At 41.3% G+C, this 144,179-nt stretch overlaps 2 protein-coding genes across 9 annotated transcripts; both read right to left on the bottom strand.

The window, feature by feature from the left end:
* Positions 1–49,640: 49,640 nt before the first annotated feature.
* Positions 49,641–101,209, bottom strand: bckdhb (branched chain keto acid dehydrogenase E1 subunit beta). Its single transcript, XM_076737710.1, has 11 exons — positions 100,985–101,209; positions 99,655–99,732; positions 97,250–97,318; positions 93,694–93,827; positions 91,330–91,485; positions 88,020–88,128; positions 85,246–85,343; positions 83,497–83,607; positions 63,361–63,447; positions 52,557–52,708; positions 49,641–50,115 (listed from the first exon to the last, which is right to left on the bottom strand). Exons 1-10 carry the CDS (start codon positions 101,178–101,180, stop codon positions 52,568–52,570), a joined length of 1,179 nt encoding a protein of 392 aa, XP_076593825.1. The 5' UTR covers positions 101,181–101,209; the 3' UTR covers positions 49,641–50,115; positions 52,557–52,567.
* Positions 101,210–106,158: 4,949 nt separating this feature from the next.
* On the bottom strand, positions 106,159–143,334 carry spire1b (spire-type actin nucleation factor 1b). 8 transcript variants are annotated; one of them, XM_076736545.1, is made up of 19 exons: positions 142,713–143,334; positions 138,960–138,988; positions 129,038–129,274; positions 127,277–127,402; positions 121,786–121,860; positions 121,513–121,602; positions 121,256–121,420; positions 120,744–120,830; positions 120,041–120,170; positions 119,342–119,383; positions 115,166–115,329; positions 114,975–115,068; positions 114,627–114,769; positions 113,927–114,103; positions 111,469–111,606; positions 111,173–111,243; positions 111,028–111,055; positions 110,619–110,911; positions 106,159–108,566 (listed from the first exon to the last, which is right to left on the bottom strand). In XM_076736545.1, exons 1-19 carry the CDS (start codon positions 143,059–143,061, stop codon positions 108,311–108,313), a joined length of 2,694 nt encoding a protein of 897 aa, XP_076592660.1. In that variant the 5' UTR covers positions 143,062–143,334; the 3' UTR covers positions 106,159–108,310. The 8 variants fall into 8 exon arrangements, with proteins under 8 accessions (XP_076592660.1, XP_076592664.1, XP_076592661.1 ...); XM_076736549.1 differs by lacking the exon at positions 113,927–114,103; XM_076736546.1 differs by lacking the exon at positions 119,342–119,383.
* Between the last annotated feature and the right edge of the window lie 845 nt (positions 143,335–144,179).

Here is a 144,179-nt window from a genome sequence, read left to right as displayed (position 1 = left end):
GAAACACTAATCCGATCCACTAGGGCAACAAAAGCATAAAAAACTGCTGTTTATCTCGGCGACTGAAAAGCTCATATTTTGGAGATGCAAGGTTTCCAGCCAGCAGTTGTTATTATGCAAGTGCTTCAGTAAATGGAGGTTTTGCTCGGAGAAACCTATACTTTCATAATGTCTTTCAGATCACTTAACAGTGGTTGTTACTTAACTCTTAATGCAATTTGGCAGTTCAGCAGTGCTTTGTGCGAGGGATAGACATTCCAAACATTACAAAAACAACTGATAAAATGGCTCATGACCCTTGTTTGACTGTCACTCAGGCAGTTAGCAGATTAGTTATCCATAGTGTTTTTATTGCTTGCTGCACTGTTCCCTCAAACAACTGACATACTTTATAGCCAGATTTTTACCTTTGATTTCTCCCAGTGCTCTCTGAAGATTGTTACATCCTATGTCTTTATGTCTCTATCAGTTTTCTGACAGAATGAAATCATCCTTCAGTATCCAATTGGTATCATGTTCTGTAGGTGCTGAGCGACAGACGTGTTTGGGGGTGTAAATGCTCGATTATAGGACAGTGAGCTCTGCCGCCCATAATATCATTCTGTGTACTGTATTTGCATCCACCCCCCATGAAGAAAAATACACTTGAGAAGCTTACAAGTGGAGCAATGACGGAGACTTTTAAAGATAAGGGCTGCCATGAGCTTCGTTTTAATGTTTTATTGACACAGAGTACCAATTTTCAACATACCTCTCTCCTCAAGTGCTCATTAAAGCTAAAATTACACCAGTTAAAGGCTTATAAACCACCATATCGCAGAAGCTGACGGTGAAAGCTGAAAGTCATTCCTATTTCCCTGGACAAGCCTCCATGCTCTGGTGATGGAGCAACACTCAGCTCTAGAACCGGTAAGACACAGCTATACTTACCTGGGATAAAGATGACAGTAATTATCAGGTTTTCCATCGTCATACCTGTGCTAACGGAATCCTTACCACACCGTGCACACCTGTCCCAGCACAGGTAAGTACAGCCCTCCTGCAGTGCAGCAGTTCTTCAACTCAAATGACAGATGCTTCCACACAATGACTGAGTGTGGAAATAGATGTCCACTGGGTCGGGAAATGATGTTAATTCTCAGTTCTGGGAGAATTTTCAAGAAGCATCAAATTAAGTGAATCAAAAATGTGGATAACCTGAGAAAATGTGATAAAACAAGAGGTTGACAGCATGTGCTCTCCTGCCAAAAGTTACATAAGAGGATTGATGACTGTCTTACCTCTGTGCACTAAGTATGGAGCTGCAGTTAGGAAGCAATTAGCTTCACAAAGCTTAAAAACTTTAACTATATAATTAACAATAACATCAGTCAACCAGTGTGTCAATTACATGTGCAGCTGTTAATGCATTTAAAGCTACTTTCAAATGTTACACTCTGACCAGTTTCTGCTCAGTGCCGTGAGAGGCTTGTCTTGCCTCAGAACAGGCCTTCTCCCTTGTGCTTCATGAGGTCATTGTATCTGAGTTACAGTCCTGCTCTGGGTCATGGGCCGGTCCAGTTCACGCTGAGGCCCTCATGTGACTGTTGCTGTTGTTCTGGGATCCAGCCGCGCTGGTCCTCGACTGCTCAAATGTTGACAACTCCAGACAAAAATCTGGAAAGCAAAACATGGGGAGTGGGAGAGAGAGAGAGAGAGAGATTACAGAGGACTGTACATGAAGAGGAAAAAGAGAGAGAACAGAAAGCGAGACAGCCAGCGGCGTCTAAATCTTGTCCGGTGGTGGTTGCCATGCCAAGAGCTAAACAAGCATTTTATCATTTTCTGGGGTTCGGATTTATTCTGGTGTTGTGAGTTCCTGTCTCATAAATCAGTGCATGATTCAGCCTGTGAAGAGGGTTATAGTGTGTGGAGGCACATCGACTGGCTAACAGGCCCATTGATTCAAGCAGAGTCCGAACCAAAGCCAGCTCCTTGAAAATGATTTCAATGTAAACTTTGATGTGAACAGAGCGAGTGTCCTTCCAAAGCTTGTGAACTTCTCGACAATGTTGAGCAAAGCTGAACAAAAAGTGATGACAAAAGACAATATTTGGTCTTTTGAGGTATTAGGCAGTACCTTTTTCTTGGAACCGACATTCTTCATTTTGGCTGCACAGTGCCTTAAGTTCACTGACTCACCTCACATGTTTTTTGAAATGGTGCTGCTGGACAGTAGTCCCTCTGCTCTAACCACTGTGGAGTGAGAACAGGCGTCGACTGACTGCCTCCTAGTTCAGTGATAATACCTGCAATAACCACAGAGACATAAAACTGACAGAGGATGGGTCCTACACTGTATTCATCTCTGCTGACATGTGTAACCGCGCATGCAATTCTCACCTCTTTTATGATGTGGTGCTATAATTGTAGACACTTAGCCCCACCACAGAGCTTTTGTCTAAGGCTTCCTGGCTGCGGACGCTCCTCAGCTGAAACAATAAAGGGATCAATGCCTTGCTTTTCTTCTTCTCTTCATGCCAATATTTGTACTGACCTGTTTTACTTTACCCTTCCCTCCGTTGTGTGACTCCTTGGTGTGCTTGGTTTCCAGACATGTGAGGAATCTAATTCTGCTTCTTATTAGGCGTGACCGCAATGACCCTGTGCTGTGATTGAGCCAGCATGTCCCTTCCCACAACAGGAAACACCATCACCTACAATTAGCCAACCAATACAAAATGTCTGGCTCCGATCGCAAGCCTTCAGCCTCACAGATCGAATTTTGTTAAACATGGCAGTGGCTTCGCAGATTGGCCCATGGAGACGTAACAAAAAACACAGGGAATTGCCTAATACTATGGAGAGTCTTGGTTTATACGTTTATAACACTTTGTTCCCCAGAGGCCAGACAGATCTGAAAACGAGAGCCAGCCAACAGGACACTTCCAAACTAAGGAACATTATTGCTCACAATCAGCCCATCAAGACAGCTTCTTGATCCTCTGTCAGGTACTTTCAGTCTGTAAGGTTTTGTAATGCAAATCCTGGCACCAAAAACAGAAGCTTTGAAATGGAACTGAAAATATCGAAGTGCTCCAGCGCTGCAGGGAGTTGGGGTGTTATGGGAAAGCCAACCGCTTCTGTGTCTTTAAAGTGTGACAAATTCACGCTGACAGCATTGTGAAAGCATTCAGAGTTCAGTCATTGTGATCCATCTTCTTTGTGTCCTCACCCTCTCTTTGTCATTAGTTGTTGCAATTTGCCCTTTTTGTTATAGCCACAACTTTCAACATGTATTCAGTCAGTGTTATTTACCACAGTACTTAATCAGCCCCAGAGAAGTGGTACCATTTAGTGTGTGAGCATTTATTCTCAGTCTGCCTCTAAGTCCATTGTGCTCCAGTCTATTATGGTTTTGCAAAACAATGTTTTGTTCTATTAATGCTTTGTGGTTGTTGGCCATTAATGTGCACAATGATGACTTGAGAGGAGGTCTTGTTCTTTGAGACACATACCAAAGCCTGAGGATGACACAACAATATGAAACAATCATATCATCACTTTATAATGAGACACCCTTTCTAAAGGATATCTCATGTTGCACTAGTCAGTGTTCTTAGATGAGCTGTTGACTGTAGTCCCAAATCTGCAAAGAATTATCATCCTCACAGCCCCATAGAGGTTTTCAATATCTCAACAATATTTCAACAGCTCATTGCCTTGGTTTTATGGCTCAAACCTTTAACTTCTTTCAATGAGAAAGATCTGATAACCCAGCTCTGTGCTACCTATGCAGTATCACATGACACACTGACAAAGTTAGCAGCTAGTTAGTGACAACAGTGGAGCATTTAGCTGCTAAAGAGACAGATATTTGTGTCGGGAGTTGGAGAAGACAAAAACTGAGCTAAAATGCTATCAAAGTTGCTCAGTAGGTGCATACACTGACAAAGAGTCCCCAGGCTTCCTCACATTTTTCCATTTTTTGTGCCCATAAAGCATGAGGTCCTTCTTCAGCCAAACCAGCTCAGAGCATGCATGTTTGAGACTTCCACTGGCCCAGCCGGCTGACTTCCTGTTGGCTCCCCACACACATGGAAGGGATAAAATAAGTTAATTAGACAGCTTTTCTAGACTTCCCAAATGTTGCAATGAATGGATCAAAACTCTGACAGTGAAAAAGTCATTTCAGGGAGTTTGTGTTGTTCAGAATAATATTCACCATTTTACAGCCGCTTCTGTTTCAGTAATGTGATGTACATGGGAACTTTTGGGGTCACTGTGTGGTCACTACACCAACATCGTTTCACAGCCCAGTGCTGTTATGGGGCCTTTGGTTAAATAGACAAGGTTTGCTAACCTAAGTAATACCATGGTAATGTGTTTCTATGATCAATGACTGCAGTTGTGAATGATAACTGATAAATTGATGAACAGCCATGGGCTTTTCACTTTATAATAAGCCATCATGTCTGAAGTCATAAAGCTTATTAAGCCATTATGAAAGGGTTTTTACAACAACCTATCAGGTCTGCAATTATGAATATAAGCAAGATTTAGTAAAAGGATTGTGGTCCAGGCATCCTGCAGCCCAGGTAAGTGGCTGGACTGCCCATTGGAGGGGTCTCCCTGCTGGAATTGATGAACTAGTTTTTTAGACGAAGCAGGTTTCATATCGGAAATTAATAAACACAGGGAAAAGGGATCTCATTAAGCCTCTGTATTTAGTAATGGCTAATAACATATATCTTCAGTAAATAATTTGTTAACCATTAATACAGTTAGCCTTTGAAATTGAGAAAGGTCCCGAGGTTGGGTACATCTCTGTGTGTTCTTTAGGCTTAGAAAGTTCTCCACGCTCATATGTAACAATACATAAGACATGCCTGCACATATACCATATGATATCACTGGTGTGCATGCCCATATAAGTATGAACACGCTTAAACATATATACCCGCAGAGACTCCCATACAGTTCGTGTAGTAAACATTACACTGTTGTGCAAGTGCATGCCTGCCTGTCTTGGTTGAGGTACAAATATTTGATGTCAGGACAGGCAATGAGACTGTAAATTAAAGCTTTTAATCACATTTATCAATCTGATTTGAAAGACGCATGCTTACTGTATGCCTGAGGTCCATGAGGTGTGGAGGTTTCTGGAGTTTCAGGAGGAATTGGCACCATCTGTCAAAGAAAAAAGGACAGCTGTATGTGAATGTTTGTGAATGTGGAATATTTACATACTCGTGCATACAGTACACCAGTTCTTATTTGGATGGTGACCATGCAAAACACGAGTGCATATGGTGGCCATGATTCTCCAAGCACTTTGTGTTAACTTTGATTTTTTCAGTGATAACAAAACTTCTTCCAGTAGCACTGCTAAGACTAAACACTTATTACAGGATGAGTAATGTCATTTCTTCCATAGCGTAATCACACTTAACCTTTGCACCACTTCACTGTCATGATTGAGTGGGTGAGGGAAGCAGAATATTCACACATGAACCCAGCGGCCTGTGAAGACCAGGAGAAGAGCAACATGAATGCTAACTTATGAAAGTAACTCCCTAAGATTAGGAGAACTACTTGGATGGACAGAGACGCAGACTTTGGCTTCCAGAAGGCAAGATGGATGAGGAGGGTTATTTTGGCCAAAGGTGTTCGACCAGCAAAGCTCGACTGGGACACTAAAGGAAAAGCATTAATACACTTACTTTTGGTACATCATGAAACACAGTGTCTTCCAAAACATAACTTCAGACATAAAATGTGGTTAGTTCCAGCTGAGAAAATATAAATCTTTGTGAAAGCGGCACCTGATTTTTTGAGTCGGAATGAGTCAGCTGCAGCTTGCAAAGACCTGCTATGGAAACCTCTGGAAGGACCTCTGGACCGCTCCCTCAGCGACCCTGTAACTCAAACCAGTTTTCAAGGTAAGGAAATTGTCTCCTCCATGCACTGTAGCTGCCCTGAAAGGGAGATAAAGATAGTGGTGTCAATTGTTAAAGGAAGGGAGCACTCAGGGGGTTAAAAAGGCTATACTTGAACTTGAGCTTAAACCCTGAGGTGCTGAAGTGCAGCTGTCCGCCTGCATTTTAAAAATGGGAGAGCAGGAAGAAAAGGGGGAATGAGATTTTTTTCCATTGCACAGTAAATACACAGGGTTAGCTATGTGGCATGTAGAGACAAGGAAGAGAGTCTAACTGCGTGAAAAAAGCACAATTTCATGAAAAGTACAGCCAGATTGATCATGCAGAGGTGACTTTGTCTGACTTTTTCTTTTCCTAGTTTGCCTGGCTGATATCTTTGTACATATTCAGCAACTGTTCCCTCCGTGTTATTTGCATTGTTGTCATGAAAGGTCACTACGTTTACTGTCACATGGGGTGTTACATAAAAGTTCCCTTTGTTGATTTGGCGTGCGCGCAACAAACCCAGTGAAGATTGAAATTGGTTGATGGTTTCTCTTTTTATTGAGGGATACCAGTCTTTTACTGTTTTATTTCTTACATAATAAATCAAGACACAGTGCCACATTTGCCAAAAATGAAAATTGTGGTGGATATGTCATTATAAAGATACTGGCTTTTGTGTCTGTTTGCTGAGGGAATATAAAGCCCTCCTAACTGCAAGAGGTCAGAGTTGGCAGGATGTAAAACGCATACTCGATATGTTCCCTTTTCAAAGGAGAGAAACAGGCAGCAGTATCAAAGGATTTCATAAGAAGAGAAATTATAAATAGCTGGCACACAGCAGTGAGAGAGAGCAGACCTGCTATGGGAGAGCTTTTGGAATGGAAGAGCAAGTGGCTGTCCAGGAAAAATGTAATGGGCGCTGTTCTGAACACTTCTTACACTATGCCACAACAAGATGAAACCTTACAGATGAACTGTGGGGTTCAGAATGACATCAAAGTTGATAATGGAGTTTGAAAAGTATATTCAAGATGTCAAGGTAAGAGTCTGCTTGCAGTGATGTGTATGCAAAGCGGTGGCATGCAGATGTGTGATAGCATGGCATTGTGTTTTTCAGATTGTGATGAAGTCATGCTGGCTTGATAAGGGACTCGCTGTCATTCAGTGGTTCCTGTAGTACAGGTGACCTGGTCAGATTTTTAGCCTCTCCAGCAGTGTGGCTCCAGAGGCGGCAATGTCAAGCAGTCCACCATTCAGTCCAGACTGAAATACCTGAATAACGATTGAAAGGATAAAAATTCATTCTTTAATTCTTACTTACATTTCTTACTGACATTTGTGGTCACCTGACTTCGGTGATCATCTGACTTATTATCTGATAAAGCCAGATTGAAAATATTGGTTTTGTGCGAAATGTCTCAACCAATATTGGCCATTAAATATGCTTATGACACTCACACTTGAATTAACTGGAATTAATTTAAAAAACCTCCAACCAAATACCTGCAAAATTGATGACACACTGTGTTTGTGCTAATTAATTAGTACAAACTGTCTACCTGCTAAACATCAGCATGTTAGCATTGTCACTATACACATGTTAGCATGCTGAAGTTAGCATGTAGCTCAAAGACTCACAGAGCAACTAGAATGGCTATGGACTCCTTAGTCGTGCTTATTCCATATTCACATTATATGAAATAAAACCTGAATGACTGAAATTCACAGGACAAAAAAAAAAAAAAAAAAGTATTTTGGGGAATAGAGCATGACATTGCTCAAATAAGTGCCGGCAGTGTGCATTGCTGGTAAGGTGGAGAATAAGATCTAAGCAGGGGTTTCACATGATTTTTTCTAACCATGCTTTCCCAGAAGCTGAGTGATGAGGTGATGGTAAGAGTGTGGACCCATTAGCAGTTCAGTAGACTAGCTGTCTGGTCTCTGAGGACCCAGCATTTAGGGTCCAGCTGAGGGCTGCTGATTGCTCCACTGACAGATCTGTGTAGTACTGTAGCCAGACCAAAGTTTAGACCAAACCCTTAGCAACAAACCTGGAAGTCATCCCCTGCCAAACAAATTTTCGTAATTTGAAGCCAATCACTCAACAGATGTGCAGAATTTATTTCTGAGCCGAGTTATTGCAATGACTGCTGACCTGAAATCCTTGGCTAAATGATGCTATAAATCAGGTTTGATTTGGTTTAAATCAACTCTTCGGAGGTCTAGTGAGGATCGTAAAATCATTTTAATTGTGTGTTGGTCAGTACGTAAAGTACTGACCAACACAGTACATAAAGGCAGCAACCTGCTCCCCCTTCAGCTGGTCACAGAATCAGAGCAAGTGTTTCATACGTAGACGTGAAACCTCAGACACCTGTGAAAGAAGTATAGGTTTTATCTCTATGTTAGCTTGCTACCTGTAAGATTAGCCAGACATCAAGGAAGTTCAGTGTTTTATTGGGTGCAGGTAATGTTACTGTAAGTTATACTGGTCCAGGTGTAGACCATGCTTTCCTCGTATGTGGCTGCACACAGTTGTTCCTCAGCCATCACAGAAACATGGAAGCCCCTCTGGGCACAACGCCAGTCAACAGGAAGAGAGAGTTTCCCAGGATTCCTCATGCGCTCCAAACTGTCTGTCTGTGTGTGTTTAGTCTGGACAGTGTGTGGAGCGTGAAGTAGAAATCACTTATGACTCACTGGTGAAGTTTAGCATTGACCTACATGTGATTGGTGACAAATTATCCACTCTGAGGGTGTGATTCAGTGTAATTTGTCTCTTATGGAGGATTGATGATAAACACAAAAAACATTGCATACCCTGAACAGACCGAACAGATCTTGTTTCTGTCAGAGGTCCAAACATGCCTGACAGTAAATCCCTCAACTGCTGGTGTGTCAGTCACATCACCGTGACTTCATTTAATGTGCAGCATTGGCCGCACACATTGACTGATAGACAGACACATGATCAAACAGGTGTTCACCATTTTTATAGCATATTATTAGTTGTTAGGCTGATTTCCCATCTTTCCAACAGACATTGATCTTCATTAAATTCATCTGACAGGAAATCAGATATTAGATATATTCCTATACTTGCTATTCCCTGACATGTACTTTATTTTTACTATAATTAAGTGTGAAAAATATGTGTTCCTGGATACATACAGTAACTATCTAATGTGTATTGAATATCACAGATTGATCAAATGGTCGAATTCTTCTCTCAAGATATTCAGTGTTAAAAGCCAACCTGTTACATAGAGCCAGCTTGTAGAATCCCAAAACTGAACAAACAACCATAAAAAGATTACAGTAAGACAAAAAGCCAAGACCTAAGGCATGCACGAATTACAGTGTTTCTCACGTGCAGAGGCTTTTACCAGTGATGCGTTCACTGCATGCTGGCTGAAACGTGTATAAAATTAGAAAGGCCGGAGAGCTCAGCATCCCCAGAATTTCAGCTCTATATGGATTCAGTAAAATCACTTCCATATGACCAGAAACCAGAAACAACTGTGTGTGTGTGTGTGTGTGTGTGTGTGTGTGTGTGTGTGTTTAAGAGAGAAAGTGAAGATTCAGATCTTGTACAAGGACAGCTTTTGAAGTCTGCCTCAGGTGCCCATATGAACACTGACACTGGTTTTGCTTGCTGTAATCATTCCTCCTGTTCATACTGGACATTAAGAAATCTAAGAAGTCTTTTTCAGCATAAAATTCCCTCTTTATTTCCCTGGACAGTCATGCACTGAACTATGGTTTAAGGAGAGAAACAAAAAGGATTTGTACTAATTTGTACTAATTTTTTAAACATTAAAAAGTCAGCCTGTGGTGGCCTTTCCAACCAGCTCCTGGGGCTGAACTTAGCCTAATTAGCTGCTAATGATAAACTCTGGCAGCAGTTGTCATTTTAGCCGACAAAATCGAATGTTGCTGCTTTTGTCTGCCTCTGCCTGAAATCATTGTTTCTGCCACCTTTTTAACTGTAAACTGCATAAGTGCTTGACCAGAAAGCTTTACCAGTGTAGCGACGGCGTGCAGGGCTCAGCAAACGGTCAGTTGTATCATGTCAGGTTTGGGGGCAGAAAGAGACCACAAGATCACTGCCAGAAGTACATGCACTGCTGATACGTTAGTCTCAAATAATGATATAAACACTTGTTACTATCTGATGAGAATGTATCTCCAAATTCTATTTTTGATGTTTTCACAAAGGGCAAAATTGTTACATACGATTGTACATTGTTACAGGACTTTATATTCTTTTTCCAATGGATTCTAAGCTTACTTTGTCATCAAGCTTCATAGAAAGTTGTTTTTCTCAAACAGCGCACATTTTGATGTATTCGCTTCATTAGATGGGAATGTTAGGTAACAAGGAAGAGAGAGCGGTCTCAATAATCATGACAACATATGGCAAACACGGGAAACCGATACTGACAGAGAGGAACAGTAGCCACAGGTGGATCATCTATCTACCTCTCAGTGCAACCTGCAGCCTCAGAAATGGCTGTCAAGTTGAATTAGCACCTCCTCCTTAAAAAGTGAATGTTACAACTTGACAACTTGGTATTTGCTGCAGGGATATTGGACTGTGTTGGACTGTAAAGCGATTCTGTTGTGATGTTTGCCTCCTGTGGATCAACAGAAGAAAATGACGCCACCTTCAATAACTTGACAGTTGGAGCATTTTTCAATCTCTCCAGTGAACAGCAAGATGATATCTACAGTACGACATAATAGCGTAAGTAAATATCAATAAAATAAAGTTACAGAAACCCCACCGGCTTACTCTGCCACCCAACTAGTCGTCAATAATGCAACACAACAGAGAGTTGCAGCAGGAAAGTATGAATTCTCTCTCCTAATAATCAGCATATAAACAAAGCCCTGGTGGTAATTGGATGTTTACGACTGTGTGTCTTGCACTTCAGCTGAAAGTGTGAAATATGAAAGACTGTGTGAGTGTGCGTAGGTGGTTTTGTGTGTGTTTCTATTTCTGTCCGCTCATATTTAGTCGTCACTGTAACACCCTACAAGGCTGGTGGCAGTGTGTGCTTTACTCGCTTGGCATGTCGGCGTGGCCTCGCACACATGCAGCAGCGCTTTCCAGACTCATGGGCTGCATCACCGTTGGCCAGAAGAGACACTTCACACAGCGGTAAACACATCCAGACCCAAGGTCAGCTGCTTGACGTCAGCCTCTGCTTTGCTTCCCCGCTGCTTGGAAACATACATACACACACACTCATGCATAGAATCGCTTGCGCATACAGAATACACTATGTGTACATGCACCATATACTCAAAGGATGCTCTTTAATCCTCTATCCCTCCCTGTGGCTTCCTCTCTCTCTCTCGCACATAAACACATTGTCTCCCCGACCTTATACTACATATGATGAATGACATTGTTCTGTCTGTTGTCAGTGGGTGACGTGAGCGAACAGGTTGCCATAGAAATCAATAGACTGCGTTCATAGATTAACCAGAGTAACAGGCTGGAAATCAAAGTCATACATTACTGTGAAATTGCAGCCAGTCATGAAAAAGGAACTGATTCCAGTGATAGGAAATGGCTTTTGCTCTGAACTGGACTGAATGATATTAGGGAAGTTCAAGATTTATTGCAGGTTTCAGATTTAATTATTGCTTGAGTCCAGATGTTGATGCTTCCACTGAGCAGGCCGTTGAGCCTTTACTCCACTCTGTTCTCTGTTCTATTCTGAAAAAAACAGTGTCGGTCTACGTGTCCTGGAAGATTTCAATGTCTTGGACAAATGGGAGAAATGCCTGTCACATATTACATATGTTTATTGAGCTTAAAAACAATTGAAAGGCAGACTATGTTTCAGAAAAGACTTGTTAAGGTTTGGCCATGTCCGATCCCTCTTACTCATCTCTTTTCACTGTCATGGTGGTTTCTGTTATATCCATTCAATGTGCATACTGTAATTGTCTCTGCGCCCTGTGTGAGATTCATACTGTCTACCCATGCACTCGCAGGAAATGATGGCAGACTCCAATGACACGCATGTCGAGGGTCACATGACATGGACAGACAAAGATATCATTCGGCTTCTTTTCATTACCTTGCCAGCTTTTCTACTTCTTTTGTGAGGATGTAATCAGTGAGCCAGTGCATAACACTGTCCAAGAAAAATTTGGAAAACTCACCTCTGCCAGTGGAAAGCTTGTTAATCAATATGCAAAATTTCTTTATTCTTTCCCCTCTGGGTCTGACTGAGCAGTGTACCTTATCGCTCTGATTTGAGTTTTCAGATGTGAAAATGATTATTATGAGAGAAACAAACTGGACTTGTGATGAGCTAATCACAAAATATGATATTATAACCTTCATGGATATTTACCTTGAACATTCAGTTCATCTTTTCAGTTCATCTTCTTTTGAAACCCAGTGAAGGATCCCTTCATTATAAGTTACTTTCCGATTTCTGCATTACATGCATTATGTGCACAGCTCAATAGCACTGCAGTGAAAAGACAACGCCATCATTTTTAAACAACTTAAATGTGTTCATTGTAACATTTTTCTGCATAAAAGTTCAGAAAATAAAACTATCAAACTCACAGCCTGTGACAGTAATCATGCTAACATATTAGCTTGGCTGTGAAGTCACAAAAGTCTGCTACCAGCAGTTGGTCATGAGTCCACCGTGTCCAATGGCATTGTTGACTGCCGTCTTTTGTCTCAGTTACTCTTCTGCTACACAGTCGCCGCTCAAGATGTGTTTGCTGCCTGTAGTGGTTGATGCAACATTCCAAACAAAACTCCAAATCAAACAGGACTGACATCCTAAGGATTATAATTTTAAGGTATGAAAAGCTAAGCTGGACTTGAAAGGTGGCTTTCAAATGTTTAGGTGGAAAGCAGAGGCTGTGTCAGCTTGGATTCACAGCAGTTACAATGGATTGACCCAGTTTCAATGTGAAGGGAAAAAAGCATGATAACACCCATAGAAGCGTTTCAAACCGCTCTTTAAGCATAAAACACTTCTCTGTTGTCCATCTATATGCTCATTTACAGCTGCCTCTTCAATCCTCATGCATGATGACCCTTGTGTTTAGTAAAGGATATACAGAAAAAGAAGGAGCATTGCAAATAGTGCGAAGTAAACTCTTTGTGTGGTAAGACAGGAAACTCTTTGGAATACTCACAAAGAATGGTGGCTAAGTTCAAATCACCATTTTCATATCTTAGATCACAACATTGTAAATTCAGCATTTACAGTTTGTAAGCGGCTCATGTGGCCTGACCCAGCTGGCCGGACAGTTCTGGCTCCACAAACCATTTCAAATTTCATATCTTCCCATGGAAAGACATGTAATTTGGGCAAAATATCTCACTCTTAGCATGGCTTCATGTTGACAGGAAGAAACCGGCAACGGTGCAAATGCTTATCTGTAAATGGTTTTGTTCTTAGGAGATACAAGAATGTGACTTTCTGTAAAATTATAGGAATTTAGTTGCCTTTCCCACATATCTTTGATGGCAAGTATAAAATTCTATGGGCACGACACTCACCCCAGAAATATTTCAATCCTCCCAATTACAGACCAGTGGCCATTACGATTGTTCACAGGTTTATATAAACACACTCTATATATTTATAGATTTATATGCAGAGTTTCACAGTCAGCATTCTGCCATCACAGAAGCTATTTCAGAGTGTGAAGCGAGCTGTGACCTTAAATTATTTCTTTCATTGTGCGCAAACACATCATCTCCAGTAAGAGTGTAGTTAAAGAAAAGAGCTGACTGGAAACAGTCTTTATAAAGTTACAGTAATAATGAACACTTGTGAAAGCTGTAATGGTTTCCTATCATCTGGCTCTGCCTCCCTCTCCATCATCTGCTCGCCAGGTTGGACAGCAAACAGCTATTTACATACACCGACCCTCTTAATGTATGAGCATCTATTTACTTTAAAGTGTTCTGAGACTGTTGGAATGAGACCAAACCACTTAGTGAATATTTATACGGTAAATAAACACAAGATTTAAGATTGCTGGCTCGCTGAGCATCTTAATCATTTTCAGACTTTGTCAGATGTTATGCAAGTGATCTGAGCAGCACAATCATTGAGTGATTTCTCTGGACGACAGAATGCCTCATTCAGAGGTCTGTTGTTTGTTGGGTCTTACCACTTGGCTGATATGGTGTGGAAAAAATGCAAAGTGGTAATAGGCAAAAATAGCATTTGTAGTGGCAAAGAACATCATCCAAGTGCATAGCAGTAATTGATGGAGACGGTTCAAAGTCACTGTGCTTGCTGACAAACTTGCCCTTGTTTCTTTACAAGCTCTCCAAGAGACATGGGAACCAGATGAGTGGCTGCACTGCTGCCATTTAATCCCAGAATTCATCTGTGTGGCATCCATGCCCACTGAGTCACCCCTGCTGCTCACTTTATCTAAAAACAGATGAATATGCACCACACAATCAGGCAGTAAATCACAGGCTTTGTGCTCATGTTATAGAGATTCCGCAGATCTTTCTTTAGTCAGGATTTATCTGTGTTACAGTGTCAGACATGCACATTATCTCTCCTCTAATCAGAGTGTTCATCTATTGCTTTCACAATCCACTGTGCATGTGAAACGCAAGCCTTTGTTGAGCAAAACCACGATCCCCACGGCTTATTGGTGTTACTTTTATGTCCTCGCTGAGAGTATTGATGAGATCTGGCAGAATCCAACCCACCAAGACACAAACGTTTCTTCCATTGGGCTTTACCAAATAAAACAGTTATAAACAAGACCCCGGCTCTCCTACCATTCCAGCATCCTAAAGCAAAACAAGCTGCTGAAGCTGCAGAAACACTTACCAGATGTTTGTCATGAAGTGCAGGAGACTATATGGTACAATCTCCCTGCTGCTCATGCTGAGGACAAGGACCATAAAAACCTGTATGTAATACTCACTGGCTTCTGATGACTCTGTTTTGAATGTCTCATGTAGGAACCAAAATAATTACATACTTATCATGGCATTTGTTGGGTTCCACTGTTGTGAGTACATGCACGGACAATCACAGTGTGCCCTAACACATGCTAAATGATTTATCCATGACAAATAATTTCCATGTGAACACAATTTTCACTTAGGCAACACTTTCTCATATTCCAGTATTTGTGTTTGTACACATTTGTGGGGGGGCAATAGTGCATGTATTGTTTTGCAGCCTTCTATGACTTTTCAGAGCTGAAAAAACAGAAACTGGTGTGCAGTGGTAACAGATGGAAGTTTTTTTTCTTTCTTTCTGTCCAATCACACAGCATCCAGGAACCTGACAGGAGCACTAGGAGTCATACTGGTTTCCAGTCTTGATCCCTGCAGGTACCTCTCATCATTTCTGTCAGGTGGAGAAAATGACAGGATGTACCGCACATCACGTAACACTGTCCCAGGCAGGGAATGTCCAGACCAGCGCTCTCTCTAGGCCATTTGCTCATTCACAACAGGCTCTTGGACGTCAGGAGCTATCTGCGAAACCTTGAGGGGTTTTACTATACTGGCCTCACTGCTGTGTGCTGGCTGTGCGGGAAGGAACCAAATCCTGTGAGACAAATTAATATTTAGGCACACAGGGATGTGAGGACAGCTGCTGAAAAGCCGCTTTGACTGTTAGGCCTGCCAGAGAAAACAAACAACACAATGCAGTGTCCCATATGCAAGAAGAGGAGAGAGTAGTCAGATGTTGCTTTTAAGAGCTTTTATGAATTATGATCACAGCTGACCATAATCTGATTTCTTATCAGTGCCATGGTTGAGGAAAATAAAAACAGCCATGCTAATTTCCCTGTTGACGCTGTGGTTGATGCTTGACTCATAGTTTAGGACAGTGATTCTCAGCCTCTTTGTACCAACACATCCTTATTGGATAGTCCAGACCGCCTATCGTGTGCTCTTTTCAAAGATCACATGATCACTTTTACCTATTTTCAACTGTTTATCCATTATCTCAAGCTAAATATGTCAACTCTTTATCTATTACTATTAGCTAACCATTGCTTTTTATACACATGACATCATCATGTAGCTATTTACACTTGTATAACATTTTGTGGAAAAAAAGTTGAAGGCTGTTTTAATATAGACTGTGGAACTGAAGTCTCATAGAGGGATGAAGATACTGGAATCAACTCAGCCTTGTATTTTTAGAAAGGATGACACTTAAAAAGTCATGTTGATTTAAACAAACAATGATAGACACATTTACGGCTCATTCACACTTCTGCTCATGAGTCCATTAGCTGAACAGCCATGAAACAGCACATTCACTGAGAAATATGAAAAAAGAGCGATACTAGCAAGCTCAACAAGCTGGTCCAAAAGGCTGGCTCAGTGATTGGACGAGGAGCTGGACTCTGGAGGTGGTGATGAAAACGAGAATGCTGTCCAAGTTGTTGAGCATCCTGAAAATGTTCCATTCCCTCCACCACGTGCTGCTTGAGAAGAGGAGTGCCAAAGACTTAAACCCCCGAGGTGGCGCAGGAGATCAATCTCCTGATCGTGTCTTTTGAAGGGCCTGCTCTTAACGTTTTAACTTTTATCTTTGTACTTGTGTTTGACATCTGTTTTCGCACTATTCTTTGTTCCATGTGGTTCATCTGTCTATTACACCAATTCAGATTTTAATTAGATAGTGACTGTTTGTGGATTGTTTTTTTTGTTTTTTGTTTTTTTTTTTAACAATGAATCATCATCAGTACCAAGTGGGGTTCAAGTACCCCTGATTGGGGCTCACTTTAGTCAGAGGGACATCTTTCACTATTCAGTGTTTTGAATGGATTAACAGGCCTTATAGACCAAAATGTGGCTATAACTGAAAACATATTCATGTTCTGTGGAATTTTGATTGCAGATTTTCTTTTGTCATGAATCGTAAACTTGCAGGCAGCTAAGCTGCATGGTATTGAAAGAAAAAAAGAAAGCATATTCTACTTAGCTCGGACCCAGCACAGCATGTCATCCTTTGAAGCGCAGCTGTGAACCAAGTTTTTTAAATATGGAGGAGGGAGGCTGACCCTGAGCCAAGAAACTTGGGGCTCCACATTTACTGTACAGGAAATGTCCACTGCAAAGGCCTGCAGTATGTTTACTCTTTGGCTGCTTAAACATGCTAAGCTAATACATCATCCCCTTTATCTGGACATATTGAAAATTCTTTGGACAATATACACTTACACACAGAAGAACAAGTGCGCGTAGACACACACGGTCATGTGCATACACGCTTCACGATTAACATTTCGGTCTAAGAGAAACAGTCGGGTCTCTGTATTTAGGTGTGAGGTTAACAGATTGCTCCTTGTGGACCCACACATCAAACATTCCCATAAAGGCAGAATCTGGGGAATGCTCCATGGAACACCGACAGCACGTTTCCAAGTCTGTTTGAGCCTGCCTGCGGTGGGGAGAGGATGACAGGATGCAGGCTTAGCAGGGCTGGCTCGAGGCTGAGGTTTACTGTAAAGTTTATGTGACTGTTTGAGCGTGTGTGTGTGAATGTTGCAAGGTGTGGGACACTAATATGCACCTTTGCCGAGTGTAAATGTTTTAGAGGCATCTTGTGAAGCAGGCTGAAAGCATCTTTGACATAATTACACAGTCTGTCAAAGCTAAAGAGGAGGTTCCCTATGAAACGAGGACTGGCAGGTCAGTGTGAAGAGTGGAAACCAGACTGCCAAAAATGGGAAGTTGTTGACTAAACATCTGTGAGTGTGAATGTCTGTGTGTGTGCTGGCACGTTTGCATGTGTTGGGAAGTGTTTTTAACAGTAAGCAGCTAGTGTTTCATTAGCGGGGTTGATGATTGACAACCTGGTGGAATTTGTTGCAAATCTAAGTGCAAAGTTTGAACTCATTTAGAATCAAATATAAGTCCTGCTAAGAGTCAGCTGTCACTGGCTTCCATGCGCTTTTTGAGCTTCTGTCTCTTTGCCTTTCCATCACGTGCAGAAAAAAAACAAACACAATATATAAATGCCAGTTTTCAATATTATTTAATCATAAAGGATCAAAGCAGAGCAGCAGATGTAAATACTCACAGCAGTTTATTTCAATCAAATCATTAGAAAGAGCTGTTATGACCTATTCTGCAAATACAAGTACCAGTACTCCTACCACCCCAGAATGAAAGCTACTTGTTCTACTCCAACTTCTACCACAAATACTGCCACTAAACGGTGTTAACATTCTTCATTCAGTATTCATCTTCTCAAGCTCATGTAGATAGTGATGATAAGTGTGGGACTGTTGCCTGTGCAGCTTGTGGTAGAGCAGAAGCTGAATGCTCCCATACTGTTCCTTCAAATTTAAAGATGACGAGGGACTTAATGCGTAATTATGAGCCACCAAGTAAACATTCAAACATCAAATCAAGCATTTGTTGGTGTTGTATTCAGGTGTAATTTAGTATTTTAATTCAATAATTAATGTTACATGTTTTGTCTGTCCTGATTCTTAGATCACCAGCTGCATGATCTCTGCCTGTCAGTTGATTGACTTTGGTCCATTATTACTGTTAGTACGTTAGCATGCTGATGTTAACATCTGGCTAAACGCACTGCTGAAGTCCAGTCTCACAGAGCCAATAGCATGGGTGTAGACTTTTGAGGTCTGGTTGAACAGTCAAAAAAAATAATGTCCTATGTCTTTTCCTAAAGACATCATCTTGACTTCAATGGAAATAGTGATGAGGTCATGGACAATTTTGACCGAGGAGAAGACAACCAGGAGGTGCAAAGTGGTGCCAAGAGAATCTGACTGCCATTAGACTGGGTGACGTAATCAAGTGGACATAATTGATGTGGGTCTGAAACTACAATGTTCCAAAGATGGACGACTAAAAGCACGTCATAGATGCTTCACCTTGTGTGTTGTTATCATATTGGAACAAAAATGAAAAAATGAATGTATGGACATGGGAAGTAGGGATGCTGAGGGGGCTGCAGCACTCCCTAAAATGCATTATAAAAACATCAGTGAGGGGAAGCTCATGTGGATGAGCGAAAGAGGGAGTGTGAAAATTTGGTTTCTTTCTGACCATGAAGCCTAATGTTACTCTACAGTTCTGTGGTTTACCAGTGAAGTGTATGAACTCCACTGCAGACCGGAGCCTCTGTTAACAGTGACAAACCAACAGATAGATCCACGTTATAATCGCTCATCTCCTCTAAACGTCTGTATGCTCACAGCACTGCGTTATTATGCTCCAAGCAGCTCTCGTGCATTAGTTCAGTGTTGTTGACTGTGTAGTTGCTTTGGCTGCTTTCACATACAGTATGTTGATGATGGTGTAAAATGTTTTCAAATTAGTATGATTGTCTGAAAACTATTAGGCATAAATGTCTACTGCACATGTCGTCACTGTTAATTTTCAGCCATGTTGAATTAAAAGTATCATCTGGATAAAAACGTCTCATATTGCTTTTTTAATTATTCTTTTATTTTATATTATTAGTATTTGTCTCATTGGAAGCTGTTCACAATTATAGCTACTATTGTTGGCATCAAACATGTCAAATTAGTATTACATATTACTTTGAGTCAATCTGAGCTCACACCTCCTGTAGGGCTGCCTTTGGGGACAGGGAAGCAAATCAATTTCAATCCCAAATGTTTCGCTGTGAGCTTGGGCAACAGGCCATGAATTTCTGCCCTGAGGTGGTGTTTAATGAAGTGCATGTTGAGTGCAGACTCCGAGATGATCCTGTGGTCCAACAGCGCTGAAACTGTCAGGGGTAGGACGTATGGTATGCACGAAGAGTAATGTGTTGGTGCAATGGGAAAACGTATTCAGCACATTTACAAGGCATTTACAAGATTTGTGCAAATTTGAAGTGTTTCAATCGAGTTTCCCTCAAAACCTGACATGACTGTGGAACAGTGATAGCTTATGTTTCAACTTCCTGTCAACAAACAACGCAGTACATCAGAACCAGCAGCTTTCTCTTAAGCTATGTCATAAATATCCTTTCATCCAGCGCCAGAGTAAAGGGCAGCTCAATAATGATTCCCTTTTAGTAAAATTGTCACCACATTTTTGTGAGGTTATAGGGATCTGCAGGTTCATGCTCTTCTGGTGTGTTCTTGATTGGAGTCTCACAGCTTATGAGGATATGAGAAACAGCATCAGTGTTTTCTTCTCAACTGCAGCGTCGTGAGCCAAGCCTTGGCACCAGCCACAACAGATCGTGTGCAAACACGTCATATCCTCCTCACTACCAGTAGTTCAAATTTGTCCTCAGTGACATACGTAAACCTGGATATCTCCCACCCACTGCATACTACTGAATTAACTCCTTCTGCTTTCTACAGAGGACATTTAGGACTTTTCAATGATACCAAATGTGAAGGGGTGGGGCTTTGGTACCTTTCCCTTTCTCATTAAGGAAAATGGTGTCCATCAGTGCAAATGCATTTCAAGGGAAAAAGAAAAGTGCATAATACTTTTTATTGAGCAAATTTTGGCTTGAAATGTTGTTGACATATTTTCTGTAAGTCTCTTAACAACACATTAAAACATTGTCTGAATTATTTTAACTGTATTTTAGCATAGTATTTAAGTGTTTAAAAAAAAAAAAAGGTTTTCATTATCCTAATTACCTTGCAAAGTTTGGGGAATTTAAAAAAAAAAAAAATGATTGCACAATATTTTTTTCCTGGTTGTCAGCAGAACGATCACTATATGCCCACAGGCTCTCAGATGTGTTTTCAGCCATTTCTTTTCTTGTGAATTGTCCTTATGTGTGTCTTTGTGTTCCAGAGCTGAGTACTGATCTTAAATATTTAGATAACTGATGATAAGATTAGGAGAGGAGAGATTTTGGCCTATTACTGTCATCTGTCATACCTGGAAGCTCCCTAATCATCCCTGCTCAAAATATTGATTCAGAATTTTCCTATGACTTTGCATGATACGAAAGGGGATGGTTGTAGTGACAAACTTACAAATAATGATCACCAACTCAGCAGGCTCAGGACATGGTGGAGACCAAAAACAGGGATTTAAAGGAGAGTAAGTATTAGACCCCAATGCTAATCATCCAAGTGTGTCTGCTGAATGTGTAAATAGGCAACTGTTTGTTACTACATTCACCATATTACCTTCATAAGGTGACATGTCTGTGCTAGATATACTGTGCATACAAAGGACAAAAACCAAGGCACACAACGCTCTGAAGTCACTTGTTGCACATCTGTGTGTCATGGAAATGAAACATGGGCACAAGAAGACAGAGTCGGAATTTAAATGCTCACAAAATGCTATTGGAAATCGAACCCTGCTCAGCCAATCAGTGTTTGTTTGCTGCTCCACTGAGCTGTATGTCAAGCTTCACACACACACACACACACACACACACACACACACACACACATGTACATGTCAAAACTGTTTGAGTGGTGTTGATTCAACTTTAGGTCCATTTTGGAGGCTGTTTGTGCTCTTCTGAATTTAGTTTATCATTAGAAGCTCCTGCTTTATGGTGTTTTTCAACCAGTATTCTTCATTTTTATAAAGGAAGGCTGATGACTGGGTGGTTTCACATGTGCATTGGGTTAACTTCCCCAGTATTAATTTTCAAAAAGCAGTGCACAGTCCCTTCCTTGGCTTTTCAGAAGGTCTTTTCATGGAGGACATTTTGACACGTCAATAGCACAGCTGTCAATAAAAATAATGATCCACTCGATGCTTCACTTTCATGGCGCATGTTGGCTTGGTTGGCTGAACAGAGCCATCATTGATGATGTTTCGTAACACCTGTGTGTCTCCCACTTTCACATCCAAAGGTTTGCTCTGAAAGGGGCCTAGGAGAAACATCTGAGACCATCCCAAACTATCTTCAACAAAAACTCAGGAAAACCAAATTAAAAAAGTAACCATTAAACACAAAAACTATGATGAAATTAATTCCATAATGTGAAAGATGGACCTATGAACTAATTACTAATGCACACATGCCGTACCTGTTCCAATAATTAGCATCATGTATTTCAGTAGCATCATGTCTCTGCCAGCAGTGTCAGCGAACGTTAGTGGTCACTGACAGAAAACAGATTCATGTAGCAGATTTATGTAAATGCATCCACAATCCCACTGAAAATTTGAATAGCAGCCAACAAAACCACGAAAAACAGGCAAGCTAACATGCCAGTTATTTATTTATACAACAGTGTTCATGTGACACTTATGTGTCTGTAGACACCAATTTGTTTCCCTTTGATGTGTGTGAATATTCCTGATCAATTTTTCTATCAACACTACTGCCTATGAATTGACGCTTAAGCCATCCATAATTTTGACTGAACCTGATAAAAATAAAAAGGCCTATAAATTAAGTACAAATTAAATATAATCAAATGGGCCAATGGATGCTGAGAGTTTGTCGTATTATAAACCAGAGGAGAGTGTGTTGCTCTCTAGCTCTGTCCATTTCAAAAGAGAGAGACAGACAGAGACAGAGACAGAGACAGAGAGAGGTAAATGCATGCACTGTCCTACTAGAACCCCCAACTTGGATCCTGTTGGTTAGTTCATGTCAAGCTGTAGTGTCGGCAGGATTTGGTTTGCAGTTCTCACATTTTATGACATGTCATTAAACACTCTGCCCTTCCCCAAAATAGATACAGTAGATATATATTCAGCGCCTTTTTATTGGGCATTAACCTCACATTTACATGCATACTATGGAAAAAGCAGACTTTAAGTTGTAGAAATAAACACTTCAGGCGACGATTTAATGGCCGTGAGACGCAGCCGGTCTAGACACAAGATAGTACACATTTCTCTCAAAAGTCCCAGAGTGAAACTAAATCAAAGTCAGGTGCCAAGATTAACACTGCTGCATGAAGGTAGAATATATTACAGGAAAATGTGCCAAATAAACTAGCAACTTAGCATTTCTACATTATATTAGCACAGCTTTGTCTTTCAGGCTCACTGCACTCAAAATACATCACTGCTGAGGTAAAATGCAACTGATGGTCATTTTTCAGTCTTGATGTTCACAACTGTCTTCAATACTGTTAATTTGGCCTTATTGAAGCTCAAGCCTCATCCAAGGTCTTAACAGGATGGATTCATTTTTCATTCACAGGCTGTTTATTGATACATAAAGTTTAGTGTTTTGCTTACCTGTGGACATTTTAGTTAATACTTTATTTTTTATTTAAAACAAGTGCCAGACAGAGTGCAGATCTACTGAAGCAATAAGAGACAGTGCAGACAATAAGATTAAAATAAATAAGCAAGTAAGTGCTCACTGAAGTTCAGCAAATGTGTCTCATTTATTATTATCAATTAATTAAAAAAAAAAAAACAATCAATAACATGATATCGGCATTGCACATCAGCCATTGGCTGCCCTGCTCACTAAATATCAGCACTGGACATTGAAAAACCAACATCAGTCGATCACTAGTGCAGAGAATAGATAGCCAAGAAAAATGAGCCAACATAGAAGGAGAATGTGCTCTCAGCCCATAAAATCAGTAAGAGTGATACAGCGTTTGATCAGCCAAAAGGAAGCCAGTCTCTCACATCCTTCACCGGCCCTCTTTCCACCTCTCACCACAACAGACTTAAGCTGACATGACTTATAAGGTGGCAGCCTGCACCAACTGAATGCATCCCCCGTTTGTGCATCCGCTCTACAGCACACCACCAGAAATACAACACACTGCCTCAGGACTGAAGTCCGACAGCTTTATCGTCCAATTACTGAGCCAGGGAAGCATTGTGAAGTCCGTGGATATTTTACTGACAGGCATGACTATGACTGCATTGTTGTCAGGCTTAGGGTGTTCAAATTTAGGTTGAGGAGTGGTGGGTGAAGTAGGGGTCAGTAGAAATAAAGTAGCTACCAGAAGGAGCAGATCTGACATTATTGTGGGGAGGAAAAAAAATCTGAATTAATGACAGGGAAAACACAGCAAATGTATGCTGCTCTGTGACATGCATGCATTCGTATGCTCAGTTCACCTTGGTTTTGCATTAAAATGGTAAAAGGAAAATGTCTGAGTGGTTTTATCCAAAGACGGAACTGAACTTCGATCCTGACATGAGTGGTGTGTTCATGCATGTGTGCTGACAATGCCTCCATGCACAGGGTAAGAGGGGTCACTGACAGTGTTTGGGTATAGTAACGCTGCACATACTGAAGGTTTTAGGTGTTTAGACCAAAGACAGCTGTGTATTTAAAACATATGCAAAGGGCTGTGTTGGTGGTGGTGTGGTCCTTCATGTGCCTGTAGGACATAGAAATACAAATTAAAGGAAGTCCAGTTTGAGTAGTAGATTAATGAGTTTGGGGACTGAACAGAAGCCAAAATATCACACAGTGATTTGTAATAGCCTGAGATGGGACTTTACAACTCTGGACAGTTTTCATGGCAGCAATCATTTTTCTTTCATCACAACAATCTTCAGGTAAACAACAGAAATACAGAGTTCACATACCGAAGCCATATACTAGGAATGTGAGCTTGCATGTATTTCATTGGCCAACGCAGCCTTTTGCCAGAAGACATTGTGTTGTGGTCCAGCAAAATTTGAGTCAGGTTCAACTTCCTTGCTGGATGACATTGTGTCCTGCTGGAGCCCCTCTGTGCTGGCACCCTCACTGTGTCGACACACTGGTGTCATTCAAATAAATGAGGACGCTGCATTTCTTTAGCTGAACCTTAGACTCTCCACCACTACCATTAAATGTCAGATGAGGGAATATCTTTTTGAAAATGGCGTTCATCAGTTCAGCGGAGCTCCAGGAACATATATACCGACATAAAGCTGAAGCTGTGCTGGCAGCTCTTGTTGCTGAACACTTAAATTTATCACCTGCACATCTGTACACGCTAACCCCAATCCGATCCCATCCTGTCCAATTCCCTCTCTTTCAACACACTTTCACTATTTCAATCTCAGGTATTTTATTTCCATGTTTGCTACAGAGCTTCTACCTAAATTATATCAACACAATACGCAGCACTTCACATTGAAGTCAGTGGATGTCCTGCCCCTGCACTGATCTGCCTCCAACTTATAACAGCCCTACACGTCGGAGTTGAAGTTCAATGTATAAGTCATCTTTACCCCACACTGAAATAATTTCAGCATTTTAAAAAGCTGCCAGATGATAATATTTGATATAACTCTTCACTTCCCTGAGTTTCCTCAGCAGACTTGAGTTTTCCAGTCCTCTTGTCCAACAGGTATCCCTACAGGCACCTACAGGACTGATGTCAGCCTCCAACTTTCATAAAATGCTTGGATGATTCAGCTTCTGTCTGATACAGTATTTATGTGGGATGATTACATGAGCAGGTCTTATTTTCTTACTGGCTTATGTCAAGCAGTTGGGATAAGGTGTGTATCCTAAACATGTTGCTAGGTTCTAATTGGCCACCGCAACCCTCTTCTCAAACTGTAAGGGCCCCATCACTATCCTCTCCCACTAGTTTTGATCATCAGCAGCCCAAAACAGCATTCTCCTTTGCTTCAAAAGCAATCAAAAGTCCACATGAGGGTGCAGCTTCACAGATGGCTGCCATCTTTTTTTATTGTTATTATTTTTTATTTACCTGTTTCTTTTGGACCTGTGCAAACAAGAGGAGAGCGTAAGAAGGCAGTAGAACAAGAAGAAGAAGAAGAAGAAGCTGGGCAGAGAGGTCGGATCTCAATCAGATCTCAATGTGGACACCAGAGACACATATTAATACCAGGTGTAAATGTAATCAGGTTAAATCATTTGTAGATGCAGTCTGGATGCAGGGTATAATGGGGTCATTATAAGATCCAGATCTCCATTGATGAATTCTAACAAATCAAACCTAGTACTTGGATGGACAGAAAGACTTTTCTTTGCATGTATTGGGAGAAATGCTTTACGGTTTTGAAACACTACATGTCATGAAACCATTGGCCTGAAATAGCCTGTAGGTCTTCCTTGACACCAACTACGTTACTGTATGCATCAAATGATGGCAGTGGAGCTGCAAGAACAACATATTTTGCAGCAGGATAAGTCAGCTTTCTCAGTCAATACAGCACAGACTGAGGAAAGTTATTGCTTCAACTGAAGACATTTACCATCAACACTGACTGCACTTCCACATAAAACAGACAAATTTCCTTCTGACACAGAGCACACGACTGGTTGGGTGAGAATAAAGATCTGCATCTAGGATCAAAACAGCATTTGATTGTGGTTTTAAGTCTTGAATCAAAGAATATATGAGCCATATGGCAAAAGGTCTGGTCTGTTTTTACGTTAATGATGTCTGTGAAACATTCAAGATACACAAAAAAGCATGCTGTGCCTGTCGTGTCCTCAAATGACTGCCACAGATCTGGTGTCAGTGAACTGTGCCAACAAAGAGCTCTGTTGGTAACTGAATAAAACTGTCTCCTCATTTTCACTTTGCCCTGCTGTTGTCTGCCTTGCTCAGCTCTGTCCATGCTTCATATTGTGAACTCTCCAAGCACTGCTCCTCTGAGCTTGATTATCACTTTGGAGACAGGAGACAGAGTGGATAGATGAGCTCTTTTATTGTCATATTGTGAGCGATGTGACTGCAGTTGACTCTTCGCGGCTCTGGCTTCAATGGAGGGACACACACCGGTCAGCAACTAACCAGAACAAGCTGTTTTCCATCGCCTCTGCCCAGGCCAGCACATCATTATTTTGTTTGGATACAGGCCCTGTCACATGTGAATCACACTCTCTGGATGTTTCATCTCCACTATAGCCACTGGTGCACGTTCTTCCACAGCCGAGAGAGTTCGTCATTTGTGGTTAAATGATCCCTTTACAAAAAGGGGGTCATTAGGTGTATGAATAATACAATAATTAGAAGCATTTGTCTCTGTGATCACTGCCGTCAATCGAATATTAATTGTGTCCAGGCTTGATATATTTTTACAGCAGATACATCATTTGACGAACAGGGGCCTGGGTGAGTGTGATATTGCGGTTTTATCTGGCCTAGATCAGCCAGGTGTCGTGCTGGCTATGAAAGGCTGTGATCTGACATCAGACTGAAGACTTTGAATACACAGAACTCCATACATCACACTGTGGGAGCATCACTATTCAATTAACATGAAATAACACAATACTAACATCAAAGAGAAGGGGAGAGTCATTGGTTTGCGTCAGAGGTTTTTTACTATGGAACAGGGTGAAGTGGTTACAACAACAGAGAGGCATAAGGATTAGATGACCGTTTCATCCACACTGGACAATGAGATCCATGTGGGCAAAAGCAAGGCCACGTGAAAACATATGGATCCTTTGAGGACACTGTTTTAAGTTTTATGATTCAAAAAACTGTGTTAATGTCAAGAAACAATATAAAGAACAATTTTAGAATCACCATGCTTTAACATGTCATGAAATTGCAATAAATTAAAGACAGGAAAGCAAAAGATAAAGCTGATTACACGTATGACAGCAATCTGTTTTCCTCTTCAGCATAAAACTGAAATTAATGAATGAACAAAAGGTTAGAGGATCAATTTTACCAGGGCGCACATTTTAACATCAAAATCATTTCAGCTTAATCATTATATGAATAATGAATAATCCTCCAGGCTGCTTTCAACACGACAGCAATTGATGTCACAAGGGGCTAAATATCCCCGCTCCTGTGACTCACGTCCTCGTCACAAATTCATGACGTTGACGATGTCAGTCAACAGCCAAGCACTGCCGGGATGTCGCTCAGGGAGTCAAAGGTCAAGAGAGGGGAATTAATAAGCGCTGGCTTGTATCAGAGACATACAACCCATGGCTCGACACTCAGCCAAAGATCAGCCCTTGTGGCTTCTGTTTGTAGGCATGAATCACAGCACAGTGGCATATCAGACGCTAGAAATTCAGCCCTCTGGAGAGTCTGAAATATTCTTGAACTCTGGGAACAGAGAACACAGATCAGTCAGCTGAATGTGTTCATGTAAGAGCCAAAGCTCGTAGGATGATTTTTTACGGTAATTAAAGTTGCAATAAGCAACTGTGGGAGGATGAGAGAGGGGAAAGATTTAACCCTTGAGCATGTAGCTTTGCTCCAGTGTGTTCACACATCTGACAAGAGACACTTTTTGCCATTTTGAGTTGAGTCCCTCTGAGTAAAGGCACTGGGTCGTGTCGTGTTGGGATTCAGCAAAGATCCAGATGAATGTGGGAGTCACACAGCCAAAGAGGAAATTCTGCCTGGGAGGCTTTACTAAAGACAAAATCTGATTTGATTCTGTGTAAAATGAAATTTTCTTCTTTTACTGTTATTGTTGTGATTTAATTTACTGATTCATACTGAAGAAAAGATCTGCAAAGTAAGGATGGGACATTTGCTTCAAGTCCAGCCCAACTTTGTGATTAACATAAACTAAAGTCAATTCATTTCAATGAAACATGTCTAGACATAAAGAGATAAATTTGTGGTTTCTGGTTGAGAATCATTCAACTGGCATAAAGTAGCATTAAAGGGTTTTTTTGGCCACTGGAGCAGTGGAAAACACTGTCAATTCATCACTGACCTATTGTGACCTCATAGAGTTGTTAAAGCAACTGTTTTCCCATTTCCAGCAGCCACACAGCAGCATTTACGTTTATTCAGGGATGTGTTTCTGACCTGAGCAACAAGGACTGGGTTAACTAGGTCCTACATTAAGTAAGTGACTGCAGTCAGGTGGTCAGAATCAGATACCTGGCTGACAGTGAAATGCTGTAGACATCCCTGCATTATACCACTGAAAACACACAAGAGCAGACAAACTGAGCATTAGTTTATTATGTATTACTTGAAGGATATGTACACATCACTTACACATCAAGAGAGACTACTGACAAGTGAGACAATTGGTAGAAGAGGGTGATGATCACAATGGAAGGGAGAAATAATGGAAATATAGTCATTGGTGGAGCCTGTTTCTACGCCTCTTGCTCATGCTTTGGTGTTTTGCCTCCATGTGATCCACTAAAAGCTGTGTGGAAAAGCATGATTTTGACCAGGTTGCTCTTGATTAAGTATGGATGAGCTCCCTCCCATTTGGTGAGATCTACATACTGCCACCTGCTGCACACATCAAATAGGCAGTTACACCGCCTGCATTTTTTTTTTTTTTTCTTTAGAAAGGTTGAAAATACAGAAGATTTACAGCAAAGTATTTAAACAGGAGCACAGCAGGAAAGAATGGCAAAACATTGGAGAATCCTGGGGAAAATGGGAGGGTTGACAGATGTGCAGACACAACACTGAGAATGATAATACAGGGAATGTTATTTTATATAGAATCTCATTATCTGGATAATATCAGAATCATATCATCTCCTGGCATTGCATTGGTCTTGAAATCCCATTAGAAGTTTGGAACACATTTGCGGCCATGCAAATTGTTGTTGCCTTCCACGTACTGTCCATTTGTAAAGTCTGCCGTGCAACATTTTGGTCAGAATCCATGGAAAAACATCAATAGTAATTAGGGGTTACATCAGCATGGGGTGGATGTCGTTTTCCTTCACATGGGAACCCAATTTATGGTTGAATTCTGAGGTTGAAATCACAGAGAAAGTGAAGGCGCAGCTGTCAGTCTGGTTCAGACAGGACGGCATGGATGGAACAAGGAACACACAGGGAGGTACGCACTTGTGGTTCCGCTATAGCGTTGTCTTGGGCTGCTGCCTGCATGCTCGCTCGTACCCAGAGGGCCGAGCAGTTCGAAACCCATTTTGAACACTGTGTGTGGGAAAAGCTACTGTTGGCAGGTCATTTTCAGGCAGGTTATTACGACAAAATGAGGGTTTTCTTCTTGTTTGGACCTGCATGCTTCATAACACAAGTACAATATACAGAGGATGTAGCACGTAGTTGTTGCATATAGCGCAATGCAAAACAGGAAAGAGGGCTATATACAGTTTCATATGATATAATCTTGGGGATCTTGGGAATGGGGCTAAATGATAGGGTGCACTTCTGTATAGAGGAGGGAAGATGACACCAAAACCTCTCATGATATAGTGCCATGCAGTTTCCACTCATCCAAACATCTTGAAAAACTGATGAGCCAAAGACGACACACAGATGTATCATTGCTACATCTTTGGAGGAAAATAATACGCTGAAGTGCAGGGGCGTAGCAAGCTGTGTGTAGGTCAGTGTCCACACCAGTGGCACTGTGATTATGACTGACCTGGGTAAATATTTTACGTGGCAGAAAAATGAATTAAGGATGAAGGGAACATTAAAAAACAATGAATGTGTAATTACATCAGTGCCATACCCTTTGAAGCCATATCGTACACCATTGCCAAGGTCACATAAAGGCTGTAGTGTACAACTACTTGCACAGCATGGTGCTAGTCAAGGTCTTATGACGGGAAAAGCACTATCATTTAACAGGAAGAGCAGTCCACAGGCAACAACAGTGTTATGGCTGGTATTCATCTCTGAACATCTGTGAATTAAGAAGCAGTAAAATAACAGCAAAATGAAATACTGTCTTCATACTTTTCTACAATTGATCTCAGGGCGAAGCACTTCCTGTGGGATGTGAAAGCTGAAGGCGATGCTGTGTCTTGCAGGCTGTCTGGTGAGTAATAGGAATGAGTGATACAGAGTGAGTCATGATACCTGCTGCATCTGTACTCGCTTCCTGTTGTTGTCTATTAATTCCCTAACATACGATCAGGGTTCGAAAAATGGTTTAATTTGAAAAAATACGTCTGTCATAATATATACTGCAGTCACACAAGACTGATGGGACAAAGGGGATTGCCAATTTAAGAGTGCAATGATGCTAATTTGATAATAGCAAATCAGGCTGCAGTTTGGGGAGACAGTTAGAAGTCAGGGATTTGGCTTCTGTGATTTTCCTCTGTTGCTGTCTTTAATTTATGACCTCACAGATTAATCATCTTGCCAAGACGTGATGTTAAATTAAAAGTTTATCTGAGGGAGTTTATCTTCAGCTGATACTGTACTCTGCTGCTCCAGCTGGAAGCATCAGGAAGTCCTAGCTGCAAATTCTCACAAACCTACAGCGCTGGATTATTTCCTGGCTCCTACCTGTACTCTTAATCAGACCGGCTGCCTGGCATGCAGCTCGCATGGAATGTGGTGAAAATCAATTAAGGGAAACTTGGGAGAGTTTTCGAAGAGGGAGGCACACACAAATCTACGGGAAGGTCAAGGAAACTATAAAGAAGAGACTATAAAACTAAATCATGCAGTTTGTTAAAAATATTTTCATATTATCCCCTCAGTTGGTGGTTAAGACTGAGTTCTTAAAAATATTGGGAAGCTGTATTTTTCTTTTACTGCTTTAACAAATGAAGTATTTTGGGATATCAGATTCAGTGAAGATAATCTTTATAGGAAAGTACTGATGTCACCACAAGATGAAAAAATCAGTCACACTGATGCACATATATTTATTTTGACTGTGTATGCATGGGTACATAATGTCAACATGTGTGTGAGTGATTGTCAAAAGTGTGTATGGCTCAGCCGTATTTAACCTTTCATCAAACAGGGAATGTGGAGATGAGAAACAGCTTTCAGTGCAGGTGACCCTGCTGAATGAGTGGACAAACGCACAAACACAAAGACAAGCATGAAGTAAGTGAAAGTCAGACAGAAGGGGAAGGCGGCAGCTGCAAAAAGAAAGAGATCAATGGGTTTCATTCATGAAACACAGTAAATGTATTTGCACAAGAAGCAGCCTTAACTACTGTGAAAGGAATTGCACCACTTCAGACAAACCACATTAGGCAAGAGGAGAAATGCATTGACCTAAAGACCAAAAATTATGATGAATGAAGGTGAATAAGAAAAACTTAAAACTGTAAAAAAAAAAAAAAAAATTAAAAAAATGAAGTAATAGTGCCACTAGTAGCAGCTTTACCAGCAAGTGAATGACAGTAGAGCCCACATGCAGCATCAGTCTGCACAAGCAACAATACCAATCATAATATCAATGACTGTGACATTGTTTTCCTTAGATGTCTTGATAAAAATCACAGTTTCTGAAACAATGCAAAGTTATAATTCTACTTATTCCAAACCAACGGTTCCCAAACTGAGGGACGGGGGGGCACGGAGCTATTGCAGTAGCAACAATCATGTCCCCCTCACCATTCAAAAATCAGGTTTTTTGCCACCATGCTCCAATAGTTTCAGTGTGATGTCCTCACTAAAGTCTTTGTCTGACTGTCCAGCTGCTGTAATCCTGATGGCAGGAGTTGATCAACATTTTGATATGTAGACAAAAGGTATACCTGCAGACACAACTCAGGGCTGAGAAAACGATCTCAATTCCTCCGTACACTTTTCAGGTAAGAAAAAAAATAGGTTATTTATTTCATTAGACTGTCATTAATTTGGGAAGCCTGTTACGTTTCCCCAGAAAAGAAAAACTGAAGGACAGGGGTCGCAAGTGGGAAACTAGCAAAGACAGCACATAACCATGTCAAAAAAAAAAAAAAAAATAGGTGGACTGAAATATGAGCCCCTTGAATTCTAAAAGGCAGTGGAATTAACAATCCCTTTAGCTACCCACTGAGTCTACCAAAATGATAGATAAACAAAAGAAAATGGGCTCAAAATGGAATGAAAGTGGGAGTCACCAGATAGGGGAAAAGGGTGGACTGGAAAACACTCTTCCAAATAAACAGTCAAACTCATTCAGACCAAATTAGAACACAGAGAGACAACTGAAGGTGTTGTTTCTCCGCAGACACACAACCAACCCGAGGCAGGGAAACCCAGCCTCCTTATGTAGCCTCCCAGTCATGCTGATTGGGATCAGCATCACCTGAGGGTTAAGATCACAGGTGCACCCACTATCTCCTGATGAGCATGAGGCCTGTGACCTGGATCTTCCATAACAAGCCCAGCTTCATAATGAGATGTTATTTGTTTGATCTGTATTAATATGTTAACAGAGGAAACAGCAATCACATAATTTCAGGGTTTGTTTTGTATATTTCAACCAAAAGGTTGGAGAACTTCTTGTGGTCCGCCATCCTTTACTGAATATTGCACATGTAGTCTACGATTTACACTTATCTATAATCTTTACTGCGCAATTTTTTTTTTTTTTTGCTGCTTTTTGCTGTAAATACTGTTTATATACTTAGTTATATTGTATTTTTCTTATATTATTCTAATATTATATAATATGTATTATACATTATAATACATATTATATATCTATGTATTTGGTGTTATACGTTTAGTTTTACTTAGTTATATTTTTATTTTTATTCCTGTTCATATTTTTTTTTACTTTTTTCTAAATAATTGTTGATACATTCTGTGTTTGCCTGTATGTTAATTGCTACTGCAACAAAATAATTTCCCAAATTGGGAACAATAAAGAAGCAGTCTAAAGTCTTAAGTCTAAAGTCTATCCTCTGAAAATAAAACTACGCCCTTGGTGAGCCACCATGCACACAATACCAGGACTCTGAAGCTAAATGGAAATCAGCCGTCATTAATTTTATTATTTACACTTCTGCTTTTTGTACTGAGACAAGCCAAGATACGCCTATAGCTCAGTCTCATAACAGACAGTTTGACATATCAAACACAGCTGTAAATAAGTGAAAGTTCACTCTGGAAGACTATGGTCAAGGTTACTATATTTATTTACATTTTTTTCCTCTTTCCCGCTTCCAACACAATCAGCCATGGGTGTTCACGCTTTTCAGTTCAACCAACCAGATTTTGCCACGACCTCTGCACGTCAATCACCTCACTGCTGCCAGACTTTTGAAATCGCTCCCTTCTCTGCTGCTGTCAGCTGCCATTTCAGTGTCCAATCAAAGTGACCGACCTCCGGTTTCATCAGAACCAGCTGTCCAATGGGCCCTTCCAGCGAGCTCATCAGAGGTCCTGCTCCCGTGTCTAGACTCCATCTGATGGATATTCTTGTGTGACTACCCACCGTGAAACAATGATGTCATGATGGGGTCTGATCACATGTCTTTCTATTCCTGTTATGCACACTATGTCAGATAAGTTCATATAATTACTCTCCTTCTTTCAGTTAGTCTCGGCTGATTGGAGTAACATTATCAATAGCTGTATTGCACCATAGTAATTGCTGGAATGGAGTCAAAACAGGGGGAAGTAAGTGCTCATCAAGCATTACTTTTGGCTTCTAAAAAAAGGAATTACAGCACAAGTTTGGGAACCACTCTTCTACACAAACTGCCTGCTGTTACAGAGCAACAATTCCTGAGCACCATTTGATTACTGTCCTGGAAACATACAAATGCAGAGTGTCAAGTCAAAGATGGAGAGCCGCAAAATGGACCTCTCACACATCATTACACTCAAGAAAAGGAATCGACACGTGTGTGAGAAGTCCCAGCTTAGCTCCTCTCTAACACTGAATTACAATAATGTAATTCCTGTGATCTCATTCAGTTCGGCCAACATATGTCAACACAGCCAGCTCTCTCCAAATGCTGGAAACCTGAGAACGTGAAATCTGTGATGTCATGACAAAATGTTTTAATGATTACAAATGAGCTTTATTTGATGGTGGTTTATATGTGTGTGTGTGTGTATATGTGTGTGTGTGTGTGTGTGTGTGTGTGTGTGTGTGTGTGTGTGTGTGTGTGTGCATGTGTGCACCCATTTCCCCATCAGATCGGGATTCTCCTTCAACAGGGATTTGTTGCTGATGTGATGATGAGCCCTGGCCCTCTCGCTTCAGCTTTGGAGGAATCAGTAACAGCAGTGCTCAGGCATTGTTAGGGATCATAGGCACACAATAACCACATAACATTTTGATTATCATGCTACAGTGAACAGAACACGCAGAAAGTATTCATTTCGTCATGGGACAACTGATTAATGCCTTGAATTTATTTTGAATCCCTCATATTAATTTAATGACAGATTGTAAGAAAGATCATGTCCACTTTCAAAGCGTTTATAATTTGTTGTCATAACATATTCATATTTATTAGAGTTTATAGTAAGAGGGACAATACTGATAAATATTACATAAGATAAAGAAATGCAGAAGATGTAAGCATCTGGCTGAAGCTAGTTTGCTAGCTAGGCCCTGTCACTGGTTAGATGTTAGAATTCACACTCACAAATTCTCATCTGCTTCTATTTTCATTCTTTCAGCACCTAGAGCTTTGAAGTGGTGAGCTTTTCCTATTTCAGACAATTTTTTTTATCTTCCATGCGGGATCCCAAACAAGCTGTGCATTAATATAAATCCAGTCCAACTGCTGAACATCTCCAGAGACACTGAATTTAACCTTCCATGGCGTCTTTGTTTGGGGAAACAGCCTGAGGCTTCACTGAATCCCATGAATAATTCCCCATAGTGAGGAGCTGGACTTACAGACGTGCAGGTAGGGTGTGTGTTTTACTGCTGTCCTCGCTTGGAGCGAGTAGTGGACTTGTGCTATTTGCTGTTCTTGTTCCTGCATGCAAAATGCAAAAAAAAAAAGAAGTAATGTGTGGCCTGAGGGTGCTGCCAGAGAAATGGCTATGTGATTAGCATGTGTACATGATAATGCTGAGCATGTTGGCGTGGTACCATGCTAATTACCAAACATGCTTGTCACCATCTCAAAATGCTGAGGCTCAGCTTGCAAAAAATTAGCACGGCATAAACTTGCTAACATACTAACATTAGTATGGTACAGTATCTGAGCATGACACTCAAAGTACGGCTGAAGTTTCATTTGGGCATTAGCTTTGAAGTTATTGTAACTACTCTTAAACAAGTACAAACTTTGAGGCCAGTATTGCTAACTTTGAAATTATTTTACAAAAGTAAGGCACACCTGCTATTCCTACTTGTTACCTAGATACTGTACAGCTTTCCTCCTGAGGTCTCGATACAAGCACAAACTTGTAAAACTGAATATGCACATACAATATTAGCTTTTCCTCCATTTTGTCTTCTGTGCCTGGCTGGTTTCCCTGTTTCTATTGTCCACACAGGTACCTGTCTCCCTGCGCTGCACACACACTTTGCTTGATGCAGTGAACAGCTGTAGTGGCATGGCACATGCCATTGGAAATAATGGGTTTCAGAGAACAGTGGTACCGTTATCGCGCTGTCTGAAAGGGCCTTAAGGCTGATAGCATGTTCCTGTTGTTACCGACTGGAACTGAAATCACCTGTTCTTCCTTGGCTGCACTTCAGGCTTAGCTGAGGCTTTACCTTGAGACTAGTGCAAACATTAGAGTAGATATACAGTATGCATGTTTGCTTATACATGCTTGAAAACTCGGGTAATCACCAAGGTCATCACAGGTCTGTTCAAATTGTATGGAAATCAAACCTTTTTGTGATGTTTTTTCACTTGTCTTAGGCCCATAAACAGCCAGCCAATTCTGCATTTCCACCCCCAGACCCCTCCACTACATGGCTCAGTTGAAAAAGTTCAACATTATGCAAAAACACTCCAGTTGTCAGATTCACCAAGTCCATTTGTTTTCCATTTCCTCCAGTTTCTTGGAATTTTTCTTAATAACAAAACAGAAGGTCTAATAACTGATGATCTTGCAGATTGCAATTTAAGCTTGTTGGAGTGGTTTGGATTTAGAGTAGTATGAAGGAACAACCAGTAAAAGGTTCTCACAAGTGTAGTAATACAAATACATGTGTGTGTGTGTGTGCGTGCGTGTGTGTGTGCGCAAGGTTCATTGCTATTTCCCCAAATATTTGCCTTGGGTGTAGGGCTGCTCAGTGGCTTGGTGTTGGGGTCATGGAGAGAGGGTGTGTCTGCAGCGAGTCAGTGCCTTTGAAAGGAGATCAGAGCAAGTTCTGGCCTAATTACCTGCATGTTTATACCTACACATCTGAGCCACGCCGCCATCGGCTGAGTGACGGGGAACATGGAAGAATATAATGGGACCAGGTCATCACGGACAAATTAATTCAGTCAGGGTTGAAAACACATGTAGACCAAGATATTTAATGACAGCCAGTGAACACGGTTACAGTGGAGTTGTTTAAAGATACCTTACTTGGAATAAAGGGCCCAGTTTCAAGTTTAATGATATAACAGCTATTTAGTGAGGAAATGCCACAGCTGTGGTTTTCAAAACTGTCCATTCTCAAATGTTGAGTTGAGTGATCCAAAGTACTGAAAAGTTGACTCTCTCCAAGTGAACATATTAACCCCTTCTTTGATCCTGTCATAAGAGATTGTATTCTCCTGATCATTTAAGGTCGTTAAAGGTGCTGGTTCAGTGAACTTTTCTTCAGACAGCCAGTTTTGCCACTAACAAGTTCTTTTTGAGTATTGCTTTTAACGTATCAGTCCACAGACACACACCCAACACATATTTTAAACAAATCAGTGTGCTTGAATATATCCAGGTCTGCTTGCATCCACCAAACAAACTTGGATAGGCCTGGGCAAGTGTGAAAACCAGCTCAAGGCCTTCAAAGATTCACTCGGTTCCAAGTATCTGAGACCAAAACAGAGACTTGACTCATGTCAAATATAAATTACATTACGTCAGATCAGGTTTGGTGGGTCCCTCTGAGACAGAGTTTGATGGGTCAGACTGAATATGATATGAATATATGATACTGAATATTACATAATAAAACACTGGATGGAGTGCCATGGAATTCATGGTCCCAGAGGATGAAGCCTACTGACTTCACTGATCCCCTGACTTCTCCTCTAGTGCCACCATGAGGTTGACTCTTTTGTCTTTTAGATACATTTCTTAACTATCACATGGATTGCCATAAAATTTGGTCCACACATTCATGCCTTCATCAGGATGAACTGTAATGACTTTTTATTAATGCCTTGTGCATACTGGAGGAAAAGTGTGGATGAAATCATGAGAAGCAACATTGCTTTTACAATTTGCAGTGGGAGCTAGAGGTGAGTAACAACAACATCAGGTTGGTGACACTAGCTGTCTAGTCATCTTTGTCTTTCCAAGTACTCACCTTATTAAGCCCATAGCTTTTAGAAATGGAGGCACATGTGAGGCAGCCTGATAAAATGCCTTTATTAATGCAAAAGGAAGTAACCCATGTTGACTCCCATGCAGATTTCTTTGGAAGGCTCTCCACAAGGTTATGGACACTGAATGAGCTCAGTAATCACTGCTTTAGTCACTTGTCATTTTTCATGTCTTTCATATCTGTAAGATGCCGCATAACACTTTTTTTCTTGAGTAATTTTCCAACAAACTCCTGTCGGAAAACTAAAACGAAAGATGAGTAATCAGGGATACGCTCTAGTACATTTATGGCGTGATGAGCCAAAGCTGTGGGAAACTCAATGCTCAATAAAGAATTGTGTTGTCATGCTGCCGGCTATACATTGCGTTGTTATTTTGACACCCTTTTATTTCAGGGTGAAATCTAAACTCTCACTTGGGGTATCATTTACCGCACAGCTGCCATACAGTTTTCAAGAAAATCAAAATTTATGTGAATTAATTCTCCAAATTACAGTGCAGTAGGAGTGGAGTCCCCTACTGCTTAGTCATTTGTGAACCGCAGACAAGTGAATGTGTAAAAGGCTTTGATTCAAGTTTCACTTTTAAAGGAGTCTCAGTGGAGAGCCAAGGGAAATGTCTGCTGGCACCCACACTTCCTGCACCAGCCTGCCTCCACAGAGGACACAAACCCAAAACAGCTATCAGTGCTAAGACAGCTTCCTCTTATCAACACTGCCACAGGGAGATTAAAATAGTTTGTTCCCAAAATGTCGATTATTACGCCTTAAATCACCCATGTCACCCATGATTAGGGGGAACAAACACTTGTCTTAATTATAAGCAGCCAGAATATTCATCATTTACGCTATGATTCATAATTATTTATGCTACCAGTGTGCCAAAAGCATTTGCTTAAACTAAATCCTTACCAGACATGGTACCACAGCTATTCACAATGTGTGTAAAACCCAGCAGCACAACAATCAACTCCCTGTCACTGAAGAAAATAAACTAGTTTTTAGCCTCTGCAATGAGTGGGTTGTTTTACAGTATCTCAATTTGAACTAGACTGTCATATTGAAAAGATCTGCACTGAGTCAGTGCTGTGAAGACCTTGCCTGCAGCAGTCAGCCATTGTTTCCTCCATTGTTCTCCCTGGTGACTTAAATAAAGAGAGTCTCCAAAGCCACACAGCTCTAAATATGTATTTCTGCTGTGCTAATTAGAGACTGTCAAGCGGGCACTGAGCCCAGGACGAGGAATGGCTAAATATACCAAAACAAAAACAAAGCTTCCAAACGGAAAATTATAAACATTTAGACAGAAAGTCATGGAAAAAATTGCAAATGTAACTGGAAAGGTGACTTTTTGTGTGTGTTTGTTTTATTGAAGGGGGCATGTGGCAGTGACAGGAGTCAGTGGATTGGTCACAAGCTTTGAGAATGTGACTGTGGAGCTATCAGTGATTTTAAAAGGCAGGAAAGGTCACACTGTCAATGCAGCAGAGGAAGCAGTTTGGAGAAATTAAACCCAAGAAGCAGCCATTCCTCTTGTTTTACAATGGCTCAATTTAGATGGCGATTTTTAGATGTTGGCTACGCCGCAACAACCTGACCTGGTTCCAGTTCGCATGTTGAACTTTCTTGTCATTTGATTAAATTGATGAAGTACGTTTTCAGTGGATGTAAAAAAAAAAAAAAAAAAAAATTCACCCCGTCTGTAAAATAAGATAATGTGTATAATTATAAAGCAGTATCAGTTTTTAGACACTTGAGGACAGAAGAACATGCTGTAATCACAACAATGACATATTATTACCTTTGCTACAGTGAACCAAACAGTTGCCTGTTTACACATCCAGCATACACGAAGCAACATTAGCATTTATTTTGAGTTGAGTTTCTGGCCATATGGATGATTGTACCGTAATTCCAATATTTAGCTCTGTTTAGATCTCCATTGAGTCCTGAGGCAAATATCTGGATCTTTAGCTGCCACATGTTCCACTGTCTTGACAAGCCAGTTGCTAACTTTGCCTTTTGGTGCAGGGCAGTTAATGTACAGTGTGATATGATGTGTGTGCAGAGTTTGATTACAATTATCTGTGGATTCATTGCTGTGAGCAACACCTTTCACATTATACATAGTCTTTTGATCCATTGTTAATACAAAGGTATTGACTGGTGCAGCTTTAAAGGTTTAATCTAAATAGCGTTACTGAATGAAATGAATTACCATTCATGTATTTTGCAGTCCACAAGTATTACTCAACTTTTTTCCTCACTGAAAGGAAAGAATTCTTATGCTATCGTGTATTATGAGATATCAAGTCAAATATAGAATAAAGTGAGAAATTCCTTTACACTGGCCATATCCCAGTGAGCCAGTGCCAGATTCAAATTCAAATGACATGACTGAGAAAAATTGGTGCTGCAAAGAAATTCTAAGCGGGATACTAAACTATGTCTGGAGTCCACAAATTTATTCAGCTGAGCTGAAATTCCAAACTAACACATTATTGAATTGAGACTGTAATTTCTGGGAAAGCTCCAAATTCATGTCTAAAATATCTTACAGATAGATTCTAAAATATCTATCTTCAAATATTTGGATGCCTTCTCACCCAAACAACCGCTAAATATGGATTTCCCTGCTACACCCAAAATCCAGCAATAATCCTGGCATCTCAGACAGCAAAGGCATGTCAGACTCCAGTTTTTCTCCTGGAGAGAAAACTGTGAGTAGTAGCAGAAGGATAATAAGCTCATTTAGTCCTCCAGTGCGATCTCAGCGTTGTCACGGGTCAGTCAATTGCCATCACTTTCACCGTCATTTCTCCAGTCCCCCTCACTCCTGCCTCGCTCTCAGTTCAGATAGAAGTGCTCTGACTCAGCCTCCAGGAAGGTGAAATGTTTTACTGTTAACATATTTCCCCCCTCACTGACCTCGAATGGTTCCTCTCTTCCCTCCCTGCAAAATAGCGTTCCTTGAGATCCTTCAGCACCGCCGCTCAACAGCACATCTGACACATCTGGGAACCAAGAGTGCATTAAGTGCTCTATGTCTACAAGTGTATCTGAAAACTGAGAGCGCGTCAAGGGCTGAAGACTGGAAGCCATGCCACAAGCCCTGACTGGCATGTTCAAACTGTGGAAATATGCAGCAAAAACTTAGAAGCAGGACAGCATATTTATGAGTTTGACTCAAAGGCTAACCGAGCGCCATGATATAATGTTGTGTTAACGGTTTGGTGAGGCTGCCATTCAAAGCTACTGAATAACTGAAATTATAACAAACTGTTGCTATAATAAATTCTCTGTAGTGATGGGTGCTGGGCATTGTTAAAATCTCTCATAAAAAGTTTACATTGTGAGAACACTGTTGTCTGGAGCCACAACAGTTGCACATTAAAAACAGAAGATAATATAAAATATGACTGATGTTGAATCCTAATGTACACTGGGCTTTCCCACTCCGCCTTTTTGTAGATAATGTCTGAACTGATTAACTACACTGAAATAAGTCAGCGTCCCAGAGGAAGCTCTTTATCTTTTGGAATGCTCCAGAAAAAAAGAAAAGAAAAGAGCTGCTTTACACATCTGCAAATATAAATCTTGGACATGCAACTGAAATCAAAACAGCATTCTGTGAAGGGCAATACGAGTGGTTCACACTTGTCCTTCTCATCCCGAGATTTTGCACAGATGGACATCAAAGTGTTGGATGGAGATGAAGCGTAGCACATCCACACTCCTCTACCTATCTCGAACTTCCCTCCGACCAGCTGCTGAGCATGAGTCAGCCCCAGATGACCACACACAGCAGTTAGGACACTGAGTGGGACGGCATACACACATAATAGATAATATACATAAACTTTGGCAGCACTTCATTCACAGACACTACCTTCATTCCTCATGACCCCCAACAGAAACCCCAAACCTAAACACAAGATAGATTTAATAGTTGAATCTCAAAAGGATCTTGCTCACTTCGCTGAGTTCAGTTCATCAATCACCCAAAGTGGAAACGGTGCAAATGTCAGAACTGTATGTTCTGGTGGAACCATCATGTGTCTAATAAAAACGGTGGAAGGAGCCAGAAGGAAGGACAAGAAAATGTTGGAAAAATTGATTGTGACAGTATCAGATTTAAAGACTCTATGTGAAAAATGTTAAAAATTCCCAGCCTGGCTTCGCCCAGTGGCAGTATCTTAAAAGACTGGGATGAGTGTGAGGACACTAACACATAGACGGCACTAATTTCTCTCAATTTTCTACTTTTTTATGTTTAAAGATGCTATAATCTCATGAAATGTCTACACAGGCCACAATCCACGGGCAACATGGCGGACATTCTTTGTCCTGTGAGCCTATGAATCCACTTTGGAATTTGTTTATCCACTGATTCTTTTCAGTCCCTCATCAGATCTAGTTAGGTTTAGGTTTCAGCATTTTCAAGTAAATTTATAAAGAACCAAAAATCAATGATCAGTTTGGAGCTGCGTTCACCTTTTGTTGAGAGGTGGCAGCATCAGCCCATGGCTCTTTCACTAAAATAAGTATTTGCATTTCCCTTATTTTAGCTACATCCTGAAAATTAGATGAGCAGCACATTGAGGCGTGACCTATTAGCTCCTAATACTGGAGATCATAACTCACAACTATTACATTAATATGCTTAAAAGACTGACATGACAAGACGAGATAAGCAAGGTTGTTTCAGTCGATACAACTCGTTGCTCTGTCTTGTTGGATGGGCTTTTTTCCCCTCACAAACTGTCTTTGGCTGAGTAAAATCACCAGCTTACAGAAAGCACATTTACCAGACAACAGCCAAACTTTCATGCTGGTCATTGTGGAGTTAATGGTAACGTACCACAGCTGAACTGCCGTGATGATGTTCGACATTTCAGTCTATAAAGCTGGCTATAGCTGAAAGTTCTGTACATTGCTTCAGGCTAATAAAAGGACAAATAAAAGGTTCAAGATGAGAGATTTATTAGCATCTGAGCTTGTTTTGCCAACCAAGAATCACATTGCAAAGTGGAAGTGGCTTTCCTGCTGGTGTTCTACCAATTAGGCATGACAGCTCTGTTTACACACTAGAGATGTGCAATCTTCAAAGTCGGTAATGCGAGGATTTTAGATGTTATACTGGACATCACAACTTCCCCAAGCAGTCAAAAACTATGGTATGTCAAGTGGAAAAACACCACGCAAACATTGTGATGACTGTTCCTCCACACAAACTCAACGATGCTGACTGGACTTCCAGTCACACATTTGCAAATGCAGGCAGATGACCGTCGCCTGCTGAGGTCAAATCCGTATCAAGTTCACCATATTCTTAGGCTTTAGTGTCTATTTTCTCCTTGCTCTAATGCATTTAATAGATATATACAGTAGAAATACTGGGGCAAAGAAATGAAATTAAAGTTGAAACTAAGAAGCTTTGCTTGAAAAGCTGGCTTTCAAGAAGCAAGCAGACAGAGGCTCTGCATGCCTTCCTTTGTCCTGTGCAGTAGGTACTGTATACAAGAAGTCTTTTGGCAGCTCATCTACCAGGGTTTTAATTATCTGTCCCAAAGAAGCCAGTTCCAAAATAGAACCAAATCTGTTTCTGTCGCAACCAATGATGACACAATCTCGCCAATAACTATGATGTTTCCTTCACCAAACCCTTTTGGGTCTACAAAAGTCAACTGCGAACTGGAGCTTTACAAACATCATGTTCCCCTTACACTCAGTTGGACTTGGACAGATGGTACGCATTTGTGTCGTATCAGCTTTCACAGACAATGATGTGTTGCTCACCCAAGCTGGAGAACAGAAACGCTGCCCTTGTTTTATGGGGAACAAAGTTTCATCCCTGACTTAGAAACAGAATCGCTGTTTGCCATGGAGGGTGTAAGCGTGTGAGCCTGACATGCAATGCTCCCTCAATTAGGCCTGGAAATTATTTCGTTGCCACACAAACTAACCGCTTACGTCAGATGAGACTGAACTACCCTCTGTGTCTAACAGGATGTTATTGGTACACAAACACCCCGTCAAGCCGACAGCCAGGCAAAATTACCTCGGCTGGACCAAGAGTGTTTTTGTCTCCCCCTCCTCCCTCTCGCCTTAGCAACCATTTGTCAGCCCCAACGGAACAGAATTAAAACCAACCCTAGCCTGATTTTCTTCATTTTTTATTTTCTAAGAGAAACGAATGCTGATTATGAAGGAAGAGATATTTAAAATATCCAGCTCATTTATGTGTGAGGGAAAGGACTGACAGTCATACAGGCAGATGTACATGTGTTTTGTGTTTCAGTGCTGTTGTGAGTGCTCTGTTTGGGTTTAAAGAGGCAGCGGACCACAGCTTGGAAACCCAAACAGTATACGTTGTGCAGTGAAATCTTTCCATCTTATGGCATCAGTGAACTAATGTACAGTGCATACTTTGTGTGTGTGTGTGTGTGTGTGTGTGTGTGTGTGAAAGTACATTGCGTGAAGGTAAATGTTTGATGGGGTAATGACGCTTTGAATAAACGGAACAGAAACAGCCGGTGTTCTCCATCCGTACCTTGTGATTCTAGTAGGCAAACACTGGACACTGTTTTTAAAGGCAAATACACTAATCTTATAAGAGCACTATTTATATAAGGCAGTAAACTGAAGGCAGGCTATGCCTGAATATTCATCATGATATAATCTTTGGAGGTTTCAATTCTGCCCTTCAGGGTAGGATTTGTATTGGTAACAATCCATGATCTCCTTTCTACAAAACAAAATGTGAGATGAAAAACCACAATACAACTGAACTCAGATGCTATTCTCCAAGGTCATACAAAAGGCTTAGCATCATATCTCCCCATTATGAGGAAGTAATAATAATTGTAATAATACACATCCTGTTAGGCATTAGTATTTCTTAACTCTGTGTTCCAAGAACCTCTGAATTCAGTGATCCTGTCAAGATCTGAAGTGGATGATGGGAACCCAGACTCAGTGGCCACAGGTCTCTGGGGGAGAATACAAAGCACACTACTCTGTATGTCCCATCCATATGTCAGACTCAAGCTCCATGTGACAAAAAAGAGCTTCCTCTCAGTTTGAAGCCAGAGAAATGCCATAGTTAGGGTGACAGGGTTATGTAGGGCTGCACCAGCTGATCATAAATCCATTACAAAGTTTGTGCGTCTTAAATTCTTAGAAACTGTACTAGTTTCAAACTAGTCATATGGTAAATTGAGTTAAGTGAAAACTTGTCTTATTGAGTAGAGCTTTTAGTAATGTAAATTGGTAACTCGGACACATCTGTAGCGCTATCAAATCAAAAGCAATCAGCTATGTGAACAGGAAGACATGGTCGCATCACAAACTGTAGCATAACTTCCAAAAATTGGAGCTTTATGGGGGAAATGATAACCTACATTACATTTCAGTGCTAATCCTTAAATGGAAATGTAGGTAAGAGTTCATTTATGTTTCAGAGTTAATACTAATGAAGTTTAAAACGAGCTGGAAATATCCGATCATGCTAACCTAGCTAACATTGTTGTGTCATTTAGCCAAATGTTATTAGGATAATGTTTAGTAGATTGAGGTAAATTGTATTATTTTTGTAAAATGAAATTTGTAATCTTCCCAGTTTACGTCAATATGAAACAGAATTTTCTTTTTCAGTTGTCGCTAAAATGGTTCATGTATCAATTAACAGTCCAACTGACACATCTGGCAACTTGCACAACTGTTAAACCTGGAAAATAGTGGGAATATTTAGTAACATTGGGTCTCTACCTACCTGTTTTAATTTAGCAATGCATAAATCTCTACTTATAAAACACGTACAAATAAACAGAGCTGGCGCACAGCTTGCTCCTGAACAGTTTGGAGGACTTCTCTGCAATGAAAGCTTCACTTTTGACTGAGTGGCAAAGGCTGTGGCAGCAGTCATTACTGCAGGTGTGCTGAACACAGATTTGTTAACGTAAATCTGAACTGTCAAAAGCTGTGGGTGTGAGGTGGTGCACTGCTTTTTTACTGTTTCCCCAGTGGCGCTTTTCTTATCTGTGAGAATGAACATGCTTTTCCAGGAATGAGTTCCTAATTCAATTATTACAACAATGGAAGAAAAGGCCAAACAACCCTCAGTGACGCTGAACAGAAATGAACTGATTCTGTATCAAATGAGTATTTTTCTGTCAATCACACATCATTTATTTTCCCATCATCACAACTTTCCGCTTTAACCCCAGGGCAAACTATCCTAGGCTGCACCTATTATAATTAAATATCAAAATAAAATATCCAAAGGATGTTGGATAAATACAATCATAGCAATCCCATGAATGTGTAATGACGCTGTAAAACATGCCCCAACGACCATTAAAATGCACAACTGGCCACATGACAGGCTACGCGGTTCTATAATCTTCAGTAATCTCTGGTTGTACAGTTCGACATGCACCAGAGCATCCTCACCCCCCATAGCTTCACGTCGTAACCTACCACCCCTGGTTTTTGCGTTTCATGTAAATATAGTGTGTAATGACACACTGTCAGAGCACAGATGCTATTATGGCCTTCCTACCAAGCAGAGGTCATCGTTGCCACCCCGCCCAAAAGAGGGGCCGCCTCACCACCATGGTTAAAGGCCCTGCTTTCACCCAGACCAAAATGACAGATGTGATTTTATCTTTACATTTTGACCATGGTTTGTGGTGGAGAGTGCTGAGAATCCTATCTGAAACTTTACAAGGATTTAGCAGATACTCGCTGATTAGTGGAATTGTTTCAATGGTTACTTTTTTACACTGGGAAACTATCTGAATTGTTGCTCTCTTTCACCTGCTGCAGACAGCCCAAATGTTATGGTAGGTGTCACACTGGCAACATGATCGGAAGTCTAACATATCATACAACATATCATTTACATACGATTATGAGAAACAAGGGGAGAGTGTTTGGCACCAAGGTGCGTATCTGCTAAGTTTCAGTTTAGAACTTTGAAAGTTCAGATGTTGACAGGCTGCATGTGCGCTGCAGAAAAGGCCTGGTCATTGTTACCGTGAAGTACAACAGTTCAGTTCTATCACAACCATTCCAAATGTATTTATTTTTACAAGCCGCAATTCAAAATACATGCTGCCAAATGCTTTCATTTAGCAGAATGAGTGTATTACTTGGATACCCCCCAAAAAACTCCTTCTACTGCACACAAAGACGTGTCCATCACAAATTGTTTACAAAGTGACATATTGAAAGCACTTGCTCCAAAAAATGGCGCACACTGCGGCGCACATCTTGATTTCTATACTTTAAAAACATTTCCAAATAACACAAACAAATAGTCAGATATACAAACTGTGTAATGGTCGTGATTTATCAGAAGATTTTCCAGACGGCTGCTTTACATGAAATCCTCGGGACTCTCTGGAGTCCAGATTTGAATTTAAGCGATCCTGTCAAGACGTTTGCACTATACTCCTCTACTTTTCAAAAGCTCAGGCTGTGCCGTGGGGAAAACATTAATTTCTTATTCACACTTTGAAGTCGTTCTCACCTTTCTCCTAAAGCCAACTGATGGCTTGAGTTAAGCACTTTAGACGCAAATTAAGAGCAAAGACCTTGAGGCACGGGGCCATCTGGTCTGGCTGGTCTGTCTTATGCCTCCACTGTAAATGTTTCATTAGCAAGCTGATTATTCTTTCCCTACAGGCTTAAAACCGCATGAGGAGCAAATGAACATGAGGCAGCAACGAGACAGCTGTCAAAACTACATCAACAGCTAGCATCCTCGTTTGTGGACTGTACACTGAGCATATGGGGGAAAAACTGGCACATGGAGAAAATATGCAATGCCTCAATAAGGAATAAATAAATCGTTTTAGGTTTACATTTCACAAAATGGCTTTCAGTGCATGATTGAAAGGAGAGCCCAGAGGAATGAGTTGAGCTGACGTGGGTGTCTTAACAAGACGAACAGTCACGAATAGAAAAAAAGTTGCTGAAATAACTGTAAGAATTACTTGCAACGCTCTAAGCTATGAAACGCTATGAGGAAATGAAGAGCTAATTCTAAGCAATTTATGGGGAAATCCACCTGGAAATGTCAATTAGTAAACTGAGGACAGACTGTAATCATGATGTCATCCAGAGAGAAATGCAGTTGCTCCATGTATAGTGAATAATTGAACAACACCTGGGATGCAATGGCAGCACCACTGGGATGGCAAGATTTTCTGATTCACATGTCTAACATTCAAAAAAAAAAAAAAAAAAAAAAACTCAATTCAATAAAATTTGGACACAACTATCATTTGATGCCAATTAAGCCCCATTACACACAAAGTAAAGCTGCACCAGTCCATATTTTTATATTACCAAAGGATCAAATGCATGTGCTCCATGTGCAAAGGGTCTGTATCACCATCTTTGGAGTTCCCCTCAGCTCTACACGTTTTAGCATCTTTTAGCTTGTTTTTTTGGTTTTACAGCCAGGAACCTCACTGTTTTATGTCCACTCTTAGCTGTATCATCAAAAAAGCTCTGATAAACCCACTATATACCATCTATCCAGCACCAAATGGCAGTAGTGGAGAACTTAGAAGCTAAAGGGACCAACATTTCCCTCAGGCATGACAATAAAATGAATAAAATAACTCAGTGCAGCCTCACCTTCAGGGGTAATTGTTAACTTTGTACACAAAATGTATTATGGTTTGGGTAGAATTTGTTGAGTAGTCAGATCCCAGAGGGTAAATCCAAATGACCCGGGCTTCATTTTTGCTTGTGAATGCTTCATGAAAGATTGCAAGACTACAGATAACAGAAAGATTATAAACTTGTTTGACTTAGTTTTCGTGTTCCCCAGAGGAAGTCTATCCAATTTAGTGATCGACCCAATTTCTGACTGCTTAGCTTCAAATTTGCTGTAAAGTATCCAAAAAAGATGAACCTTTTACCGAGGTTTAATGAGACATTCGCTGAGCACATTCATAGTCTCCAGAGGAGGAGTCCTTTGGATTTTGTGACATGAGGTCAAACTGCTTTTTTCCCCCTCATTAAGAATATAACAGTATATAATGACTCCATCTAATTCTGCCAGTGTGATCAACACTGCTGCTTCTAGAGGTCAGCACGTTTCTACTTTTCCCTTTGATTTTCTAAACAGTGGTAGAGTATGTCAAGCAGTTTTTTCTCGCCAGTGTCTCGTAATGGAGGAATTGGCAGAACTTCAGCTCCTGACATGAAGTTTTCCCTGTCATTGAAGTAATAGTTTACCTATGATTCAAGATTTCTCAGAAATGTGCAGTGAAAGGACACAGGGTTCTGACAGTGGCCCTGATTGATTCCATGACTCTCCATATCAAAATTTTAGATGGCAAGAGATGGACAAGAAGTTTAACAAGGAAAGACACTTTTTCTGGAGGAAGCACTGATAAAATGGAAAGGTCTTAAAAGTTTACAGTTGGACAAAAGTTCGCACAGTGGCCATGATGTAAAATTCTATGACTTTTCTGCACTTTTACAGCTTTGTATCTCTATATGAAAGTGCTTCTGTAAACGAAAAAAGTTCTTCTGTTTTGCCTATACGATGATCAGGGACAGTAGTTGGCTAAAAAATGACTTTGTAGATATACCAGTCTGGTATATAGTTCTCTGAATCACATGACCAGTGGCAACCTTGTAGGACAAGTAACATTTCAGCTTTTTGCTGTCAAAATGACATTGACAAATTCAAAGCAATGAAACTCACCACGCTGAATGTCTTCACCATTTCTGAGTTTATTTTCGTTAAAAACCAAAGGTCCATTATATTAGTACAATGCCATGTTCATGTTTATCCATGTCAAACTAAATAAAGATTAGAGCAGAGTTGAACACATTCAATCGAAATGAACAGCACTGAACGGCAGACAGTCACAAATTCAACCAAACAATCCCCCCCCCCCCCACTGTTTAAGAGGAACATAAATGATGTGCATTGTGTTGGTGAAGTAGAGTTTCATTATAGAGAGTGGATGAAGTCATTTTCCCCTAGCACCAGAATGAAGTTCTCTGATCCAGAGGTACTGTAACAGTCTTTTAGCTGGAGGACACAGAGGGACATGGAGCCCATCTGGATACTGCTTCCTGATTGGATGGTCAACAAAGTGTCTTTTCCTGGCTGATTTCCACTGATTGGATGAACGAAGAGGAAAACGAGCGGGTGTGGAGTTCATGGCAACAAGAAGTTGGCTCTGGAAGAAGAGAGAGGTTCAATAAGTTAAAGGGAATAGCTTGGCGGCCTGCTGTGAATGGCAGATGAGGAGGAAAAGTAGAGCTGGATGGCGATGAGGATGAGAAGTGGTGTGTTGGATTCAATTAAATATTTTATTAATGGCTCCTTCCACCTTATTAATGGAGGCCAACATTTTAATAGCTATAACTCAAGATGACACTGACAATACTGGTGCAAAGGCTCAGAGAAAGAAAACTGCAGCTCATCTCTGTTCTCTGTCTCTGTAGCGCAAAAGTGAAGCCAGAAATCTGGCCGTAATCATAGATGGTGATCTAAATTTTAAAAGCCATATCAATCATTTCACAGCATCAGCCATCTATAAAACATTTAAAAACTATCAAAATCGGACTCTGAGAAATTAGTCCATGCATTTGTAACAAGTGGACTAGACTACCACAGTCGTATATTCACCAGCCTCCCAAAATCAGCAGTGCAGCAACTACAGGTAATTCAAAATGTGGCGTTCTCACCAGAAGGCATTACACCAGTTCTTAGATCTCTGTAGTGGCTACCCATCAAACCTACAATCAATTTTAAGATCCTCCTACTTGTATACAAAGCTCTAAGTGCCTTTGCACCTCAGTATATAAAAGACTAATTAGGTACAAACTGGTAAGAACTCTCAGGTCCACAGGCAGTGGTCTTTGAACTGTCCCTCATATGAACTCTAAAGCAGGGGAGGCTGTCTTTTGTATCGACAGTATAACCCAAGTAGATGGAACATCCTGCCTGAGGAGCTGAGAGGGGCCCCTACGCTGAACACTCTTCAAAGCAGGTTAAAAACCATACTTTGCACAACAGTCTATGGCTACATTCTTAGTGTGTGTGTACGTGTAGGTGTGTGTGTTTTGTATATTTTAACATTCTGCACTGATTCTTGTGTGACTGCACCGACACTCGTTGATTCATATATCATGTACCTTCTGCACTTGAACTTCTATTATTTCGCTGAGTCTGTTCACTTCATGTAAAGCACAGTTTGTGTTTCCCTGCTATGAAATATGATCGATAAATAAAGTTTGATTTGACAATTAAAAAGGCATTATGAAAGAGTCTGGCAGACTGACAGTCCCGTCTCATTCAACACTTCTGCAACCAATAGAAGACAATAACATGCCTCCACAATGAGAGAGCAGTATGAGGTTACACAGCTAAACAGAGTATATCCATGACATATACTATCGGTCCTGTTAACACTTGACAATAAAATCAATCATGAGTGGTCTGATTACAAGTCAACAGCTGTAAATGCAGGTGTGAAAACACCCAAAACAGATGCTTTGGAATCTTGTGAACACTCAAGCTTCACATTCGGAGGCTTCAGCATTAGTGAGGCGTGTTCGCATGTAGTATGTAAACACAACCATCCTGAACACTCTGAAGGCCTTATAGGGTTGAGTAACACATCAACATTTAGCAAGGGCTTCTGCCACTGACAACAACTGACTTTGGGTTGTTGTCAGTTTTCATTTATTAATCTGCTGATTATTTTCTTAATTAATCAAAGCATCATGTTGTCTATACAACATCTAAATATAGTGAAAATGGTGATTATAATTTTCTTTTTTTTCTCTGCAGTTTACTAGCACAGAAGACAAAGAAATCACACCTGAGCAACATTTATTACAAGCTGCATCTAGATGGCAAGCTATCTAAGCTAAGTTTATTATGCTATTCAGAAGATGGATTAAATATGACATTAAGGGTAGTTTAAATGTTGCATGTTAAAATGTTCTCCAGTGCACAAACAATGTTGATCCATTGCGTTTTGTGTTGCCCAATTTTTTGCTGTTGGCCTGTGGACAACATGTTGCATGACTCACAGAAACTTAAATCACTATCATATTATTCACTGCAGGTGGCTTAACATAAAGTCAGTGTCAGTAAATCGTACAATGTAACGACAGCAACTCCTAACCCCAAGTGCAAAGCTATATGGCCAAGTGCAAATGTGCATTTTCTTCTATTTCACAATTGCATCTTTGCACGGATAAAATCTATGGGAGCTGGAAAATAAAATACGATCCCACATGGTTGCCAGAGCATTTCGGATTTACATGATACTATGTCTGAATAGGGCCTGGAGTGTGTATTAACCTGTGATGGCTGAAAAAGAATAAATAAGAAAGTATGTCTGGTGGAGGATTATATTTAAAAGATTAAGTTAAAGAGTGTATAGGAAAAGAAAATATTAAATGCAATTAAATAGTCTCTCTAATAAAGGGTGTTTGTTCCTGATGGCAGGTCATATTTTTCATGTCTTCACAACTGCATTACTGGAATAAATAATGCAGATTAGAGGGCAATCGTTGACAGGTCTTAATATAGACTAGGTGTTTGAAAATGGCATAATGTCTCTTCATATATTTCCTTCAAAGGAAGATGTCAGATCTTTCCTACCTGACGGGGGTTCAGTAGTTGATCATCCTCTTGATTGCATCAAAGCACTTCCACTTGTCTGGGATGTAGAAGGGTTCAAAGATGTGAGGGAAGGGGGTGTCGTAACCACAGACCCTACTGATGGGAGCCTCCAGGTTAAGGAAGCACTCCTCCTGGAAGGTAAAAGAAAAACACAGGTGAGAACAAATACTCACTATGGGCTGAATACTGTCAGTGCTCGATTATCATTCATTCAGGGGGAAGCTAAGTTAACGTGTGCAGGCTGCAACAGCTCTGATCCTCAAGTGTTTGTCACTTTGGTAAAAACAATGACGGCTGGGTGTCACTGAGACGTTCAGTCACGACATGCGGCAAATTTACCTCTTCTCAGTGCTTGGGTATGTGCCCGGTTTATCCCCAGTTTCCAACACTATCAGGAGAGGACTGGGTATTGATAGGAAAAAACAAGTATAAGACAGTCACTGTACAACAGATCAAACTACTTGACATCTTAATTTCATTTTTATTGTCATATCTGATTTATACACTACAAGAACAAATGATTCATTCAGGCTCCTCAGAGCAAGCCAGTGTTCAGGCAATTGGAGTGCAAAACAAGCCATGACTCGTGTCTCTATATTGGCTTTTGACCTCTTCCCATGGAGACAAAGCAGAATGAAGTGGGCCAAAACACTCCAAATGGGACAAACCCCCCGATGAGTTAAATGAACACACTTGGACGCGTGCACACAGATTTGCAGAAACAGACCTGAAGTACCCTCTCTCAGATTAAACTGACCTGCAAACGACTCAAGCAACCAAAAACAAAAGCATACTCGTTGACTCTGAGGAAGTTGCACAGCACCCTCTTTGTGTATTGCCTGTTTGTGCATGCACAGCCTGTCTCTGACAGAGACACGGAACAGATTTTCACCCGTTTCTTGTGACACTGACAGCATCACCATCCATGTAATCACACATTACCAACCCACCAACTGGCCGCCATGGAACAGTTTGGCGTTTGGCAGGGTAGGACTTGTATGTTTCACACTATGTTTTTCATTTCTTATAAAACCTCTGGCAGAACCCAGGGGAATGTCAGACTTGATGAGGAGCCTTTTGTGCTTTGGTACTTTTACAGCCCGTAAAAATGCAACACAACAAGGGAAAGAGAGAGACTGCAGCAGATGCTTGTTGCCCTGTGTGCCTGTGCAGTAGAGAGCTTTCCTGCCTGGACGACAGGTCTTGGGTTGTACCACTGAATTCAAAGAATTGCCAAGTAGGAAGACAAATTATTAAGTTTGGATGCAAGAAGCAATTGATGACACAGGAATAAGACTAAGAGATAACAGCCATGCTAGCAGCTCTGTGAGGCTTAATTTAGACACAGTGTGCTCTATTTTCGTCCTCGCCGCTGGTGGAGCGCAGGGTGTGAATCCCGCGCAGTGGTATTTTTGTGCAGCGCAGGCAGGCGCTCAGCGCACTTGGTATTTTGGTAAACCGAGGCGCACAGAGGTACGCCAGGATGGGCGTTGTGGTGCAGTAAGGGGAGGTGTCTGCAGGATCAGCTGGAGGATTTGGATTTTCGGTCCATTTCGGTCCACGCCGGTGGCGTAAAAGTGCGCTGAAAGCTCGCCACCCCAGACCTGGTCAACTCTGTGCCGGCGGCGCACCGCTGGGAAAGTGGATTTTTGTAAACCGGCGGAGTCGTGTGCCCATGTCACCAATACCTCACATGCAGGTTTCCACAGTGTCTGGCATTTCACTGCGATCAATAATTAGCAACAGCCACGATTCAATGCAACTATCTGAGTCACATATAGATACATATAGATGAAAGTTCCTATAGAGGTTGCTATAATTATCAGGATGAGACACATCTCTGATCCAATATTCACAGGAAATAATCTCAAAATTCATCCAATCACTCATTTTCCACAAGCTGCTGTTAGTGTGGTAACTACTGATCTAATTATTCTGTTAATGTACAGTTTATCAGTTGTTCTGCACTGAATTTAATATGAAATATCCATAAAATATGTCACTTAGTTAGTGATCATCAGTTTACTCGATGCTAGAAACGGGTCCACTGGGAACCACTGATCTAGTAAATGTTGAGATATTTCCCTAGAAAGTGAAAAGTCTGACGTCAAAAGTCAGACAATCAACAAAAGGATTCATCCTCTGGGCATCATGAATATCCTCAACAAATTTCATGGGAATCCACTGAATTAGCCTTTGAGATGTACCAGTCTGGACCCAAGTGGTGAACTGACAGATGAGCTGACGAGGCCATCACTAGAACCGCATTGTTAGCGTGGCTGAAATATCAAGCATATATTTCTAAGACTGGAGGATATGAGGCCATATGATGGCTGTAGAGGTGAAGCAACATCTCTGACACGGAGCTAATGTGATAAGTCACAGTAAGATCTTCAAATCGATACCTTGACACAAGAAGCCAGTGAAGAGAGGCCAGCCCAGGTCTCTCATTTTGGTGCCATTAAGAATGAAACCCAAAAACCAGTAGGAGCTCCACCTGATCTGCTGTGCAGGGCTCTAAGCTGCTGGCACTGTTATCTGCCTGGCAGCTGGACTCCTGCACCCTTGCACTTGGTGTCTGCTCCACCCGGCTAATTAACTGTGATTAGCTTTAATGAATGTACACTGAATGGAGACAACTAGTTCAACAAACCCTCTTTTCCTCTTCACCGCTCTGTTTCCTCCTTCCTTGTGGACTTCAGAACAACTGGAGACTGATTCTCTCCAACAGGCTGTGGCAGATCCTGACAACAGACACTGTGCTACCAGTGACGTGAAAGCCTAATCTTCGCATTTTCCAATTTTGTTTTCTCCCTTAAGTTTCCTTGAGCAGATTGTATTCATGTGCTGACAAATGTCCATGGCCTTAGGGTCTATGAAGTACATTCAAAGTCAGCTGCGTATGAAAAAAAGTGTATGTGAGAGTAGAAAAAAAGGTTTGGATTATGAAAAGCTCATTCTTTGAAAATGCGAGGTTTGAAGTGAAGAGTGGTGCCATGGTGTGCTGCAGACTGCAGGCATGTTTTGTGTTCCTGCTCACATAGCCTCCAGCAGGCTACTCCATGGCTGTCATACGTTTCATTGGGTCATGATCTTCAGCCATGAATTTATTAATTAAAAGGCTTATTCTACACTAGTTCACTAAAACAGTTGAGTTCTGTTTTAAAGATCACTTAAGCATCATTAATGCATGCCATAACTGGCACCTAGCTTACAAAGGTAACTGGTGTTTTCTTAAGAGAAGTTCAGTCTTGTACTGGAAACATACAAACTTGGGAATGTCGAAGTTTGACAGGAGTGTACTTGAATAGACAGGGCCTGGAGCAAAGTTGGATGTGGATGTCATCCTCCTTGAATTGACAGGCTGGTGGAAGGCCAGCAAATTCATATGCAGTGAGTGAGTTTTTGTCCAAGGTATTTATGAATTAGTGAATATTTCTGCAGAGCAAAGAGGAGAAAGCTTTCAATGACCCATTATAACACCACTCAATATGTTCCTCTATTTTCATGTCAGTAAATTGGTGAAAGTGACAATGAGATTATCCGTGTCCATTGACATGACAACCTCAAGATCTATTCTCTGCCCAACTACAGACAACCAGGCAGACAGTACCAGGGAGTTTGCCCTTTTGTCAGGATCACATCTGTAATCTCCTCTAAATACATTTACTGGAAGTGGGAGAAAAGTACAGTAGTCTGCCTGCCTGCCAACACAGCTGGACAGAGAATGGCCACACAACTCAGATTTCATTCAAATCAGTGTTTATCTTTTGGGAAGTGCATCATTATATGTAATATGCTTAAATGTCAGAATAAAAATATGTCAAAATGGCAAAACACTTGCATTCTGCAGTGGCGCAGGACTCAAAAATACTTCACAACAGGGGCTTAGAGTTGCTGTTATGATATTGTGTCTCCTGTCACACGAGACTCAGAGTTTGTCAGAAACACCTACAGATTGGGGGTTGCAGTCAGACATGGAAAGTGCCAATATCATTTGCTATATCAGCTTAGAAAAGCAATACCAGGCCTCCAAAGCAGTGTGATTTCAACTGAGAACAGACCGGCTAGTTTGAATTCTTTGACATGTCGCTAAATCCCTCTATATCAGGGGTAGAGATGCAAGGGGGTGCAACACATGAGAAGTATATTATGCGGGGGGGGGGGGGGGTGAGCTACTCAAAGCTGGTTCCAGGTTTGGGTCAGTCAGTATTAAGCAGAAGTCTTTGCAAGAGTCAGTTTTGAAAAGAGCTGCTCATAGTAGTAGGTCGTTGCTTTGCAGCTCAATCTGACTCTATAGAGCTAACCCTCGAGTCTTGTCCTAAAACCTATTGTAAATCTATGTTAACCAAAAATATACAAAGGATTCTATCAATTTTCAAATAAAACCAGGAGTGAATCATGGCCGGCGCTCAGCCAGAGGGATCACAGCCTGGAGTGCGGTCTGAGTGAACACACATATAGCCTCCAAAAAAGGCTGGGGCCAAACAGAAGGGGAAAACATTAATCATGTCGTGTTTCACGTGGAAATGTCTGTCTAACCTATATTTTCATTACACCCTCTAAATTCTTAAATAGTGGCAGAGAGAACCAGAGCACTACTTGGGACATTTTTGAGACAAACCTTTCACTCTAGTTTCCCACTTTAATCTGAAAAACATCAGAAAATGTTGAGTTTTGTCAATGGTAGCTTAGCCTTGATCAGGTGTATGGCAACGAAGAAATGATGGGAATTAATTATTTGAAAATAAAATTCAAATAATTGATTACATACAATCCATGCATCGTGTCCTGTGAAACCCTCAAGCATGTGAGGGCAATTTGAATGAAGCATGGTAATGGAGGACTCAACCACAAACAACTGAAAAAACAAAACCTAAAAACATACACAAGTTTGACTTCAGGGAAATCTTAGGAAATATAACTTCACAACTAATGCAGTCATCTCTCCATTTCCCATCTATTCAATAATCTTTTCTGCTGTTTGATGAGCTCTCATTGGGCTGCTCTGCAGTTAGGTTTTTTTTTTTTAATTCAGATTTACCTCAAGGCTATTTCTGAAGAACATGAAGTGCAGATAAAAGATGTGCATTTCTTTAGTTTAGACTTTCAGTAAGTCAAAAGACTAATGAGTCAAAATGACATTGAACTCGACAGATAAAAAGTCATTGACTTTGATTTTATTTCAGATGTTGAGAAATGACTGTACTACATAATATATGCATAATATATGCATAATATATGTTTAATATATAAGAAGGTAAGAAATAGCTAAGGAGTCAATCAGGCTTTAGGCTATTGAGCAACTGGTGGGAAAGAGCAGCAGACCACCATTATATAACCTCAATAACTTCCTAACCCAACATGGTGGTACCTGTATCCAATTCTCTGGCCTTTTAAAGGAGCTCTGTCCTTTGAAGGCAGTTAAGTATATTCTCAATGGAGAAAGACTTTTACAGTTGGGCATGATGCCCCAGGCCTTGGGTCTACTTTGCTTGTCATTCAGACAAGCCTAACAAGCAACTCGTAGTCTGATTCTGACCCAGACGGCATTTATGGCAGAAAACGTGCAAGTCTTCATCTTCAGCTAACACCAACTGGGCTAAAGTGGAGTTGGTAGTCTTTGAACCATGTCCCAGAACAGTACCACAACTCAGTGGGATGGTGGAGGTTAGTTTAAAATTACATACAAATAATGAAAAGCACCACCAGTGGGACTAGAACCAGGCAATCTCTGAGACCTCCTGAGTCACAGTGCTATATGATTCAATGCAGAGTGATTATACGGTTGTGTGCAGAATAAACTGTAGTTAAGCCAACTTTAGATACTAAAGTACCATCTTTAATAGTGTATTGTACATTTGGTTTGTTATCTGCATTTTTTTTCTAAGCAGCCAAAAATTCTTGTAAAACTCGTGGTCACAATTATACAGCATTTCATTATTTCTTTCACAACCAATGGAAAAGAATACTTTTCTAAAACCAAATGATCAGCTAATGTGTGTACTTTTTGGAACCTGAGTTAACTATAGTCATGTCATGGTGGTTTGGAGAGTTAGGGGAAGGAGGGTGATTCACCATTTCTCTCTGTGCATCCCTGAGGTCCATGAAAGCATTGTCTTTAGCCACATCTCACTCTGCCCTGCTCTGTCCTATCCAGTCATCAGCCAAACACTCGGGAAAGGGCCAGCCAATGACACATTATTAAATCACTCGGGCTGAAGCCAAAGCCTGACAAAGGAAACTTGCCAAGCCCCACCAAACTCCCCCTGCTCTTTATACAAAAAGGAAAATCAAATCCATAAATGGATCTGTATGGAAGGGCCTGAGGTGGATAGGTAGTAGTTGAAGCAACTCTCTCTGGAAATAATGGACTAAAGCCTCTCAGTGCCTAGATTACAAGAGTTATACTGACAGCTAGTTTATCTTTTTGACCCTTTACTTTGTTCCTGGGAGGGGTACACTAGTAAACAAGGAGGTAAGGAACATGTGAGGACATATAACATCCGCACTGCTGTTAATCTGGATTAGTCTCACTCCAGTATCCTGAAATCTAGGATGTTATTGTCGTTGATGAGGTCCTGTGACTCAGAATCTCCCTGCAAAAAGCTTATTATAGTTCAGTAGAACTGCACAATCAAATTCTAACTTTTGTTAAAATGAGAAGGTGCCACACCAGTGGTTGCCAGAGTGGATGCCTTCGGGATGGGTCAAGGGTGCCACAAGATTTATCAAAATTTGTATTTATTACTGTTAATTTAATTGAGTTTGTTAAAATGTTTCACCACACACACAAAAAAATCTTCTACATTAATAACACTAACACTGATTACGTTTTATCTTAATCAGGGTCAACACTACACGCTAACGGCTTCACAGAGAGGTTTTGGCTGCTTGTGGAAGATGGATATCCATCACTGTCGGTCTTCACAGATGGCCATCCATCTAGAGCCTGTTTGTGCTTGTGGTTCGTGCCTGTTAATGGGAAAGTTTTTCCTTGCCGCCTTAACCAAGTGGTCGCTCAAGGGGGAATTGTTGAAATTGTTGGGTCTCTGTACATGAAAGAGTATGGTCTAGATCTGTTCTATATAGAAAGTGTCATGAGACATTTTGTTGTGATTTGGTGCCATATAAATAAACGGAATCAGTGTAATATTCACTGCGGTACTGTGTGTTCCAAACATCATATGTGTGATGTGGCTCGCTCAACATTGGTAAACATGAAAGTTCACGAGAAAATGGTTCCTGTTTTCAGACTGTATGACAATACAAGCACACAAACATACATACATACATACATACAAAGTAAATATAGATGCAAAAAAGGGAGCAATGTTTTGTTAGAATTGTAGTACTGAAAGGTCCCCACAAAATACAATGGCATGTACATAGCAGGGAGTGCCTCCAACATCATGAAAGAAGCCTACATTCAGAAAGATCTCAAAGTTTGTGAGCACCACCTCAAATACGGTGTCTGTTAACCACATGTGCATGTTAAAAGTACTATGGTTTTAGTCCCATGCTTTTCAACGTGTGTGTGTGTGTGTGGATAGGTATGTGGAGGATAAAAAAAGATCTAGTAGATCATGTCAAATTCACAGAATGAGTTGAAAAATAGAAATCCATGAGTAACATTATACAAAAGCCATGCAACGTTACATAAGTTAATAAAGCTCATATCCTGCTTTTGTTGACACAATGTCAAGGAGAGGATTCTCAGGCTGAAACAGTCAATCAATCAATCAGTTCATCATCAAACAATTGAATCTTAAGCTGAATCTGTGGGTTTGGAACTGTTGGCCGGACAGGAGTACTGTGATATGTGTACTATGATAATATATCACGGACAGATAGAAAACAACTATGGTTTCATGTTATGGTGTATCTTTATTTTATTGTGTTGCAAGTTCTATACTTTTGATGACAGTATTTTTTGAAGGGCGCTTTGCGTTCCTCCACACGGCACAGATGGGAGGAAATTTGCATGATGGCAACACAAATAAAAACCACTAGCATCTTCTACCATCTACGCAAGAATCAATCGATCAATCGAGAAAATCCTCAAAAGATTAATCAAGCACCTACTGATTAATCTCTATATTTAGGTGTGTAGTTTGTGTTGTATTGAAGTGGTTATTAAAATGTATTAGTTATACATTGTGCCCATTACAATTGTTAAAACTTTAAAATACTGGTCACAGTCATATTGTATGTTATTATTCTGTCTGTATCAAGACAACAGATAATCAAGACATGTTTTGGTTTAAAAATGGCTTCCTTAAGAGTTGTGAGAAGGAATTCTGCCCATGATCAAACTGATGATTCCCTTTTCCAATCCAGAAATGTGCAGCCCTAAAGCACGGCCTATACCACATTCAACTTATTTTATGGTGTGTCACAGAGGTTGTGACCTCACTCTGCTAACTCGAAAGACGTAAAAACAATGGTCCACCCAAAATCTTATCTCTTTGAGTTATCAACCCCTCATCTCCTGTTGACTTCAAAGAGGTTTTTTTTCAATGCTTGATTTAGCTTGGTCCTCTGCAGACAGTGGCAGCTGTAGTCTTGGATGTAGTCTCAGATTCACAGTGGTTACAACGGATTCCAATGGTGACCCAGTTTCATGGTGAAGGAAAAACAATCAAAACGGCAACAAAATCCCCTCTAACCACTCAAGCAGCATAATCCACTTCTCTTCTGTCCATCCATATTCTTGTTCATACACTTCACATTTGTGTGTTTGCTAAAAGATGGCTCAACTTCAGTCTGAGTCCTCGCTACGCTCTCAAGCAAACACATCACTTATTAATTATCAAAGGCTACTATGGGCCGTCACAGCTTTTATTTGTGAGGAAGGCAAAAACAAGCATATCCATTTCTCTTTGAAGAGGGAATATCTGTCATATAGTATTGGGTTTAACAGTGTGACAGAGGCCTGTAGGTCAAGCTGTATCCTTTTAAGAACACAACTATCAACAAGTCTATGGGTTTCTTTCCAGTAAGCGTATCCAAAATTGCCTCAGGCCACGTGAAAACTGCAGATCAATGCAATCAGTGAACACACCAACAACTTACATCACCCATACACAATGTGAAAACATGGAAACATGGAAATGAGGGGGATGACTCACTAGGCATTTAAGCCCTCACTGAAAGGGGAGAGCGAAACATCTGACTGACAGCAAACGAGGAGAGGATCAATTGTTTTACTGCTTCACCTCTCAGTTCACGCACATTAACAAGGAAACCGCTCCAGGTAATGCAGACTGCTGTGCATGCAATCAGCCTGATGAATTTCGAGGAGGCGGGTAGAAAGGGGAGAGTGGTCACTGTTGAAATAAAAATTGCTCGCTGAGAGCAGAGTGGTGCTCACTGCTAAGAGCCTCACAGGAGTAAACACCCCACATACTAAAGATAATTATCTCATCATGCAAAAATACACATAATTAGGATGATGGGAGGGGGAAGATATTTCATCTACTCATGCATCACACTTAGCTCAGAATTTGTCTCTGGCATGTCTTGGTTACAGCATCCAGGACCTTTGGTATGCCATCAACAAGCAAGATTTCATAAATCTCATACGGGTAGTTAGATCCACTGAGTTCACACTCTCAGGTGACTAACAGAAATGTACAAAACACCCTCTGTGCAGCTCCGAACACAAGTGTTGAGAATGAAGCTGCTCCTCTACAGAACCTTACTACAGCTCTGGTATTCATGAATCCCTTGAACTATTGGCTGTTCTAGCTTAGTTTTCACTCCCTTTCATTTTAGCTTGCTAGCTTTAGTCAGAGTAAGTTGAGCTACACAGAGAGGCCATGAGTATTCAGTGTTTATGAAGAAGTGGTTTAGTACAACTTATAAATGTTAGAACTAGCACAAAAAAGATCTCTTCAGGATAATAACGTTCCAAGTTTTAGATTTCCCATAATACCTTAGTGGATACAAGCAGAAAGTGTCATGTCAAGGAGTCAGTGACCGAGCTGTGGGCCATACTTTGAGACCCATTTTTACCTATATTTGTTTACATTTTGGCCAACAGGCACCATGAAAAGTCATTAAATCTGCTGAATTACTTTTTATACTGAAGAAAAATCCCAAATATAATGATTATAAGGAAAGACCTGAAGCCATTAGGAGAGTTTTTTTTTTCTATGATTTCATAAGTTCCATATCCATGCATATCAGTGTCACACTGAATCAAACAGTATTTGTAGGAATATGATTTTTGATACAAACTGCCTCAGTTCGGCACGAAGGGAAATATAAATAAATGGTTGTTTACAGTAGTAAACAACCATTTACTGTTTACAGTAACAATCCATTCAAAGACAAATACAATTTGAAAAATAAATGTTTGAATTTGTTGAATTGTTTACACTCTGCAAGGGAAACAATGGTAATCAAATTGAATTTTGTGATCGAAAGTACTTCTTATACCCCTCTAACTGAGAAAATGTATAGTGAATTGGATTATAGCAAGCACTACTGTGGAGAGTGGCAGGTGGCATAATGTCTCCATTGCTCTCGGGCAGAGGTTTTTAAAGCCTGAAACTGCGGGCTCCCCCTCAGATAAATTCAAGACGACGCGCCTCATAGTTTTAAAATCACTGCTCCGGGGCGTTAGCTTTATTACAAAGTGGGGCTTTTATTGACAAAACCATTGCAACCTATTAAGGGCAATATCTTTGAAGACCGCCTCTTACCCCTGGGAGTTACAGATCCCAATAAAAGCTCATCAAATCCAGTACACTCTCATACACTGACAGCATGCACTCACCTGTACTGTAGAGCTGATTTCGGCAGCAAAACCTCCAGTTATCGGCGCCTCATGACTGATGAGCAAACGTCCAGTTTTCACCACCGACTGAAAGACATACACACATACAGATGATTACAGAAGGTTGAGTGTTCCCCACATTCACCGTTTCAAATCAGCAGTCAGTCTAAATGATGTGCCTGGCATTATCTGCTAAACCACAACCAGGCAAGCAGGCCAATCCATGCACGTGAGAGTTCAGACTCAACACTGTTAGTACAGCTAAATGGCTGATCTTCTGCGGAACCAAATATCACTCAAGTCAAGTAAAACTTTTTTTTAGAATAGTCACATGACTACCTGTTACCTGTTGCACAGGATCATCTCATATTCCTGTGTGTACGGCAAAGGCTTAATGTACTCGTGTCATCTATGAACATTTCAGTGAGGTCTAAAGCTGAACTCATCCAGGCAGGGTCATAATTACAGGTGGGCTAACGGCTAAGGCACATAAGACTTCAGCAACAAACAAAATGCTCTCACGGCACGCTCCAAGACACGAAGGTCTGTGTGCATTATGGATACACACACACAGAAAGGCAGTGTGATAGGTGAAAGCTGAAGTCTTGGAGGTGCCATGCTGAGGCTGCATGTGGGCTGGGAGATGGGTGTTACCAAGTAAAGAGTGGTTCACATACTGCCTGCTGTGGTATGCTATATCTGCTTACTACCCTCAGGCTGCATGTGTGTCTGGCTGTCTGGCTGCGTGTGTGAGAGCGCGTGTATAAAATGGATATGACACAACAGTATGAGCCGGAGGGCCGATTTAGGCTGGTACATAGGGCCAACGGGACAATCATGGACATTAGAGGTCTCGGACTCCCAGGCATTTGAATTTGGGTTTTCTGTAACCTGACATTACTGCAGAAGGATGCCTCTGCTCCACCCGTTATCTACCACAGCATAAAACCAATACTATACTATAATCTCATCCACTTGCCACTGGTCCAGACCAAAGCTATGTCCGTTCTCTGCAACTTCAGCAAACCTTTCCGCTCCTCTACCCAGTTGTTGTATTTCTGTTAGTCTCCAGCAATAAATTGGGTACGCACCTCTGAAACTTAACTCAGAATCATCACCAAAAGTGATGTGCATGTTGTAACCTGCATTATTTTGAGGATTTAAAAATTTCAAGAGGATTTAGGGACCAAGTGAGTGGAATCCCTGTGCGTTGATTTTCAACTGAAATAACGGCATTATGTAATACACTTGGGGGGTAAATATCAGATACCTCTTGCTCGAAGCCACAAACCAAGCCACCAAACAGCCACTATAACTAAATAACCCACTGAAATAAGCACCACATGTCCATATGGCACTGTAAATTAGGCCTGACATTCTTTCCCTCCAACAGCACCACATAGCATCAAACACCGGGGCATTCTGGGGATTCGTGCTGATGCTAAACAGGCGAGTGTTTACATTGCTGAGGTCCTGGGTTTGGCTGTGAAGCACCAACTAACTGCGGTAAACTGTAGTACTATAGCACACAAGTACTGGGGGCTAAATGAGTCTGCACTGTGTCATTGTAGGACACTAATACTTCATATGATGCCAATGATGCCTCTTCCTGGTGGAGCACACCTTGTTTTATATGCTGAGCTATTTTCAAGATGGAATGCAAAGGTTCTTCAAAGTTTTTAGTGTAGAAAAGCTAAACTTGACGCTCATGGTCAGAGGCTGCATGTCTTTAATGAACTGAGGTGACTGAGTTCAGTGTGCAAAAATCACTGATTATATGACACCATCTTCAGGAATGTGGAAGTTAATAACATTGGAAGACAATAACAACAGTTCTGCACAGTGAGGAGGAATCAAGCGCGGGGATGAGAGGAGGGCGATGTCTTGATATGACATGTTGCTGTGAGGCTCGCCTTCGCACCATGACTCATACAGGTGCAGTGCTGCCCAAGCTTCTCCTTGTGACACAACCCTGCTGTGTAAACACAAGTGACAGTCACTGGCAAAGCTGGTATAAACTAGTTCAGTCGGCTATTCTAGAAAAAGCGCTGCATGCTGGTGCATAATATGACAATGAGTTAAAAAAAAAAAAGGCAAAACATGGTCATGTCTGGGAATGCAGAATGGCACGGGTGCCCAAGTACAGTCGGTGATGTAGTTCATATGACGAGCTGAAGTCACTGCATTTCCGTAACATAGAAAAAAAAAACTAAAATACTCATGTAAAAGAAAATACCAGCGGTTTCACATTGTGTCTCTATAAAGATTTTTTGGGCATGTATTTCTTGCACTGCTTCAATATATGCACTGGATTCACAGTCCATACAAAAGGGGAAACTTAATGGCTTCTGTAGTCAGATTGCAGCCTTCTCAAGGTCTTACACCTCAAGTGTCCAACTCATTCAACTCACCTCACTGCCAGAGGTTCAATTACACACAGTTCCAAGAGACAGAAAAAAAAGAGAGAGACACTCACACAGAGTCGTTTTTACATCTCTGACAGGAGGCTGTGACAGCACTCTAACTTCTACATAGTAATTGTGGCTGTAGCCTTTAACCCAGTTGCTTCCGGTTGTTGGATGGGTTTTCAGGAGACAGAACCATCCACTCTCATCGTGTGGTTTGACCCTTTTCTCAGAAGTCATCCAGTCATCCTATTTGCCCATGACCGCCACCTTCATGTCAGTAAAATTGGGACTCAGAACAGGGGCTAAGGCATCACTTTTAAGACAGCAGTGGAGCCACAGGAAGTACATCGGTAACTGTAAGATGATGATCAGTTAGGTGCATCCAAGGAGAGAAATTATAGCGAGGAGAGAACACTTAAATAGGTCATGAATCTTTCAATACAACCTCAAGAGGACATGGTGGCAGATGGGTCTCTTTGTTATGGCTTTAGACCGTGGACTTGTGCCTGATGAGTTCATTACTTTATTACTCATGTCCAGTGGATCAAATAGCATGCTCTTACCAAAATAAGAGCAGTGGGAAGGCATTGTTAACTGACAGTGGAAAAAAGGTAGACAATCTAAAAAGAGTTGCCAGTGGCAAAAAACAGAAGGTGAGTTTAGGATGAAGGCTGGAACTGAGAGGGAGGCTGAACAGGTCCTGAACGCAGATTCAGTTTGAAATAGATCCTGTCCTATTGGTGAGGCAGAGTTCTTTCAAAGACCAAGCAAAGTCAAAGGGAGTTTTTACTGTAAAACAACAACTGTGGGGTAATGAGTGATGGCAAAGGGGTATGCCTGAAAATACCGCATTTGGGAAATAAGAGAGCAAATAAAATGTAATGCAGTTCCGGTGAACAGGAAGCTGATTTGTGCTGTTACAATGTATTACTTCTATGGCTTGTTTAAACCCATTTTGATTTCCTCTCTGCTGTACTGCAAAATATTCTTGGGCAAAGTAAAGCATCAATTTTGAATGTTTCCTAACACTGTCTCGCTTCTGAGAAAAGCCAACAATCTCCAAGGAAGTCAGGCTATAAATTAGTCAACTTGTCATTTACTGCTAACATTTTCCCAGACAATAATTACATGACAAAACAAGGATACACACCCGGAGCCGTGCTTGATTTAAGTGCCAGCTAGGACACTGTGGCATCACCTCAGTGACACTAGTTTATGTTTGCCAACCTAAGTCTGAGCAGATAAACTTCCTGAATAAATAAACCTGAAAGGGCTACTCAAGTTAGAGATTCAATCTAGTAAGAAAATATAGTATTTGGGGCCATACTTAAGTAGTTGGCGAGCATTCACACTAACATTAGATTGTACCCTTTTCTTAGTTGGTGTAATATTTGAGTTCAATTACTGTTCTGTGTTTATCAAGCCAGCATCTCGCTTCTGTAAGTTGCTGGCTTGATCCATCCTCCTCCCTGTCCAGGCCGGGCTTTGAGTCAAAACGAGGGCTCCTGGTTGGTGGCGGCTGGTGGTAGTTGGGCTGGGCGACAGCTCTGGTGGCTGCAGCTTTACTACTCATTGTGCTGCAGGGCTGTCATTAGATGGCGGAGTTGTTCCGCTGGCTGCAGGGGAAATGTCATGTTTACTGCCATTCCCATACACACCCAAACCTAATGAGCAGCATGGAGCTTGTCCTCCTGCGCTCGCTCCTACTTCACTACAGTCTGTCTCTTCCTCCTTCAGGCTCCTTCCTTCCTGACTCCAACGTTCCTCTGTGGTGCGGTTCATCTCATCCTCGTCACCAATTTTTCTCTTTGCTCCTCCCTCTATCTATCCATCCCTCAAACCATCTATTTATCCTCCTCTGCTTTCATGAAGCCTATGCTCTCAGACCCAGAGCTCCCCACTATGTGGCCTCACCACTCAGAGGCTGGCGGCCAATGACCTGGCATGGCCTCAGAGGCTAAGGTCATAGCTGTCACTCTCCCATGGCATATATACTCCCACACATAAGCAGATGGGGGCCCCACAAAGGCATGTGCATGCATGCCACGCAGCCACATATGCACGTGTATATAGTGTGTGCAAGTAGACATCCACACGTGCAGACATATACGGTTTCTCATGCATTGCTTATTCAAGATTGATTGATTTACATTTTCTGACGGTGCCGGCGAGTTACTTTCACAGGCTGCCTCCTGCTGCTGATGCTTGTCATGGTATTTTGGCATTAAAGTGTCATCTTCACGAAAGTAGACATGCACATAGGGGTAAAGAGATCTAGAAAAACAGTGGCATATTTGCAGAGTATATGTTTATCAAGTATAAATAGTTACTGTATCACAGAGCACTAACTCAAACTAAAAGGACAGTGTACAGACTATGGGGATGGGAAGTGAATAAAAACAGTCCATACTTGGAGCTAAACTGGGCTGTGGTTTGACTGGTGCAGAATCACATAATGTGCTTTCAAAGTTTTCAAAACACATGCAAGTCTTTCCAAAGGAAGTTGCCAACACTTATTTGTTGGATCTGTATTTTTATGCCACTAAATTGGTCAAGAATAATTTAAAAATAGGGGTGATGACAAAAACAAAATCTGCTGTGCTTGTACTGTATGCACACACGCATACGCTAGACTGTAAGTGACTCCCGCCTTCCCATATAGTATTCCTCCTCTTCCCTCAAGCCGTCCATCAAAATGCGACAGGAAGAGAAAGTTTAGTTCTGTGCCACCACCGAGGAGTCGTCCTTGCCGCTGGATCGGCTGGCTTCTCTCCCTTCCGCCGACCCTGTAATTGCGCAGCCACCACAGGGTCCTAACTCATGCGCCACCATGTGATCTCCGTGACAAATGAGAGTCGGGACGAGGCTTGACTACTCACTGGGGCCTTTAAAGTGGAACTCTGCGATTAGCGGAGAGGGGTGAGCGCTCGGCGAGCCGGAGGCCCTGTTAAATCACAGCGCTGTGAGGGAAGCAGGGTGGGAGGAAACACAAACACTCAGTTACTCTTTCGGTGCCATACACTCGCTCTCTCTCTCTCACGACAGAGAGAGGGAAAGTGAGAACCACTGAGAGAGAGAGAGGGAGGGTGAGAGAGCACAAGAATGAAAGAGGAGAGGAGAAAGTGTAGAACAGCCTCGGCACTGGGCGGAGGGCCAAGCCATCCTCCGGAGGAGCCAGGACGCCAGAGGAGACCTCAGACAGAAATAACTCCAAACATCCCATAAAGGCCCATTAAAACCAATTCATCTCAATTACTCCCTGACACACACACGCACACAGACACACACAGACACGTACACGTACACAAACACACACACTCTCTACCTTTTTGCCCCGCAACCGCATTCTACCTCTGACTCTGCATCAGTGTGTACAAACAGATGCACGACTACTGTACGCACTCCAACTTGATGACAGCTCTTTGTGAGCATCCCACAGACTGCTACATGTATGAGCAGACAGCAAGCTAGTAAAAATCAATCCGTGACTTTTAAAAGGTCCTATAAAATCGGGTATCATATAACAAAGGGGTGGTTTCTGGGGCTGCAACATACAAACTATTTTTTGTAAGGAGGATTCTTACTCAGCAGGATAAGCTGTAGTAGCACTGAAGTTCATAAACCTTATTTATTTATTATTGTACTGTGTAGTATTGTACTATGTTTCATTTCAAGTCCCATCCATCATAGAGTAAGAACAAAAGTGTGTGTGTGCTGCAGCACAGGACACGCTGCTCGTGTGTCTGTGGCTGTAGGAGGTCAGAGCTCAATACGTTTTGTACTTTTCACAATGTAATAAATTTAAGGATCAACGTCATGAGTTAAGGTTAACATTATTATGTAAAAAAATAAATCTGGTCTAATTACTTCATGGTAAATAATTGGTTCTTGGTAAATAATTTGTCTGGCTATTTATTATATTAATGATTATTCATTCAACTCAGTCATTTTGGGTTCATTGTCAGAGTTTTGCCCTTTTTGTTAGTTAGTTCTAATATATATGGCCATATATGTGTCTCTCCACTGTTCTTACAATTCCTGTGATATTTCCTCCCACATGGAAAACCTGCCCATCTACTGTATTTATCTTTGTCTATTTACTTATTCCACACATTTGTCAATTGTATCTAAACATTTTTTTGTTAACTATTAAACTGTGCTCTGTGGCTATGTTCTTGCTGAAGTGCTGAAGTGTTTCCATATGAAATACAAAAATCCATGAGTAAAGCCAATCTTCTTTACCTAAGGGAAATGTAAAAGATGACAATAGTAGCATTTGGCAGCGTTGTGAGAGAACCCAAGTTGGTGTAATATTCAAGTTATATCATTTTCACATCATAAACTGATTTGATTATGCAGTATATACATTTGAATGACTCTTAAATGAAGACAATTGGCACAATTACATTGTGCATGATCAATACAACAAAAAATGTGTGTATGGGTCTCCTGCCTCCTGTCCACATGCAGAAATCATAATACAATGTGGGCTAATGTCAAATAGTTCCATTGAACTGATGGAGAATTTTATGGGAATGAAGATAATAACAATGATCAAAAGCAAATACTGTACAAACAGTGGTGCTTTATGCTGTTAGTAACATCACAAGACACCACCACAATTTCATTAAACCACCTTAAAAGTCACCACAAGATACAGTAAAGTAAGAGGAAGCTATGAAGAAGAAAAGTAACACAAGCCCCCTGCTGCCGCACACAAACCTCCTCAACAGGAAACTTGTTTAATGTGTCCCAGTACCAGCAACATTCCTACAGGAGCATGGAGACCACTGCATCTGGCTCCCATCTATACTGTCTCTTTTACAAATGTCAATGTGACAGTCACACACCAGAGTCGACATAATCTACCACGACGTTTCTGGCATACCCATACAGTATGTGAAAAAAGGGAATGAATATATGTATCGTTTATCCGAAAGTTGGTTAAAAAATGGCTTGATGTTTGCCACTCAATCGTTGCTTAAAACTAAACATTGACAGCCCCTCCTATATTAGTGTTGTTTGCTACCAACTGACCATGTCGGTCCCGTCATTTGATTGACAATATCTGTGTGGGCAGGTCATAAAATGGTTAGTAATACTGCTTCAGTTCTAATGGCAACACAAGCAGTTAACCAGCTGGGGGGGGGGGGGTAACCTCTATTACTTTGTCTATTGACTCATTTCACAGTCCAATGTATGAAGTGCTGAGGTTACAGGGCTGTGTGTTGTTGTGAGTTTTGACAGTCTGGTTATTCACTGTCACCACAGCTGGATCTCATGAAACAGAGACAGCTAGCGCAAGCTAGACGCCCCTGCTCTGTATAACGTGGGATGACCACATCACTCAGTGTGGAGGAGATGCAGATGATTCAGCAGGTGATAAAATAACACGAAAAGCAACATTTAAAAGGAGTCAGTGCTAATGTTAGTAAGCTAGGCTAACTACCACCCACTTTCCAAGGGGAAGCTAGTTAGCCTAGCTGGCTAGCTTCAACCACCACAGAGGCTGACAGCTCATACAATATCCAAACAATGCCAGCTCTAAAATATCAGTCACCAGATGCCATAGGAAACCCCCAACCATTTACAGTCAAAAGTCCCAAAACAGTATTTTCCTTTTTTGGAATAACAGATATGAGCACTTTAAGAAAACTCGTAGTTGTTGAGCAACTTCAGTATAAAAAACATCAGTGTGTTAGCCAAACTGAACTCCGAACTTGTTGTCAAAACATCAAAGCGTGACATACTTAATCAAAGCGTAGAAACAACAAACAGAAAGTCTAAGAAATACATGAAAATAACAGTTTAAATAATTGCGAACAAATCCCCATCACACTTGAAAGGGAATTTCAAAATATTTGCGAGAAAAAACACATTAGCAAATGTGTTTTCTATTACATCTTAAGAGCTGTTTTGAAAAGAAAAACATAAAAACTTCTGTTCAAGATTGATGAAAATCTTTTATTAGTTTTTGGTTTGGTTTCAGTTTATGTCAATAACTTGTTGATTTACGGATGACTTTTAAAGGATCTGGAGAATCCCTGGGCAACAGACTATCTGGTGGTGTGTGTTGCATCTGAGCAGACCTCTGTTGGATGTCTCCATGCCCTTGTGACTTCAGACACTCTGCCTTTTCCACTCAGTCCTGCTATCGGCCTTCAGGCTGACCTCGATGATCTCAATCTGCCCACACCTCTGGCCAAGGCTCCTTAACAAAACCGTCCTCTCCTGTGGAAAACTAAGGACCTGGCCCCAAAACGTGACAAGCGATCCAATCCAATGTGCCTTTTGCTTCTAGAGGGCTCGTTTCATAACAAAACAGACACTGTCATCACCATCATTGTTATTATCATATGGTACCAAAATGGTGTTTAGCCAGCAGTCACTGCATGACGGAAATTGAACAGAGAAGTATGATTTCCATGCCTCATTTCCATTTTTTCGCCTATGTTCAGCAGTTTCTGGTAATTAATCTCGTCTGTTTGATCTATATGGGAGGCACAGTGCGCTGATCTGTGGTTGTCACTGATAGTCTGTCTCTTTCAAAAACAACAGGACAGCCATGGCTAATATTTACAACGTCCAACTGTGCGTCCTGTGTCTCACAGTCTATCAGAACCGTGAGCCTATATGATTTTTTTAAGTGTGAATTCAGCCACATCTCTCCAGTGAGTGACACTGAGAAGAATTTGAGAAATCTCCAGTGCCTAGCTGTGGAATGTAAGCAGTAGTCGCTGCCAGGAGGAAGAATGGAAAAGTCAGTAGCAGACAGTCAAGTGGGGGGTGGGGGGCTGGAAGAGACGCACAGGGGAGATTATTATACCTTCAAATTTTTTGGTGAGCCGCAAATGGCCTTCATCAATTTACACTTCTGATCCAGATAAATTGCCCAAATGCTGTGAACTGAAGTGTTGGTCAAGGATTTCTCCTTTTCGCAGAGTTGCATTACGACATACTTTTCACCAGCTGGACCCATCACCCCAAAACAACCATGAGTAATTTTCCACTGATATAACCACCAAAACACTGCTGTAGCACCACACAAGACAGAGTTATGACACACACATGGGCCAAATGGCACGTAAGATCCCACCTCGCCCCAAATCCCCCCTCTCCCGATTCCAATCTTTATTCAGCTCCCTCTTGCCCTGCGTTTTCTTTCTCTCCACAAAGTCCCGCTGGTTCGGTCCACAGAGCGCAGTGTTAACATTGTAATTACAGACGTGGGCTACAATAATAAGAATGTGGGGAACGGGGCCCAAACCTCTGGCCACTTTCTTCCTGTGCCATTTTCTTCTACTTTGATTGTTTCCAGTGTGTGTGTGTGACAGTGGGCCAAAGATATTAGGAGTGTAGTGGTGGGCCAGTGAGCAGATACTGGCTGAGACCCTTCAACTGAAAGGGAAACACAGGCATGAGCCCGGCCCGTCTGTGTGCTAATCGCTCGCAGGCTTCCACCCCATCCCCTGGCCCTGCTCCAGACCACAGATTCAAATAAAGGCCGAGTCTGCTCAGCGCTGGGTGTCAAACCTGGCCTCACCAATGCAAAGACAAAACCAACAACCTGAATCAAAATGATACGTAGGCTCTTCTTTGCTGCATTAGACTTCCATCAATTGATAGAACAAACTGACTGAATGTAGAGCCAGTTCATCAAAGGTTTTACATCTGCTGTTCTAAACATCCAGCGTTTGGTATGTTTTTCCTGGGAACAGTCCTCCGGCAGCAGGAGTTCCCATCCTTTCAAAAAAATCATTTTTCTGCACATTTCCAACATCCTACAGACTAATCATGTTCTCTATGTGGAATTATCATTTGTTGAATTTTCAAACGTTTGACATGTTAATAGCCAACTTTGAGAACAGTAGTTAGATGCTAAGACACCAATGGATGTCATGACATCCTAAACACGCACATGAGTGTCTTTTCTCTTCTCTTCGTCTCTTACTAGCTTTAAATAACACATTTCTACACAAAGTGAACGAACAGAGCAATAATGTAGCTATGCTTTAAAATAACTGCATCAGGGCTGCATTGACATGACAAATTACACAATGTTGTGTTATATGCTGAGCATGTCCATCTGCTTAAGCAGTGGTTTCTAACCCCATTTACACTTGTCATTTCAAGTGTCTTGTATCTGGATAAAATCCAAGATTCAAGACACGTTCATTTACACTTCTATATAAATGCATCAGATCACAAATGTGACTGCAATCAGTCTTTGTTTTCCTGGCTCCGTGCAAATCAGAGAACGCACCTGAAGCTGCTTGATAACTGACAAAAACACCAGAGGAAGAATACCTTCTGCACTTATCAATTTAGTTACAACATAGCAGTTTAGCTAGCATTCGCTAACACAAACACATGGTTGAATCGTATTTATGAACTACAGACCGGACAAAAGTTTTATCGTCTCCCTGGAGTGCTGCTCTCTCACCCACACAGTTCATTCAGTGGTTGAACTGTTTATCTGATGCCTGGATCGGATAAATGCTGCAGCAGGTGGGTCCACCTTGCATTTGATGGTTTGTGTTGAAGTTGTTGAAGCCGTCGTGTTTCCCTGCTGCTTTAATCAGAGAGAGATCAATGCTTCATTTCCCTGTAATTCAGCGTAACTTCAGCAGTCATTATCACAAGGCCAGAGGAGACAGACCACGGATGCATTAAGAAAAACAGACAGTGAGTTGATATTTCCACAGACCGCTTACTCACATAGTTACACTAAGAGAGGAGTACAGATTACGTATGCGTCTTCGAGAGACAGATGCATTTACACCTTTACAACATCTGGCTGGAATGTGTCTCCCACCACCTTTGGATTCGGTCTTGAATGTGTCTTGGATGCACTGACACTTTGCTTCTGCTTTTTACACTTCTTTTTACCAATTCAGGATTTTTTTTTTATTTGTTTGTTTCAAATGAGTTGAGAGACACCCACCTGTTTCTACACACAGCCTGTACCCCTGGTATGAAATGGCTGCTCTAAAGATCACTTTCCTATTAATAACGTCTGTCATTTGTCTTCATGGACCATTTCTTTCCGCAACAACTATACAGGCTTAAAAAACAGAACCTTAAAATTAAGTATTTGGTGTTATCACTAATGATCAAGGGGAAAAAATATTAAAGGATAAATTATTAATTGTGCATTTGTCCTTTTAAATAAATTATGGACTCATATGTAACGTTAAAATGACTTTGCAAATGACTGAAACACTTACCTGCAATGTTCACTAACATAATCAGCAAACTAAAATGTTTTACAGTTCTTCAGATTTTTTTAATGGATTCACATTAAAGCTATGATTTATTCTCTTATTTGCATGTTTTTATTGCTTCAGAATTAGGGGCCGTCCATTACCATTTTATCATATTCAACATTTACGGAATGAAAAAAAGACATTACGTACTAATAAAATTTTAAGAAGTATCAGACACTCATATGGTTACAATTTCACAGAGGCTCGTTCACCAACCCTGCTTACAGTATGTGCCATTACTACTGTCCAGATGGTTTTTGCGGCTAATTTTTTCCTGTAGCTTTGCTCTTATTTGAATAACATAAAAAACAGTGGAAACAAGCCTTCTTGATCATAGCAGCAATCCTAAACACAGCAGAAGCAGGCAGGTCTTGGGCCATCGTCTGAGGGCCACCTGTTGGTAGCTGTGATTTGCTGATCTACACTATTATCATAATGACAAGCTCAAGGCTCGTCTTTCTGTTTGAGAGATGAAGCAAAAAGGACGGGCCACCATTTCTACTGTATGTTCTTCAGCTGGCTTTCATGGAAATGCAGAGCTCATAGGAAGCTGCTGCTGGAACGAGGATGAGAGGTGATGTCACCGGGTTCAGACGCTGCCCATCAGTGTTTCAAGGTTGGCCGTCAGCACCACCATCAGTGTGGTGACAACTTAAATAAAACCTGCTGCGCCATATTCACATGCAATAGGCAAAATAGGATCAAGTAAGCGCGCTCTGAAGCAGCATTTGCCAGCAGACTTGTTTCAACAAATTTCCATGCGGCCGTTCAGAAACCTGGCTTCGCTGGACGATCTCCACACATTTTCATAAGTCAATGTGATCGTAGTTGAAACACAAGGATAATGAGGCTGCTGCGACTGGTAGATGTCGAAGCAGACTTCTTAAGTGGTGGGATAGGGAAAGTGTCCAGTCCTTGTAAAATATAAATTTGTCACTTTTCTCTGGCCTTGGCACAATCAAAATGTAAAAAAAAACCAAAAAAAAAATCAGTTTATTTTTTTCCACTGACCACCTGACAAAACACAAATGCTTCAAGTTGTGGAATTGTTAATAAGCTGACATCATGATCATTTATTCGTAACTGAGCTCAGGGTCTCTTGTGAATGGAGGAAAACTCCTGATTTTTATGATGGAGTTATTAAAAACGCTACTGCCAGATGTGGCAGAACAATCCTGTGTCAAAATTGGGGAAACGTGTATTGAAAAGAAGAAAATGATGGAGGATTCTTGCCATAAGGGAAACTGATCATCAAACCGAAAGCTCACTTAACCACAATTATTCTGACATTGATATTAGATCAAATTTTCCAAAACATGTTCGGAGAAGGTTGAGAGGAGTGTTCGGTGGTAAAATTCAGTGTATATACATTGCTTGTTTGGCTTCCTGACTGAAAGCTCCAGCCAGAATTCTATATCAGTCATAAATATTTAAGTTATGGTTTAAAGCAAAGACACTGCTTCAGAGTCTGTTTCTATTTGTTATCAAAAGGCTTTTCATCTGAGGAAGCCAGGAGCAGTTTTGCATAGATCCAGACAATCGAATGTTTTTCTCTAAGTATCATCTTTTTAACAATTATGTTCCATACTAATGTGTGGAAGCAATTTCTGAGGATTTTCCAGCAGTCTATGGCGCACTGCTCCGTTCAGCCGACAGATCATTCACCCCATATAATTATGGTAGGTGGGATTAAAAACAAGAACAACCACAGCCGTCAAGCCAAAAACAACATGCTGAGCTTGACGTTGAGCAGGAAACACTGGTGGCTCCTTGAGTCCGTTTGCTTTCATGTCTTTTTCCACCTCAGCGCATGACAAACAAACATATCTGAGGGTACTGTGTCCTGCCTGGCTCCCGCCTGCTTCCATACACTGTATTTACCTGCTGTCTTTGGCTCGCGGCACACATTACAGCTTGAAACCATTAAGTGAGAGTGAGGGGGTAAGCAGAGACTTGATAAGGAGGCCTTATCTGTGCAGTGAGTCAACAGACGCCAGAGCACTCAGAACATGCAGACATTGCAACCTGCATCACTTCCAAGAATCAGAACAGATGCTGCACATTCCTCCTTAACCCCCCTCGCCCCCATTTCTGCCTCCTCCGTCAACCATCCACTAAATGCTGCTTTTGTCTGCCACTCAAACCGATATGCATTTTATATGTTGTGAGACTTTTAAGATATATTGGTGCACTTGTGCACTGCAAGTCATTAAGCGACTCCTCCTGCGTGTGTTCCTCAGGGTTGAACAGGTTCAGCCAAATTGGTTGCATCACTACGAGGGCTGAGATCCAGGCAGCACTGCAGTCACAGAGACTTCAGCTGCAGCGCCAGCCAAGAGACACATCTATTGAGGGAGGAAGTTTACACACATTTAAGAGAAGACAGTGAGCTGGAGAAAACCGTTACCAGGCTCACCAGGGACCTACAGGCCTTCTCATGTCCTGAGAGCACAGCATCAGGGTCGGCACTGCTCCCAAGTATTCACACGCTGTAATATCTAAAATGTAATGTTAAACATTTTGGCATGATTTTACACAACATGTCTCATGAGATTTGAGAACCGCTTTGACATTTCACAATTCAGACAGGTTTGAACAACAGCTGCAACTCCCAGGCAAAGCAGCTATTGTTTAAAATGTAAGTCTTCCTAATGCCATCAGGAGTCAGGCTATATGCGTTATAATAAACTATAATGAAGGCAATGTGAATAATATGATGCTTGCACATCTGAAGTAGCAAATTCAAACTTGCTGTCCTCATTGAACTGAAGTTTCTCTTTGTGTTTGCAGCCCACATGTTCCTTGTTGTGCTGTGGTGCAGGGATACTTGTACCACAGCACAACAACACACGCAGCCACAGTGTTCCTAACAGAGACGGTTGTGTGCTTTTCCACCACTCACGGCTTAGGGGACACTTGCTCTTGTCACCAATAGTATGTAATTGAACAAAGATCCAATTATACAGCAACTTTATCTCATGAATGCACATTTTTCGACCCATCTGTATTTGCTTGAAAAGTCTTCATGAAAGGTCTAAATGCTTCACAAAATGCAACTCAGTTCCAGACCGTCGTCACCCTGCCAGACAGGTGCATGCTCGGTAAACAAGGCCAAACACTTAGCATGGAGGTGGACAGCTGAGAATTGAATCATGCTGGACATGACACACATGAAGTCAAGTTGACCACAGCCAGTATGATAAAGGAGAAAAGCTGTTTTTAAATCCACCTTGAGGTGGGTGTTGGATACTCAAAAGACAGATTTTGGATGATGTATGACTTTTATAGGAGCAGATGGGGACTTGCAAACTCACAGGCTAGCACAGACTTGTTCAGAGGACATGCCCTGACTAACTTACTCCCTGTGGTTCAAATGAACCAAAATCTCTGGGATGAGTCCAATAATACTGAGTGAGAAAGTCAGAGATAATTGGGAGACAAACAGAAAAATGACAGACTGAGCTTTGTGCTCAGGGAGAAACCAAGAGGCACAACACAGGCTATAAAAACAGCTTTTCCTCCACTGCGTCTTGTGCAGTTACCTTTTGGTAAAAGTATTAGTGTTGTAAAGTTGACTCTTTCAATACATCAATCAGGAAAAGAAGGAAGAAAACGCTTTCACATTTACTGTAAGGGTGGTGCACGAATGCAGTGTTTATAGCATTGTAAACCATCAATCTGTAGGGATTATGGCTGTCACTTTTTATTTGAAATTCAAACTTTGTTTGAGCACAGAAAAAGACTAAATATTCTAACTGTAAGCACAACTGACCGCCTGAAGTAGTTCGCCTCTTGGTCCATCAGAGGCTCTTCAAGTTCAGCTTGACCTACTGCACACTCGGTTGACCTATCAGTAAACTCGTAAATAAAAATGGAGGACATTAGACAAAGGCGTGCTGACCGGATAATAAACACACCGAAACACCACGTGTGTATTCTGGGTATTACACCATAGGTGGAAACATTACCCACAAAGATAAGGCTGTTTGCTGACTTTGTAAAAAGCGTAAAAAGTGAGGCCGCGGAGGCACGAGGAATGAGTGGAGCAACGTCAACTGTGCAACCGTGTCTGGCGGCATACTTTTCACCACACTCATCCTCAAGACCCTCGCTAGCAGCCCATAAAAAGCATTACACTGTGTGAACAGCTTCAGAGGGCTTACAGGTAGGAAAAAAGGAACTTTGTCCACAAGCCTCTGGCAAAATAGAAAATATATAACTTGACATGACATGATTTACTTTTGCTGTGACTAGCATGCAAGGACTTAGGAGTCCTCCTGTGGGACTTCATTAAGTATTGCAGCTTCATCTTGGCCATATTAGCCAATGATGCTTTGTCTTGGACAGGCCTGATTAGAAGGGCAGATGTGCTTGGTGGTGGACAGAGCATTCACACAAGTTACGGTAAGTGAAGAACCACTGAGGGGAAGAAAAGAAGCTCTTTGTCGAGGTACATGAGGTATCCTGGGCGTGCGAGCTGCTGCCCAACTGGACCCATGTGCAGTGTGGTCTCCCATCATGGTTAAAGAAACAATGACTGTATTACGGACAGGCCTTGGCGAGCCACTCTGATTCCTCACTGGCCTGGAAAACCTGAGAATGAGGCTGAATCAGCAGCGATGGACTAATATCCTATAATAATGAGAGATGAAATATTTCTTTTTATACTGCTGACTGTCCATCTCAAAGCCAAGTCAAACACCGGACGGAAACGCTGGCTAACTGGCCATCTGAACAATAAGCCATGCAGCGACAGGGGGTTAAGCAGACCGCTCAGCGAGGAATCAAAAACTCTCATATGCATCATGTGCTCCTAACATGAGCATCTTTACACAACTACATCTCCACATGTACTCTGCCCGAGCACGACAAGGAGACTTTCCAGAGCATATCATCTGAGCCATTGGTCTGGCACAGGAAAACCAGCCATTTTGTTTATCCCTTAAAGAACAACTATTACATTTACTGGACTGCTCCAGACAGCGGGACAAAATAAAATACACTCACTTTTTCTCTACATGTACAGCAATTTCGGCCCATGATTCTCTTTGTCAACGAAACGGTTGAATATATTTAGATCCAAGTATAGCTGCTGGCTGCCAGAATGGATCCCTCAGGAAACAGAGAGATGGCATGTTCCTCCAGAGCGCTGCCTTAATGATCTCTCATGCTAAAAGACACATCATTCTTCATTTATTTTACATATCCACGCTCAAAAAGAACACAGGCTACACAGAAATCAGCTCAACACACACACACACACACACACACACACACACACACACACACATCCTTGACTGAAAGATATGCGAGGTAAATGTGACTCACAGGAAATTTTAATTGGCTGCCAGCAGCCGGATGTGCGTCTGCGGCCTATCTCACTGTCTGCACACTCACTGCATCAGATGGCCAGTTAATAAGCGGTACAAAAGGCCAGCTTTACAGAGATGTGTGCATGCCGGAAAAGCTGGACACCAGGTGTACAATCTTTTGAATTAAGAAGCTGATACAATGTCCTGGCTACTCCCTCTCTAAAGCTAAGAATAGCACTGGCCAAAAACTATATTCATGAGAGACTAACAACCTTTACGAAAGGCTCCACTGACTCTTTACCATTTATTTAGTAACTCAAAACCCATGTCAACTGATGTGAGGTTTGTACACTACACCTTGCCTCGGGGCTACACGGGAATATTGTCAAAAGCACTGATGAAAATATAATCTATGGTCCTGCCAATGCTTTGTTATGTTCTGTTATCAGCTATGAGGAAGGGCACAGCCCATGTTGATCTCCTGTGTGCCCAAGAACACTGAAAGATAAAATGAATGCAGGCTAACAACTGGTGCCTTGCTGTAATATGTAAACTCTTCCAGGCTGAAGCGATCAATCAATAGACAAATCTAGTATCTAAGGATTAAGAGCATGTGCACATGGAATAAAGTGATGCTGCATGGCTGTAATGGCATTCTAAAAATACTGCATTTGCACAAAGAGAAAATCCTTTTTTTCTGGAAATTATGTTTGAAAAAGCGAGAGCTGTATTATATTCGAGGACTAGACAATAACATATTATTCACAGCACAAGATATTCTTTTCCATTGCAATGAGTGTCTCCTGCAGAGTGTTGCCTTGTGGGTTGTTTGTGGCCTTAATGTAGGCCAGCGAGTATCTACAAGTTTGTTTAAAGCATGTCTGATGGACTTAGACTTGACATGTTTGGTTTGTGCAGTTTGACCTACAGGATCACATAGTATGTGTCTCTGCTACGGAGGAAAGAAATGAATGACAAATGAAAATGAGTCACAAGTGTCTCGTGACATTTTTACCCCAGAAACACACAGGGGACGATCCACCTTAGCCAACGGCTAAAAAATACCGCTGTCACAGATGACAAAGAGCTCAAACAGACAACCTGAAAAATGTTAACTGCTGGAAGAAATTATTTACGTTTCTTGCAAGATCCTGACAGGAGATTGTGTGAGTATGACACTGACAGTCGCATCACAAGTTCAAACAGCCTTAGGTGGTTTCAGATTGCTCATTTTGTCTGACCAGCAGTTCAAAATCCAAAGATATTCAATTTACAATGATCTAAAACAGAGCAAATCAGCTAATCCTCACCTTTGGGAAACTGGAAGCAGAGACCTTTTTTTTAGAATATATGCAACTAAGCAATTACACGTCTACCTTTAGAAAGCAGAGTTTATCTCAGCATTATGTCTTCAGCACCATTTATGCATCAAAGGAACAGGACAAAATACTGCATTGATGCTTTGTGCATCAGTGCTGATCCCACCACCTTTTAGTCAAGCTGACAAGTGTTATGTAAGCTTAACAGCTCCGTAGCACTCACATTTTCATTGTGATTAATGCACATCTGGACATTTGCCTGTGTGCTTCAGATTAATTAAAAGATAAAATAAAAGTCATTAATGTGTATTGCTATGTATTAGTCTGGGTGATAAGAATCACGACTTGGTCTCAAATGAATTCTGTGCCTTCACTGAGATTTGATAACAGCTTGATTAAAAGGCTCTTTCTGTGCCCAGCCAGCAGAACCCAGCAGAAAAAAAGGGCCTCAATGGAGACTAAATAAATAAAGAAATAAATACTCTAGGGACACCAGTGTATCAGTGTAATGCAACAATGACTTAACTGCCAAGTATGAAAGAGGGAACAGGATCTGTGTGTGTGTTTGTGTGTGTGTGTGTGTGTGTGTGTGTGTGTGTGTGTGTTTGGGGGCTGTAGGGAAATTGGTTTATGGGCTTTTAAGAATCAAAAGGCATTCAAGAGGGCATTTGGTTGGAGGAAATGACAAGGAGAGATGTTGTTGACAAGCCTGAGGTGACAGAACTGGCATCAGGCCCACCAAGCAGCACATAAGCACTATTCAATTTTATGGCAGTTGTTTTAATGGGGCACTACTTTAAAAAAAAAAAAAAAAGACCTCATTCACTTGAGAAGTTCCCTCTTTGAACAAACTGACTGACTACTGCTCATGTCTTCAGTGCCAGCCCAATACTGCAGTCTCTGCCATCAGTTCCAACTGACTCCCTCGTAAATTACGGCCCTCCTACTGCAATTTCATCCTCTGCCTTAACTGCTGGTTATAAGATTTGAAGAAGTACAGCTCTCATTGACAAGTCATATGCTTTGCCAGGGGAGCACAAAAATTGCTTAATAAATATGCAAAATGAAAATGTATCGGCTGATTAGGCCACAAGAAGCAGCTGTGTTGACATGTGCGGACAGCATTTGATATGTTCAAAGATGATTAAAAAAGCGACATACTGAGAGGGGATGTATGTATACTGTGAAGCTCCTTGAGGTCTGCCTCAACACACACCGTGTTTTTCATTTGCAGTGAGTTTTTCGACACATCAGACCCTCTCCTGCTGACACTCACCCTTCTCAATGCCATTACTCCTCATTCCCTGTCCAATCACGCCATGCTTCTTACCTCACCTCAAAATAAATAAAGACGGCAAGCAACTCAATCTCAAAGCCCGCCCAAATGAAACATTTTGTTTTCGTGAGTGCCATAGCCTGCACAAAATAAACTAGTAGGTGAGTCTTACCAGCTGTGGAAGGAATCCTGTTTATCAAGTACTAAAGACAACAACACAGTCCAGAGGAACATTTCCTCTGCACCACAATAAACACATCTACAGGAGGAGGATGATTCCAGTCAACAACAGCCTTGTTATTTATGCCAAATGATGATCTAAAGGTTCTCTGGGAGTGTAATCGCATGGGAATGCAGAGTATGGCAACACAGTCTGTGACCATAGATGAAAGTAGAGATGTTAACAGAATACGATGCACCACAAAAACACATGAAAGCATTTTTATAGTATCAACTTAGAATAGGTGTGGGAATTTTCTTTTACTTGCTGCTCAGTTTCAACGTGCAGTCTTGCTCAGGTTGTTGTGTTTGTAACTGTGCGTGTGTCTCTGTTACCTTACAAACGGTTTCAATATCCCAGGGCAGGATGGTCTGCAGGTCGATCAACTCGCACGACACACCCAGTTTCTCTTGAGCCATGTTGGCCACCTCTCTCATCACATGGACCTAAATAGAAAAAGGAAAGGAAGAATGTCTTTTAAGAGTTAATGCAGTCAACGGTTTGGCCTTACCTGCTACAACATACACTTTTTATTTGTTGTGCTTTGTATGTGTTGCACTTCTAAGGCTTCTGCAAAAAAATCTAAAGGTACTGATTCATAAGCAATATCTATGACAACACAAACACCCTAGTTCTGGTCTTAGTCTGGTTGGTAAATATGATTTCAAAGCTGTGGCAAAACGCCCAAAAAACAAACAGAATTATGTAATTGTGCGATACTGAATCATGTAAATGCATCAATAAGACGCAGAATTTCTGCAAAATTGCTCTAAATATCCTGAGCACAGTACCAGCACCGCAGTACTGCAACATGTACTTCACACTGTACAAAGAGAGAGATATGTTCACAGTGTAAAAAAAAAAAAAAGAAAAACTACATAAAACAAAAGAAAAACGCTCATTTTTGAATCTGGTATTTTGCAATTCAGCATTCACATCTTCTGTTGAAGTGCTATGCTGCTATGCAGGGTGTAAAAGAAAAAAAGAAAAAATATAACAAAATAATAAAATATTGATTTTATTGTACTTGCTGTAAGGGACACAGTGTGTTACAGATGAGTGCCCGATAAACAGAAAGTTGAAAACAGTTTTTTAAACCTCAAAACATGGCGTGCAACTTATTCCCATTAACTCATCATTTGTGTAATAAAGTACTTAAGTTCACTGAGTCCATGTTTACTGGCAGCCATTGTTGGCTGCTTCTAAATAAGAATCGCTGTGATAAATCTGAATCATCACAACTAGAGGAGTTGTCAACAGTCGAGCCAGACTGAGATACAGGCCCTGGCCTCAAGCTAACAAATAAGCTCAATAACTTTAAGAATTTATTATGGAAGGACGCTGCCATTACATTTTCAGCAGATAAAGTGGATCTTTCTGAGAAAGAAAACGTCAAAAAAGGAAGGACTGGTAAGAAACGGGGAAAACCTTCCTCTGTTCAGCTGATCAGAAACTGAGGATCGGGCACTTGTGCTTTTACTCAGGTTTCTTTACTCTCATCTGCACAGGCCTGACAGAGGAGGGGAGTAATGAGGTGTGAAAGAAGAGTGACATTTCAAAAACGAGAGCCATGCTTTCCACTGCAGCACTGGATCCCCATTCTTCTCTGTCCACCCTTCAACAATAATAGTGGCTTTGATGGAGAAGTTTTCCTTCAATGCCCTCAGACCCCCCTCCCATGCTCCAGGTACATTTCAGCCTGGATAAGCCTGTTAAAGTGGCTTGGTGCAATCAAAGTCGCGGATGAGTTACGGGTACCCTGCTACCGAGCTGCAGAAAACAAAATCTTTTTGATGAAAAGAAAGGCAACAATGGAAAGTGTGTGGCAGACATGTAGTGTGAACATGTGGAGTCTGGGCAGATACAGCCACAGACTGAGAGACCCTGCTGGGATAGAGGGGGCTTGTGATAGACTTAGAGTTAATCCACTGCTTGCGTCTGTGGCTTTAAACGTCATTTAATGAACATGGCACTGGGATCCTTTTTTCCCTGCGGCCATGGAAAATGATCCAAAGATAGATGACAATTTAAAACTACTCAGGTCACCCACTGAGAGTCGGTCAGTGATGCAGGGGATTGTCTACCTGTGTCCCCCAGGCAACCAGGGTGACATCACTTCCTTCCTGTAGGATCTCGGCCTGTGAGAGTGGGATGGTGTAGGCCTCCACAGGAACCTGCTCCACTGAGGAAACACGCAAACACATTCAATAACACATTAATATGCCATCAGTGCTTACGTGCAAACACATTACATGCAAATTCACATGAAAAATAACCGAGGGCCCATTCTGAACACGCTCATTAATCATTTCCCTGTGCACCCTGTGGTTTTCATGGGAAATATTCAGATACCAAACTGACCGGACCTCGAGATGATAGACTAGATGACAAACTGGTGAAATGACAAGACTGCCAAAGAACACAAATTCCTACTCTAGAACATTTTATCTGGCCCATTTCAAATGCTTCTTCATGCTTTTTCCAGAACCTCATCTCTCACCAGAGACAGTGTGTGCACAATCTAATGTATGACCTAATGATATCTTCTGCCAGCTACGAGCCCATAACCCTGATTAATCTTGACAACAAAACATTGGTGGGATGGGATATCAATCAGAAAAGGGGCCACATGAACGGGACATCGGTCCAAAAGGGGGGGCCTTGCAGCCAGCCTCTCTTTGAACCAAAGTCCAAGACAAAGTGCATGTAAGTATATGGCTTGAATAATGGTTAATAATGTCTTGGAAACCTGAGGCATGGTTATGGAAATCATTACAATGCAAAAACTTATCATAAACTCAAACTGCCATCACTTTTAAACATGCTGCTTATTAGCAATATTTATACTGTCCAGACACAACATATAATCACAAAATGTAATATTTTAAACCATCTTTGAATTTCAGTCACCATTACGGCTTTGGCTGCAAAACAGGTGGAACACAAAGTGTGAGTGGATTCTGGGGGAACCAAGCTGCTAAAAGCATTCCTACATGGCAACGCATGAAGTCAAAATTACAATTAGGCAGGGTAATTATACTCTGGAGAGACGCTGGGTTTGAGACCTTTCTGGAAACCCTGAATGACTTCCATGATCCTTTCAAGCTGTAAAGGAAAGAAAAATTGCCCATCCTGACAACTCAGTATGTTAAAACAACATGGAGGGGTTGAATGAATCATATGCAACTCCTGGTTTCGGCTTCCAGACGAGACAGAAAATAGGCTGTTTGAGTGGAATAATAGCATTTTGCAGAACGTTAAAATTGAATTATGAAAACTAGGTTATGGTTTAATAAGTGGAATCTCAGGCCCCACAAAACAGTATGGCCTCATTGAGACAAATGTGTGGTTTTTATCCTAAGAGGGTGGCTGCAATTAAAAACATGACCTCATAATCCAGGCAGAGATCATTAGAGCCATGAAGACCTGGCACAAGAGCTCTGCCACTTTAAGATATCAAAATAACTCCTGAAACACTACCAGTACTAAACCCACGGTGTGAGACGGATGAGTGATTTGTCACTCAGCTTTCAAAACATTCAAAGTTTAAAAGCACTGACCAGGAACAAACAGGAGACCATGTGTTAATGTGGGTGGGTTAGGTTCATTTACGCTTGACTAAACCAGCCGGTCAGTAAGCACGTCCTCGAACAATCATGTCTCATCCATGTTGACTTGATTGACAGATCTATATCTTAACATATCTTGACTTCAATCCATCTGCAAATGCTGCAAGAAAAAAACATGGCACGCAAGATCTCACTTACATACATCATTTCAGTGATGTACCATCTCGTCACTCCCCAAGGGGCCAATAAACCAAGATCCACATCAACTGAGCAGCAGTGAAAACAAAAACCCAGCCAAGAACACACACCTGCTCTTGGCTGTCCTGATGAACCACCTCAATCTGATACATCATGCTTGTCTTATATTTCATACCCAATGGCTTGCTCCAACACAGTGCTATACATTATCCAACACACATAATCACAACTGGACCAATCAAATGTCAGTTCCTTCATAGCTCTGATAGACTATTAGGCCGGAACAGCTGTGAGGAGTGCAACAAATAATGGGAGAGGTGTGATGAATGGAGTCAATCCCTTTGAGCTGATGAGTCGTTTAAATATCAGACTGCACTGTAACGTTAGAAACGTTTCGGACAACGATCACTCGCCCACTGCTTTAGGTGAAACACTCTCAGCAGTCAGCTGTAAAATTTCACAGTTGCATCTGGCTCTTATCAAAGTGAGAAACTAACAAAACTTAAAAAAAAAAATAAGAGGCTTCACTTTGAGGCTGGTAGTACCAATGTGTTCCGGGTCTGTCTTTCATTACTATAATGAGCTCAAACATCATCTTCAAACCTCCAATGCTGTTTTAATCATGGATATCACACAGCCAAGGCAGCACTGTTTCGCAACAGCTGCCAAAGACCGTTAAGAGTTTATTACGACTTTGCTGGACACCTTTTTGCACGGCGGCCTGCCCAAAGTCATGCTGGCCTTAAGCTTAACCATGCTTGCCTGAACACTGATGATCCCTCTGCACAGGGGGAGAGGGGAGGGGGAGAGGATTCATCTCGGCACTGTCAACACTTCACAGCCCATTTAGACGGTCTGCTTCACACTTGTGGTCCTGCTGATCTCACATTGTTTGCAGTCAGACATATTGTTTGTTTGTTCTGCCTCACAGCTAAAGGGAGAACATTTGCTTTCAATAAAGAAAGGAGGCAAACGGATCGAGTGCCAGCGAGGCTGGAGGAAGCTGAACATGGAGAGGACAAATGGACAATCCTAACAAGTGCTTATTGTGTGTCGTTTTAAATTTTAGATTTACTCAGAATCCAGCTCACCTGCTGCTCTGTACAGGATCTTGGGCTCAAAGTATATGCAGGGGTTCCTGTCAGCGATGCAGGAGAGGAGCAGCCCCTTGGCCTGCACTGGACCACGAGGTATAACAATCTGAGAAACAAATTACACATTAATTAGACCCCGTAATGTCAAGACAACTTCCACTACTACTACTGAAAAATATGCAAGTCTGAGCTTTATACTATTTTCTATTTGCACATATAATGACATCTCTTTTCAAAGTGTGTAATGCAGAATGGCTGTGTACTGCAATGACAGTTCTCATCTCCTCTGCTCTGTGGCATTTTAACTGTGTCAGAAATTATATCTCTTAATGGCATTTAGGTCAGATTTCAGGTATCATGACAACACTGAGCTAAAGCTGAGTCGAGCCTGTCAGGACGTGTGTTGGGACTGACCCTCAGCTGGAGCTAACAGTGCTGATGGTTTAAACAAACATTAGCATTCATCAGCCTGACCTTTGCAGGGAGACAACATGTTTATTACACTCAGCGATGGTTACTCACAGTGGATGAACTGTAGCTGTAAACCATGCAGTCATTTCCAGTCTGTGGCTTACAAGAGACTTTGATGATTGTACGTATACGAAAAGAGAGGGATGTTACATCTCGTCATTATAACATGGACTTGTTTACTTAGAGTACATGCTGTTAATTCTTATCAGTGACACTATCTGTGTGTGGGAGAGTTATTCCCCTCCTCACGCCCTGTTCACTCACATGAACTTGAAGCGGCAGGCTCTCTCTTGCCTTGTTAGAAGCCTGAAGCATGCAGGTGTTCTGCATCGAGCTTGAACTGTATATACCTCTAAATTTATGACTGGCCACTTTTTTTCCAGTTGCCACTACACCGGGGCACAACAGTAATCCGGTTTCTTCCTGTTTCTCTGTACTTCTTATTCAAGTGCCCCTTAGCTTGTTATGGCTATAATCATGCTGAACGGGGACGCTGCTGAACACGACAATCAGGGATTCCCTAGTTTATCTGAAGTACTTAATAAAGTTGAGTTGGAGCAGAAAACAGCTGTGCTTCCATTTGTGAATTGAATCAAAACAAGCGCGACTGGTTATCTCCAAGTTACTGCTCCAGCGTGTCACAGGAAATCTGCATTAAGTTGAACTTGGCGCCGCCGGGTGGCTTTTGAGATTTGAATTGTGCCAAGCTTTGCCAAAATAATACTTAACAACTGTGAAGTTTGGAGGGGATGATGAGGGTATCAACAAGACACTGTTGTGAAAACTGCTTCACTACCTGCCTCAGTAGACCATAGTTCTACAGTTCAAATATCTCAGCAGCATCCGAAGCCTTTCTTTTTGAACTAAGCATACACACCACAGTACACACACCAGGATGTTCTGTGTGGTAGAAAAGAGCCATAATACTCTTAGCCAGTAAGAAATGTTGGTTTTCTGTTCACAAAGAGCAAGAGAACTATTTCTTTGCGCTTCTATATGAGGCAAGGTTAGATAATCGTTGGTTTCCCTCTGACCAACTCCCTCATCACCTCCGCAGCCTCTCATCTCCTCCAGTGTTACACCAGTCCTGAGTAAAATGTATATTTCTCCAACCTGTAGTAACCTTGTAGATTATGGTTGGAGGTTATATGTAGGAGGCTTTAAGTGGCCCTGGTCTGAAGCTTGGTTTAGGCTTCTGCGTCGCGGCGACGCCGTACCTACGCCGTCGACGCAGACCCCTACGCGGACCCTACGCCGTAGCCTGACGCGCGCCTCCAAAAAATCCTGACTACGCGTCGCGTCGACGCGTAGTGACGTGAACGTCGAGGACTGTGATTGGTCCGTTCAGAACGTAATTTTCGGTTCAGTCGCAGCCCTATGGTCGCAGCACAACAACACCGCCATTTTCAAAGTTTCTGTGGTGAGAGCTACAAGAAAAACTGGACCAAGCCGAAGAAAGAATTATCGAGGAGGTACGCTAGTACGACCACCTCTACAACTCCTCTTCGCGGCAGCAAGAGCCCCCCGAAACCATACAAAGACACAGCCGCACCCCCCTAGCGGCTTGGCGGTGAATTGCGGAGCAACGCGTTCCCTCGACGCAGAACTACGAATGCTCAGTGACGGCGTAGGGTGTACGCCGTAGGTACGGCGTCGCCGCGACGCCGAAGCCTAAACCAAGCTTTACTGTCAAACACTTGTAAAGCTTTTTTACCTACATTGTTTAGCAGAAAATGTTGTAACAGGATAAAGAGAGCCATTTAATAATACACCATCTGATCCTACAGCTGGGGCCTTGTAACAAATACAATTCACAAAGGGGGGCAGCCTGAGCTGTGATTGACTTGATAGTAACTACAAAGGCAGTGAGGCTGAGAAAAAGGGATGAAAGTTATCAGGCTGGACAGCAAACTGGAAAACAAATGGAAACACTTTTCATTTTTTCATCTTTTTTATCCCCAAAAAATCATTTTCAGAGAACCCAAACAATGCCTAAAAAAGCAGATACTGCGCTACGCCCTTGGATAACCTTTCCAGATGTCTTTCTGTTTGTATCTGTTTGAATACTATTAATATTCATACTGAAATCAATATAATAGATTAATTTATGATTCAACACATTTAAGTATGTGACTTTGAGATAGCCTAACCACGCAAAATCAAATGAAACTCGCCAGAGTCAAAACATGAGCTACTGAGATCTGTTAGGCTAGGTACCGTTAGCAGGAGCTAGCCGTTTTTTTTCCTTCTCCATTATGAATTGATTTAGCTGTGGCCTCACACCATCATGTCAATTAAGACGGGTCATTTTCACTTGCCGATATCAACTAGGTGAAAATAATTCAACTTGGCTTTAGCTTAGCTAAGGCTAGCTGCAGCTATCTCACAGGCTAGCTTTCACCTGAAACAGCCCTCTCCCTTCAGTTGTAGTTAGCCGCCTTTCCATGGCAGAGTGTAGTAAGTACCAAGCCAAATTTTAGATTCTGTGGTTTTTAGGTTGTTCTGTACTTACTGCAAATTTAAAAAGCTGTTTTTCATGGACAAAACATATTTCTATGGCATCATACTCTTTTATATAGTAAAACAGATGCCAGAAAGTCAGATACAGGTTATAACTCAGTCTTGACCAAATATGCAATTACTGAGTTCTGGCTTTGATGGGCAGAGCTGATGACTGCGCTTCACCAATGTAATCAGACATTCTATACACCTTCATGTTCTGCCAGAGTGCTTTTGAGTATATTTGGGAGCAAGAAATGACAATTCAAAACTGCATAAGCCGAAAAAAGGGGAAACAACATGCAAGTCAGCATCTGTAATGAACCACATAGCTGACCTTGATGCCAGGGCAGTGGGCGAAGAAGGCCTCAGGGCTTTGAGAGTGGTAAAGTGATCCGTGGCCGACACACCCCCACGGAGCCCGGATGGTGAGGTTGCCGCAGTCGAACATGTTGCCAGAACGGTAGCGGTACTTAGCTGCTTCATTGACGATCTGGAAAGAGACCAGCATGATTCAGGTTAACACAGCCGCACAATATTAGTTGACATAAGAAGATGAACACTACTGAAAAGCAGTTTCTTTAAGTGTATGTCACTTTAATCAATTGCAAAACCAGCGGACACTTGGTCTGGGCTTCATGCGCCGAGCCGTTCTCTCTGTTATTCCCCTTAAAGCTTTTAAAAAGACTATTTCATTGCTAATGAGAAAATTCACCTCGAGGGTCTGGTTTCTTTTAGACCTCTAAAGTTTCTGATACTGGGCTTCCTCCAAAAAGGTATCCCAAGTTTTCCTCCCTGAAACTCAGGTGGGCTGTTAATTCAGCTTTTATATCGCTCTCTCTCTCTCAGGTCAGTTTGGACTGCATTTTAAGCGAGAGCACAGAGGGAGAGAGATGAAGCCCATTCAAGGCCTGACACCAGATTTAATCTACTGTTGCTCTGCGCCGCAGCAGGAGCCTCTTAGAAAACTGGCTCCATTATCACATATTCCGTTTTCTGTTGCCTTGACATAGCAGGGACTCGCATTCATCTTGTGGAGGGCGAGAATACACAGAATGACACGAGTGTCAACATGTATGCATGGTGAAACAGCAGCGCCGTCCACTGCCGCTCAGCCTGTTCATGTCACATTAATCTTCCACGCTTGCAGGAGGAAAACGTGGAAAAGGGCTGCTTTTGTTTAGCTGATTTTTCCGAGCTACATCGTAGAATATGGAACAAAAACACAATTTGAGGGCTGTTTATCAAACACCGATAGCAACAAAGAATATGCTGTACAAACAAGACAGAGGACAAGTGAGGAAAATAAATAAAATCACTAACACTAGTGGCTGCCGGGGAGAGGGAATTTATCTACTTTTCTTGTTTGCCACGTGTTTTCTGAATCTGATCTTTTGCTAGGAGACCTAATCACCCCTATGCAAATAAAACTGCATATGCATACCTGGTTATTATTGTCATGGTACTCGGAGAATCACGTGGATGAAATCCAAAGACATAATCTTGATTTTGCTGACTTGGATCATGATGTTCAGCTTCAGTGATCACATTTTGTACGTGTACAATGGTGCTGTACACTCTCAGCTGTACACCAGGCAAGCATAAAGGGTACAACCTTGCTCTACTTTCCTGCAGCATGGTAATAAGCAGCATTGTAATTTCAAATTACAGATACTGAGTTCACACTTGAGTTCACACATAAATTAAAGCTTTTGATTAGAAACATCTGCCACAGTCTTTTTTGCGGATTGTTTTTTTTTTAACCTGATTTTACTTTGCTAGCCATACACTGTTATTTTTCAGGAACAGTTAGCATTCTTAGCCTTATTACTTGTGTAAAATGTATTCATTGTGAGCTTTTTACACCAGTGCTGTTTGTCCTTTACTTGTACTTCCATTTGTGATTAATGTGTTTTAATTTTGCCAATTTTTTCATCCTATTTTGGGTGATGCAAACAAGATACATAATGTTGCCATGGAGTTAGTGAGACAGTCATGGTTTTCATGGAAGAAAGGTTTTTTTTTGTTTTTTTTTGATGATTTTGAGGCATAAAATGAAGTTATTGGGAGCTCCTTTAACTAGACAAATCCCTTTAGCTTTCAGAGAGGTAACAGAAAAACAGCTCCTGATTCTAGCATTACCTGCGTGATGGTTGTGTGCGTCCCAGTTTTCCTGAGTTATGACCGGGAGAAGAAGGATTTTTGATGCAAAAGGCAGGTTTTAGGAGTTATGTCAGCGTACTTTCCCAGATTCCAGGCCCTGTCCCCTTAACCAAACACCTACAGAGTGCCAGTGAATGTGATCCATTGCTAAGAGGGAGGTTCCTCCTGGATATCATTCACATTAGCACGAGCACGAGGTGCTATAAATATATTTAGGGACTCAGTTAGTTGATTGACAGAAAATGAAACCATTTTGATAACTGAATGATAGTTTTAGTCATTTTTACAGCATAAAATGCCAAACATTTGCTGATTTCAGTTTCCCAAAGGAGAGAATTTTAGTGAAAGTAAAATGAGTATCTTTGGATTTGGGACTGTTGACCATCCAAAACAAGCAATTTAAAGACGTCACCATTGGCTCCAAAAACCTAAAGGCCATCTTTAACTGTTTTCTGCCATTTTACAGACAAAACAATTAAGAAAATAATCAGCAGATTAATCAATAGTGACAGTAATCCTCTGCTGCAGTCCAACTTACCTGATCAAAAGCAGGAAAGATGTAGTCAGCAAACTGGATCTCAGCAATGGCCGTGGCACCAGCAACAGCTACACCAATACCAAATCCCACAATCCCCTGCTCACAAAGGGGAGTGTTGAAGACTCTGTCCTTACCTGCAGAGACAGCAGAAGACAGAAGGAAAAAAAAAAGACTGACGTACACGTAAAAGAAGGTGACCAGTGGCCGCTGGGTGAAGGAGCTAACTTTCAGCAATTTTAACAGAAAGAAAAGTCCACACTGAGGTTTAAAGCAAGCCTGAAACTGTGCAGGCAGGGATCACTGAACAGCACACTGTTCTTCATTGTTCATTTGGGACCACTGACCACACTTGTAGAGGATGCCTGCGGAATAGCAAGGCTATAGTGATAACAGAGCAAGGCCCATGCCACACACACGCCATGCGGTCCTAACATAAATGAAGCGACGAGCTGATGGCTCCTCAGCTGTAGCTAACCAAGCCTACGATGCACACACAACCCCCACAGAGCGAAAACAGAAGAACCCCCCCCCCCCCCCTCCACACACACACACTATTTTCCACTCTCCACCCTATAATCTGAAAAAGAGCCACAAGAGTGGGTCTCTAAATTTGGGTCGAGTGTTATTTTTGCTCTCATCTTTGTGTATTTGCCAGTCTTCTCTGTTTTGCTGGGAAGTTTGCTTCTTCAGCAGTGAGACTCTGCCCTTATGTGCCCTGCTCTGCACTCACAAAGTTCAATTAGCAACCGCAGAGCCAGAAACCCTTGGAGGAATGAACAATTAAGAGATCAAAATTTAGTGCCTGGTCGCTCAGACTAAAGCCAACCTCAAATATGCAGCTTCATGTAAATGTGACACATGTGACAAGTGTTTGTGTTTATGCCAGTGTGTGCGTGATTGCTTCTGTGTGCCATCAAATGGCTGAGCAGTAAGTTAATTATGACAAAACTACAACAAAAATGATGCTACAATAAAACAACTTGTGCATATCAAAGTCATCTTTATGTTGACATTTGGGCTCCTGAGTCGAGAATATATGTTTAAATAGACAGTTTGTACATTCAGTGCTGTGCTGTCTGATACAACGGTGTCCACACATCTGAGAGGGAGAGCTAGTCAGAGCGTAGGGTCAATGTGTGCTGTTGTTGACAGAGTAAAAGCTCTCAGAAGTAGGCAGTAGCCAGCAGCGGGAGAGCTGGATGAGAAGGTGAATGCATCCGCCTCGTAAAAAGCCATTCACATAACGTCGGCCATGCATTAACCTCTGTTCTGTATAATGGCTGTGAATGGCAGAGGTGTGCACCATCCGTTTCAGGAGTGACAGGGATAAAAACAGCTTTGCGCTCGTCATCATACACAAGGATGAGATGGAAAATAATCATCCCTCTTCAAAGGTCAACACTTCTGACGTCAATGACAACAAAAGGCAAAGCCGGCTACTGTAGGGCGGATTCGAGACTCCTCGCTATAAAAAAAAAAAAAATAAAAAAAAAAAAGCACGCGCATACAAAATAAACTGAAAATGGACTCAAAACAAGAAAGGCAGACTAGTGACATCTAATTATTTCATACCATGAAGAACAAGAAAAACATTTCAGCAGTGTTTCTCAAAGTGCAGTTTCTGTACTGTGTTCAGTCAACCTGTTTCAGGACTGAATCTAGCTGAGGACACACTGGGCTGCTTAATGTTATTTGGAGGGGAAAAATAGAGTTTACAAGTTGGTTATTCCCCGATTTACTTAAAAAAAAACACATTTGGATCAAAATGTTGTATATTTTCCAACAAAACGAGGGGAAATTGGCTACAATCACCAACCTTTCTTCTACTCAGCATCAATCTTGGGCATGTCCATAGCCTATTTTATGTAGAAAAAAAAAACTTATATTGCCATGTCTTTGACTATTTCTGTCCCCATTAGAGATTTATGTTTATTGTTGGACTGTCAACTGCAGAATCAAAACTGGAGCTGCACAGAATCAGAACTGGAGCTGCCAGCTCCTTTTGAAGGGAAAATCCTCACTGACTAATACCGGGTAGAAGCATAAATTATTAACGTAATAAAGTGCAGATGCAGTGCTCTCTGTGGGTTCGGGGTTCGAACGTCAAACCAAGTTGCAGGAGAAACAGCGTCCCACTAAGCATTTTTCATGAAAGGCATTTTGACAGGTTAAAGCAGCAGGAGCAGGTGTAAATAATAAAACGAATGATGGCTGAATTCCCTTTAGCTGCTCCTGGTATTGTGAATGCTGGCTCACTGTCACACTGTCATGACTTACTGGGACACTTGACTAGAACGGAGCCATCAATCATGTTATGTAACACCTGCGTTTTTCTTAATTTGACGAGTCAAAATGTCCACTGTGACCCTTACTAGTGAAAGATATTGTAGGTTGACATTGATATTTGAAAATATAGCAAAAAAACTGGCTAATATCTTTATTTTTTACATAAGATAAGCTAAAATATCTTTGATGAGGAGTTTTGAAGTTTGTCACTTCAGCATGAGCTCGACGTTTTTACAGTTCAAGAATCAGCTTGCTCTGGTGAACAAACTATGCAATGGCAACACATGGTTTTTGAAATGACCTCAAGCATATCTTTGGCATTTCTGCTTGACAATGTCTTGTTTCTTGTCAGCTGAAATACATGTCAATTCCGAAATATCTGCAATAAGCTAATATCTGCCACGACTGCTTCTTCCTGCTGGAAAGACTGAATCCATAGAGGACAGAGCAGCATCAGCTTCTGCCAAATGTAATTGAGCTGATTTACCCTTTAAAGACTGCAGTCCTCCACATTTGAAGAATGTTAAGGAATACTTAACAAGCTAATGCAAACTAATTCAATGAAATGCTATTTTAGCAGCATCTCTGACAATTCTCAGAAGCTAAAAGTGAACATTAACATGACAAAGAGGGCTAAAGGCTTTTATCACAGCAGACATTTCTACTTGTCATTGCAGGAAAAGCACAGGTGTTACTAATGTCATTACCGATGGCTCTTCTCTGTTTAAATGTCCCAGTAGGATAAGCTTGTTGGTCAGCAGGCAAAGTACCACAACCAATCCAATCCAGCCTGTAATTGTGTTGTTGATTATGCCTGTGCTTTTCACGCTTTACAGTGTCTGATGTGCCTGTCTGTCCATGTTTACTGTAGCTATACTATCAACTTGAAGAATTTCAAGTGCACCATTTCAAGTTTAATTGAAATTTGAGCACCAGAATAAAAAGAACAGACTCCAAACAAAAGTCACAGCCGTGAGCATTGGCAAGCTCTGGCAGCTTACTGCATCAAGTTTGTGAGACTACCCTGCTACAATGGATACATAAGTGCAAACGGATCCTTCTGGTCCTCGAGGAGAACACTGAACAGTATTATGACCTTGTAAGAGAAGAGGTGGCGAAGTTCTTTACAGTCCTCTGCTGCCATCTAGTGGCAAACTGACATACAACAGATGGGTGAACCGCTTACTTTTTTTATTTTATTTTTTCTGGAGTAAACTCAGCACTAGAGGCTTCTGAACAGGGCAAATCAAAAAGGAATGATGCATCTTACCATATTTGTCTCTCAGGCCCACTGTGCATCGGAATACTCCCCCAAAGGCAACATCTTCCCCAAAGATGACTGCAGATAAACACACAATACAGTTAGTGATAAAATAGCAGGTCTTCTGAAGATTCTTTGCTCCAGCATGTAAGCATAGAAGAAGCAAGATTATATACTTTAAAATTTTCAAAAAGTCACAATATGTGACAAGCAAAAAAGAAAATTATGACTGTTTTTAACATACCACTCGCCAGCTCAAGCCTGAGATTTCTGACTGGGGCTTGATAATCTTTGGCTCAGAAACCATATTCAAGCAACATAACATGACACCACAACCTTGTCGTGTCACTCTTAAAAATCTGCTGAAATGCAGCAGCACACAACAAGGAACAGCATGAGTAACTAACACAAGACATATATTTCTACTAGCGATGTCGATGGTTAACTATTAACACCACAGAGATTATTTTTGACCAGTTATGCATGTCAGTCTACAGGTTAAAAACACACACACACACACACACACACACACACACACACACAGTGTGACGCATGCTGGTCCGAGGCCATCACCTAGTTGGTGTACCGTATGATCGAGACCCACATGCTGCCAGTGTGTGGTAGAGGCAGGGCTCGAGACTGCGACCAAAATGGTCGCATATGCGACCTTTTTTTCAGAGTTTGCGAGTAAGAATTTCATCTGGTCGCGTTCGTGCGAGCGCATCAGTTTTATTGCTCCGTGTTAGACATTGTGGTTGAAAGTCGTCCCTTTTTTCACTGGTTTAGTCAGCCGCCTCCACCTGCACTCTCTCCTGTTGAGACAGCGCCGTCGCGTGCACATAAGCCGTCGCGTAAACGCGCAGCGCACAGAACTTCAAGACACCAAGACTAGCGTTTCGCTATTCTCAAAATTGAAGGGGTCTGTTGCTGATTTTTTCCCAAAAAAAATTTGTTACGGGGTCGACACAATTTAAGCTGGAAACTGTGAAGTTACACAACGCCAGCATAAAACACAAAACCTGTCGGGACCAATGCATCACCCGAAACACTGAGCCCCTCCCGACTTTTTTTCAGCGGATGGATGAGAGTAATCGCTCAACAGAAGAGAACGAAATGGTCATTAAGTTTAACACTGCCTATAACATAGCGAAAGAGGAACTCCCGTTCACACAATTCAAATCCCAGATCGCACTGATGAAAAAAAAACGGGCTGAATGTGAACCCAACCTATGCCAATGACAAGGCACGTGCCCAGTTCATAGGAAAATCATGTGCTGGTGCGACCAACTGAGAAAGTTGGTCGCACCAGTGCTACCAGTGGAAAAGTTAGTGTAGAGCCCTGGGTAGAGGGTGAGGGATTCAGAGAGGTAGTTCAGTACTTCAAGCCCAAGTACGATATACCACTGAGAACTGTGACTAAATGCACTGAAAAACACTGAGAAGAAGAAGGATGAGCTAAAAGTCAAGCTAACGAGGGCGGACACGCTAACTCTGACATACAAACTGCTGGACAGCTCTCCCAAACGAAAGCTACATCACAGGTAGCTGCTACTTCATCAGTGCTGACTGGGAGCTGGGTTTCCATTATCTGGTGATTACCGTACTTTACTGTGAAAATCTGTTGAAGTCTGACATCTTTAAGTCTCTCCGTCACAATGTTCAGTGAAAATAATTCCTGACTTAAATGTGAAGATATTCTGGCCCTACACGCCGTCTCCCCCCGCTGCTTCTCTGATGTCCGCCCTCTCTCTCACTCCTCTGGTTGGTTTTGGTGACTTTTATTTTGTTTCTGTCGAGTTTGACAAAAGTGTGTTTCATGACTACAAAATGACTGTTTAAATGGAGTCTGGCAGTTTTGAGTGATATGGCAGCCGTTTCTGGTTAAACAAAAAGGTCTCTGTCTGTAGAGATCTTTTTGATAATGTTGTCAGACACTTAAAACAACAATCTGAGCCTGTCAGTGGCAAAAACAAACACTTACAGTGGCCATACCCTGGCCGTGCACAAACACACGGAGGGATTACACTGCAGTCCATTTCACTGTCAATCAATACTGGACCAATCTCAAAAACTGTCATACCCATGAGTCACTGGGTTATCAACATCTGACTGGAATATATCCCGTTTGTCTGAGACACAGAACTCTTCCAGGAAATGACTGACTGGAAATGTAGTCCAGCGTGCTCCTCGGTGCAAAGTGAACTGGTTAGTTACCAGTGAATGGTTGAAGGGCTATTGAAAGCAAAATTAACCGAAACTGACGCGCCTAATGTCTACACCATGATGTTCCTGGACACAGTGTTCTGATCGTCCACCCCTAAAGGTCAGTGTGTTCTTTAAAAACTGCATTATGATAAATAAACTTTTCACATATTTTCAGCCAAAAAATTCCATTTCCTGCTGAAGCATCCTACCTGCTGTTGGGTCACTGGCGAGAGTGTTGTCCAAGGCACTTGTAACTGACTGGAACAAGTTCATCTTCTCGGTGGGACCTAAAAGGTTTTAAGATAAAATAATAATAATAGTAATAATTAAAGGACTTCACACAAGCAACAATTCTTTGTTGTGGATTTGTGACCGTACCAGTTATTGCAGAAGAAACCACATTAAGGAAACTTGGCAGCGATAAATCAACAGGACACACACACTTCTTTGTTACGGAAAAGGAGCAAATGACACAACTAGTTTTAGTTCCGGCTCCATTAAAAATGGCAGGCAGCTGCTGAAGTACCAGCGTCTGGTCCAATGAACTGCAGGTGGAACAATGAGCTCATTCCTCATTTAGGACTGGCTCACACTATGCAACATGATACAGATACCATACTGCAGCGATAAGGCCACGACAGGCGTCCTGTCACACTATAAAACTAGATATGCCACGCAGCACTTTCATTTCAACAAAATACAAACCTTGCTGATAAACTTGCTTGGCAAGTTCCCTGACAACCTTCAAGTCCACAGCCAGCAACATGAAACTAAGTCAAATGCTGCAGTTCACAGTTTTAACCCTGCTATTGTTCAGTTATGCTGCATAAAGGATCAGGGTGTACGATTTGGTGGCATCTAGGCATGATGGTGCAGGTAGCAACCAACTGACCACCCCTCGCCTCCTCCCTGCCTACGGTGGCTGTGAAACTTGCAAAAGGTGCTCTCTGGAGCCAGTGTTTGTTTTGTCTGCTCTGGGACACTGTAGAAACATGGCAGACTCCATGAAAGAGGACCTGCTATTCTGTATGAATAACGAGTTCATTCAAGGTGCTGAAAACCCAATAATTCATATTTCACGTGAATACACTGATGAAACATATTTATAAATATTATATTCAATTTCTGCCAGTCGAGCCCCTAAATCTTGCACGCTAAACGGCATTTTCTACCTTTTCAACGACCGACGAAATTGAACTTTATGGTGGACAAATATATCAACACACTTAAGCGTTATCGTTTCATGTTGCTCCAAGCACGTCATGTTTACACGTCTTCAAAATGTCGAGAGGGTATCTTTAAATATTTAGGTGGAAAGCGTTAAACCTCTAACGTTACCAACTGTGCCCTACAATGTCTGGCAGAGGAGAAATGAATAGACAGCGCAAATCCAACCCTTTCATATCCCCTGAACAAAAACTGTTATTGCTGCTGCTAAGTCATTCGTCTTTTTAACAGCTTGCTAACTCAAGGAAACTTTCAGCGCCACAAAAGTCTCTGTCAATGTAGCTAACGTTAGCCGGCTAGCCAGCCACTCACCATACTGTGTGGGGACAGGGTCAGGCTGGAAGGTAAAGTGCGCTGCATGCCTTCGTTGTGTCTTCGTAGGGGAGCTGCAGCTCGGCGACACCTTCAGCAGAGTGGCCCCAACACAACTCTGAGCTCCGGTGCCAATTCCGGAGATGGTACGTTTCGAGGTAGCACCTCTGATGAAGAACCGTGCTGCAGCCGCCATAACTGTTGTGATGGCTGACCAGGAAGGGCAAGACGAGCCAAAGTGTAAAGATCGTCTATGAAAGACAGGACGTTACTCAATAAAGAGAATCTACTTTATATCACGGTATCTGACTGGAATCCCGCCCCACTTCAGGGATTCATTTTGGCATTATTAGACGTCTTCGGTCAGTTTTTCTTAAACCTGACACATGATAATGATGTAACTTACCCTAAGGTAAATTCACTGCTGTTCTGACGAATGATATTTCAGCACCAGGTCAAGATAAAACAATTATTTTATCCGTTATTGATAACAGTATGTCGTGTTTCCGAGCAATGTATTCGTTAACATGTCTTTGTGTTAGCTATTAGCTGTTGTATTACAGTATATACCCATTTATCTTACGATATGTCGAGAAACCACCGCTGAACATTTACAAAGACTCTCGAAAAAGGAGAAACAGAGGTGAGTTATAGGAGGGAAAGCTCTGTGTGGTACCCGGGAAAAGTGTCAGAGTGAGAGCTCTTCGTATTTCCTCTCCATCGGCAGATAAAGGCTGTGATTGGTCAAATGGGAGGGCGGTGTGCGTGGTAGAGATTTTGGATACACAGTGCGCACACTGATTGAAGTGACTCCTTACAGGCCGTTGACAGACAGCAGGCTGAGTCTGGGGTCAAAGTGGAGAGGTCTTCATCAAGTCCTGATACACTTGGTGGTTTTGAGGTCTGTATCTAGCTACTCAAAAACATTTCTAGTGATGTACAGTGTACATAGCAAATCTCTAGGCTGCATCCTACATGTCTTCTGATCAACAGAAGTCCAGAAGGTTTCTAAAGATTTGAAATTATATTAATAATGCCATTTTGGCATGAGTTAAAGGCTGCTCCATCTCTGATAACACAAGTGATACTCCTTAACTGCTGCTGGTGTTTTTTTGACACTCAAATCAATGAGACCACCAATGAGACTTTCCCCACTTTCATCTTCACTCAGCATACTTGAAAGTATGCATCTGTTCTCTTGAGGAAACAGAGGACAGGTTTTTGTGTTCTCACGTCTATTTGTTATATCGCATTTAGAAAACATCTTCTGTTTTCATGCAGATTTAGTGTCAAATAATAACTTCATTCTAATTTGTTTCACCCAAGGAAAAGTCTGTATGATGTCTGTGTCTGTATGATTTGATCAGATTTGATTCACTGTGGGCGATTTTAGTGTTGCATGTCCACAAAGTGAGAGACTGATATTTTTTTTGTGTACAATATGGGTCAAGCTCAAAGAATGCTATAGCCTACATCTCCCATGATGCCTACTTCTAACCAGTGAGCACAGCACAGGCAAAACAAAACATACTTAAAACTTTGATTTAAAACAACCAAACTATTCTAACTTTGAAGGAAAATGTGTTCATGCTGGACTTCATCACTTATAGTATATAGTGAAGTCAGTAAAGATGTGGTACAACTAAAGAAACAGCTCTGACTTTGGTGGTCCATTCGTTCTGGCTCTTCATCCTTCTATTTTTTGGCTTTTCTGTTTCCTCAAGTCTTACACTGTATTTTTTTATTTCTTCTTTTAGATTTAAATTCTCTCTCTCTCCACCAGAACCTTCTTAAGATGGAGGAGGAGTCATCAGAGTAGCCTGGCTGAGACCTGAATGAGCTACAGAATGCTAACTGGGTAGGCAGCTGTTCCACTTTCATGGGAAATTGCTTGGAAAAGCTTGCAGCACTGCAGATGAACTGTAGGCTGGAGTGATGCTCTTTTGGATACCAGTGCTTGACTTGTATTCACTTGGTGATAGCAAGGATGTACAGAAGTATTATTTTGACACTTTTGATGCTGCAGTGTTTCAACTCAAGTTGCCAGGCACGTTTCACAATAGTGCCAGGTCATATGCTGTTTTAGATTAATCCCAGCCATGCACCTTACATGGTGACTGTAAGCCATTTGGTGTTGCTGACTGTACTATGTATTGTACTATGTTTCTTTTTTCTTTTTACATTTTACAAACTAAGCAATTTATGGATTAAACCCAAAAATAGGAACTGTAATTGTGAGACAAACAAAGAAAAAAAGGCCAGACATCCTGTTTGTTCTCAGTGGAAAATGCAATATTTTCTGCATTAAAATCTGTTTCAATAACATTTCCAGTGAGAAATGTGCATTTTATTTATGCAATCTTCATTCTGTGTGAATTTTAGTTTGTTAGTTATGACAAAGATTGTTTCAGGTCTCCCCAGAGAATTGTTGAATTGCATCATTTTCTGTGTTGCAAGGTGGAGATTCTGTTCTGTCAACTACAATTACCACCTTGTGGTTATGCCTCCACCAACCAGTCGAGCTGCAGTCTGCAGAGCAGACAGGCTCCAAAGAACTTACTACAAACAGCTAGATGACATTACTGCATTGGCTGAGAGCCTTCAGCTGCAGCGCTACACTTTTATAAGCATCTGGAACACAAAGTATAGTACATTAAAACAATATAAATGACTACATTTATCTGTAATTTAGCAACACAAGGATTTACAGGAATATCCTCCTCAGAAGGAGGAATTACAAAAAACAGATGGTGAAGCTAAAGATGCTGGTCCCAAAAAACATGCAACTGCCTGATCATGGCAGCATTTCCAATGGATAGGCTGTACTTTTAATTTAATGTGTTTGTACTGGATTGTGGCCACAGACAAACAGTTTTTAGCTTCATTCTGTTTGGTTGAGAGACGTCAGAGAGTTAATGTCACGTCCTTTTATTTCTTTTTTTTATTTGCACTCAAGTTTTATATTTGTTATTAATAGATGTTGTTTATCTTGATAACATTTGCTATTCTGTTTCAGACATTGTTCGGAGAATGTTTACCTACAGGTTATGGCAGTGTACGCACTCTGTATTTGGACAGTGAATGATCAGTCATGCAGTGCAGTTCAGTCGATGATGGAAAGGTGGAGTAGAAGATGGCTGAGAGCTGGGAGGAGCTGAGTTTGGTCTCTGGGTAGTGTAGGAAGGCTGGGGAAAAAAGATTTTATTTTTTTTTTTCTTGGCTTGGAATTGGACACACAAATTGTTTTTTATTTTTGTTAACACTGTGAGAGAGGGCATTAGGCCTTGGCAGAATAAATGCTGTACATCCAAACATCCAGTAGATGGTAGTAAAGTTGAATAGTGACAAAACAGCCAGTTGGAGAGATATCATGACTTCTTACCACAATCCACATTCACAATGCAGGTTGAATATGTGGTCGAGTGCAAACACAGCAGCAAGTCCTGTCAAAAAGATTGGTGTGATGCCCTCAGATATGACACAACCCTTAAGGGCGATCATCCAGGGTCCAATAGTGACTTGGCCCATTCCACCTGAAACTTCATGTGATTGCAGCAGCAGAAAGCATCTCACCTTGTTTAAACATCTGTAAACTCAAGGAATAATGTCCATCAATGAAATGCATACCAAGCTGTATCAAATGAGAGTAAAAGGCCTTCAGGTTCTCACATCTTGTACTGCAGAAGTCCACATGACATGTTAATTCAACTACACTTGTCAAACTAGGCCTACCCATACATTTGTCCTTATGTCTGTAAGTGTGACACTTCAAGGTCGACAAAAGCACACTTTAAAGTTAAATGAGGTGTATTTTTATGAATGTGCATTACAGAAGCAAATATCACAACACAGCTCTGACAAGTGCTAGACTTTTACTGGAGATCCTTTTCACCAACATTCAAAATTAGTGTTGACACAATGCAGAAATAAACATACTCTGCATTGACCTTAATTAGGCCAAAACAACAAAGGACAGAAAGCCCAGGATAATTACTGGCTGCTCTTTCGTAGCATTTACACCTAATGCTCTAAAAAAGGGAAAATGTTACATTTGCATGCAGCGAAACTGGACCCAAACGCTTAACTCAGACAGGTGTAGAGTTTAAAGTTAGCAGTTTGATGAATATTCAAAAACAGACGAGCCTTGTAGTTCCTCAAACAAAGGGGATGACGAGAGAGTGAACAGGCTGGAGAGGAGTCCAGATCCAGAGTACTCCTCGTGGACAGACTAACAGAGCACAGACTGAAGTCCACCTGGACACAAAAAAACCAGGATTCTCAGTCATTACCACCACCAGGATGAACAGACAGTTCAATGAATGCTGGAAGGAAGGCCAGTGCTTAAATACTGTGGCAGCAGGTGAGTCTTGATTGAATGATTGAGAGCAGGTGTGCTCAGGAGAGGAGGAGGCCAGACCAGACCTGTCAGCTGCAACCTGCAGTAAAACGCATACACAACAGACAGGGGAGAGACAGACAGGAGACAGAGGGGAAGGGAAACACAAGAAAACAATTGGGAAAGGAGGGGAAAACTGCAGACCCTAACAGAAATGACTAGCTACAAACAACAGCTACCAATCATAAATTCACAGACGACACGGCTCTAAAATGCACATTACAGTTAAATAGAAATGTGTGAGCTATTCAAATTTCAGCTGCACTGACGTAACATTTTAAAATCAAACACCCACTTGCTAGACAGTGAGCTTGCTGAGTATTAGTTTTCAAGTATTATTTTTGATTACCTTCATTAATGACATACTGGTGAAGAAAATACAACTGTTTTTAATTGGCAAATTATTTCCAACTTTTGTTTCCTAATGGTTAATTACCTTACAAATTTTGACAAAACAGTAATAATTACAAGATCTAAAACTACCAAACGTAGACTATCAATACCTCTCATCAAGCTCCAGCATTCTCCATGCAACAACCAGTTGGCAAAAAATACTGTAGCATACCATAAATTAAAACACTAACATAGTGTTTAGGGCCTAAACTGCCTATAGGAGCACTCCTGGGTCTCACCTTGTGACATTCTGGATCTGGCCCTGATTGAAGACTTCCACCATCACCACCCTGACCTGCCTGGAGGGACATCACGAGCCAATCCAAGAGAAGGAAAAACATGTTTTTGCATATTTTTAAGTACAAGACAAAGAAAATCCAGATGCTTTGATCAGGTATTGCATTACAGTTTATTGTTGTAGTCGTCATTTGTTGCACTCTGCAGGGAGTTACAGCTTGAAGGTAATATAGACTGAAGGTACAAGCTACACCGTAGTACATGCATGATGCTGTCACACGTTGAGGCTTCTTGTGTGGACTTCCAACTCGTCCCCTGAACTCACTGTACTGGGATAGTTTCCCTCAGAGACACAGATCTAAAGCAGTCTCACTGTCAAGGTACCATGGAGGCAACGCAGAGCTGACCTACAAACAAACCATCACAAACAAAGTATGTACAGTTACAGTAGATGACTGTTCAACATATGAGTGTGATCAGAAAAGGCAACTCTTAAGGCAGAAACATCTTAAGGAGGAAGATGAGGAATGTGATGAAGAAACAAACAAGACAGGCCACAAGTCAGCTGCTTCTTCCTGCCAATGAGACTCTGAATGATGGAGTGAAATCAGAAATGTGTTATATTAAGACTTACAGAATGGCAAAAACATTATTTTATTATTTTTTCCTGCCTGTTCAGTGAACTGAGTTTCATAAAGTGTATATCTGTACAAAAATATGAACATGAGCTGTTTTATTGTGACTAATCTTACACAATATAAATACAAGTCAGGAACTTAGTGTAAAGAACTGTTGAGAAGTTAATACAGTACATATTATATATTTACCAACGCATTTATTTGTAGGTATTTCAAAATGCAAAAATATGCAGATATTTCCTGTAAATTATCAAAAGGCAAGACTGAAGATTCCCACACATGATGCTGCAGGTAATAATGTTTCTATACCTGCATCTGTGCACATCTGACTGATTTAAGTGACAAATAGTTGCAAATGAACACACAATGTGAATGTGTGGTTAAGAAATGTGCTTGAAGGCCCTAAAAACTGATTTTTTTTCAGTCTCTATAAGTGATGAAGTCCAACATGAGCACATTTTCTCTCAAAGTTAGAATAGTTTGGTTGTTTTAAATCGAAGGTTTAAGTATGTTTCGTTTTGCCTGTGCTGTGCTCACTGGTTTGAAGTAGGCATCATGGGAGATGTAGGCTATAGCATTCTTTGAGCTTGACCCATATTGGACACAAATATCTCAGCCTCTGTGGCTTAATTAGACCATTGTTTTTCTGTCTCTCACTTTGTGGAAGACTAAAAGACTAAAATCGCCCATCAAATCTGATCAAATCATACAGACAGAGCCCTGATGATGCTGAGTGTTAAACTCTTCATACTTATTTAGTCTTGATTATTTAATGGTAGAAAGAGATTTGAAACCATGTTGTAATAAGCAGGCTCGGCCCAATTTGTTACCTCATTTTGTTAAAAGGCTGCTGCAAACATACATCAGGGGAAAGGACTTTTCCTTGGCTGACATACAGATTAGAATGAAGTTATTATTTGGCACGAAATCTGCATAAAAACAGAAGATGTTTTCTAAATGTGATGTAACAAACAGACGTGAGGACACAAAAACCTGTCCTCTGCTTCCTCAAGAAAACAGAAACGTCTCATTGAGCATCGTGAGCAAAATAAAACTCCAAATTCAAAGCAGTTAGCGACTTGTCATCGAACAATCATTTACTGTACACACGTGTAAAAAAGTAAATTAAAACTCATACAAAATGTACAGATTAATATTCATTTTTTCTTGAGTGTCACTCTCAGTTTACAGCACGATGTCTCCGCAGGCCTCGTGTCTTCTGCAGTACCAGAGCCTGAGGAAGACAAACACACACCAATCCTTCTTGTGCTTATTGATTTGAGTGTGAGTTGGGTTGGACCACGCTGCTGTGCCATCAGAGGGGAGGGAAGTCATTCCACTTTGAGGCATTGCCATTTGCCATCACAACACTTCTTGTCTCTTTACTCAGACACTGAGGCCGGAGATTAAAGGATCATCTATGATATGGGAATTAATAAAAAAAAAAAAAAAATCTATAATATGCTGTTGTCTGAAGGAGCTGTACACGATGATCAGGACACAGCAACAAAAGACACACCGTCCACCACTGAGGTTCATATCAGCCATTCTGACAGCTTTAACTGTCTGAAGTGCACATGTACAGTAACATCATATCCAGTGTTGAGTCTTTATAATTGTGCCATTGGAGCTGGAAGCAGCCAGAGGAAGAGATAAAGAGTTTTAGATCTCTTTGATTGTTCGTTCAGAGGGACGGTAGTCCTCCCTTCCCTTTGGGGAGGACAAGTAGAAGGACTGGGTCTTGCGTTTTAGGCGAGCCCTCTTGGTGGCCAGTGACAGGCTGTGCTTGCTGGAGGCGATAATATCAGTGATGAACTTCTTGCAGTCCACGCACACCTCCATGGTGGCCCAGTCCTCCGTCAGCTCCGGGGGAAGCTCCAGTTCTTCATGAGACTTTAAGGAGCCGTGCTTGGAAAACCTACGTGGAACAGAAACAGGAGGATGGTTTGGCATCAGCGGCATCAGAGAACACTATTTTTATGTCGATTTTGTTAGTAGAGTTTGCTTTAATTGACTAATTGTTTTAACTATCCAAGGTGTGTGGTCATGGTCACTCGTAACAGATAGAGGTCAGCAGATCAGCAGAGTAACTGCCAACTGCTGCTCACTGCACTCTTTGCTGTAGCTATCTCGGGCTGTAGCTACTAGTTGTCATTACCTAGTTAACTTGGTAAGCCGTGCCGCTAGTGGTCCTATTAGCACCAACCAGTCATAATCCTGGCCATATCTTCCACATTGCACCTTTAATATCAATACGTGGTGAACAGAACCTTGCTTTTGGTCCTCAAAGCATTGATTGTTGACAAGAAGGTTTGGGTGTAATAAAGAAAAATAAGATGACAGTAAGTAACAGCTGATTAGATAAATGTCTTAATAAATAATGAGTTTGATCTTCAGTGCCTGTTTTACTTTTAATCATCCAACTTTTCAGCCGTTAGATGTCACAGTGAAAGTGCACCACAGTCTACAGATGCACACTGGATATATGAGCCAGGTGAGGAGGACATATTGTTCACCAGCAGCAGCTGCTATGATTGAAGGCCTTTTTGTATTTTCATTGTGTTCTAGTGTTTTCTGCATTTTGTCATTATGAGTGTTTTCAGCTTTTCTATATGTTTTAGCATTTGCAGCATTTTCAGAACCAGACTTCCAAAATCTTTTAATGTGTGTGCTTTCACTCTTGCACAATGTATTTTTTGTACCAATATAAAACAAACTTTCTAAAGGAGAATTTATATTATATCACGACATAATTACCCTCGTGAAAAAAATGCACTAAAATATACTAAATATCAGTATACTGAGCATACTAAAGTTTACTTGCATCCAGACTATTAATAGTGTACTTAAAGTGTGCTGAATTGGAACAACTAATTTTGTACTTAGTATAAAACTAACTAAGTACAAAAGTCCAACTTGAGCTGTATTAAGAATACTTGACCATGCCAAAATGGGACTATTTTAAGTATATTTAATATCCTCCTGACTACCAGTAGTTCAAATTTGTCCTCTGTGGAGGACATTTGTAAAACTGAATATCTCCCACCCACTGCATACTAATGAATTACCTCCTTCTGCTTTCTACAGAGGACATTTAGGACTTTTCAATGATACCAAATGTGAAGGGGTGGGGCTTTGGTACCGTTCCCTTTCTCATTAAGGAAAATGATGTCCATCAGTGCAAGCTCATTTTATGGGAAAAGGAAAAGTAAGTGTGTAATACTTTTTATTGAGCAAATTTTGGCTTGAAATGTTGTTGACACATTTTATATAAGTCTCTTAACAACACATTAAAACATTGTCTGAATTATTTTAACTGTAGTTTTGGCATAGTATTTAAGTGTTTAAAAAGTGTCCTAAAAATTTTTTTTATTATTATTTTTTAATTTGTGATTGGACAATATTTTTTTTTCCTGGTAGTCAGGAGGACATACTGCAAATACTTACTTTATACTTTGAGTATACATAAAATCTGAGATTAATAGATTTACAAACACATGCACATTTGGATACTAGTATATTTTTACATACTTCTTGAGCATTTTCACTTAAAGTGTACTTTAAAACTCAGGATGAACCGGATGTACTCTACATACTCTATATGTCCTCAGATATATCATGCATTCAGTGCACACCTGCCTTTCCTTGACATATTGTGCACCTCTCATTGTCTGATTCTTGAAAAATAGATAGATAGATATATACAGATTTATAATTAAAGATTAAAGTAAAGCTATACTTTTGAGTATGCCATGACAGCATGAATGCAACATTATTCTAATAGTGTTTTAACACACTTACTGAAGTATGTCTGCTTTCAATCTATGTAAAGTAAATACAAATTTGCATGAATGTACTGGAAAGATACTCTGTATTTAAATATACTTTAAGCGTGCTGAAGTACATATTTGGTTTTCACTTGGGTAATGTGACTTCTTCAATCTGAATACCTGTGCTCATGTGCTCTTACTTGGACATGGTCTTCTGAAGGTTGTGGCGCTGTGTTGAACTGGAGGACTTTTCAGATTTAGCAGCAGCTGCTGCTCCAGAGCTTTTTCCAGCTCCTTTAGATGCTCCTGCTGTGGCTCCTTTCAAAGTGGGAGACGCTGTGGTCACTCCCACTGCTGACGGACCTGGCCCTCCAGCCACCGAGAGTCCTTGTCCTACAGTAGCCATGGCATGTATCCTCTCCCTGGGGAGAGTGTTGGTCGAGCCAATGGAGTAGATGGGCAAGCTGGAGTAAGGTTTGGATGGCAGCCGCATCTGTAAGAGAGGGAAGACATGGAATGGAATTCAGCAGCACATTACTGTCAGCTGACTGAGCACATGGAGGCAGGATATCATGCTGCACAGGCAGCTGATTGAACTATCTGACTTACCTTTTTGCAGCACTGCGAACACACAGGTCTGCAAGCACAAAGAGAGAAAACACAGAGAAAGTGATGAATGAAAACAGTCACACTTCTTCCCAATAAATTTCATTTCAAATGCAAAAGATGAAGATGATCCTGGAAGATGTTTTACTTTTTGCAAAACTGGCAGACGTAGGACCAGGTGAAAAAGGAAAACCTTTTGGTTCGACAACAGAAGCAAAGCTGCAATAAAAAGATGAAGAAGACATTAGAAAGCACCAAATGTAATCTGCTGGAGCTCAGAAGAAAGATCTGTGCTCGTTCCCTCATGCTGAAGTCAAGAAAGCTAGAGGTCTATTCATTCATAAAGGCTGTTTACATCTGTAAGGGATGGTTGGTTCATGCAGTCACTTGCTGTTTTATACTGTCCACGTTAAAAGCAACATGTGTCATAAAAGATGAAGTTACCTTTCCCTTCTTCATAGCGTTGTAGATCTCTTTGTACTGCTGGAACTTCTCAAGCTCTGCCTTAACCAGCACCTGTCTGATGTGCATCACCTCCTCCACGGTCAGAGACAGACACTCCACAGGGAAACAGAACTCCTCCTGTAACAACACACACACGCACACACATATGTCCAGACACACACGACAATGACTGACTCTGGCTGCAGAGACACAACACTCTGTGTTTACCATTCAGTACACAAGCAGCCATCCCTCTGCACCTTTCAGAGCTGCCTGTGTGGGTCCAGACTTCATTTGTGTCATAAAAATGTTCTCGCTGTTCACTGAAGAAAAATCAGAGCAGCTCATGATGCGTAAACAACGAGAATGATGGGAAGACATGATTCCAGCAGCAGTGCAGGGCAGCAGAGTTCATCACAACCTGGACAACCATTGTCTTGAAGAGTTGTAGCCATTTTTCAGAGTAACACAACTGCACTCCACACACCCTTATTTACTCTCCATAAAGAATGAGGTGACAAATCAAAGCCATAACTGTGTATATGTTGATTCATCTGATGAATGTTGACAGGTGGAGGCATTGTGTCTTGGTTTGTATGTTGGTGTAAATGTGTTGCGATTGACAGGATGTGGGTCACAAACCTATGATGTTTTAATCTTTGAATTGATGTTTTAGTTGTCAAGATATTTAAGTTAAAAGGGAAGAACCATGATACTGATCACAGGATGGACTAACTCCAAAAGTTCCTCATACCAGCTCTAAACAGGGGAAGACTGCTCTCCTGCACTGTGCACCTCACGACTGCAAAGAACTGCAAAAACAAACCATGATGCAGACACTGACTCCTCTGAGGGACTTTAAACTTCTGCTTTCTTATTCTTAATTATACTCATGACAGCTTTGATTAGCGTGTGCATGATGACCTCTCCTGCTTCAGTCCTGAATGGTCGGAATAATTGTGAAAAGCCCACCAGAGGTCCAGCAGCTCATCTCTCTCTTTGATTCAGGACAGAGGAGGATGACCGGACCATCAGCCAGGATGAAGCCAAAATGACAGAGGCTTGTTTGGCTGGTTCAGAAATACTCCTAGCTGCTGTTTTCTGTTTTAATACACAGACTCAGCTGATTTATTTCTTTGTTCTTTTTTTCTTATTACTACTTAATAAATTCATTGTTGCGTTGCAGTCACTTCACATCACTTTCAATTATTGTGAATTAAAGCAACATAAAATGGGGACATTTTCAAATAGGAAGTGTAAGTAAGTTAAAACAAATAAAACAGCCAGAATGATACTGGAGTTATGAAACAGAGTTGATATTTGAGCTCCGAACGTACCATAATGATAGATTGGCCTGCATATATAATGTTTCTTTTTCTTAACAATACACACAATCTAAACATTTTTCACAAGGATCTCTTCAATTCATCTTTAGGGAACAGTGACCGTGTGAACTGAGAAGGACGTTTGAGTGTGCAAAAGTAAACGTGTCAGTGCTCTCTGGTGGGCAAACTATGTAACAGCAACACTGTTTTTATCTGATCTTGAACATATCTCGGGCATTTCTGTACTGCAGTTTCTTACTTACTTGACAGCCAGCACATACTCGATATCAGTTATTCTGATTTGTCAGTCTAACTCTAATTTAAGAGACCAACAATCAAACAAATGAGCTGGTTGAGGTGCAGGGACATGGTTTGTGAAATAAAGCTTTTGCTGCATCCACATACTGACGAGTTTTACCTTCCCCCTGATGAATTTCAGATCAAAGTGGAAAAATACAGCTTTTGAAGCATTTTATGGTTTTACATTACAGTACTGCCAATGTACAGTTGAAGTGCTCAGGTGATACTGATCATTATTACTCCCTCAGTTAATGTTGGGTTGAAAAAGCATTTAGGTAATTGGTATCTTTGTTTGCTGGCTATGGCATCCTGCTGAAAACCTCTTTAACAGTCACATATCCTGAGTATCTGACTTCTGTAGTACACATAAGTGCTCAATAACTCATGTTCATCTCATGACGCCTGACAGCCGCAGTATGCTGCTTTGTAGCAACTCAAATACATGAAACAACATCCTAAACAGTGTCTTCATATTTATAGTGCCACAGAAAAACCAAAATATGGAGGTGAAAATCAGACATTTATTGTAAATACATCCCACCACTAGTAAATGATTTGTTCAACACTAGAGCCGATTGAAATGAATTTGAGCTGCAGCTGCCTACTTCTGTTCGAGTATTAAAATGTGATCTAAAGCAGTGAAGTGAAATAAATAAATGCACTCACTAGCTCACTAGCTGCGGGATCACACCTCAGATAAAAAGCAGTTATCCTCAGTCTATAATGTCAGCAGCATGCTCTATAGGTGAATGATCTCTACTGAAGCAGGAAGCATCAGCTGGGGATGGGCAGCTACAGTTATTATGCAGACAGACTGAGGGAGACTGGCAAACCTTGTCTGACTCTCTTCCTCTGATGCAAATGGCCCTGCACAGGGCAAAAACTGCCTTCACCAACCCCAACACAAATGCCTCGATAGGGTGGGAGCTCTGCAAAGGGTGGAGAGTGGAGGGAGAAGGGCGGAGGTGGAGGAGGGGGATCCAGGAATGATATGAAGATATCATCCCAACCTGAATGAGAGAAGGTGAAGGAGTGTGTGTGGGAGAGGAAGAGAGGGGTTCCTGCTGTTTGAAGAAGTCCCACCAGGAGGTTATGTGAGCAGACAATGTGGATTTAGTGACAGAAAAAGGAGAGCGAAGAAATCCAGGAAGACAAATGTCACACAAACAAAGGGAAGTGAGTGTTTGGATTCAATCCCTTCATTAGCTTCTCTGTGATCCCGATGCTCACCTTCGCTCCATCATTGCCAATTTCTCCATCTTTTTTGTCTCCTTCATGAAGTTACTGGACGGGACATGTGGTCAGAGCAGGGTTAAATCTTTGCAGGCTACACTGTCTCTCAGAGAGTCCACAGTCAGACGCTCTAATACTGTCACACTATTTGTGGCTTGTTAACTGTTACTGCTCTTATAAATGGCATGAAAATAATAAAACCAAAAGAAATACCTCTTGTCCTGACCTTTTTTTTATAACCCGAATATTTTTTCATGGTACATTTCACCTACAGAGGATGTCTGTGAAGAGATGACTCACCAGAGACTTAGAGCTCTGTTTGGAGGGCGGCAGAAACTGTCGGACGTTGGTCGGGGTTTCCTTCTCGATGGAGTGTCTCCTCTGGGGGGTCTGACGCCTCTCTGGCTGGGGTGTTGAGGAAATGGGCAGGAACATTGGGGGAGCTGGTGTTCATAGAGGAAAGAGAAGTAAAATAGAGACAACTTCACTGGAAAGATTCCACTGATTGGTTAAATCAGGGTTCAAGAACTTTTAATGATGAACAGCAACAAAAAAGTCAAATGTCAGGAAAACATTGCTGTCACTGTGTGATTTAGTCAAGGAGGCGACTGAGCTGGGACAGGAATGTTGAAATAATTCCTGACTCACTTTTCTTCCCCAGGGCAGACTCTGGAGATGTGTCATCCATCAAAGATGTAGCCACACTGGAGCTGCTGGCTGATCTGCGCCCAACGATCTCATCCTGAATGAATGGAATGTACAACAACTTCAATCACTTGCTCCACACGTGCCAGATGGAATTTCTAAAGATCCATCCAATTACACAAACTCATACTGACGTCAGAGTCAGAGCTGTCCAGTTCGGCAAGGCTGGGGGCCTTCAGGAGCCTCTTCCTCTGAGGTACAGACTGAGATCCGGAGGGCTCTACCCTGGGAGATTCTGATCCGTTGGTCAGAGACAGAGAGCTGGACACCCTCCTGCCCATGTACGGACTAAACTCATCTGCACAGAGCCACACACAAGAGACAGTCATTCAGACAAAAGGGGAGAAGCACTTGGGATGAATCGCAAAACACTTCCTCATATGATTCCTTGCATCCTGTGTTACTCTTTTAATCTATTTTGACTGTTCTGCCCCTGAAAAAGGGGACATGTTTTCAAATTATAGTGTGTTTTAATGAGAGGTGAAGTGAAAAGATGCAATGAATCTTCTGGAGGACTGAGGTTTGAGATCCATCCCAAGCTTAAAGAGGTCAGGAAGGGTGAGTTAAGTTGGTCTGAGGGGAGGCAGAGGAGCAGGCTGTTGTTACACACAGAGCATGGATGTCTCTTTCATGAAATATTTAACCTCTGAACTCCTAAAAGGGGATTCTTTCTCCTAACAGCCTCTATGGTATATTTTTTGGCAGAGCTGAGTCCTTGAACGCAAACACCACAATTGACTTACAAGATCATTCTGCCCTGAGAGGAGTTGTTTTGTGCCATTATAACCAATTACCTACCAAGCTGCCTGACTCTAGCTGTGGTTTCCAGGGGCGCAAAAATGGTTGAAAAGAAGATTTAGAAGGACGGGGGGAGTGAGAAGAGGAGACAGAGGAGTGCTGCACAAGACAGATAAAGAGCTGCAGCTGATTGGATCTATGGGAGCCCTGAAACCTCTCTCATTTATCCTTTAACGCCCTTCTCTTCTCTTGTTTGTGGGAAAAGCATCCACAGGAGCTCATCGTACAGTATCTGCTGCTGGACTAGAACTAACTGTCGTTCGACAGCCTGAGATTCCCAAGAGACTACATCACCAGGCTTTAGACTCCTCTTAACACAAACCAACGTGCCATAATCAGCCACACTTACACACTCTACCTGTGGCCAGGCTTCACTATTTAAACATTAAAACAGAGGAGATATTAGTTCACAGCCAGGGAGGCAGACAGACAAGGCCATTAGGTTAAGGGTGAAAAAGGCCTTTCAAACCACAGTAGCTCATACTTTACCTAGTCCAATACGGAACAAATCCTGTGGCATACTGCGAGTTTTGCCAAAACCTAAAAGGGGACACCTCCTTCATTAGGATAGCTAAGAGAATATTCCACTATTTGTTATGTCATTTTTCAGCTGTGGGGTATATACGTATGTGTTATGTGTGCAGCCACACAGCTTTATTAAAATTCTACATGTCCTGTTGCTGCTGATGATGGTGAAGGACTCTCTGCCACTTTTGGAGTTTTCAAGTATGACTGCTGAGTGTTAAAATGTTGGCAAAGAAATCCTTGATCTTTAATTCTATAAACATTGTCATCAAACCTAACATTTAGCATTCCCGTTTTAGCTGAAACATTTCTTGTTTACAGGGGAGTATTTCAAAATTTGGGGAATGTCCTTAAATGCATTCTTGTGGAAAATTAGAGGAGCAGATCACTCCCACTCTAATGTCTCTGCACTGTAGGAAGCTAGAGTCAGGTGGCGATTAGCTTAGCTTAGCATTAAGACTGGAAGCAGCTCGCCTGGCTCTGTCCAACGTTAAAAAAAATCAGCCTATCAGCATCTCCAGGCTCACTAGTTAACTTGTTGCATTGTTTTGTTCAATCCGTACATGAAAGAAATGTAGACACAAGTCATGGTTTTATGAGGATTTAAGAGTTGTAGCTGTTTTCTTGTCAAACGGCTAACTTCTCTCGAGACTGCAGGAGGTCACTGCACCCAGCCAGGAAACGCTGCAAGGTGTGACTCACTCTGAAACTACAACTTAATGTTATTTCAGTTTGGGTTTGCACAGAGCGATGCTAGCTGTTTCGCCATGCTTCCAGTCCTTATGCTAAGCTAAGCTAAGCTAAGCTAACCACCTGGCTCTAGCTTCAAAAACACAAATAAGTGTATTTTCAAAATGTGGAGCCATTCCAGAAATGGTAGATGCATTTTACACACACCATCTCCATTTAGTCAGTTATGGAAAATGAAAAAAAAAAAAAAAAACACCAGCAAACAAAATACAACAGACCCACAAATGCATGATACATCACCGAGAGATATGTGACAACAGAGTTTTAAATGGACTTCTCCTTGAAGCAGTATTTTTTTTTGTTCCAAATTAAAACCTCAATCATGTTCATTAAAGTGTTGGTGGGTATGTACCACTTCCCCCTGAAATACAGAGCACAGTGACAATCAAACTGTTCACTGCGTATGAGAATGATCCATTAACGAGGGCAGATCGTACACACACAGATTATCAGTCAGCATGAATGAAATAAGCATGAGGTGATAAAGCTTGTGTGGTGTGATGAGAGACAGTAGCTTCAGTGGGAGGGAAGTGGAGCACAGAATTAATGTGATACTGAGTGTCCAGTGCTGTGCAGAGCATGAGGCTGCACACTGATCCGTCTGCACCCTGATTCAATTCTGCAAGTCACCAAGGACTCTTTCGTATGAAGTCGTGGTTTCTTGAAGACACAGAGGTGGCAGGAACTCTTTCAGCTCTTCCACTTCACTCCAGCTGGTTGCATGCACTTTTACTTCCAATACGACTAACATTACAGCAGTGTATCTGACAGATGATGTACTCAGCAAAGGGGAGACTTTTTCTGAGTGTTTCGAGCAGCATCGGCAACAACAGCAGGAACACTTTTCAGGACTGATGTCATTCTGTCCATTTGTTTCACACGAGCTGCAGACCGAGTTTATGGGCTGGACACAGTTCTGTCATTCAGTAACATCAAATGATGTCCTCCACAAGGAGATTTGAAGTGCATAGAGGCAGCACTGTTATTTCACAACTCTTCCTTCATAATTCCACATAAGCTTAGTTGTACCCCAAAGTGTTCTCAGAATGCCTCTCTGACTGGGATGCTATCTTAAATTCATTACATGTTGTTAGGATCTGCTCACCTGTCGATCCCTGGTGTTTTCCTTGCCACATTTTTGGTATTTACACTTTAAAATAAGGGACACGTCACACAAACCATATCACTATAGTTTGTGAAGGGGGTAACACAAGCTGCTTTTAACAAAGAGTAACAATGATGCAACAGGTTCTTTTCCAAGGCTGCAAACAAGGAACAATGACTACAGAGTCGTAACCTGAGTCCAAGCCCTTTGATACAGTTGTTCCCAAGTTGTTGGGGTTTTTTTTGTCCGACATACAAAAGCATTTCACTACAGATAGTATATTAGTTGTGATTGGATCTCTGGCTGCACATGTGAAACATAAAACATCAGGATGCTTGAATTGTTGAAGTTTTGTCTGTGCACTTTGTTTGTTCTTTTCCGGAAGGTTCAGTCAGGTCAGTGCTGCTCAGACTGGCAGACAGAAAGTGAGGCAACAGCCAAACCTATTTGTGTTCTTATCTTCATGCTAAACACAAATGTGTGTTGATATTTTCTTTTAAATAAACTGAGCTACTCTGCAGTCTTTTCATGTAAGCCCTGGTAACTGCAGTACCACATGGGGTACGAGTGCTCCTGGTTGACAATCATTAATGTACGTCACCCAAACACCATTTTTTAATGGGATTTTTGAAACTGTCTTTACTTGTTACTGCTCAATTATATTATATTCCAGTTTTTCCAACAAGAGGGACTAAATGCCAAAAGTAGTCAAATTTGAATACATTGAGCAGCATCTAAAACACCCATCATGTGTACTTTGCTAAAACCTTCAAAAACTCCAGAAACACTAAGAAGGGCATTAACTCAGTGTCCTCAGCACTCTGCTCTGACTCAGCTCTATATTTGTACTTTCATTGAAAATCCTGTGCATCCATTTCGCCGGTCAATGTGTCATTCATCAGTTTGCTGTCATCAGTGTCCTCCTACTGACCAGTGTCCCACATCACCATGTTTTCACCTCCACAGACCACACAGCCATCACCAACCACTGAAGCATGACATGAAATGTGTAGGCAGTGTGCTGATACAGTATGTTTGATGTGTGTGCAGGCTGGAGAGCAGATGAGCAGCCACAACATGGAGGGAAACAGAAGGAGATTAAAAGCCAGGTAAGCAGCGAGGTAGACTTTACCTGACGCATCAAAACTGAAAGACATGCTAAGTGGCCGAATTACTGCAACGAGAAACAGTCACGGCATTGGGCGGTTATTGCTTGTGATGTGGGAGGTAAATTAAGGCAAGGCTAACTGTAACACATTAAAGGTTGCAATCTGTTTGTATTTGGCAAGAAATGCAGGGGTATAGCATGCTTATGGTCTAGTTTTAGATCACTAGATATAACCACTTTCATAACGGTTTTTCAAATAATCCACAGCCAATGGTGTGAGATTACTGACATTGAGAAACAGTAGTGGTTTTAACATTGTTCATATTAGTGGAATTGCAGACACTTAGCATTATTATTTGTGTTCGACTTCCACTTCTTTTGCAATGTAGTACATCAAAACAATAATAGGCATTAGTTGCAACACAAATGTGAAAGGTTAGGCAGCATTAGCTATGACAGCAAAGAACAGAGGCACAAATAATAGTGTAGTAAAGTGGAAAAGGAACTGAAACAGAGCTCGAAATAATGAAGCTACTACAGATTTACCTAATAGAATTTAGCTGGTTTGCACATGATGCCCAGCAGGTGCAAGCATCAGCTCCATACTTCAGCTTAAAAAAGACACTTCAGACTGAAGTATGCTTTCATGTGCATGAGAGAGTGCATGTGTGTCTGCAACAACGCTAACAACAGCAGAGACAAAGAAGCAGTGAGTTTCCTTACCCAGCCTTCCCCTGCGGACCTCACCAGGCGACACTGGTCGAAGTTTCCTCTCTGCTTTGATTTCCTCCAGGATCCGCTCATGCAGCGTTGGAGGAGGCTGAGTCTGTGGCTTCAGCTTACGAGCTGACACCTACATTTTGATGATGGATAAAATATAGAAAATGACAGAGAGCAAGTAACGTGGAGTACAACTGACAGAAACCTGCAGGGTTATAGCCTGCAGGCCTGTTTCTCACCACCTCCTCATATCACCTGTGACTGATTGTTCACCTCATAGAGTCGAGCGCTCTGCTGAAACAGCGCCTGCTAGTTCTGAAGTAAGATTCATATCAAGTGAGAAGTGATGATCGCAGCATTTCACTGAGTTCACAATGCAGTGACAGAAAGCAGCAACATTCATTTTGTCAGAGAGGCTGTACTGGTTTTAATATACAGCTTAAATTTATCACATTTTAACAGGCGCTTTTTTATGTGATAGTGTTGAAGAAAGAGTGCTCTTTCAGTTTTAGTGTAAATCCTATAATGAAGTCTAGAGCATTCCTTTTTTATTTCCTATGATTTTTGCTTTTTTCTTGTCAATAACTGAATAATTTTGCCTGTATGAGCCTCTAATATTTGTTCAAACAAAACAATTCACACGTTTCCACAGGCTGCATGAGGATGGGTTGTGATATTTACGTTCATTTTCGTAAGTTGTGCTTACAGGGTTGAGAGGAGGTCTGGACCTGATGAATTCCAGGATGACCTCATGAGCGCTCTTCTTTAACCTGGGTGGGATGTCTCCATTTACCTGAAACAGCAGAACAAGGGTAACATACAGGAAAAAGGTCAACACAGACAAGAAGACTGAAATGGCTTCATTCCTTATTTACTATGTAATCATGCTAATCCAACTCACGAATCCTGCTTGTTTGACTTGCAACACTAAATGTCTTATAGCCACCATGTGAGGTGTATGGCTGGGATTAATCCAAACCAGCCAATGACCTGGCACTATTTTCCATGACTTTTGTTAAACGTTCCTGGTAACTTGAAGGAATGAAAGTCAAGCACTGGTATCCAAAAGAGCATCACTCCAGCCTACAGTTATTCTGCAACAGTGCTGCAAGCTTTTCCAAGCAATTTCCCATGAAAGTGGAACAATAGTACAGCAGCAGTGCAGAGCAGGACGCATGCGGCATTAATGTCTTTGTGTGGTCCAAACTGGACACTGACCATGACTTTGCGCAGTTTGTAGCGTTTGGACCTGATGTCGTCCATGAGCATCTCATAGGGAGTGAGCTGGTACTCGATGGGCAGAGGGTTGTACTGACGCTCCTGCACCTTCTTCAGCTTGACTCCTTCACGGAGGTCCCTCATCACCTGAACCCAGAATCGAGCCTGACGGAGGAAGCAAAGGGCAGCATGGAGAAAATAGCACAACCCTTTGAATATGAATTTATTTGGACAATAGCAATCATCTGTGCTCTGACCTCTCTGTGCACACAGAATAAGGAGGGATCATCAAGGAGAGCAGTTCTATCCATCGCAACACGGTTCCTGAGAAGTTCTTTAATCACTGCCTATTTAGAGTGTAACATGCATTCATAAAGACGTCTTGATGTGAACATGCAGTTATGGAGAATCTTTAACATGAAACTAAAAGGGGGTGTGATTACCCCCTGTACTTCAGGTAAGTGAGACTTTGATCAGGAGAAATGATCAGTTTAGGATGGAGGTCAGAGGTCAGGAGTCTGGCTGCCTACCCAGTCAGCGTTCTGTAGCTCATTCAGGTCTCGGCCAGGTTCCTCTGATGACTCTTCCTCCATCTTACGAAGGTTCTAGTGGAGAGAGAGAGAATTGAAACAAAACACTACATATTAGCATTTATAGCTGTGCTTGTGATAAAGCTCTAGCAATGTCAGTGTTGGTTGATCAGTCATTTGGTCCAAAGTGAAATATCTCAACAACTATTGGATGGATAGCCATGACATTTGAACAACTAATGATAACTGGAGTTTTTATATTAACCTTACCACGGCAGCTAACAATCAAATTCAGACTTCGAATCATCTCAGTTTTTTTCTTTTGCTTTGTTTTACAATAAGCACGACAGCCTCACAGAGCTGCTACCTCGTTCTTGAAAAATAGTATCCTCAAAAAAAGAAAATCCTCATCATGAATTCCCTCTTTATGTAAGACATAAGCAAATAAAACAAAAACAAGAAATGGACCTGAGACAGTCTCTTGCTATCAGGCATTCAACAGTATGCCCTGCTCCTCCATCCTGACATCTGTGTGAACCTGCACAACGTGAGGCCATTAGTGTGTTGTAAAACACTGACAGCATGACTGACAGCGTATCAGTGGTTAACACGGAGCTAACGTGCATTTCTCTGCTGCTGCTTTCAAAGTTCAACAGAGGACAATGTCAGCGTGTGTGTGTGTAAGAGAGAGAGGAATTAGTAGAGAGAAACAAAATGTAACAGAAAGTGTGAGAGCATTTGAAAGCAGTGGGCAGACAGAACATATGTTGCCTCGGGTTAATATTTGTGGTGTGACTGCTGTCTGACTTGTCACGTCACAGCAGAGGAGAGTTTGATAAGACAATCATGGGAGTCCACCCAGCTGACTTCGAGTTAAGTCCTCAACCCACCAGGGAAATCACAATTCACTGTTATCCTGTCAGAGAACAGCTGCCTGGACTGGACTGCTGGGCTCAATGCAGCAGTTACATAATATTACACACAACAGAATGCATTTTGCTGCATCATTGCTCTGCATGCCTACAGTGTACACAATGCTTTAGCGTCACAAGGTACAGTAATGCTCAATTGTTTAATGGCTTATAACAGCCCATCAAATTAAAACACTGCTAATCTAACCAGCGAAGAGCATGAAAAGAGATCAGTGCAGTTGCTTTTAAGCACCATTATCTCATTGGTATGAGTGGCGCCTCATGAAATCACATCAAAGCCGTACATTTCCATTTCAAAAGGTTTGATTAAGCAGTGTTCTCTGCACTTAATGAGGACAGCATTTTAATTAAAACATGCACGGCAACCCTTGTGTGAACAAAACCAATCGCGCTACTGCTGCAAGTCCACATGAATAATTAGGGCAGTTACCAACTGCATCTACAACCTCAGTTTTTCACTCAGTAATTCTGCTCTTTGTTATTCATTTTTTGCTCTCAACAGATGACAAGAAGCACTTATCCATGAGCAAATAGGAGGCAGAGTTGTTTCTGTGAGTCACAACTAATTCAGCTGCTTTTCTGTGAACCTCCAGCAGCAGGAGGTGTCTTTGTGGGGAGACAAAGCAGCTCTTTGGCAGCCATGGCTGGTAGTGATGGACACATAATGATAGGTCCCCCTGTGGCTCAGCACAGCTCTGCCATACAGACTAGCAAGTGGGCGTGGGAGGGCTGCTCAGAGGCCATCTTACTCCTGGGTATCTCTCTCTCTCTCACACACACACACACACACACACACACACATTCAGAACATGAACACACAGGCAGATCCTGGGATAAACATAGACACAGACTCATATAAAGTATATATTTTAAGCAGAAAAATCACACCACAGATTCACACCCACACGTCCTGCTCACACTCATCTGTGAGGCTTCACAACAGTTTAGTCTTCTTGCCATAATGATGACACTGAAGTACAGTCAAATATATGATTTTTTATTTTTTTTTATTTTTAGTATCTGGAGATGAGCTTCCTACATTTAAACTTTTTTTTTGATGATATACATTTACCACAGAAGCTAAACCATATAAAGTTAATGAAATGGACGCGGACATACTGTATATGGAGGTGTCATTTGTTTCACAAGAATTTAGGCACTTTTGCCACTTCAACAAAAGAGCAATAACAAGATGGAGTCAGTCATGTTAGCAGGTGTGTCAGGCTGTACTTAGGTAGCAGTGCTTTGAGCTAAATGCTACCATCAGCATGCTAACACGCTCGCAATGACATTGCTGACATACTGATGTTTGGCAGGAATGAAATTTACAGTGTTAACCATTTTACTTTAGCATGTCAGCATGCTAAAAGTTGCTTAATACATAGATACAAACATGTGTATATAGTATTGAACAAATACTACTTTTGACCTGATGATGGTGCTAGATGAAAAGTCAGAGAATCAGCAAAGTTATTACAATTCATCCTTTGGAGACCATGAATGTTTGCCAAATTTACCATCCAACAGTTGTTGAGAAATTTCAGTCAAAACCAGGGATGTCAGTGTCATATCAATATAGACGTAAGATCATCAGTCTGGGGCCCATGAATGTCTTTAAAAAATCCATGGCAATCTATTCAAGAGCTGTCGGACAGACAGACAACCAGCAGACCACACCACTTGCTTGGCTAAATCATGGAATAAGACAGAAGAGAAAATCATTAGTTTCATAGAGTGTTTGTTTCATGAGGGCCACATTTCATTCAGTATGTTAAAGCTGCCCTCCTGTAGCTGAATTGCTCCTTTAAAATAACACACAACAACTTTGTACCTGTGTTATAAGAAGTGTCACATAAAATGATAAACATATGATAGTGACGATTGTTTTTAAAAACGTTTCTTTCTAGGCTAAAGAGCTGCAGTCCCCACATTTCCTCTTTTTTGTGTTTCTTTCTCAGCTTTCTCCACTGAGTATTAAGACTTCTCTCCTAACAGCAAGTTATGTAACCAGCTAAAACCCCTCTATTCATTCAGATGCATTACGCACACAGAAAGGGCAACAGCAGTAGTGCATAGCAGGAAGGAACCCTGAGGTGGAACACACACACACACACACACACACACACACACACACACACACACACACACACACACACACCACTCCTTCCAGAAACTGTTCCCACCCACAGCTGAGCTCCAAAATGCTCCTGAGGAGAAACAAAGCCCAAAATGTACGAGTTCCACTTTCCACTGTTCCGACAAACAGCCTCAATGTGAACCGAAAATGAGCCGATAATGCATCTGCAAAGACATTATTACATTATGAGGTCATGTTTATCTTCCCTGAGCCACTTTTCAAGCCTTTTCATCAAGTAGAAAGCAACAATTATGATGCATTTTGACTGTGCAAGCCTGCTGATCACACATCACTGAGGAAAATAATTGGTAATCACCTGCCAGGCCCTTTCTGGAACATGAACAGATCCATGACCCATAACAGACTGCACTGCAATACACTGAAGGAGGATTAATCCTTTGTGGTATGCAGACAAGTTGGAATCACCACATCACACACCCACCGACTACTACAATTAGAGCCTCATACAGGATTATTTGAATGCCTGTCTGAATATCAGCTGTGAGACGCTGAACTCAGTGCTTTTGGCAGAATGAGAGTCAGCATGTCTCCAGACGCTGTCATCTATGTCTGACATGCACAACAAACATGTCACTCCTTCTTCACAGCGGCCCACATCAACCTGTCAGCCAGCAGGGTGTGAGAGCACGGCCTGTCATCCACACACTGCATCCGACTGCTTGGACATTACAACACTGGTGACGTACACTTGGCTAGTTTGTACCAAAGCTGATGGAAAAAACTCCACAAATAAAAGCCCATTTCAAACCATTTTTTTAGGTTAGAAATGGGCAGAACAAGTTAAATCATACTTAACACAATGCTGAACCATATGTATATGACAACATGTCAACATAATATATTGAGTTAATTTGTAAAGTGGTACAACATGTTTAATCTTGTGTCCCAGTTTATACCTGAACATCTTGATGGAATTTCTAATGTGCATCACTGACATACACATTTTACAGTTAGCACTGATAGATGGAAACTGGTATATAGTTTTTAATGGTAGTGCAGATACAGGAAACTATAAGACTATGCCATTTTTTTTTTCAAGTTCATTCAACAGAACAGCTGAATTCTGTACCGTGAGACATCCCTAAACCTTTTATATCGCAGTAATATCAAGATGGAATTGCCATGTAAAAAGCAACTTTTAGAGGTGAAATGCCTGAATATGCTCGTCAAAAGGTCAAAGTGAAGCCTTAAGTTCTTCCTTATGCCTCTGACTGAGGCCTTTAATAGCATCATTTGAGGTTTATTAAAGAAGCCAGTCCCTTAATGTTGTAAATTAAGGAGCATTTGAAGCATTAAATGCAGAAATTTAAAGGCCCCAGGATTTATTTTAATTGATTTATGTCTCAATTTTCATTTTTCAACTAGCAGTTGTTGTTTTTTTTCCTTTGTGAGATGTTTTATGCACAAACTTGAATTCTGGCATGTTTCTATTTGGTGTAAACAGTCCACAACACACATCAGGTTATTCTTACATGTTATGAGCACTAAGTTATGCATAAAGTAATGAGGATAAGCTGCTAGTGAAAGCTGTGAGTCAGGTACTGGCTGTTATGTCATTGCTGGAGAAACATAGGCTGTGCAGTGACGTGTCCATTCATTTCTATCTCCACGGTCAAAACCACAGATGCCTTTCTGTATCAGCTGACCACCTCTGCTTTGTCACACAGGAAGTCTGCTGTCTGATCGCTGTCTTCATGTCTCTGTGTGTGTCTCTGTTATGTCCATGCCTCTTACATGCTATAATAGAGCCCTTCTTCTCAGATGTGATGGCTTATCATTGAAATAGCCAAAATGGCTGACTGATTCATCATTTTCATGGTCTGCTGGTTTCTTTATTTGAACCCTTTATCCACAAAAGCAAAGAGAAAAACAACATATGACTATAGCCTGACTGTCTACTTTGTCAAAAGCTTCACATTAAACCACTGCAGCTACTATTCTCACTTAACCACATAACCAGAATCAACAAATAGTGTATATAATGTCTGTGTGTGTGTGTGTGTGTGTGTGTGTGTGTGTGTGTGTGTGTCAAAAATGACCTCTGCCGACAGTGTCAGTGGTACCCACAGAGAGTGAGAGTCATGTTAAATATGGGGTGTATGGGGTTATGTAAGGTCACACTGCTAAACCCTCTACAGTGATTCCTCGCTGTGTCCATTAATCAAAGGTCAGTGATCATCCTGTCTCCCTTAATTAGAGGGACTGCTTTTAAAGAAGACTGGCATTATAAAGCAAGAGTTTATACATTCACCACACCCAAAAATAATGTTCCTATATGTGCTCTGTAATGTGTAACTAAAACACATATTTGATGGCTTAAACTGTAATTAATGTGTATGGAAAAGAAGCAGTAAAGCACAGAGCCAGGATGAGGATGATGATGACGTTGATAAGGACCCACCTCTTTGGCACTCCTTATCTTCTCCAGGAAAGTGCGTAGCTCCCTGGTTTCTGTGTACAGAGCCCGGCACACTGCCTGGTAGTGACTGGGGGCGTCTGATAGACTTGGTAAATGAGCTGTGCACAGCTACAATGGAGACAGTGAAGCAGAGAGATTTTTAGTACACAGCTCACACCGCTGCGATTATTCTACACATGAAATGGTTGAGAAAAATCCACAACAAAACCTGAAGAAATTCACCCAAATGAAATTTCAGAAGATGGAACAAAACAATTTGAGCATTTTTCTGAAATAGTTAAAACCATTATTGATTATGAAACTTTGTTGCTGCCTGTCAGGCAACTAATCAACTAGCAGATGATTAGTAACTAAGTGTTGCAGCCCTGTACTACATGACAGTTTTAACCTCTTAAAAACAAATCTGCATGATCACATTCTTCATTTTCACTCCCAGTTTTCAGCAAACAAAGAAGTGTCGTTAAAGAATCTCAAGGACATTGCATGAAAACTAAAAAACCACAAGGCAACTATGCCTGAGGTCAGCCATGCTGCTGCACGTGCACACATGCACGCATGCGCACACACACACACACACACACACACACACACACACACACAGTGAACAACCGCGATGACAGAATATGTCCTTGTCTCTCTCACAGGAACAGAAGGTACCCTGGGTCTATGCTTGGCATGCTCTTGGTGTCCATTTTTCCAGACTGCATTCCAGTTAGAGAAAATTTCACTGGCCCCAGAAAATACCAGACGACCGTCTCTCCTCCATAAGCTGTATCCTGCCCACATCCTCCCACATGTAGGTAAAACAGAACATGCTGTGTCCAGGGTAAATGAATATGATATTGTTCTTATTTTCACACAAACGAAATGAAATGCTGCTATGCTTGGTTTCATGAAGTGAATAAATGTGGCACTAAAAACAGTTAATAGTGTATTGTACTGTATGTCAGCAAGGGTGAATACAGTAGGACAAAAGGTAAACTGAGGGAGCACAGAGAGTGCATGGTCGGAGGGTGAAAAACACTGAGACGACAATTGGAACTGACAGCCAACTAGCCATCAGGCTAGCCAGAGTGCCACACTGCTCAGATACATCTCCTTGGAAGGCAGTGTTTGTGTGTGTGTGTGTGTGTGTGTGTGTGTGTGTGTGTGTGTGTGTGTGTGTGTGTGTGTGTGTGTGTGTGTGAGAGAGAGACTGTGGCCATTATGTAAACAGTGTGAGGCCATGTGAGGACTGACACAGTGACTCTGTGCTCCATTGGACAACAGAGATACATGACTCCCAGCAAGGATGAGGCTGGCAGCCAGACTGCACTGTGGTTATAGTCTCTTTGTTCAGAGCCATGTTTAACATTTTCATTTTCTCACACTTGTGTTCCTGAACAGCTACCCTCACTGATATCGTCTGTTCCTGGAAATTCACCAGTGGATTACATTTGGCCAAGACCTTTATTTCCATTTTAAACGTACTTATACTTTGTACTCCAGCAATATTTACTAGCTAGTTATTTGATCCATTGTTCATATGAAAATATTTATGACTGTAGCTTTAAATTTGGTGTCTTATTGGCATCAAAGTCCACCTGAAAACAGGAAGTGATGTGTTTTACATCTCCTGCAAAAGCACCAACAGCTTGTTTGCAATCAGTCAAAATGATTGGTTAGTTATCTTAAGCATGAATAGCCCCAATGGATGAACTAACACAGAAAAGATAGCCACATTCACTTTGGTATTGTACCTACCTTGAAGATATCTCTGTAGCCGTGAACACTGGAGATGTTGTCAGGGTCATCCTCTGCCTCGTCCTCTTCCTCTGTGGCCTCATAGCCTTCGTCAGGGCAGGGGTCTTTCTCAGCTTCGGACATGTTGGTCATAAGGTCGATGAGCTCCTCCAGAGGAGGGCTGAGCTCCCTCTCCTCATTCTCCTTCAGCCCGTAATCCAGAGCCTTGTAGATCATGATGCCCAGAGACTCAATCACCTGAAGGAGACAACCAAGAAGAAGATTCACATGATCTGCACTCACTCCTGTACAGACTGTCACTTTTGTGTATTCACTTATTTCTGCAGGTGCAACCTCTATCTGTAAAGTTTAAGCAGATGATTAAATCTGCATGCTTGCATGTAATCTATGAACATTATGTTAGTTTCATGTGTAGATCTAACAAGGTTGATAACAAAGAATACACATAGCTTACACACACTGCAGGTAAAGTTTGAATATTAAGCAAATAATACATTCATTTGTGAAGAATACATCATGTCTTGTTTTCTACATGCCTCTGTTCATCTGCAACATATAAAAACAATTATGGATTTGCATTTTTATTATGTAATATGATCCTCTTTTGTTTGCCCAGCCAGAGCTGAACAGCTGTAACATTTTGACCTCATGAACTTTAGACAAGAGAGGTCTCTCCATTATTCACGCAAACACCGTATACACATTCACTGGCCTTTGACATGCTGGTGCTGGGAGCAGATGACTGACAGCAGATCTTGTCATTAACTGAGGTACGAAGGAAAACAACATCATCACATCATACATGTCTCCATGTAGATAGAGGGAGTCTTTTAAAGGATGATGGAATTCAGAAGCAAAGGTCAAAGTATGGAAGAGCTCATCTGGCATTTGTTTACTGGATGAGATTCATCCTAGATTTGAGGATGTCAGTTTCAATAATACTCCACCCAGAAAATACTCACACCTGTAGGCTATTAAAAGTGGCAAGTTGATCCTTCAAAAAAACAGTGCTTGAATTTATTTTGATGATGAAATTTAATGACGGAAAAAGTATCAAAAAGCTAAAAAAAAAATAATAATAAAAAAAAAACGTGAATGTTTATTTTTTGCATGCTTCAAACACTGCATTAATTACATTGCATTACTATTTTTACATAGACATTTCCTTCCAACAACACAGTGGCTTTTTGGGGAAAATGTCGGTGTTTACAATATCCTGAGCATACAAATGATTTGAGATGGTTTTATGGACCTTCTGATACTTTGCTTCTGCCATGGAAACTTGAAGTTGAATACAGCAGCTATTTTCTGTGCAGAACTAGTCATAAACCTGCATGTATTGGCCACCTTGGGGCAATGTAAGAAGCTTTAAACACAACATTGACTAATCAGCTTAGAAAACAGATGTGCCTTTATATTAGCACACTGTTCCTTATTTACACATCCAGCAGACACACAGCAACAGGAGCATTCATTTCGACCTGATATATGTACTGTAGGTCCAATATTCACTCTTCTATTAGCTCTAGTTTGTTCACCACCAACTCCTAAGGGAAATATCTGGCTAGCTGCTAAATTTGTGACTCTGTGCTAGCCACTAACTAGTAGCTTGGCTGGTTGCTAACTAACATGTTCACAAGATCCCTATTAACAGACGATTTACTGTAACTCACCACAGGAATAATTATTCAAACATAATAACATTTTTTGCAGATTGAGCCACTGAGCAGCATTTCAAAACGAGGATGCAAACACTAAGCACACATGGACTTTGGTTGGTGGTGTCTCACATTAGCTTCTTGAAAATTTCAGTTGTCTGATGCTCCACCTTCACTGGAACGCACATCAACAAACCAATCCTTATTATGTTTCACTGTGATACAAGCTCTGCTTTCAACTATATTACCACACAACAATAATACAACTTTAACAAAAACTGACATTGAAGTTAATCCTCATACATTACAAACTATTGTTACTGTAAGGAAAATGAATGGCTTCTTCAACCTTTTTTTAATAAAAAGCTTGCCAATAAGATATATAAGACATCAAATGTTAAAACATATTATTCCATTTCCAGTGTCCAGTGCTTGTAGGCTAGGAGAAGCTATGCTTAGTTATAGCACTCAATCTCCCCTGAAATTGGAGAGTCATGGTGGATGAAAGCAGCAATGCCAAAGCCAAGACAAAAGAACAGAGTGAGAAATCACACCCGGGATTATTCTGCAGCCCTGAGCACTGAGAAAAGACTGAGAGGGTGCCAGACAGCACATAAACCACTGAGAGAAAAGACAGTGAGGAAGGGGGGATGAGGGGATGCTGGAGGGCTGCAGAAAGGCAAGGATCAGAAACAGACGACAGGAAAAAGAAGCAGAGAACAAGATGATGAGAGTCATTGAACTAATCAAGGAGGTCAAGGAGGGGGGAGAAAGGTGAGACATCAGAGAAACATAATCATGGGATGTGTGTGTGTGTGTGTGTGTGTAGACATGAAGATCAAGGGCGGAACAATGGACATTCATGGAGGGAGGAGGGGTTATATGAGAGATCTGTCCCTCTCTCCCCCATCAGAGCTGGGTTTTCTCAGGGGGAAATGGCTGAATGCCACCTCTTTGTCCAAGCTCCACCCAGATCCACACTCATTGATATATGACACCATGCTAACAGGAGCGCACACACACACACACACACACACACACACACACACACACACACACACACACATACATACATACATACAAAGCACACATGCAAACTTATGACTCCTCCTAGACATACTCCTCCAGGGACCTGCTGTAACCTCAGGCTGTAAGTGAGAGATCCTGCTGTAGACTGGGACAGATCTGGATTGTTCTGCCCTGCCCAGCAGCTAATGCTTTTATGTGTTAACTATGTGGATTTTCAGGCTTCGGTTTCTTATCTTATCTAAAGTGCACATCTTCAAGAATTCAGTCAAGGGCTTAGATGTCTCACAGTTTGAAATATATTACTGGTCTTTTCTCTGTTCCCTACATGTCTGGATTAAGCCAGCATCAGGGGCTGTGTCTTACTCAACTCAAAAAAAAAATAATAAAAATCCTTCACCAATATAGGTTGAATGTATGCCAGCATCCTTTTCATGTTAACCAAAGTGAAATCTGGGCCCATTGTTGGCAACAGTCTTCCATGCTGGCAAGTAGACACTGCACTGCATGCTTGCTGGTGGATGGTTACAGAGGTGTAGCTTGGCCTCTCATTCCTTTAATAAAATCCTTAAGTAAATAACCAGTCTTAAGTCATTACAGACCTATTTTACAACATAAACGATTAGCTCGTCCTTTAAATAATTTAACATTGGGAGACTTGTCACCCTTTAAAATATCAACTGGCAGTTAGCGTGGTCAAATAGCATTCTTTCATCTAGGAATCCAGACCATAAGCACATGCATTATAAGTTCATCCATAGGTTCTTCTTCTTCCCTGGATGATTATTTCAAATGAAAAGTCCCCCACTTGCTTCTTTTGTTCTAATGGCAAACCAGGAACCTTTACACATATTTTATCAGGATGTCCAAACACAACGGACTTCTGGAAATCGGTGGTGGTGCGAGAGATGGACGGGGTCAACCTGAAGTCCTATTTAATTATTCTATTTTGTTTTGTATTCATATTTCAATTCTTTACCTTTCTAACTACTGTATGTATACCATGAGTCTGCATGTACTGATTTCTGTTTTTACTCCTGTCCTGCACAAGTTGATAACAAGCATATGAACTCATACTGTATGCTACTGACCCTTGTTTCATTTTGTAGGATTGCAAGATACAAAATAATTCAAAAAATGCTCACAAAAAGAGATGTGTCTTCCTCTGTGTCATCACAGGAAATACGAACTGTCCCTGTGACTGTGAGGCGTATGAACATGGCGGCAGGCTAAAGCAAACATGTCTCCAGTCCACTTAGAAATCTCCCTGACTGGTTCCCAGGCTTCCAGACGACTGAGCAGAATGATGGGATGGAATGGAGGAAGCGGTGGAGGGAAGAAAAAAAGAAGGTAAAGAGAGAGAAAAAAGTGGAAAGAGGATGAAGATGTGAAGCAAAGGCGATTTGTCGGTGCAGCAGTGGCCATCATCACACAGAAGAACGACATCAAACAGCTTGGCTTAAATTTCAGCATTCCTGTCACGGACAGGGGGCAAGCCGACCAAAGGGCCAAAATAAAAACCACTGTGATGCAGAGGGAAATGTTTTTACATTTTTTTCCTGAAGCCACTTAACGGCTGGTGTCCTCATAACCTCACCTGAACTTTTCATTAGTCTCAATGACTGTGGGCTTCATTATAAGACAGACTGGGTTAAAGGCAAACCTTGTTGAAACAAAAGTACAAATTTAACCCTTGTTGTTTAACCCCCATGCAATTCATATTACTGAGAGTGTGATGGCAAATGGATAAATATGTCAAGATGGTGCTCTCACACCAGCTGCCTTCAATTCTTCCACTCAGTGATAGCACTATGTTACATTCATGGCCACTCTCCTACCTACAGCCAATAACCATCAACCATCCACCTGCATGTCTGATATTACACGAGGGAAAATTCAGATTTTTACATTACAAATTGAAATAATCCATAAAGGGAATGTAATATCCAGATGTCAGATTCTGATCAAGTCAAGGCTGAATTTCACTATAGTTTTCAAAAGCAAACTCTGATGTCAGGTGAACACCAGTCCCATATGTTATGACAACAGAGCTTTAAGTTGTGAGTCCATAACTGTAACATCTAACCATTGTTCTAGTTGCACACATTACAATTGGACCCATAGGACCCTCTGGGTTAATATGGACAGGTGTCTGCTGCCATGTATTCACTGACATACAGTTATAAGGAAACTATGAAACTGAAGTAGAAGAACCGTGTATGAAACAGATAATCAATGAATGGTAAAATATCTAAGCTTCAATACCCTAAAAATCAGCCCATGGTATGAAAGCAAACTCCTTATTGATTTATCTAATTCTTACTTTTAAGATGAATGAATCCACTGTTTAGTCTAATTAGTCTCATCATCAATTGATCATTTTGTCTCACTTGACTCATCCATTAACCAAGTCATCGCTTCAGCACTAGATGTCAACACGTGTTGATACTGATCTTGTAAGAACGGCACAATGAGAAAAACAAGCTTGTGACAACACTGTCTGAGTGAGGAAGTTCAGGGAGGATCACACGGGGCAGTAAACTGGTCTTTGGATCTAAAAATGGGATGTTATGGTCAGAAATTAATTTTTAGTGGGCTCAGACAAAGACTGCTGCTGTTCTAGTCTGTAAGTCCAGTTTACTTTAATTATATAGCTTTGTGTGATTCCCACAGACCAAACAGCAGAGCCAACTGTGCTAATTAAATGCTTAGTGAAATCTATGAGATCTATTCTCTCGTAGGTGAACACCTTCCATCTATCATTGTTGGCCAACCAGTAGAGGATTACCAGAATCTGCACAAACTGGTCAGAATTAAAGGATTGGACAAACAATGTGAGGATTTGTAGCATTTATATTTACCACTTAGAGGGTTTACAGGAATTAGGTCACAGCAGTGAAATTAAGTAGGAACTGAGCTAAAAGGAATTTTAGTTAAAAAAAAGAAGGTGCAACAAATGAATTATCTGTCTACTGATAACTGTCCTTTACGGCTTTCATAACAAAACACGCTGTTTTATCTATTGTGCATCTCTGACAATAAGAGCCGGGAATCAGGCTCAGTTCCAGACCATCTGGGGACATTTCATTTTATTCTTAACATCACATCCTGGGTTTCTAAATGTGACGCTAATGAGCAGTTCAGTCCCTCACAGTCTCTCCCTCAGAAAGGTAAGTTATGCACAACCCACATTAACTTCACAAACTGAAACATACCAAAAGTGAAACATGAGTAAACTGATTCTTGACCTTTCAATCTATTGATCAATCCAGTTTCAAAAATATTGAAATTTTACAGGAAATATGCCAGTTATACTCCGTGTATGTTTTTCTAGGAGAAAAGTGGAATCAGCTGGACAGATTCTGATGGGACACATAATAATGCTTCAATAACTTCAATAAATGTGTGTATGCTGCATGTACACACAAGTCAGCCATGCTAGAGGCTCTGTGAAGGCTGAATTTAGGCTGGGCATTGAGCAAAATGCTTTTGTACCAATGCAAACTGTAGACACTGAGATGATGTCATTCGATAAGTGAAACCTGTGACCTGATGGTGGCACTCACTGGATCACCAAAGTCATGTGGATTGAAGCACCTGTATCAAATTTCATGGCAAGTGTTTTCGAGATTCACACAAAACCAACCCCACTGGTGTCAACCTTATGATGGCACTCGTGTCTGTACAAAATATCATGGATGCATCAAATAGTTTTGAGATATTTTAGTCTGGGCCAAAGAGGTGAACTGATGAACATCACATCCCCAGAGGTGGATAAAAATCATTTGCATTACCATCTCTTCTTTCAACCCACATACATGTATCTGTGAAGGATGCAGATGGCAAGCATTGTACATCAAAATATATGTTTAATCACAGCAAAGAAGGGGTATCATACAATCAAATCAAAATTGTGTGTTTGTAGAGGGTGCCAAGAGCACCACAGCAAAACGTGGTACCTGCACAGTTTGACTGGGGAAATCTACATGGCTTTTTTCATGGTTTTACACCAAGAAATTAAGTGAAAGTACTATTCTTTGTTTTGGATAAAGAAGAATATGATGCATTATATCATGACACAGAAAAAAATGTGGGTTACTTCCTCCCGGGCACAAATCAACACTGAGGAGATTCCTTTCTGAGACTCTGAGGCATGACTATGCTGCTGTGACCTCTGACAGTCATATGACTGAGACGTTCGTAAGACCCACATAACTTCACATACAGAACAGAGAGAACACGTGAACTGAACCCCATATCTTCTCCACCTTCGTTGCTTGTTTTTATCTCCCTTCCTTTACATCTTCTGCCTTTTGTGTTTGCTACTTCTCTTCTTCCATCCACATGCAAGTCCTGTAGGAAGCAGAAAAGCAGATGCTACTCCTGCCAAATACGTCCATAACTCCTGACTGAACTTTCTGTTTATATTAAACACTGAATGTGACATTAAACTTTAATCCCTTCCAGACTTCAAAGCTTAGACATTAAGAGAGCATGCAGAGTTAAACTTTGACAAAGGGGAATGCAATCAAGCATAATCCACACATTTCTGAGGTTACACTGCATCACGGGACCAGGAACAGGAGGGTTTAACTAGCAAGGCCACAGGGGTCACCAAACAAATTCCTCCCAAAAACTAGCATGTAAAAAGAAGGAAATGCATAGCTAAATCATAAATTTGTCACATCTGAGTGATAGCAAAAAACATTGCAAAGAAATATAATTGATTTCCAGTGGATTTTGCTTCAGTGATTACTGCACAAAGAGCCTTGTGCTGCAGCATGCTGTGCCAGGAACTTGGCTCATTGGCTCTGAGGAAAACAGCATCATCTGACATTCACAGCTGCATCATTTGCAAGAGTTCACACTGAAACCATGTGCAGATAATGTGTGTCAGCGTTGACTACACATGCGTTCCTGTTCATCCAGCTTTGGGCTAATGCCACACTGTATGCTAGCAGAACGCTTCTGCTGCAGGATTAATACTGTCAAGCATCAAGCACCTCCAACTACTCACCAGTAGTTTTGTCAGTCAGTCTGTAACACACTGTATTGTGAGAACTCATTTCTAGTGCAAAGCTGCTTAGCAGGGATTTGTCTATACAGTTTCACATTCTCTGCTGCTACAGTGAACTGTGTATGTGTGTGTGTGTTCGAGTTATTTGCTGTCCATCTGTTATCATAGCCCTATAACACAGCAATCCAACTCCAGAACCCCCTGAAAACTACTGCACATCATCTCTAATCAACTTGGGAGAGATCCTCCGTCAATGCGCACCATAACATCCACAAAATATTCTGACCAAAAACATTAGCCTGCTTTGAATTCATCCAACACTCTGACAGCATCTGCTAACTAGAGTGAAAGAGATCCCTGCAGGCTAAAATTATTCCATCTACAACATTCAGCAAAATAAGGACAGAATGAAAAAGCAGAAGCGCTCCCTCCATACTGTAAGACCTAATCTCACAAACTATTATCACAGCAGTATATGATAGTCCAGAGAGCCTTTGTGGAGGAGGCACAATCTTACATAGCCCATTAATTAGGTTTGAAACTGCTCCCAGAACTGTCATCAAACAGGAGGCCTTACTGGGTGACATTTCCAACCAGTCAATCAGAGACGCCAGCTGGGAGCTCTGGGGCTGGTGGAGATACAAGCTGAAAGAAGAGAGGCTGGGACACGTGCCAGGGAATGGTCTTCCATACTGACAGCAGTCCTGTCATGAAATGTATCAGCCAGCATAAACCATTTGATAAAACTGTATTGTGTTGTATTGAATATGGTAAAAGCCATTATTTTGTTCTGTGGTTCTTCTATATGCCCTCTGTTCAGAGAATAGTTCAGCATTTTACACTTCGTTTTCTTGCCGCGAGTTCCATGAGAAGATACCCCTCTGATATCTGAGACTTAAGTATGAAGCTAGGCGGGAGGTGATTATCTTAGCTTAGCATAAGGATTGCAGGTGCTAACACTTCTCTCTGAGATTCACAAAACAGGCATTTCACTTACTAACACTTTGTCTGTTTAATCTTAACAAAGACACAAGAGTAAAGATGACTTACGCTCACATGCTCTAACACATGTAGAGATACAGTGTGTTAAACAGTGAGCTGTAGAAGTGGAAGGCGTATTTTGGAACTTGAAGCTGTTTCCCCCGTTTACAGTCCTTACACAAAGTTAAGATGATGGCTTCCTTGCTCGAGCTCTATATTGAGCATACAGACATGAGAGTATTGATCTTTTCATCTAACTCTCAGTAAAAGAGTAATTAGCACATTTTCCAAAATGTGGAACTAAGTTATTCACCTCTGGCAACTACTTGACAACATCAACGTGTTAACACATATGTGGCGATGATCGTTTATGATACTGTGTGCCAGAAACCATTGAAAACTTGCTGCAGAGATTGTCTGATGTTTGCTTTGCTGCTCTGAAGTGTTCGAACATATTTGAACTTGTTTTATTTATTAAAGGTATTCGCTTAAGCAGCAGGAGACCTGCACCAGATACACTGCAGGCGTGAGGATTAACACATCACACTGCCATGGCTTATGACAGTTTCAAGCACGGTGCTATCTGACACTGGTTGCTCTTGAAATAATCCTGCAAAGTGCCCAGTCTAATCTTAATGCAATCTCTTATGTTGTGACTGACTGCCCTCTTTTACTGTAACTGGCTAACATAACCAGCAGCGCAGGGTAAATATTTAAAAAGGAAATAATGCTTTTATTGTGGTTAAGCCTGCCATTATCTCTGTCTGCACAACCACATATTGCCTTTCATAAATATTTCACTAATTGACTGATTGGGTCCTTTCCACATACACTGGAGTTTCCCCACCTGCATTCTGTGAGGTTTTTGAGGTAATCGACAAAAACATTCCAATGTCTCAAAACTAGTTACACCCAAACTAACCCAATAATGTCACTGAAATAATAACTCTAAACACAGGTATGGTTTACTTTTTACCACCCAGAAACTGGGTTGCACATCAATAATATGAAGGTAACATTGCCAAAGCAAAGTCAGCAAAACTGAACTAAAAAGTCCTGGTTAAAAAACTGGTTCCCAAGTTTTCATTTCCTTCATATTTTCTCTTATCTCCTCCACCCACAGCAGGTATGTTGATGCTGTACACACGTAAACACAGTCCACATAATACTGTTCAAACCTCTGCAAGCATGTCATGATGAAATACAATAACGATAACAGAATTACAGAGCAATTACTCACCTCTGTTGTTGTGCAAGGGCTGTATTTACCTGCAGGGAAACAAGAAACAGTGTTGTGATGAGCAGCAGATGTAAGCCTGAGCATAAAGCAGCTTACATACATACATGCAGGGCTACATATGTAACATTGTTCAGTTCCAGTGCACAAATGCTGTACAGTATGTATGACTGGCAGAGGTTACGTGCATGTGATGATGCTCTTAGCCATTAATAACAAAGGATCCACTGGAATCACTGGGCAGAAGCTATCAATGGACATTATAAAGGACTCTCTAAGGCTGCATTAGGGAAAAACTCCCATACTGAGCGAAAATCATAAACATGGACTGCAGCTAAGCTACTGAAATGACTCATTTCAGAGGTAATATGTATATTGTCACTGATAGGAAATCTCAGGCCAGAGGAGATCTATACAAACGGACAGGAGATCTTAAATTCAAATACATAGTTTAGTTTTTAAAGAAAGGTCTCTGTAATTTCCTAAACCAGCTGGGCGCTGTCATTTTTACCAAATGTTACATTTTCAGGTGAGGATTAATTCACATTTGGTGTGTCACTGAGTATTTCCAGGTAGGAGGATGGTGAATGTGGGATTGACTCATGTCCCCCACTGCAACGGTACGGCTCTCTGACGCATTTTGTTAAAAGTTTTTCTGGACAACAATTGATAGGATCAGTTCATAATTGGTTTAGTCATTTGGAATTAAATTAACTATAAAAATAATATAGAATATCATGGCCTCATCCTTTAAATGCTAACATTTCTCATGCAGGTTTAAAGGAAAATCTGTTCTATCATAGACATGTAAATGTAGGGATCATCTTTTGCTATCCTAGCACCCCTTGTACGTTACATATCAGTGACTGTAAATTCTTGTCCTCATTAAAGCGATTTCAGTGAACGTGTCCGGAACTCTAGCTATCATTATGCAAACTAGAGCAGATTTGATAAAAGCTCCGTTTCATTTCTAATTACTTTAGAGGTTAATGCAGCATATGACTGATGATGATAAAACTCCTCCCAAGAAGCCATGAATGTACTCCCTTCAAAGAAGTCCCACTTTAATGTTTCTCCAGGCTACATCAGCCCAGCCTTCACGTAAAAAAACAAACAGCTTGCGAACAGATGACCCTGTTAACAAACGCCTGTTTTGTGTTGTAACGCGCAGTAATGCAACATTGCGACAGCTCTGACATCATCTCATGACCTTAATTTCCATCAGCAGATTTGAATGACATGCTGCTGTATGGTGAAGAACAGTTAACATTGTGATGTGTGTGCGTGTGTGTGCGTTCTGCAAACAGGGTGAGCAGATAATTGAATGTGCTTTCTTAATAAGACTTCAACACTTGGTGTTATAAAAAATATTTACCAAGGTTCTTAAAATGATGTATTCAGATATAATACAAAGTGTCAGGTGGCCCATAATCTGCTGAATGAAGGAACACTAACTTTCACTAATTAACTTAACTTGTCTGGACATGAAGTTACTTTAGCAGATGAGGGCTTCCTAAATCCTTAAAACTTTTGTCACAGATTTATCTCATTATTTTCATGAATGAGTTTGTTTGAGCTTGTGCATTAGGGAGATAGAGCCTGTGCTGAACAGCACAGATAAGTGGCAATTAGATCCCCACATTACCCTGAAAACAGAAACCATTTGTGTGGTTACACCAATCAAAACACTTGCAAAGCACTCCCAAAATTACTTGGAACTGCCTGAAGACATACATGTGTACTTCTGCCATGGTCAGGAGGTTCATGGAGAGACTGTGATGTAGTTCAACTGTTTTGATGAATAAATGTTTAAAATAGATATAAGTAATGAAAAAGTTAAATAAGGAATTAGACGAATAGTAAAAAAAGCAAAAAGCAATGGATAATTATAACAATATCCAATTTTACATTACTAATGGTGTTAAATAGCATCCAGTTGAAAATCAGACATAAAAAGTACAGATGTGTACAGAATACGAGAGGCCTCTGACCGGTATTAAGAAGCAGATCTTACTGCATTATTTGCCTCACTATGTTGCTCTCACACTGGTATGGTCATATTTACCTTCATCAACCCACCCATTTTGTGCCAAATGATCAGGTGTTACTCTGTGCAACAGCAGATTACTAAGGCAATATCAACAAACACAAAACAAGACATTTATATTGCAAAATAAGCTGAACTACATCTTTCCAAAACACACATTCTGCATGATGTGACATTATGAGCAACAGAGGAATAAAAGCCTGGACTCCCCTCTGTGATGGTTGCTTCCATGCTCCTAAAAATAGCCCATTCATTCTAAGCATATAGACCTACAGGCCACAACCAGCATCATCATCACAGCTATGCGTCTCAGATTTGCTCATGAGAGTTGATTAGACGAAGCATTCGGTGCATTTATTGAATCAAAGGCCATTACATTGACTCAGCATTGTTCTGTACTGTGTGTGTGTGTGTGTGTGTGTGTGTGTGTGTGTGTGTATTGTAGCTGAGTTAAGAGCACATCCCTTGGGCCCTCAGGTATTATCCATTACAGACGGAGATAGATAGATGGATGGATAGATGGCCATTCAATCGGTCTGCTCTGCACTCTGTGTTCAGTGTCTCAGCAAATGTGATTACAGCGGATGATAGACATGCCAGGCTTCGGTCTGACGAGGCTCCGTAATGTGTTTGGTTTAAGAGCATGTTAGCGTTCACAGACACACCCAGCCACTGTAGCAAGACACACATCACATGGCATGCAGTGTCATCTGTTTTGTTTTGGTTTCAATCCTGGTTGATGCCTTTTAAAATGATCTGTAGTCACTGGACAAATACCACCAAAACACTGGAAATCTCTCCCATATGAGACACAGATTACCATAAACTACAATAAAGTCACTATAATTATTTAAGCCTTGCATAGACCTACAGGCACAGTGTAAGTCCCTGAAAGTGATTTTTAATTTGGCACACTTTGCTGCCAATGCCTCCTCTCATTTTCATTTTATAGGGACTCATTAATTACAGCTGTAATCAGCAAGGGTTCCTGTGTCACAGTCATGCCATGTCAGCAGGATCAGCTGAATAAGGCCATGCTGATGGGTATGTGCACGGGTGAACCGTCACTCCATGACGTTCTTTTCTATTCAGACATGGGCATCGGCCCACACCTCGATCCGATCAGTGCCCATCCACATTTCAGCCTGCACATGCTTTAATCAGATGAAGCAGAATGGTCTGCCTGATCTGATATGTAGTGGCAAACAGGCTGAGAGGCTTTTAATAAGAGATGAAACCACATGATGCACACACACGTGCCTTTGGTGAGGAGAAGATAGTGAGAATAATTGCAAACACTCCAGGAGGAGTGAGGAGCCATGAGGGTGGGAGCAGCTGGGGTCTCTGGTGCTATTCCTTTGTTTATCAGTGATCAGGTCATGTGTAATGGAGCCTTAACCCTGGCTGCTGCAGATTACATGCAAATAAAGCACCTGATGTGTAGAAAGCTGAAAATATGTGTAGGCCTGCACAGTTTATTCATGTGACATTATACTCTGTGGTACCACTATAATATTCCCATCTTATTCATGTTGTGATTATATACAAGTGTTGCTACGCTTCTGTAGGCAATGATGCCCCCCTCCCCTGGAATTTGTGTCATTTACATAAGGACAATCACAACACCTCAGCCCCATCATTTGAAATGTCAGTGATGGCCTGGCCTAGATCGGAGCTTTCGGCGCACTCAGTCTTAAATAATGCTTTACCTTCACAGCCCTGGTGTTCCACCCTCACAGACCCGTCTTTCTGTATCCTAACATCCCCCGGTCCGGAGATCCTCATCGGAGCCGCGGCTGATGATGCTCCGGCGGCGGCGGAGCCTCTCCAGCTCCGGTGCCTCTTCGCCAGCGTCCTGCAGCACTGGTAACACACCGCCCAAGCCTGCTCCTCGTTGATGGGCTGGCTGTAAAGCCTCAGGATCTCCTCCAAAGGGAGACACTCCGCTCCCGCTTCCTCCGGTGAATTCATCGTGTTGTGATGCTGCTGCTCATCCCGGTGAGTCGCTGCAGCAGCATCCGTCAGCCCTCCGTGGTCCCCGCATCGCTGCTCGGCCATCCTTTCATTATCTCAGCGCAGGAGGCCCGATGACGAGAACAGGTCCAGGGCGATATGCGAGAGGGAACCTGGAGGCATTGATGCTTCCCTCCTGCTCCCCGCGGCAGCAGCAGCGGCACACCGGTTGTTGTTTGCCCGTCCGCCTTGTTCAGCTTTCTGTGACAGCAGTCATGAGACAGTGTGCGGGAATTGAGTGATTGTAGCCTTCACCGTGTGTGTATCACATCACAGCCCAGCAAGGCAGGCTCACTCCTTCATCACATGATCTCTCTCTCTCTCTCTCTCTCTCTCTCTCCCACACACACACACACACACACACACACACACACACACACACACAATACACCTGTTTATACTTCCGGGCTTTTGGGATATGGATTGATTAGGAGACTGGCAATGCAATGATGCAAGGTGTTTCTTCTGTGTCAGTTTTTTTCTCAGTTCATTCAGATATTCAGTCAAAGCTGGATCACCAACCAAGAAAAGCAGGCAACTCCCCGAGACCCCGGACCCCAGGGCCCCAAAATCCTCACAATCACTGCTGACTGTCTGCAGGTGGTTTGATTAATCACTAATTTTGTGAGGGCCTTTGCATCAATAGAGTCCAATATCAGCTGAGGTTAGTCCAACTACCACACTGACTGACACACAGAAAACTTGTATGTAATATTCTGTTTCAGGAACAGGCCGACAGGATGGTTTCTGGTTGTCTGTGTGCTCTGTGCCTGGGAGGCAGAGGTTGAACCCAACCATGAGTGGATTAAGAATTACACGATACTGCTAACCAGTGGAAACTGCAGTCTTTATAGAAAGTCTCTTGGGGGGAATCATTTCAAGCCTTTTTAAAAAAAAAAAAAAAAAAAAAAAAAATCATCACACGTGTGTTTGTGTGGTGTTTTCATCTTTCTTTGTCCATTGTAACATGTTGTTACATACTTACACAGATGCATTTTGTACAGTTTATTCATTGCATACGAGTCATAAGACTGTCACCAGATTTTTTTTTTTTTTTTGTCTTGTTCATGTTTTTACATTCTTTCTTTAGTAAATGTTAAAGGAAAGGCCCTCCACAGCCATGGGCCCCTGACACCACAGCTGTTTTCACTCATTGATTAGTC

This window comes from Chaetodon auriga, chromosome 8 (assembly GCF_051107435.1).
Source record: "Chaetodon auriga isolate fChaAug3 chromosome 8, fChaAug3.hap1, whole genome shotgun sequence".
NCBI classification, from domain to species: Eukaryota; Metazoa; Chordata; class Actinopteri; order Chaetodontiformes; family Chaetodontidae; genus Chaetodon; species Chaetodon auriga.
This window is presented reverse-complemented; position numbering and strand designations above follow the sequence as displayed.

Excerpts from the sequence above, each read along its gene's own strand:
- spire1b (XM_076736545.1), bottom strand. The coding sequence starts at position 143,061 with ATGGCCGAGCAGCGATGCGGGGACCACGGAGGGCTGACGGATGCTGCT. Across the intron at positions 111,607-113,926 it reads GAGGAAGAGAGTCAGACAAG|GAGGAGTTCTGTTTCCCTGT; the intron begins GTTTGCCAGTCT and ends GTGTTGTTACAG. Across the intron at positions 110,912-111,027 it reads GTTCGCAGTGCTGCAAAAAG|ATGCGGCTGCCATCCAAACC; the intron begins GTAAGTCAGATA and ends CCTCTCTTACAG.
- bckdhb (XM_076737710.1), bottom strand. The coding sequence starts at position 101,180 with ATGGCGGCTGCAGCACGGTTCTTCATCAGAGGTGCTACCTCGAAACGT. Across the intron at positions 83,608-85,245 it reads TGGTTGCCTGGGGGACACAG|GTCCATGTGATGAGAGAGGT; the intron begins GTAGACAATCCC and ends TTTTCTATTTAG. Across the intron at positions 52,709-63,360 it reads AAATCAGCTCTACAGTACAG|GAGGAGTGCTTCCTTAACCT; the intron begins GTGAGTGCATGC and ends TTTACCTTCCAG.